We start from the raw sequence: 144,179 nt of genomic DNA, 5'->3' as shown, positions 1-144,179 counted from the left end.
TTGTGATACTTTTTGGAATCTTCATTTTAACAAACACTTATTAAAGTAAGCACAGAAACTGACCTGCTCCTCTGGCAGCCTTTGGCAGGCTCGGGAGCCTCCCAGGACGCTTATAGTAGGACACCTCAGCCGAGTTTTTCACTTCCAAACTGGCCTGCAGCTCAATGAGAGGAAGAGCAGCCAGGATGTGGCTTTTTCTGGCTTTCTCTGGTTCTGTCTCCAGCCGGGTTGGGTTCAGTGCAGAGAAACCAGTGGCTGTCCACCAGGTTCTTCAAAGGAGCCGAAATGCAAAGACTGAGGGGCCTTTCTTTGAGTGCCTGATGTCTAACGTGACGGGTACCCCTGCTGCTGGGAGGAGTATCCCATCTTCTCCAAAACAGCCTCAGTCTGCGCCTCCCGCCAGGCACACAGCCTGTCTGCCTTTGAGGCATGAGCCTCCCACTCAGCCCTCTGCCTCTTCAGGATGCTGGACTCACTGATGAAGCCATGTGGCCTCACCTGTCTCAAGTAACTCTGCAATGAAACATTAAATACCATCAAGCTGCATCTTACTTACACGGTTAACTGTTTACAGCTTTTATAAACCGGAGAGCAATTCACTTCCATTTACTGAAATTATTTACAGTGTAAATTGTTGAAGGAATTTTGAAGTTCTAGCAAGATGAGACTGTTTTTCTAGGACAGCAGTGCTGTTATTATTCTGCCCTATGTGCAGTCATGAAAGAATAATTTCAGATGTCAACGACATGCAGGTCAGAGCAGCATAAGGCTTGGGCAAACTTACATCATCTTCATCATCAGAACTGTGTAGATGCCTGTTGTTCTTCCTGAACTGATAAAACATTTTTGCACCATCCATGTTCCCTTGGCATTGTGAGGTTATAATTGAACAACAACAACTACAGGCAGACTGTTTCAAACACTTTTGATGCATTTATTGAACATCATTGTTATTATTTGAATTTATGTAACTTTTTAAAATCTGTATTCTTCTACATTTAAGTCCTATAAACTTATTGGTCTCTTTTGTAACAGAGACTTTCACTGATAGTAATTCTGTCTGTACAGCTCAAACAGAGCCTTGGTTTGACTTCACATGTTTACATAGGGGAAGTAACAGAGCTCACAACTGAAATTTCTCTTTTGCTTTTTAGATATTCACACTGGATTCAAATCAATAAGGAAAAAAGAAACAAAACACTCCAGGCAAGAAAACAGTAAGCTGTGGGATCAAAATCGGTATGTTTTGATTTCTATTGCTGTTTGTAGGGTTCAACTATTTTAACTGTAAGTAAATCACAGGGTACACTAGGAGGACTATTCCATTGCAAAACCTGTGACGTACCCTCTGTCCACTGCAATAGTATTTTATCCTTGTTTTCATTTTTTATGTAGTTCTTATGATCATATTTATCGTGGTTTCGTTCACTGTATTACTGTTTTTAGTGTCTTAATTGTTAACATTATTATTTGCATTATTACATTCTATGCTGTGCTGTATCTCTCTGTCGTTAATAAGGCCTTATACTGTTCATTGTGTTTTATATGCAGGTCTATTTGCCAAAGTAAAGTACATACACCGCAGTTCAGTGTGAGGAAATTCAAATTACTTAGAGTGAAGTGACAGAAATGGTTCAGAAGGGTGCTCATGTCAGAGTGAAAAGACCTTTACTTAGTGTTAGGATGGTTTTTGACAAATATCAAGACAATTTATAGGGGGGATGTATCCCCACTTGAACCCTCAGTGAATACATTTACAAGCCCACAAAAAAAAAAAAAAAAAAAAAAAGAACAGAACAGTGGGGCTAATCGGGTTAAGGCAGTTTACATGTGGTAGGTCAGAAATCAGACATTTTTTTGACTGTTACAAAAGCGACTGTGATGCTGCAGCCAACATTTTCACACCATTCCGTGTGTTTGTTTGTCAGCAGGATATCTCAGAAAGTTATGAATGGATTCGAACAAAATTTGTGGAAAGGTTAGTCACGGGCCAAGAAAGAGTTGACTTAACGTTTCATGCTGATTGGTCACAAGGAGGCTTGGCGATGGGTGGAGCCGATCACAACAAGGTAAATAACTTCCCAACATATGCATGTTTTCCCAAGTAAGATGGCAAATTTTTGTGGAAAGCATGGGGTAAGAAAGAGCTGATTACTCTGATTGGATGAAATGGGGCGTGACAGTGGGCGTGGCCTATCACAAAAAGGTGTATAACTGCCAGATGGATTGACACAACATGGAAATTTTATGGAAAGCTTGGTCATGAAGCAAGAAAGAGTTGACAATGAGTGGCCAAAAAGGAAGTGTGGTGGTGGGCGTGGCCTATCACAAAAAGGCACATAACTACAGCAATAGAAATAAAAGTACAAAATGTAAGAACTGACAAAGTTTAATTTGGTTAACTATGTGATGTGGAAATGAGATATCTTGAGAACCTCATAGCGTTGGCAGAGGCGTGCACCCTGCTCAGTGCTGTCTTACCAGCTGAGCATTTTTCAGTGACAACGGAGAACAGAAACTTAAGTTTTTATCATTACATATTGCATGGTTATTGCTCATTGTCCAGTAAAGAGGTTATTTGATCTACCCGACTTTGCAAAACGTCTCCATGTCCTCTTTTGCTTGACTACGTAACATTTCAACATACCCTTAGTTTGCAAAAATGTAAAATGCCAACATTTTTTGAGGTGCTTGAGGAAAAAAAAACAAGAGTGAAGTTTCTAATTATTGGTATTGGAGTTCCTGTATTCACAACTGGGTTGCCACAAAGCAGAATGTGATCATCTTGCTTTTCTTGTGTATTTGAGGTCCAAGATACTCTTGAGAGATGTGTACAAGCCTTGGTGGGTACAAAATGTGTTCTGAGTCACTGATGTCCCTCTGAACATTTTTTCATTTCATGTTATATACAACTCAGTCATTGTCCCTCAGTATAAAGAGTGAGCGACAATGTATATGCCATAACATTAGATATAGACAGCTCCCTACTCAAAGAGATGGGGCTCTGGTCTTGTTGGTCGTCATCCTACTGCTCAGGGGTGTTTCAAAGATGCCATCCAAGTGCCCCGACACTCCTACTATAAACTGTCTCTACACAAACTAAAAATCACCAGAATCGTCCTTCATGCATTCATATTAGCAACTCAAATTGCTGGCTGCATATGCATAAGTTGTACTTGAACATTTTATCTCTTTGCTGTATCCTATTACTATTTACTGCTGCAGCAACCGAGATTCCCCATGGGGACCACTGAGTTTTAGCTTATTTTTCTTTTAAAAATAACAATATTTCCCCTCTCCTTTATTTATGCAATAGTTCACACATAAAACAGATAATTCCCACATGGTAGAGCTGTGCCCTGCCAGAGTCACTCAAGCACCTAACTCTCCCAGAGAGCACAAGGGCTCTGAACGCCCACCTTACAGCTACTACACAAGAAGCCCAGGAGCAACAGTAAGAGATGCGTTTCAGGAAGGATGACACCATCATACTTTTTTTTTCCTCTTAGGTTTGTTTGCTGAAGCTGGTGTAATGCCTCTATAGCTGTCGGCATTTGTTGTCAGAGGGAATCATTGTCAATTGAGCTCCTTTAAAGTCAGCTCCAAGACTTTTGCGAAGGCTTGTAACTTTGTTTTGAACGTTGTACACCCACAGCCCTCACAGGGCAGAACAACCCATACTTTAGAATTTCACATTAAAGCTTATCTCTTCAGAAACTGAAAATGCTTCCACGAGTCACCCCATATCCAAATATAATCTTTCCCTCTGTCAATGGCTGATTAAATGGAGGTTTTTTATCATTTGGCAGCAGATACTCCATTCCAAGTGACTAATATGAACCTAAGCCTCACTGAAGTGCTGCTGTAGGCAGTAGCCTTCATGCAGCTTCATTACCTCAGCCAAATGAGTGCACTACAAAAAATGTCGACCTCACTAAATCATTTACTTCCAAAATGCTCTTAACATCTTGGTTAAAATAAGTGGAAAAATTCTGCCATGGGCTTAGATAATACCAATTGTTTAATAATCCACTTTCCGCATTTAATGGATAATTACTTATTTTCGATATGGGCTGTATTTTCCTAATGTCTGCCATCATGATGATTCATTGTGTTCAACATTTCATCACTTACTTCACAGTGGAGCTTTTCATACCACCAGCAGGAGCAATGCTCTCTGATTCAGACTCAAGAGCCAAAGCAGTCGTCTTCTCAGATGAACCAGTTAAAACACATCCTTTCAACACAATAACACTCACCTGCCTGCATCCTTTTTCAGACTGTCCGTTAGCTGAGACATGCATATATTTTGTCATAATCATATAGATGAGATTATTGGCAAGAAGCTGCTCATCTACCCTAATGTTGCATTCATGACATATTGCATGTTCTGTAAATACAAACTGGCAACTGTGAAAACACGATCACATCAACCTCCTAGTGGTAATTACAAGTACGATATGTGGGATCTCTTTTTTTTTTCTGTGATATCTCCCACCTGGCATCGCAAACTGTGGAAGCGTGTCGACACAAGCACTAAACATAGAAGCAAATCCACTCATGTCGACAGTCCAGGGTATTAAAAAATCAAATTTTTGCTTACATCCACATTTTATTAATCACTATTCTTACATCTTACGGCAGTTCATTTATGGCTGATTTTAAATTCACTGGTACAGATAGTTTTAGATGTGGGCGTTGAAAAAAATAAAATGCATTAGGAATGCTCTGACACAAACTGAACATGACAAACACTTTATCATGGTGATGAAGTACTGGTGTGAAGAAAGTTTGAAGTCTGAAAGTTCATTTTCATGTCGTAGTGGAATGAATGGAAACCAGAGGCTGGATAAAAGGTAAAAAAAAAAAAAAAATATTTGGGTTATGAAATATGACTGCCTGCTTTTGGAAAAGATTATCAGTCATGTGACGTATATACATTTTCATATTACATACATTATACTGAGTGTATACATTTTATATTTTATGTTACGCTATTATGATATTATGTAAAATCACTGCTATGGTCCACTGAGGCTCAGTGCTCTATTAAGTGACATGGTAGGATGGATATTTTTTGCAGTGTTGCTGCAGAGAAGATGTCATTTCAATGATGCACTCTACATGGCAGTTATCAGTGGCAAGGGGCTTGCTGGCAGCGCTGCACATCCTCAGCACACAGACTGAGGATGTGAGGATGAAAAGAGGTTTAATATCCATCTATCAAACACATGCTGACTAAACTATTGTCCCTCCTCATGGTGTTTCATTCTTCATATTGTGTTTGCCATTTATCCAGATGGGCAAGGCAGCAGCAGAGACAACATAACATTGTTTTATATTTGCTGATTTGTGGGTCATGTGTTAAGGTCTGCATTGGGCCCGGTCTGGTTTAAGCCCAGTGCCAGTTGGACCGTCCAAATCTTATCCCCACAGCGGACTCAAACCAATCTGCATCCTAGCACCCGGTCAGTAAAGCCATGTTTGTATTTCGGCGTGTGATTTAGGCTGGGGAGCAAACGTCTCCACATTTGTGTAAAGTGCAACTAAACAGGCAGCAGCAGAGAGCAGCGGCACTAAAGGCTTAGAGGAAGGTGGGCTCATGCTGATGGAAAGTGTAACACGCTGCCTGCTTGAGATCACAAGCCAGGTTGTTTTCTAATCATGAGCAAATTTCTTTCCCAACCCCCAATCGTGACCCAGCTCTTAACTCTTACCTTACCACAGGAATTTAGATTACCTAACCTTACCTAAGAGAGTTTCTGGTACCTAATATTTTCTTCTCACTTAAATGAACCCTGTCCTTACCCTAACCCTTGCCCTTAGAGGCCCATACCAGTGATTCTGCATGTTCAGTGCGATATCTGCAGAATGTACAACTTAATGTTTCTTCCGCTTTGCCCAAAGCAGTCGTAGAAGTCCCATATTATTTTTCCTCCTTTTTAATGCAGCCATTGGTTTCCATTCATTCCACTACAATATGAAAATGAACTTTCGGAGACCTCAAACTTTCTTCAGTTCGGTGGTTTATGAATGTTGACGACTCTGTTAGCCACATAAATTATAAGGTGGGTGTTTCAACCAAAAATTCAAATTTGAAAATTGAGGTATTTTGAATATATGTTGTGAAATCTTGAGTACCTCCGCATGATCTGTAAAATGGTTTGTTGTGATGTAAAATGTGCGTTAACTGTAGCAAATGGGCCAAAACATTCAAAATCACTGGTATGGTCCATCAGCCTCCCAAACACTCTCTAACTTTGTCACTGATGTTGTGTTTGATCCCTCTCATATCAGAATGTGCTAAACCAATTTGTAGCCTAACACTGACTGCTAGACAGGGGACACAAGGTAGCTTTTCTGCTCACAACAGCAGCTACTGTATATGGATGAGGGATTAATCATCCTACACGTTCACATCTAACAGGGACATCCAAGGGTTTGTCAACAGATTTAGTCGGGCTGGAAAAAAAAAAAAAAACAATCAGCATTTACACGAAAGGCAAGTGGGCCACTTGATAAAGAGATTTGAGTATTTAATCCCTACTTCACATAAACATATTATGACAGAAGTGGATTAAATTATCTCCCCTGAAATTTGAAATGTATTTGAGGTCCAAGATACTCTTGAGAGATCAACAGCTTGTAATAAAAATGAGTGACTGTAATCCTGTAATAATTTTTTGAAGGACTATTATAGCATTATTATAAGTCCCTAGTCCTATATGAAAAATGCAATAAAACACAACAATGTTACTGTAAACATAAGTCCCACAGATACATTTCAATCCCTAATAAGCATGCAGATATAGAGATTTTTCTTAGGGTTACCATTTTTTACTTCTTTCTGTGTTAGGAGAGGTTGATGGAAATAATTGCAATCCATTCATGTGTGTTCTCTTTCATGTACAAAGTCCATGTGCTTAATTGGCAGGCTCTGCCAATCACCCTTACCACTCTAAAATATCTTTTTTATACGTGCTGGAAAAGGAGGTTACTCTTGAACAATATGATTTTCAGCAGCACAGGAGGAAGCACAATGTGAAAAGGCACATCCCACATTTTCAAGTCAAGGAGGACAAAATGCTCACCTTTCACTTGTTTATTTAGCTCTCATCACGATAAGAAAAGCTTGTGTATTTTGGAGTTTTTATACAGGCTATGCATATATAAAACAATTTGACCTTCACTTTAATATTAAATGTATATCACTTAAGTTAAAACTCATGAAACCTTCAAATACAGCGAAAAAGGGTGATTGAACTGCATTTCTGAATAACAACAGAGGGTAATTTAGGAGCCACAAGAGAAAAACAGTTTATGAAAAAATGAATAGATCTGCTAATTAAATCAGTGGGGCTACTGCTTCTTTTACAGGGGAAACAATTTGCTTGAAGGTATAATTTTTTTTTTTTTTTGAAAAAATCACTCGTGTGCGGCTGACTTATTAAGTTATGTCTGCTTAATTGGCAGGCTCTTATTACTCTTGCACATCCTTCCTTCACACCTCCTCCTTACTGACGCACCTCGCTAAGATGTGTCTGTGTGGAAGATGCGCGCTCCCGACGCGCGCGTCCACTCCCCCGCCTCCTCGCCACAGTAAACGGGTGTCGGTGAGCGTCGGTGCGCTGTGAATGGAAATGAATAGGGACTGTAATATTAGGGAATATAATATTGCAAAATCCGCCTTCTGTCTGTCTTATCCCTGCAACGGACGCCTGGTAAGTTTATGTTTGCAAGATGTGCATTTCTTAATATATAGGCTTACATTTAGCTTCTGTGTGCAGTATATTACATTGCAGTTTCAATTTATGCAGCCGAAATTGGGAACTAGTTTCTGTATGGAGCTATACTTGTGTAATATTTACCCATGTCGGTCCCAGTGAGATTAACATAAATAATATGCAATTGCCCCTCTTCACTGGCTCCTATGACTTGATTGCACTCATGAACATCAACTCTGCATATTAACCAGCAGAGCGTCTATACTTTGCCTCCACCTTAGTATTGAACATATTCTCAAAAATAAATAAATAAATATAAATGACATAAAAAAAGTCAAGGCTGTATGGTGTCGAAGACTTTTATCAATTCCACACTGAAATATCTGCATTTGCCAATTCTTTCTCAGTATCTGTGGGCAGTTGGAGCACCTCATTGTCAGTTTCTTTACCTTTTTACTTAAGATGTCAATCGCATGATGGTCAGGGACCTGCATGTCATTGTGTGCGAAAGCAATATGAAATCATGTACCTGTTGTTGGTGCAGTGAATTGTATTGACTGACCACTGCCTGCATCTTTACACTACCTGGCTCACTAGGAGGGAGTCATGACACACTAATGAATCCCCATGGAGATGCTTTTTGCTCCTCTAGAAGGTTAAAGTAAAAGCAATAGCCAGACATGTGTACTTACTACTGCACATAACTCCCTAGTGTGTTTGTATGTCCACAATTAACTTCAGATTGTGCGCAGACTTTACTGAAACTAGACAACCTGTTCCCCGGGGAGCTGCTGGAATGCGTTTAGGACTGCATGATGTTTTGATGCAATGAAACGTCTCTTTGGCCAGCTTAGTGACTGTGCCATGTGAAGAGAGTGAGGGTGTGTGACAGAGATAATTGGAGGAAGAGAGAGAATTCTGCGTGTGTAAAAGAGCGTGTGCTGCAGCGTTTGTGCAGAATTCATTTAGTGTGCGACAGGGTTGGTGTGATGGAGAGAATCATGGAGGGAATCTCAGCAGGGACAAGTGATTGTGTGTTTTTGCCCATACGGGTCTGAGACAGTGCACGTGCATCTGTATGCATGCATAGGGTGTGCACGTGTGGGTCCATGCATGTCACCACTGCCAGGTCCTTAGAGCTGAAGGATGCTTTACTCCACCATGGTAATTTATGTACACAAGCGCCCACTATTTCAGTTCAGTGGAGGGCAGTACTGAGGACCCACTCATTAAATGAGATGAAATATTGAACAAGGTCTTCACACCGGGGGTCTTTTTGGTCGAGGGGACACATTTTCTTATGGCACTTAATTACAGAGGAAGAGTCATCCAGGAAAGGAAAAAAATAAAAGCCAGTGATGAGTAGCAGAGTCGACCGAAGGACACATTGTGGCTGCTGATGATACGAGGCAGTGGAGCAGCGAGCACTGAGCATAGATTGCGCCCTGTGGAGTGGTTTTTCCAAAGCGCTTTCTCTTACAGAGAGCATGTTTGGATGTAGAAGATGTACCTTTAAGAATACAGGATGTTAGTTAATATATTTTTGTCCTTTATCTCCTACAACAGGGGTTTTCAAATGGTTGCTACCCAGGGATCACCGCCCTGACTAAGAAGCAATTCGGGGTCTGCTAGACAAGGGGTGTAGCCCACTGCAAATTTGAGTTCATCCCTTGGCCAATACCTCCCTTTTACTAATCTTTTACTTTCCACCGAAACCTGCAAAGAAGCTGTTTCATCGGCATAATCAGTCAAGCGTTTTTAGATGGCTATCACCATGACAGTATTTTCAGGTACATGTCTATATGTATGGGCAGCCGGGAACACATAGGACATTCAAGAGGCATTCTAACATTAGAGGCTATCAAAGACCGGGTGGGCGCTATTCGTCATCATCACTCGCCTTGGCAGTTCTAAATTTTCAGTGTATTTGAATTTTGAATTCGAATTAGATTTTTCATAAACAAGAAGTAATAAATGAAAATCTGTTCAAATAAAACAACACAAAACAACTAAAAGCATTAAATTCCATCATAGAGTGCATGGTTAGGGACTCCTTGCAATACCTTCTTCCACCACTAGGTGGCTGTGGATAATTGGTTGAAAATCCCCGAGTTTGAACACATTTCATACTTTCGCTACTGTATGTTTTCACACTCTTGGCTCGGTGTGTTGCTATTTGGCCCACTCTTACAGCGACAGAGTTCAGTTTTGTTTTTTTCCCCCCATAATTTTCAAACTCAAAGTGTTTTAATTAGTGGTTGTGTTATGTTTGCTTTAATAATCGAGTTGTCTTGGGTTTCACTGGCGGTTTGGCTGGTCCTCTTACTATTTGCTGCTACAAGGCCACATTTGTCCTTGGTGATCATTAATTCTTGGAACTAACGACAACAACACAGGTGTTACTAATGACCTTAATTAAGGTTCAGCTCCATTTAAGTGCAGCAGAGCTCTTCCAGTGAGCCAGCCTGCACAGCACAATGACCCTGCTTCTGTCACACCTAAATGGAATGGAACAATAATTGAAGTCATTAGTCATTAGTGTTTACCCTGCTGTTCGTGGCAAAATGGCTGCTGTGAAAAAGGTCTTTAAATGATCCCCGGCTTAAACTTACGGTTGGGTTCCTGTTTTAAAGAGGCATTTTAGGTAAGGAGAAGTGGGAAATTAGGAAACTTCCAAACTTGCATAACTGCCAAGGATCGATCCTTTTGACTCGAATGACTGAAGTGTGGGCTAAGCATGTGCTCGCCGAGTCGCCTTGGCGATTGGCACCGCCTCAACTCGCAGTTTTCTGCAGTCCGTCTCAATCTCAAAGCTCGGAGAAACGAGTTCACATGTTGGCGGTTGCAAATGGCAGTGAGTAAGATCTGCTCAAGCCAATTTGAACTGCAGCACTCAGTAATCAATAGGTACTGCGTGCTGTTTACTGACACCCTGTATGCACGCGATTATCAAGCCGGCCAGCCTGTGATCACGTTACACCCAGAGGTACCACAGGGAAAAGAGAGGCAAAAGATCTAATGTTGTTGAGTGCAGTTTTGTTTGGACAGAGAAGGCGCTGCACACTGCTGTTAAGGAGACAGCATTGTATTTGGCTCTTGGATTTCAATTTCCTTATTTCCTCTGGGTGGAGAAATGTCCATACTCGACACTAGATTTTCATTTTGGGAAAGAGAGAAAATCCAATTATCAGGGATTGGATGCTGTTCTCAGTTGCAGCCCCACTTTGTGACTCAAACTTATTTTTTAACAGAAAAAAAAAACCCAGTGCAGCTTTAAAGTGTAGGGCTATAGGACCTCTGAACTGAATTTGCTACTGGTGTGTTTTTTCTAATTTCCCCTCTGGATTTTTTCTGACATATCATACAAGCAAGGGCCTTGGTCGGAATCTATCTGAATACATCTTACAAAGCCTTTTTCAGTCTACTCAGACACAGCAAAAACAAAAAAAAGAGAGTTTCTTGAGTTTTCCATTGTCTTTTGTCTCTGTTGAAAGTGCCTGCTGTGAAAATGCCTCTCCAGTCACTCGTCAACAATGCCCGCTCCCCCCTTGACAAAAAAAAAAAAAGACCCACAGTCTTCTGGAATCCATGTTTAATTAATTGTCGCCAATCCATGACAGATGAGTATTCAAATGAGGTGTTCTTATGCCAGCATAAGCCGCCAAAAATATGCAAAACGCTAGACGACTCACATTGCTTGCTTTAATGGATCTCTGAAGAAATTGCAGTGGTGTTCAAAGCCAAGCGTTTATACAGCAAGCATGCAGGCTCTGCCATAGGGATTGTCTGGTGGTGTGTGCGTGTCACATACACAACAGCAACAGAGTGGGAGACAGACGGAGGAGGCTCTTACTTGTTTGACGCCAATGGTTCTGTTAGCAGATATTAATTCTAGGGATTGTGGCTGGGAGTTTGTAGAGGTGAACAAATACTTAAGTCTGAAAATCCCTTTGGGGCCTGAGGAAGGCACACGGAGAGTATCAACTAGCCACATCGTGGGATATGGCCTTTCCCCGTAGCCTCATATAGAAAATGGGGAAATGGCTCCCGAGGGAAAAATCATTTTGTCAGGTGGACCCAGAGATTGGCCGACCATGCGCCATCCGCTCTGCCTTAATAACCCTAAAGACACTCTTCAATGTGTGTAATAGGATCTGCAAAATGGGGCTCATCAAAGCTTCAACCATTTTAAGATAATGAGTAACTTGTCAGCTGTGGGAATACATGGATCATCCATTGTGGGTTACTGCTCCTCCGCTTGGTTCTTACAGCAGACCTGATCTGTGTGAACGCTGTGTTTTCATACACTAGTCAAGAGTCATTGCCTTTCAAAGTGGTTTCCAAAGTGGGTGCCGGGGCCCTCAAGGGTTCTTGAGGGTCTTCCCAGGGGGTCATCAGCAAAATGAGGAATAGTTTAATTTCACTTTAATTAAAAATTCTTGCGAAAGGCTTCTAAATGCACCCTTAGGAAACCTGACATCAATCCAGCATCACTAATCCGATGTCTAAATATATTATTCTAATAGTCATAAATATAGGTCATATGGTCATGCTCTCGTACTTTTTTAGTAATTTCTTGCCAATTTCAGCGTCATCTCATGCTCATTTGCTCATCATTTTTCTCAGTGCATGTTTTTGAGGAGGAAATCAAGTGAATTTGCTCAGGATTCAAAGGGTTAATTCGGGTTTTACTCAAAAAGGCTTAATTTGCTAGACATCATTATGACAAAAAAAAAAAAAAAATACATTATGATTGACAATTGATTATTTTACCATTATGTTTTATCTCATCACTTTGAATTTATTTGACAAGTACGAAACTTAGACAATTCCATAATGAACACAAACATTTAATCTGAACCTTCAATCTGTTCATATCCTGAGGGCAGAAATAACTTGATGTGGGGGTCTGGGGCTCAGTGAGACTCAACTCGGGGGGTCCAGAGGATGAGAAAGTTTGAAACCTCCTGCCTTAAACGGACATTTCTTTGTCTCCTCTTTGCAAATAGTAGCCCGACTGCCCAAACAAAGATGAAAGGGTTGATTTTTGCTTGTTTGTGTGACTTTGATCATTTTTTTTAATGTGTAATTCCCTCGCCGCAGACACAAAGCACCTTATCAACAAGCGCTCATTTTCAAAGAGTCAAAGATGAAACCTATTATGTTGGGTTATTGCTCAGCGGGTTGAGGCAGGCCAGTGGCGCACCGTGGCAAGTCCAGCCTTGAACAGTCGCCTTAGTGATTCACTTCAAAAAAGGAGTTCATTGCAATTCTGTCACAAGGCCAACAGGTTTGAATACAAATTGAACACACAGGGGCTTTTCCCCGTGGCCTCCTGCAAGGTGCGGATTGGGAAAGACTTCCCATTACAAGTCTATTAATTCCTGCTTGTATTTCTACTTCTACATGCTGACCCACTCAATTACAGCAGGGGACTGGGAGGCAACGTACTTGTCAATAGTCCTGGCATCTCTTACTGGCCGGGACGATGAATACATTTCAAATACTTCAGTACATGAGCAGTACTTGATCTTATGTTGCAAGTGATCCGTCCAATTTTGATATTTATCAAGAGCGCCTCAAGTGATTCACATGTTTAAGAGCATACTCAGAATTTATTTTTCGCCCAGCACTGGTCCATTACTCATCCCATGAGATTTTTCAATGACCTCTAAGATCTCAATCCTGCCTTTTTGTTGTAGAATCTCTCCCTAGTTTTCAGGCTTTTAATGGTGTGTGTGTGTGTGTGTGGGAGGGTCACAGTTACAGGCAAGATAATGTTTGCATGAGCACTTGTATGTGTGTGTGTGTGTGTGTGTGTTTGTGTATGTATATGAATTGCGGCCCAACAGAGTGAGTTATACTTGCAGAAAACATTGCAGTTTGAAGTGGTTGGAGCATGTATGTTGCAGTGATTGGGGGGGTCCGTTGTCAACGGACACTGGCAAACCGTAAAAGTCGACCCGTCATTAACTGACATCAACATTACGATGGGTTGACTTTTACGTTAATGCCCTAGCGCGTACCACATATCAAGGCTGGTTCCTCACTGCAGTGGCCTGGGTTCCAGTCCGAGTCCAGGCCATTTGCTGCATGTCATCCCCTCTCCCCGCCTTTACTGTCTCTCGCTATTGTCACTAGTAAATAAAGCAGAAATACCAACAAAATAATCCTGAAAGGTGTCACTGTGTAAAATTGCGTTGAAGTGAGGACCCTTTAGATTCAGCTGACAAAAAAAGTGGAATAAGCGCAAAATGTGGCACCTCAAGTACTTAATTTCATTCCTCTCATGTATCCCATATATTTTGGAATGACAATAAATGATCCTGGATCCTTGATCCTTGATCCCTGATCCTTGAATGAGCCTGCGTGGTCCTCATCGTCGGCCTTTTTGGTCAGTTGAGTCTAAGTGGTCCTTAACTCATTCGGTCTTCAATTTTGCATAATGTACCTTTACAGGGACATTTCAGCCATCATGCAAAATATTAGTACCAAGTGCTCACTGTGTGCTGCCTTCAATCCCTGATGAATAAATGTTTAACTCTCAAGCCTGCACGGTAAAACCCTACTGCAAAAAACACTAACTATCTCTTGTCCAGTGGAAATAATAGGGTTCACGCTTTTACAACAGCTAAATGCTATCAAAAGCTCACACTGGTCATGCTGTATAATCAAAGTCTTCCGTATCCAGCCATATGCTAATTACTTCTCAGGCATGTGACATGGCCGTGCATGATGGGATTTACCAGAAGTAGTCTGTCTGCAATATGTGTGTTTAGGCTTCATTTATACAGCATGATGAGTGCAGGCTTTTAAATTGAACTTTTGATAGCGTAGAATGGACCCTCTTTTTGCCACTGGATCCGTGATGGATAGTGTTCTCTGGAAAATAGGTTTACCCTGAAGGCTTGCAAGTTAAAAAGTGCATCTTCAAGGATTCAAGGCAGCACATGATGAGTAGTTAGTACAAATGCCATTCAATTTGTTCACTGGATCTCATCCAAGCATCAAGTAGTTGTAATAGACACTCACCCTTCACTCACCAGGCCCCTGTTTCCCCCTGAGCAGTCAAGTAACATCACTAACATCCTCAGACCTTCGAACTGGCAGGCAGTAATACCAGGATGCAGTGGGGAGGGTGAGGGGGGTTCACGGACTTGGTTCAGAGAAAAATCCTTCTGGCAGCCTCTTCTATCCATTATGTTAGGAAACAAAGCATACGGAATAAAGTTGACGACCTCAGAGCATGCACAAAGCACTTTACTGATTAGCGTCACTTGTGTGATCTGCCAGAAAAATCAGAAAAACAGCTCAGTGAGATGGCCTCTGCTGCATGGGAGGCCTCAGTTAACCACAAAAGTAACTCCGGCAAGAGAAAAGGTCGTAGTGTTCGTATTTTTGTAAAGGACAAATACTACAACCTTGCATCACAGTGAAGCATGCACAGGAATCTGCACAGGAGACACTGAACTTTTAGCGTTAAATGTCAGATCCCACTATTTACCACACAAAATGCACCAGATGAATCTCTTTGTTGCTCCGTCGGCTGATGCCCAAGACGTTGCCAGCTCTGTGTGATATCTCATGCTCTGATATCTGTGCTCTGATATCTCAGGCCGGAGGCGGAGGCATTGGGTGCAACAAAGTTTGTACTGGGTCAGTGGGTGTCAAAGTGGGGTCCTTGAGAAGTTCTCAGGAGGTCCTCAGCAAAATGAGGAATGATTTAATTTCACTATAATTTAAATCACTAGAAACTGTTAGAATGAAGAAAATGTATGATGGACCATTTTAATATTTCCTTCCTACTACCTCTTCTGGTTTAATCTAACCATGATTTGTCAGTGTTCGGATATGACATAATTTAAACCTTTGATACCTGAGCAAATTCACTTAATTTCTTTCAAAAACATGGGGGAAAAAAAATCACTGGGCAATTAGCAAAATTTTAGAAAAACAAAACTGACAATAAACAGAAAATTAGCACAAAAACAAGCACATGCAAAACCAAGACAAACAGGAAAATAGAAAAATAATGACTTATAAGAAAACTACATTAATTATAAAAAATAATTACAAAATTCAGAAGCTTTTCACAATCACAAATATTTAATACTGAACACAAACCAAGATATCTCTTGATATAAGGGTCTCTCACTTGAAATGGGGTTACTGAAAGTCATCTATGTGGTCCAGAACATGAAAGGGGTTTGAAATCCCCGTTACTAGGTGATTTTAATCGCTGGCGTCCTGACCGAGCTGCTCATATCATGTCACCAGTATGTAACACGCCGCAATAGGAACAATGCCTGTTTGAACCCATGCTACGGAAATACTGAGAAGGTCTGCTAACTCAAAGCTCTGCCTGGTCGTGAAAACTCTAACCATAACCTGATTCAGCTCCTGCCTGCACACCAGCCCCCGCTGCACTGGGATTGCTAACACAGCACAGACTGGGATATTTTATACTCTGCTGAGATTTCTACTGAGTGTGTTAGTAATATTGCAGTGTCAGTTTGTAGCTATATTCGTTTTGGTGAGGACACAATAAGCCTCAACAAGACAATGAAATTTACCCAAACAATAGACCTGGGTTCATACCAGAACTAATGAAACTCCTCAATCAAAAAAAGTATCTTTTCAATTTGGGGGGAAAAGCCTAAGCAAAATAAATAAATAAATATTTTTTCCAAAGGGACTGAGGGCCCTATCTTGCGCCAGAGTCCCTAAACCCGTTATTTGAGGATTTAGGGTTGCGCAAGAGGCGTTCCCCCGCAAAAGTTGCTATCTTGCACACCTGCTGTTATTCGTAAAACACTTGCGCTACCCGCTATATTATGCATAGGCATGTTTTGGCCGTTACGCCAGTTAAACCAATCAGTGTGCCAGGTGCCATTGCCTTTAAGGGCAGGCTGCGCTATCCTAAATCCGCAAACCGAAACCCGTGATGGAGAGAGGGAGGTAGATTTTCTCATCAACTGAGGCTAAAGCAAGGTGGCTTTATATATATATATATATATATATATATATACAGTACAGGCCAAAAGTTTGGACACACCTTCTCATTCAATGCGTTTTCTTTATTTTCATGACTATTTACATTGTAGATTCTCACTGAAGGAATCAAAACTATGAATGAACACATGTGGAGTTATGTACTTCACAAAAAAAGGTGAAATAACTGAAAACATGTTTTATATTCTAGTTTCTTCAAAATAGCCACCCTTTGCTCTGATTACTGCTTTGCACACTCTTGGCATTCTCTCCATGAGCTTCAAGAGGTAGTCACCTGAAATGGTTTTCACTTCACAGGTGTGCCTTATCAGGGTTAATTAGTGGAATTTCTTGCTTTATCAATGGGGTTGGGACCATCAGTTGTGTTGTGCAGAAGTCAGGTTACTACACAGCCGACAGCCCTATTGGACAACTGTTAAAATTCATATTATGGCAAGAACCAATCAGCTAACTAAAGAAAAACGAGTGGCCATCATTACTTTAAGAAATGAAGGTCAGTCAGTCCGGAAATGTGTCCCCAAGTGGAGTCGCAAAAACCATCAAGCGCTACAACGAAACTGGCACACATGAGGACCGACCCAGGAAAGGAAGACCAAGAGTCACCTCTGCTTCTGAGGACAAGTTCATCCGAGTCACCAGCCTCAGAAATCACAAGTTAACAGCAGCTCAGATCAGAGACCAGATAAATGCCACACAGAGTTCTAGCAGCAGACCCATCTCTAGAACAACTGTTAAGAGGAGACTGCGCCAATCAGGCCTTCATGGTCAAATAGCTGCTAGGAAACCACTGCTAAGGAGAGGCAACAAGCAGAAGAGATTTGTTTGGGCCAAGAAACACAAGGAATGGACATTAGACCAGTGGAAATCTGTGCTTTGGTCTGATGAGTCCAAATTTGAGATCTTTGGTTCCAACCGCCGTGTCTTTGTGAGACGCAGAAAAGGTGAACGGATGGATTCCACATGCCTGGTTCCCACTGTGAAGCATGGAGGAGGAGGTGTGATGGTGTGGGGGTGTTTTGCTGGTGACACTGTTGGGGATTTATTCAAAATTGAAGGCACACTGAACCAGCATGGCTCCCACAGCATCCTGCAGCGACATGCCATCCCATCCGGTTTGCGTTTAGTTGGACGATCATTTATTTTTCAACAGGACAATGACCCCAAACGCACCTCCAGGCTGTGTAAGGGCTATTTGACCAAGAAGGAGAGTGATGGAGTGCTGCGGCAGATGACCTGGCCTCCACAGTCACCGGACCTGAATCCAATCGAGATGGTTTGGGGTGAGCTGGATCGCAGAGTGAAGGCTGTTGGAAAACCATTTCAGGTGACTGCCTCTTGGAGCTCATGGAGAGAATGCCAAGAGTGTGCAAAGCAGTAATCAGAGCAAAGGGTGGCTATTTTGAAGAAACTAGAATATAAAACATGTTTTCAGTTATTTCACCTTTTTTTGTGAAGTACATAACTCCACATGTGTTCATTCATAGTTCTGATTCCTTCAGTTAGAATCTACAATGTAAATAGTCATGAAAATAAAGAAAACGCATTGAATGAGAAGGTGTGTCCAAACTTTTGGCCTGTACTGTGTATATGTATATATGTATATATATATATATATATATATATATATATATATATATATATATATATATATTCATTCATTCATTCATCTTCTAAACCGCTTATCCTCACTAGGGTCGCGGGGGGGTGCTGGAGCCTATCCCAGCGCACATAGGGCGAAGGCAGTGAAACACCCTGGACAGGTCGCCAGTCCATCACAGTATATATATATATATATATATATATATATACATTTATATATATTATAGGCGAGTTAATTCGGGAGGTGGAGCCACATGTGTCCAAGTGGACGTGTCACAAGGTTGTACTGATTAAGTAAAATCCCCGGGTCACACCACAGACACACAAGAGGCAGAGGTGGAACTATGTGTAAACTAGTTTATTGACAAGGTAGATTGGGCAAATAAAATATTAAAAATAAAAATATAGCACAGCTGCTGGCTTATGATAAAACAATAAAACGTGCTGGCGTAAGTGTCCAAGTTAAAACAGTCTTTCCTCTAAACAGTCTATATGAGTAATATACTCAGTCCATTCCGACGGCGTCCTGGTATCAGTCCGACCGTGTGCGTGGTGAGGCTCCGTCGGGGCGCGCATTGAAGCCGCCTGGGCGCGCTCTTGTAACAGGGAAAGTTGATAGTGGGTGGTCAGGACCACCCGCTATCCGCTTTCCCTAAAGTGTGTGCGCAAGATAGCAATTTTTGGGATAGTGCATAAAACATGCCCACAGACACACCTCCAGGCATAAATAACGGAGTCGGCATAATGTATGGCGGGTAGCGTGGGCACAAGATACCATTTAGGGATAGCGGAAGCTCCTAAATGCGCAATTCATGAGTAGCGGGTAGTGGCAACAGTTAGCGGGTGGCACAAGATAGGGCCCTAAGTGTGTTCCCATTCTTCAAAAAGTTCACATGTATGAGACAAAAAAAAAAAAAAAAAAAAAAAGCAACAATCAAGAACAATTACTTGCACAAGCAGCATGTTTTATTCAAATATTGCTGTGCTAAAGCCTCACATTGTTCCAAAGCTTTCTATTAAACCAGTTATTTGTTAAAAAGAACTTCCATAATATTCTCTTTGTGGCTGTCAATCTGTGGTCCTCCTGGAGATGTAACTAATTGTACTTGATTGCTGCTTGTATAAGAAATGCTTGCTTTTCTGCTCATATTTGCCTGAGGAAGATTTTGTTGATAGAAATGTTGCTCATATGCATGGAAGCTAATAAAACTATTATTTGATGGAAGCTTCATATAGCATGGAAACTTTATACCTCTAAAAGATCTATGTTCCTGATGATCTTGCTTTGACAAATGAAGTGAACAGTTTTTAGTGTAGATGTGACTCTGCTGACTGCTCTGTGCAGCAGGCTGAAGCCAGTCGTAAAGGCCAAAGTGTTCCAGCTAAGGACATCATCATTACCTTGGATTAAGTCAGAAAGCAACACAAATCTAAAAGTCCAGATGGCATTAGCTGTAGCACCCCGCAGACCTGCTCTGACTTTCTTGTCCTACTTGTCCAAAGAATGTTTCAAGGACGCATGAGCCATCCCAGACTTATGGAAACTGTCTCTTATTTTACCTGTGCCAAAAAGCAGAAGACCAAAAGAAATAAATGACCTGCACCCAACTGATTTAACATCTGTCACAATGAAATATTCTGAGAAAACGATTCTGAAACATCTTCTCTCAAAGGTCTCGGCATCCTTATCGATTTGCCTGTAAGCCACAGCTGGGGGATGAGGATGTGCTGGTTGAAAAGACAAATAATGTATTTTACACCTTGAACAGCATTATAATCTTGTTAGGATTGTGTTCATAGATTTTTGCACATTTAACACCATCCAACCACATGCACTGCCAGGCAAGCTGACACACCAGAGTGTAAACTTTAAATTCATTCTGTGGTTAAACACATTCCTCCGTCGTAGTCCACAAATCAGATTTATCACAGCTATGTCCTCCCTAAAGACAATCAATACAGGGATCCCTCCTCTCACCTCTCGCCTCTCTTGTTCACCATGTACATTAATGAATGTGACTCCTCTATCCCCACCCACACATTTATAAGTACGCAGATGACACCACACTGGTAGGGTACCTGAAAATAGGAAATTTTGTCCGCTGTTGCCTGCTCCTCCTTACACACAGAAAATTTAAAGGCACTAACTGGAGCCAAAAATGCTTCTTCAGAGAAATAAGTCTAAAAGGTCTAATAGTCTAAAAGCTTCTTTCTTAAAAAACCTTTAAGAACATGGTTCTCTAAAGAACCATCTCTTTAAATGCTTCCGAGGTGCCTAAAAGAGCCATATAAAACAGTCTTTGAGCAACCAGCAATGGACCACATGAATTCTCCTATTTTTGGGGAAGTTTATTTTGACCTTGATCTTGAGCTTTCTTTACCACAGTTTCTCTGTTTCTGCTCTAATGGAGCTACCACAGATGAAGGGAAGAAGTGTCCGGAAAAAAAAAAAAACATAGTTTGTCTGTGTGTGTGCATGGGGGATGTGTGTGGGTATTGATGTGTTTATGAGACTGAGAAAGAAGAGAGAAATATGGATAGATGGAGATGCACTGTGGCTCTAGCTCCATCTAGTTAGGCTGCATTGTCCTCAAGAAAGGCATCTGTCTTTTGTTTTCGGGCAAAGTGGCAGCACAGACAGTTTCACTGCGACATCGTATATGTGATATGAAAGTCTGCTCCCTGAGCTTTTTGGGCCCAATTTTATTGGCGACTGGATCTATGTGTTGGAAAGGGATGACACTGATATATCTTCACCCCGATGTCAGTGTGAGACAGTGACAGGGAAGCGGCCAAGATATTCATTAGCCTGAGAGCAAACCCTTGGAATGTAGAGGAGGGTCCCAAAGTCTGAGTGCACCACTGAGGAGTGTTTGTCTTCATCATTTATTAATAAAATGTGTTATTGTTGTTGTTTTTTATCTCCATTGACAACTCATGTTCAAGAATAAATAAATTTCAGTCTTTGAGTGTGAAATTTCATGGAAGTATATCTGAATATCGTGTTCACATGATAAAGTTTTCTCAGTGTTGCCTCAGTATATCCATAATTCAAATATTGAAACTAAAACACAGAGTTTAGTGAGGCAGCTCAGGGCACAATTGTTCTCTTGAGTGCCGACAAACCACCAAACTGTACCTCAGTTTAATGCTTTTAAGGCACCAAACATTTTCATCCATAGTAAGTCCAGGCAGCCCTAGGGTCACCATCTGAAGATGTGTTTATCAAGCAAACATCTTATGAGACAGAGAGCTTCTGGGTCTAAGTACAAACCCATCAGAAGACATTCCTACTCTATTTTGCACAGTCAAAAGATGAGGAGCAAAGCCTTAATGGGAGAGTCTAAACGCTCTGTTTATGTGAATACAGCCACGGGCGGTGTAGTTATAGTTTACAGTGCAAGCTCAAGGTGAAGACAAAGTGGTGGTGGAGGGTGCTGGACCAGCTGGAATACATTATTAGGAGGTGTGGTTGGGGCTGGCATCAGTCCTGACCAATCAAATAACCTCTTTTTATGCCCTTTATAAGCAGTGCACTCCCCACTGAGATGTACTGACCTTGAGCTTAGACTAGACCAGTTTCTCAAAGAAACCAAAGTCCGGGAAACACAGTAGGTGCAAAGTGTATGACATTCTAGATACAAACATGAAGCATATGTCCCCCAAAAACTGCAGCTGCATCTAATAAAAAAGTTTCCATTAAGTTATTGGTTGCCTTTTGTTTGTTTCCCTGAAATAATTAAAAAATGCATTGAGCTGGTCATATTTGGCTATGCAGTGAGTATACAATAAGTTCATTAGTCAAATTGTACGGGAGAGGATTAATATTCGAGCAGAACAATAGCAATACACATGCACTGAGGCTGTCCCAACTCTATTTGAGGACCAGTTAAGAGCAAAGAGTGCTGACCTGCATGCTTTTCCCTCCACAGCCACCAGACCGCAACAAAGTCAAATACACTTTCCTGAATTAGCCAAAGTACAAATTCATCAATAACGACCTTTTACTAAAAAATTGATATCACTCAATCATTTTCATCTACCTCTAATGTAATGGATATACTACAGTTTCAGTGCAGAGCTTTAATCTCACATGATCTAAATGCCGTTTCAGAGGATTTCCACCCTGACAGAAATATGGGGACACACTGAAGCCTTGTAACTCTGCGAAAGTGTTTGGCATAAAAACAAACACTGGGCCTCATTTATCAAAGTGGCATGAGATCACATCTGAGCATTAATAACAGCAACAACAACAATACTAATAATAATAGCAATAATAGGTTTTCCTGTTTTTCTATAAACTGTCTAAATGAGGCAGGACACTCATTCACTCCTATTCTAATCTAATGTCTGCCTCAGCAGGTGATTATGTCACTGCTGTTGCTATGTGTGTATGTTTATGTGTGTGTGATGTATAAAATGATGCTATTCATGCATAATTTCTGCCACTATAAAATAAATATAGCACTACTTTAATAGCAGCAATAGGCCACATTAATGTTAGTGGATTGTAGTATTTACAGTATGCTTGGTGCAAAGGTATTCTTTAAATGATGGGGAGAAATCCATATGTAGACAAGAGGATGAATTCTGCTGCTGCTGCAATGTTGTCTTTTACTTTCAAAATATGATGATGTAAATAGTTTATCTAGAGCTTTATTGGTGTATAGCACAATTTCTGACTTGACCATATTTGAATTGACACCTGAAAGAAGTAAGTGGCTGAGCAGGAGAAATCCCCTTTTTGTTTTTGTAAATCCAGATGTAGTTTTATGGTTGAAGGGCGTATATCTCTCATAATTGCATGCATGATTGTGTACAATCGTTCAAAGCTGCATGTTGTTTTTTACAGTTTGATTGTGGATGTCATATGTTTCATATGCGCTCTATTGGCAGAAGGTGTTGATATTGTCTTGCAATAGCCCTACTAACACAACGCTCCATGCAACCTGCTGCTTTATAAGTTGTAAGTGGAGGAGGTCTGATGTGTTTCCTGATGCTCAAATCTACCCTGCTTGCTATGTAACTTTGATAATTAAGGCCCACTGAACACTGGCCTGAAATACTGGCTACCAGCAGCTTTAATCAGTCTTTATTAGCATTCATCTTAAAAGAAAACAACATCAGTTGAACCCTTGACAGCACTTCAAAGCATATAGTAAATAGTTTGCGCTTCTGTGTTGTTGCTTAATGCAGGGCCAAGGTTGCACTCCCTCAGAGGGCTGAGTAATATTGATACCAGGGTTTACTTGCCAAGGCAGGCAAGGCCACCAGGCCACTGCTTTGACAGAGAGGCAGCCTCATTAACTGTGGACCAGCACAGTTGTCAGTGTGCCACCACTTGTAATGCCCAAGTAGTCCATTTCTCCTTCCAGTTTCCATCAGTGTACAGTGCAGATATGGATCATCAATGGAAAATTGTGTATCTCGGCATCCCTAATCAAGGCGTCTGCAGGTTCCACGCAAGAAAACCAAATTTCAAGCTGCACTAGGCAAGAATTTTATGTAAAAATGCACCTTTCTTATCAGCCTAAATCACAAATGTTGCTGCATCACAGAAGAGTGCCTCCTCCCATCAGCTGGGACCTGGGAGAGACGCCCTGTTCAATTCTGTTGTTGATAGTTGACAGTTCTCCACTCACAGGACGCAAAGAATCAAAAACTTAACGTCCCACTGCACTCAAAAATGTGTTTTTAATATGTTTTTAGGTCCTCTAAAATATATGATCTTGGATATACTGACTTGCATCTGTGCAGAGTTTGTCACTAGAGAGGTGCTTTCACAATCCTCTCCTGAAGGTGGAGGTGTGTGTGCACGCCCCTAAAATCTGAGATTCAGGATGCTCAGGACATTTGCTTTGGATTTGCTGTTTCCCCTCACGCTATTAATAACAATGACGATGTTGTAGCAGCCTAATTTATTTTGCTAATATCTTATATGTGTGATGCTTTCATAAACATTGTGATTAAACAAAGCCATTGCATTTTAAGTTTGTTGTAAATTGCCAACCTCTATTGTGAGCCTATTGAATGACTTTGAGTGGCTGATCTGGCGTGTTACAGTCAGCTGCACATGCCTGCTGCTCCCCGCATGCCACACAAGTCTGGATGATGAACAGCGATGGCCCGTAACACCCTGTCACAGACCGTTGTCCATGTGGTATTGTGAAAATCTTGACCAGCCAATGTCTTGCTTAATAAGACGGCATACTATAAGACCACTGTGGGTGAAAAAAAAAAATATGGAGCTGGGGGATGAGGGTTAATATTCCTTAAAAAAAAAGATTTTCGAAATTAAAATTGTAAATTAAAAAAAGAAAAAAAAAAAACTTGGATATTAGAGATTAAAGTGCTAAATTTACAAGAAATAATTCATAAATTTAGGGGAAAAAAAACTAAGAAAACTCTGTGATTAAAGCTGTGAAAAAAAAACTCACAAATTTATGAGAAAAAAAACTTGAAAATTCTGAGATTATAAAGTCAAAAATATATAAGAAAAACCTCAGAAACAAGAAATCCTCATTTTAGCCCAGGATCACAATATTATCCTCAGTGGTCGGACTTTGAAGAACACTGGGCCTGCCAGAGGAAAACAACACACTGACACCAGTTTCAAAGTAGAATTTGTTGTCATCAGCTGCAGGCGTGATGCATGGCGAATGGCAGTGTCTGCAGTGCGTGGCTGATCCAGCCTTGCAACGCGAAGCCATGTGGTATAAGGGCATAAGACAGATAGCTATAAGAAAAAAGTATATTTCCAAGTTACACTAGCACACTGTCGTAGTTTAGCCAGCTCTTGTGGAGTCTCAAAACCATTATTCATCCTCCAAGGAAAGAAGTGAGCTTTATTCATACTTTTCATCTCCACTATTTTTCCTCTCAAAGTGTAAAACTGCATTTACTTCTTGAAAATCAAAGTAAAATATAATTCAGTGACATTTCAAAGCAATTAATCGTGCATTTTGACAGTATACTCTCAGTTTAAATGCACTTAAATTGCACTGTAGTATATCTGTAATAAGTGCATTAAATTTCAGTGGAGTTTTCTTCACCTAAACCATGTGTGATTGGTCCTCATGTGCAGGAAAGTGCACTTTAATTTAGCACGCTGAAAAATTAACATTACACTTCCATGTAGTTCTGCCAAGGGCACTTAATGTCAGTACTTTAATATTATTTTAGTTATTTGTGGAGAAAATATACTTGGCTTGCTCATCATTAGTGGTTATATTCCTGAGCCAAGGTTTATTTCCTCAAGATTTCCTTAGAAAAGATGATTGCAGTCAACAGCGAGGGTTAATTCATAACAAGGAAACCAGCCACGAGTCATTTTGAGAAGTGCACTTTATCTTTGTCCATGACAAAGTGAATTACTGTCACACTTTCATGAAGCACTTTATCCTCATTTTATTAAAGTAGTACATTAAGTGGACTTTATCACCAGTTTATTAGTGCTGAACAGTCAATAGAAGCATGGTCCATGGCATAGGTCTACTTAAAATTCACTTTTTTGTTTGGCTTTTAATGTATTTAAAGTGAATTTTTAGTGGACCTCCTGGGGTGCCTTCACATTAAAAAGAAAATCTAAGTATCATTTCACTTAATGTTGTTCACGCTGTTGGTTTGAACAGGTTGTCAGAAAATTATTTTGATGCGAGCTGGTCTTTCATATTTCCTCGGCTTTCATGTCCGGCACGATTCGATGACAAGAGGAGCTGGAAGTAGAGAGGCTGTGTAAGTGCAGCTGTCAAGGTAAATTGCTGTGGAAAGGATGAGGAGAGTCCCGTTCATTTCACTCTCTGAAAAACTCATCGGGATCCTTTAACGTGATGTCTGAGGCGATAATGTGTTGAGTGATTTAAACTTGATTTGATTTAAATTTTTAGATGCGAAGCACCTCTACAGTATGAACTGTGGGGGAAACTCACCCACTCACTCATTCATAGACACACGATTAGCTGCAGATGTGCTCCATTCTGATGTGCCAGCATGCCACTTTTTATGTCGTGGCGAGGGGGCGGAGCAAGGCATTTAAATGGGGTGGGCGGAGCTATAGTAGCTACTCTCTAGTACAATATGATGGTAGCTGTGACAACAAACACTGAATTAACCATTTTTGACTCTTTATCAAAGCTAAAGGTCAGTGTGTGTTTTTGCCAGCATTGTGATGGTAATCCAGTGACAATGGCTCCATGATTTAGATTGAATATGTGCTGCCGGTTGGCAAAACCAACATGTGCTGGTTTTGCAACACATTCGGTGATTTGAGAAGTGAACTTAATACACCATTTGCAACTAAAACTGCACAGGTTTTCAGTTATCATATATTTATTCCATCAGTTATTTATTTCTTTGCTTATTTCACTGACATTTTAATTGTGAATTAAAATGGCACAGGAAGCTCCACACGAGCTTCGTGCCTCTCAGTTCACGTATACTCACCAGCATCACTAGTCAATATTCCCTGCAAGTGCCCTGACTTGCTTTAATAAACACATTTTATTTTTACTTTCCAGGTTTATTTTATGAAGATTAACAAGAACTTGTTGCTTAATCCTCTTACCAATGTATGTAAATTCACTTGATTTGTTTTGAAAACATGGGAAAAAGGTGAGCAGATCAGCAAGAAACAACAACAAAAGTATCTAGAAGTTAGTAAAGGATGCAAGAAAATTAGCAGAAAATTACCAAATAATTAGTAAAAATAAATAAATAAATAAATAAAATACAAGAAAAGTATTTATAATAATTAGAAATATATGTTTAAAATAAAAGTATAAAAAATACCATGTAAAATGACCACAGGTTCTCCCTAAGAACTAAAATTTAAAAGAAATAAAGTGAAGGTTGTTAAGAGGACAGAATAAAACCTTTGAAAATGAAAGCCTGTCGATAGGCTGTCGTCTTTCAAAGGGTTAAAGGAAGACACAGAAAAAACCTGGGGGCATGGTAATGCAAGGACAGAGTCAGACACAGACACTGGAAGGGATACTGAAACAAAGACAGAAACCCCTCAGGCACAGTGACCCGAGGAAGAAAGGTGAAAGCGTACATCTGTGTGATCCTTTACAGTTTAAGACCACGATCCTTCAGGGTCAGCGTCTTACTGAAAACAAAAATGTCACTTGCTGTGGAGCAGATGAGCAGAGGCTCAGCAGAACACAACACAAAGCAGACTTGATTGAGTCCAGTACTCCCCTTCAGAGAATGCAGCTGATGGCTACAGTGACTGGTGGAGGAAAAAAAAAAAGAAGAATTCACTTTCCTCCCTGTAATTAATGTCATATTGTGCCTTGTGTAAAGAAATGCTGCGTTTCAGGGAACCTGGACAAGAAAAGAGTGGAATGGCCATTTCACTCATTTAATAAACTGTATATACAACCTACAGCAGTGTCAACAGACAGGGCCTCCAAAACACAAAATGCATGTTCCTGATACTCTCAATGAAATCACCGCCTGTCGTGAGGAAGTCTGTTGTGAGTTTTTCCACAGATTAGAGTGGAAGGACAAATGTTAATTTGTGTTTGCTATGTCAATCAAGAGGAGGAAGATGAACAGATAAAGAGACTATGAGCGACAAGGACACCAATAATGGATATTCAGAGCCGTCATTGGCAGTAAATTTAAAATTGCAGTGTCAAAATTTACAGCATTAGGAATGCACAAACCCACCACTGAGTTAATTAATATTATTATAAACTTATATATGCAAAACAACTACAAGAAAATAACCCGTATTTATTTATTTATTTATTTTGATTAAACATAGGTATTGGTGCACCATGTCATCTCCTCTCTGTCTCCTCTGTCTTTCCTGTCTCTCTCTACTGTAACTGTCAAATAAAGCAGAAATGCCAAAAAATATATATATTTAAACATCAGATGAAATGAAAAGAACTGAAACCAAAATTGTATTCCTTTTCTTTTCTCAAGACAAGCAAGTCTGAGTGACTTAGTGTTTTTGTCTTTCTGTAAAACTAAATTAAAGACGATCACAGTGAAATGGGACGGAAAATTGTCACCATATTATTGTAAATGTCGCCCAACCCACTTTGTTCCACTGTCCTTCAGACATTGTCATTTCATAAGGCACAGGGATGCCAGAAAAGGATACAAGAAAATTCAACCCAAGGTTCAGTATAAACACAGCTGTGCTCTAAATTTAGTGGCAGCACATGGATGCTCAGACATCCCATTAGTGGGGAACATGGTGGGCATCAGTGAGAACATAACAAACAAAATGAAGAATCCACACCAACAACTAGAAAAAGCAGGTATTCCTTTAATGTCAGACACTAGATAGATAGAGCTCCAGGGGGCACATGGCCTTTTCAAACCTAATTTTGTAACATTTTGAACATTTTGACCAAAAATCAATGGGTTTGGAACAAAAAAAGATGGTTCTCAGCTGGAAACGAAATATGGTACAACCTGAAGTGGCAACTGTGACGACAACAAGAGTGGGTGTGTACTTTTCAGGGTTTAGTTTCCATTGCACATAGTGTCCCCTCACAGCAAAGATGTGCCGGGCACATGTGGGCATGTTGACTAGTTTTTCCTCCCTTATCGCTTACTGCAAAAAGGACCTAGCAAAAAGTGATGCTGGATGGGGTATAATGAGGGAGTATTATGAACTCTTAAGAGGCATACTGCATCATAGACCAGCAAACAAGCAGAGTGGGGCTGCATCTGCCACAGCAATGCTGGACAGTTACCTAACAACATCTCTGTCACAATGGCTCCACTCAAAACTGGTGCAAATGTGAGCCAGTTTGCTAGTTAGCACCTTGTTTCCAAGAATCCCAAATGGAATTGGTCCTAGAACCAGAGCAATTTTGGTCAAAAAGAGATAACAGTAAGGACCTAGAAAGGCTCACATCTGTCTCAGAGACAACAGCGACAACATCCAACAGTGATAAGTTCCCGTGGCACAGTTTGGAGTCCTTGAAGACTTTTCTTACCTCTGTGATGATTGACAAGGTGCCAGATTATTCACAGGCCCTTAGCAAACATCTCCAGTTAGGGGATGTGGAGGATGTGTAGCTGAGGCTAACTGAGAGGACCTAGATGGATGAGAGATGTTATAGCCACAAAGCACAGGGAAGCACAAATGCTTCCAAGTAAGCTACAGAGTTTGCAATTTCAATAGATGTATTCCCAACCAAGAACAGGGTCTGAGTGAAACAAACATACCATGACACCATACCCTCACAATCTGCAAAGGATCTCAACAGGTCTATGTTATCTTTTTATTGTCCACATCACAAGTACTGGATGCAAGATTTGAAGAGAGAAAACAGTCTGCCATAATAACAGCCTTCTTGGTGTCCAAGTTCCTGGAGAAAAAGCAAGAGAATTAATGCAGTTGCACAAAGATGACCTTCCTGATCCCAACACTGTTGAACAAGAAACAGAGAGATGAAAGCCTAAGTTTCAAACCCAAATATGGAAATGATGCTCTGCCTACAACTGTTCTTCACACTGAGGAGGACTGAGGAGGACTCCAATGACCTACTTTGCATCTTGAAAATACCTCACCTTTTCAGCGGACAATATACCCCTGTGGGAGGTCATTTTTCTGCTTTGCCAAGACTAAAAACATGCTGAGCCAGCATGAAGAGGCAGCATGACAGGCGAACAGGACTTGCCATAATGCAGGTGCATGGAACGTGACGATGGAAACGTTCTCAGGCAGTGGGATGCCTCCGGCAGTGGGATCTGCCGCAGGAGGATTGTGTTGGTGATTGTATTGAAAATGTTACAGGAAAGAAAAAGACTTATGGGCTTAACAAATATGTGTGCATATGCATCTTATTTTATCTTTTCCTTGAGCAATGTTGCCGGTGATTTTTGTACCAAGGTCTGCAATGATCACAGACTCAGCACAGTATGGTATTGCAGCATACAATTTACAATTTGAGTTCTGCGTTAATAAAAAATCCTTTTTTTTTTTTTTTTTTTTTTTTTTTTTTTAAATCAGTTGTATCTGCACATCTATACCCAGTAAGCCAAACTGCATTTATAGTTTAGGATGTGGCTCATAGGCTTGTTGTGATCACTAGAATTGTAAAAGAACACTGTATTTTTGCATAGTTTGGATTGATCACAAATCATGCATATCCACTGTAAAAATGCAGGAGATATACTTTAAATAGCAAAAATGCTAAAAACAAACTAAACTTAGTAAATGAAAACACTAAAAAGGGAAACAAAGCCAATCAGTAAAATGCACAATAACAAAAGCAGACAAGATCAAAATAAAACAGGAAATAACATAGAAATGCATCCCTTAAAAGCATTTTTCCACCTGCAAAGCTCCACCTGTTTAGCACACTGAGTTTTCATTGACCAGTATGCATCACTGCGTCCACAGTGCCCCTCATGGAAATGAGTAACCCTGGGCAGAAGAAGTAATTACTGCCTGCTGCTTTCAGGAACTATGCATGAGGCTTAGTTAAAGGAAATTCATTTGGCTATTGATTTATTTGATTGCATGTCAGTATGGCCTTTAGGGTTTTTTTTTTTTTTTTTTTTTTTTTTAGTGTGTGTGTATGTGCATGTGTGTGCATGTGCATGTGTGAATGACAGGGTGGGAAGCAAGTGAGGTTGGATGAAGCAGATGCTGCATTCAGTGAATACCAACCATCAATAATTCCTAATTGAACTTGTCAGTATTGTAGGCTCTCAAAAACCTACCTCCACCACTGATTTCCTTCAGAGAAGCAACCGTTATGAGAGATGTTGTGATACATAACAAGATGAATCAATCAAATCCTACTTGGCTCTCACATGTACGGATGTGGAGGCTGTGCATGTTGCAACAACACAATAAACACCAAGACATTCAAACATCCACTCTCTGGAAAGACAATCCCTATCCATCAGTAAACTGTATATCCTCTCATGTTATTTACATGCTAATATGCTGCTTGTGAATTGGCACGCTGGTATGTGGGCTACAAAACACATGCTCTAAAGCAGTGGTTCTCAAATGTGGGTCTGTGTGAGAATTTTTTTAAATGTTCATTTTAAAAATGTCAGTCATGCATAATTCCGAAAATAATTATCCTATTCTATATTCAGTTCAATGAAAAATGTAAATGTAAGTTTGATAAGCCACATTTTATGTTCAGTATTCCCTCCGGAAAAAGTGTCAAATGTGTGTGTTTCTGGTTTAAATCTGCTGCCGTGGTGGTCGAGTGAAGACGTTTGTTCATGACGACTCGGAAGCCATCACAAAAATCAAGAAAATGGATTTGTGGTTGAAGCGTATCGCCGGTATCAGGAAGAATATGGTTTAATGGGATTTACCTCAACGAGCTGCAACCCTCCCAGGACATTGTGCTTTTTGTTTGAGGAGACATTAGCCAGCAGTTCCATGAAGCCTGGGCACATTTCAGCACAAAACACTACTGTCATGTTGGTAAGCCATCAGAGTTTTTAAGAGAAAACTTTCTGACTTCACATCATCTCAAGAAATAATGCAAAAAGTCTCCACAACATCAGCCAAAGCACTCGAGGCTTTGCAAGCAGTGTCTTTGCTTGTAGCTAAAGCCAAAAAGCTATTCGCCATAGGTGAGGACCTATTACTTCCACCCCCTGTTGTACTGAAAAGGGCATGTGCAGCGGGAGATTTCCCTTGCTCTCCTCAGGTGGGTGCTCTCCTGTCCAGCAAGGATGTGGAGAGAGCTCCATTGAAGCCAATCATACAGGGACATTTGGCCAACTTGATTGGTGGTTTAAATTCTTACTTCACTAACATGGAGGAGGAATCTGCATGGCTGGTTTGGATGAGAAACCCACTGTCACACAGTTTTGGGTGTGTGTGAAGAAGGAACATCCTGAGCCAGGAAAGGAAGCTTTGGAGCAGCTTGGACAATGTGAATCCAATGTAAGGTCTCCTTTTCTGCAGGGACTCTCACCTCTGGTCAGGGGCTACTTGGCTGAAAAACTATTTCAAATGGGATGCATTATCGAAAAAAGTCTGAGAGCAGTTTGCTCAAGACACCTCCTCAGCTTAAAAATTTGTATCAAAATCAAGAGCCACAGGGTTATTTTCACAATTCTTTTCTGTGAGCCGTGCATCACTTCTTCTGACGTAAACTAACTTCTCTGACAATGCAGTGACATCAGATGAATGTTTACAGCTGTTGCCTTGGCAAGGAGAAGTACTTCGATTTGCCATGAACCAAAGAACCATGCCGGTTCTACCCATTCAGTTTCTATAGTTCGTAAATACATACTGTATATATTTGTGTGTGTGTGTGTGTGTTTTCCTGTGTGTTTCCATATTTTAACTTTTAATTAGTATGGTATAATGTCACAGTCAGCTTAAGCCTAATTTATCCCTGCGTGTGTGCACACTCAGGGCATTATTTTGGGATCAAGCACAGCAACCTTGCACCAGCAGAGTGGTACTGTGATTATGGCAAAGGTGCATAACATGTTAACATCTCAACCTTGAGCCATTGTCTCAATCTGCTCACATTTTGGTCAGCGCTTGCTCTTTGCAGTAGGCTGTGTGTGATGCGGCCCATATGGTGCAGATGCTGCCACTCTGCTCATTTGAATTTTTAAAGCACTTACGCACCCTCCAGTGTGGCTACTTTAATTAAGTTTTGTGCAACTTGCATCAGGCTCTTGCAAACAGGACCACCAACTGCTCGGCTGTGCAGTAAGTCGGTAGGCTGCTCTGCACAGCGCCGAAGTTGGGAGTGTAAATCGGCAGGGTTACAGGAGTACGGACAGAGATTCTGGAGCTGCACCGTCTGCAGCACATCACATGGCTCCGTGACAGATCTTCAGGACTTTGTTCTCTCTCCACTCTACATCAATAAACTCCCTCAGGACCACGTATTGCCACCAGTCCTTATCCTGAATCCAGCCATCCATTCATTATCCATACACACTTTTTCCTAATCAGGTTCAAAGTATTCTTGTACCCCTGGTGTAGTCATGGTGTTAGCAGTAGTTAAACTAATGTGTACTAACGCTGCATCCCAAACTGCATGTAGACTCCATATATGTACCATCGTACATATATGGACATACTTATGTGCGGGATTAAACAGTATGTAGCTTTTTGGACAGAATGACTGCCATCATTTTCCACATCACTGCCTTGAAGTCCCTTGCCGGTTGAAGACGAGTAACCACGGTAACCTGTGCCAACCTCTGCCGCATCTTAACAGACAGCAGCGAAAACGTTGCATACCTCTTGAGTCTTTGGCTTTTGTTCCACTCTGTGGCAGGACTGAGGGACTTTGAAAATGTGAGCCGCAAACTCATTCTGTCTACTTATTTAGACAAAATTTGTTTCGTGGCTCCTGGGCATCTCCGCCAGTTAATCCTTAAGTAAATGAAAAAATGTAAATAACTACTCCAACTGGTGTCAACATTGTTGTGATTTAAGATGTAGCATGTAGTTGATGTAATTTTATGGTTAGTTGCCCTTAATTTGCATAAAACAGCACTGCATTGTGGGATAATTACACCAGCGTAGTGTCTAGTGTTTGCATGCTATAATATTTCAACAGGAATACTGTGCAGTTTTACATACTATTGCATTCATAACAAATCCGTGGGCATGGATTTGTAAACCATGCACACCGATTTCTAAACCGAGAGTGCAGATATGTACACATGGCTCTATTTTTCTCAGTGGACCCCAGGGGGCGCTCTGTACGCTACTATTTACTTAATTTCACCTCTGTTTTTGTATCAGCACGGCATATTCTGGTACAAATAAAAATGGAGGAATTCTTTTAAGTTGTATTTACTGAAGACCAGTGGTGTGAAGCGCTGGGGAGACGCATCATTCTGCGCTGCTGAACAGACTCAGAGGACAGAGATTCAAACCACCTCCCCCTCACAAAGCCTACCAGCAGAGCAGATCAGACCTGCTGAGACAAGAACCGGAGCGCTGCCGCACTAATGATACATAATCAAAACAATAAACCCATTTCCACAGCAAACAAAAGGTATATGAACGAGCATCTCTGTCTCTGATGCAGGCGGTGGCAACACAAGCAGACTGACTGAGAAATATGCTCAGCCCCTGCCACAGGCTCATCCCACTTCAATAAGAAAAGCTTTCAGTTTTCACGTGAACATGTGTTCTTCACATTTGTCGCCATACCATGAAAACCTCCACATCATATAAAACTTGGAAGCAAAAAAAAAAAGAAAAAGAAAAAGAACATTTGTTTAAAGGCCTAGGAAACTGAAGTATGTAATTTCTTTAGTGATGAATTAATTTAACACGTATTTGCATTCACAGTTGGCCCTTGAGGTGTTTGAAGATGAGTCAGACTACAAAATGCACAAAGTCCTGTCAGAGATGGGCTAGTCTTCCTCTGACTAAACATCAAGTTTTTGTTTGGTGGGTTTCTGATGGGGAATGACAGACCTAAGTCTCATTAACAGTTTCCAATAATAACATTTAATTACGTAAACTGACATTCTTCAAACATTAAAGCAATCTGAAGTGACGATAGACCTTTTCCATTTCTGTTTGGATCATCTGACAATTGCCATATGATGAGGAATAATACAAGTTGACAGACGTAAGTGAGACAATGCTGGCTGTAGCTCTGTTACTGTGATCCATACACACCCAAATGTTCAACCAAGCTCAGCTCATCCTGCAGGAAAGTCTAACTGGTTCACCATTCATAAACCTGTCATTGATTCAAACTCAGCAAATCGTCATCTTCTGTCTCAGGCTCCTGAGGTTCAAACATTTAGCCTGTTTAACGTAACAGAGGCAGTGGAGGAACACCTTTGTATCTGCAGGTGTGCTACGGTTGGACCTGACACATTTTTAGCATTATCAAGCGTATATAGCAACAGTTACTATGGGGAAATGTTTACATTTACCTTAAATAAAATGAATATTAATGATTGTAGGTGACACACCCGGCAAGAACAAATCTGCTTAATGTCTCCTAGTAATCAAGCCCTGTTCATTTAAATTATGATTATTGCTTTAAAACCAATGAGGCATCTGAAATAGATTTAAATCAAGCTTCCATTTAAATCTCTCCCTGACATTTAAGAAACATTATTTGTGCTTTGTTTAATATTCTTACATATTGCAGGCTCATTCCCAGTGCATGTGTGTGTGTGTGTGTTTAGGCGTAAGAAAGATGAGCAATGCTGCTTTTGGATGAGATATTAGCCAGCATTATCCCTCTGCAGACATTACTGCTGTTGCTTAAAGAGACCCCCTCCTCATCAGTAAACATCTGCCCTGCTGAAGTGCTCTTGAGCAATCTCATTTCATAGCGTGTAAAATCACTCCCAAAAACTCTCAGGCAACAAAAGTGAACAACATCATAAAAAAACAAAAGTGGTACAGCATCTCATCCGTGGCACTTCATCTTCGGTTGCCATGGAGAACACTGTGGTTCTCATGGCTTCTCCAGTTCACGGAGGTCACCGTGGCTCAGTCTCTTCATCTGACCCTTGAGTTAGATTCGGAAAACAAAAGGAAATGCCACGCACCCTATGTTTTATTCATTTGGGATATTAACACTATAAAAGAATCTTTGCTATTCATCAGTCTAGCCATGTTTGTGTATGACAGCCATTTCAATAGGAGGTATGTTTGTCATTCATCTCTGACAAATTTAGGAGTACCTGACTTCTTTGGCTCCACACGATCAGTCAGACCAGGCAGGACTTAAGGCCAAACTAAATATATTTTTAACCCTGCAAAACTTAGAGGGATTATTCCAGTCTAATTTTGCGGTACTGCCTGTTGACTAGTGTCTGAGTACCTTGCAGGACCTCCAATCTTATTTATATGCATGCTGCATAATTAGATATTTCAACACTTCATTGTTTATTTTAAATAGATCAACATTGCTCGCCCTGCTTTAATTTAAGCACTGTCTCCTCCGGCAGTTCTTCCGCAAATAAAAAATCATTGCTGTGACAATGTGACAATAACGTTTGTTAGGCGTCATAGCAAAGAGGGACTCTTTTGTGGCAGCCACTTTCATTTCAGTCACACTCTAGTACAATAGCATAACAATAAAACAAAACAAAAAAAAATTGACAAATAATCAAAGCAACATGTTTAGTGTGGTGGATTACCTCCATCACCATGGAAGATGCTTTTTTTTTTTTTTTTTTTTTTTCAGACGCAATGGAAATGAATGGCAATGAATGGCAATGAATGGCTTCCACTGTGGGCAAGAAAACAAAGTCTGATGTGTAAAACTGCAAAAGAGAGTATGTCGACAACACTAAGGGTCACTAGTGACCCGTTTGAATTTTTACATAATTAAAAACACTATATAGATATTTTTTATTGCATCAAGACTCCTTGACTTTGTCAGAAACATCAATTTAACCCCCCAAAAAAATTATTAATTTTTTTTTGAATTATAAAATGCTCTGGTTAAAATACTGACCTTACTTGTGTTAGGGTCAGTTTTGACCCGGTTATAATTTAAGACTATAAAACAATAATAAGTGCCAAAACTGAAATCTTATTCACACTGTCAGCCAACAGCCCACAGCCTGGCCCTCCCCCAACCACTTCAGCCTGCCCAGGACAGCTGCAGGAGTGTCAGGCCACCACAGTTTACAGCTGGTGTCAGGTTACACACCAGGCTGTAAGACACTGTAAAAAAGCTCTGGATCACTTATTTGCTGAGAATGAGTCAGAGCACATATCAATACACATGAGCATTCAGCTCAGTTAGTTTTTACAGACACCACCACTGCTTTTTCCTACTGATAAGTAAATAAATAAATAAATACATAAATAAATAAATAAATAAATAATAAATAAATAAATGAATAAATAAATAAATAAATAAATAATTAAATAAATATGCTGGAATGTGATACTTATCTCCAGTCTTCACCCACTCTACTGATCTCCAGTCTTAACCCGCTCTTCACCCAGTCTTCAAGAGGTACAAGTCCCCCCCAATGTTCAGGCACTCCAAAAATGCCCCTCCCACCCCCCACCCCCCCAAAATATTGCAAGAATATATTAGCAATTCAGTCTTCAAGATTTCCAAAATGTCTGCCCCCACCAATACCCAAATGGTGGAGTTTGCAGTGACTTTATCTACATTTAAATCCAACGAGCGTGAGCTCCCCCTGCTGGCAGCCCTGTAAATATATGCAAAATAGATGTTATTATAGTTAATAATATTACAATAATAATAACAAAAATTATGAACATTTTTGAGATGTGTTCTAATACCCCTCAGTAATAGTCAGGTAGCATAACAACCTTTTATTTATCTATATAATTCTCTTGGGAATTTTTTGCAATTTTTTAATATTGAAAGCAAGCGGTATGGTGTCAAAGAAAGGCCCACAAAGGGGCACTAGAAAAATATTAAAACCAATCTTTTCATGGATAAGGAAGCCTAACAAGGTAACCAAGAGATAAGAAACACAATGGATGAAAAATAATTGTTTTTTGTTGGTATTTTATGGCTGATTTAAACCCCGGGTCAAAACTGACCCTAACACCGGGGGTGTTACCATGAAATCAACACAAGAGCAAGGCTAAGCATTATGTAAATGGTAGAAATAACCTAAAGACAAACTGGAATTATACTTAAAGTAAGACTGCATTGTTCATTTTGATTGGAAATAGGCAGAAATTGTTCTGAAATCACAACACACTATTTTTTGCCTTCCAAGGTTGGAGCCATCAATTCAAAAGTGAGGACGACGGAATGTTCCGGAGAACGACGGGTTTGTGTCACTTCTATTGTGTGTGGATATGAACCCTCTGAACCCTCTGAAACGCTTTTGAAAGGTTTTATTTCACCGTCTCAACAAAATACACTTGATTTTTAATATTTTTTGGGGGGATTTTCTTTTTCAATTTTTTGGCAAATGTGTGATAAATATCTTTTAATTTAGTCTGAAATATTCTATACATTTATAATAATTATAAAAACTGTTCTAGTATTTTTTTATCCTGCTTTTTCAGTAATATTTTGCTTTCTCTCTAATTTCTTGCTTAGTTTGGAGTCACTTCTTGCTAATTTGTTTGCCACCTTTCAGCTTTGCCAGCTTTCAAAAAGTGAAATGCTGGTGAACAGCGTCTGAATGCAGCCTGAAAAAAAAATGCATTAGAGATGAGGCGGGGGTTAACTATTTAGTGACTGGACAAACTGTAACAATATGTAGGTGGATTAAAGTGCGGGGGACAGAAAGGACAGGCCCCCCTCCCCCACCCCTGTGTCCACCACTCCCCTGTTGGCATCCGACCAAAAGTACTTTGCTCATGCTGAACATATAACACTTTTTCCATACTTCATCATCATGTTGTTAACGTCAAGCATTTTAAATGATCTAATTTTCTGTTTCTGACCATCAGGTCATATGCCAGGTCCCTTTGATACACTTCAGTGAGATTTTACAGTGTCACAGTGTATTTTGGTGCCTCAGAATGCTCGAGCTTCCCTCTGCCACTTATGAATGACATTTGATTCTATTTCCTGTGGTTCCTGAGATAAAACAAGTTATCATCCATCCATTACTATACACAGTGCCCTTTTAGGCATTTCTTCTCTGGCAATTTCTTCATCGACGTCCACGACAAAAAAAAAAAAAAATTAGCTAGACAGAGAAATAGATCAATAGATGGACAGATAGACAGGCAAATGGATGAGCTGTTCGGGGGAAGGAGAATTGCTGTGTCCTCGTGTTGTGCAACAGTTAGTCATTTATTTTGCATCTTCCCGGCTCTGTCAGCCGCACAATCACCTCCCTCATAACTCTCCTCCCTCGTGGCAACACTTCACAGCAAGATGTCCGTTCTGGCTCAAAGTGTTTGTATTGAAGAGATAGTACTCCTAGTGACAGATGTAGCTTCCCTGTTCCTGTAAGAGGAGAAAGAGAGATTGAATGTCGAAAGGTTGACAGTCTTTTTCACCGACTGTAAGCCTCTGGGAAATGAGAGTGAAGCTTGGGCCTGTGTGTGTGTATGTGTGTGTATGTGCGAGTGCGTGTGTGTGTGTGTGTGTGTGTGCGTGTGTGCCGGCATGTGTGTTTTATATGTGTGCTGGAGTGTGGGTGCTTGTGCTTACGTTTGTCCGCTGTGAGTGAGACACTGGCTTGGATTAGACTCTAATCTCTATATCATTGGCTCCGAGTGTCTAGCAGAATGTTTTCCCAACTGTTTCTGCTTTTGTCAGCTTCCTTGTTATCAGCACAACGCGAATGTGTTGCTCGCAGAATGGAGAAGCATAATCACACAATAGCTGCAGCTCGATATTCTGAGCATGTAATAACCTTGTAACTCCATTTTCTTTTTTTGTGGAACGAATTTTCAGTTCTTTGAGTGCAGGGTAAAGCTAATATTTCGGCTCATGCAACCCATTAAAAAGTTACCGAACAGTTGCTGCATCTGGGAAATCCTGGGTTTAAATTCAGGAATTTTGTCGAAGCTCATCTCATCTTTCCACAAATGCTCAGTAAAGCAGAAATGCAATTAGAACTAGTGTTAAAGGTAATTGGATCATTTTTTAAATACGAGGCTGTCACTCAAGAGAGTGAAACAGTTTGCGTGTTCCCTGAATTCCTGCAAGGACGTTGGGTTTTGTTCTGACTGTAGCACGGTGCAGACTCAGTTCCTCCGCTGTGGCTCACTGGAGCTTATCTGTAGGTAGCCTTGTACAGCCCCGCCTGTGTTTTTGAACATTTCAAGACATTGGCGGAGGCAGGGAATTTCTTTGTTGCACATAATGAAAGGCTGACACACTAAACACACGCTGTCAGAGGCTGCACATGCATGCAAATACACAGACATGCACACACTCATACAAACATGCCTAAACATGTACACATATTCAAGACATTTGTGCACAAACACGTGGCAAAAAAAATTATAATGACACTATTTTCAGATCCATAATAGAGGATACATGAAAGTCGTGGCACAGAGCACAACACAAGAACAGCAGCAATTATCACTTATGCAGCTGCATAAATAAAATAATCATTTTAGCGCAATTATATTTTCTTGCAGTTTTTGCCTTTAATACTGTATTTGGCATGATGCAGAGGAAAGCAAAATTCAGCGTGTTTGATGCAGCACAGCTTTGATGACCAGAGCAGATCTTAGGATGCTGGTTATTGCTTCAGCCTGTAGCAAAGCAATTTTACTGGAATATTCACGGAAACATTTGTGCTTTAAACTTATTTTACAGTCAATGTAGGATAATGGACTTCTCGACAAAGGCACCGCTCAGTTGAAGTGTTTGGCTGCAGCCTCAATTTATGAAGTAATTTTCCCAAACCTACACTGAAAATCAATTTTAAAACAAACACAGGCTGGAACTGCCTCTTTCAACATCCACTGACATCAATGGGTTTGGGACATGCAAGCAGCAGATTGCAGATTAATGTAAATATAATGTAGCTTAAATTCCGTAATGGATCATTTGCATACAAGTTACTCTACTTAAAGCCTCAAATTATCCTTGGGAGGGAAGAAGAGATTGCATTCTACTTTATTCTAAATGAATTGATAGGTTTTTGGAATTGAAAATAAAAACTAATTACTGGTATCACATAACATTTGGCACTCCAGCTCATGGTTTTTACATTTTCTGCAGACTTTTCACTTTTGGCCGATGCTTAACCTAACATTAAAATGTGAACTTCTATTATTGAGGCTCATTAACAATGATATGTTAGGCTTATGAAAAAGCCAGCTGGAAGATTGTAGAGATCAGCGGGGTGGCAGGGCTTCTATGTGATGAGTTTGTTGCATTAGCTGTGGCCATGTGCTATGCCTTGGGTGAATCCAAATGTGATCGTGCAGTTTTTCCCCTTATAAAAGAGAGCACAGATCATGCAAAAATCCCCAGGCATTTATTTGGAAATAATATCATGCAAGGGAAGCCTTCAGGAACAATTTATTTCCCCTAAAGTGATAGTATGGTCAACTGCATTATCTAATTTGTGGATGTAGTTTATGTAGATAGATCCAGACAAAGGATGGTTACACTTTCCAGGATGAAAAAGGCCAAAAAATGAAATGAAATTTGACTTTTGTTGACAAAGCGATCATGAAAAACATGACATATTTGTCAACCAATAAAAAACAAGAAAAATGCCAGATTTAAATGAATGAACAGACAGCTGCAACTGGAATGTATAGCGAAAAAAGTGTGAAATTGTTCAGTAGAATTAGATTAAAACTGTTTTCATCGAACACTGACAGAACATTATTTGTTGTGAATATAAATAAATTTGGAAGTTCTGCTAGAAGATAAAATTAGACCGAGGAAGGTCATGTCTTAGGGTTTAGTCAGTTGACAACTTTTATTTCATTAGCTGCCAGGTGGCCTGAACACCCCAGCCGTCAGTGCAGGCTCAGGCACCACCTGGGAATCGAACGGGCTCAGTGGATTCCTGACACTTTAACAAAGTTCGGCTGCCTCTGCTCCATCACCCCATTAAGTAAAAGAACTTCTTGTGTTTCTATAGCAACTGTTCCCACTCATGTCTTTGGGAATCTGAGCAATGCAGAGAGTGAAGGGGAGCAGCGATGACAGTCATAGTTAAGCGTTCAGATGTGCTGAAAGATTTAATCACACAACGTTAGTAAATTAGGGTTTGCATGATATTGGTTTTTGAAGGACGATACTGATACCAATAAAATGACAAGCATTCAGTGAATAGCCTGTGCAATAACATTCAGACCATGGCTCACTCTCCGCTGGAAGCCAGGATAATCATATTCATAGTTGTATTGATGAACTGATATGCCAGTCTAACCCTATTGATAATAGATTCAGTAGACTCAATATTGGTAATGTGCAATGTTGTGCATAGATTGATCACCTCAAAAGGAGCAAGGCGGACTGAATTGAGACCATAATCCGCAGATCTCAGCTCAGAGAAGCTGCCACACACACACACACACACACACAGCTTTTGAAAGTTATAATTCACAGCATTTGCAGTGATTTCTGCTGCTGTGGATGTGTCCTTGTCCTTGTCTGCGTCTTTGCTTTGTTGCTTTTGATAAAGAAGGCCTCTACTTTGTTTCCCCGCCTCTTCCACCTTCCATCCCTCCTTGCCCTCCCCCCCTCCCCTCTCTCTCTCTTTCAGGTGTTGATGAGTAACAGAGATGATATGATGGCAGAGCTGGCAGATAGTGTACTCTGGTCAGATCAGAGCCGGCTGTCTGCTGCACACTGAACCCGCTGGAGGTGACAGGTCAGACTTTGACAGGTAGGATGGGTTTGCAAGATTTTTTTTTTTACCCCAAATTAAAGTAAACTGTTGTTGTGTAAGCTACTGCTGCAAAATCAGTAAAGACTGTACACCTTGAGACCTTGAACACAGTCTTTTAAGCCCATTGCCGTTAAATCCACATTTTCAATGAAAGTCTCCTTTCATCCCCTTCATTCTGTTTTTATGTATGAAGTGGAGAAAACACCGAGTCATTGGCAATGAATGTTTGAAAAGAGAGGAAGTGGAGGTGGATTTATGCAATTGTTGCAACAAGTGGATTTTCAAGCAGTTCTAATTGTTGACTTTTTCCACCAGTAGTTTAAACTTCATGCTACATTAAGACCATATTAAATGGTGGAAAATACTATTTCTTATACGATAGTCGGTGCAAAATACAGTTCCAAAACAAATACTGATTCTGAGGGATTCAGAACAAAACAAATCCTCCACGGATCATCCTCTTTTAGTAATTAGTGTATCAGTGGATGACAGGAGCAGGGCAGTAAGCATAAAGTTCTCTGGAGAAACAGGATCAGATTAAACCTTTTATGTTAAGGTGCAACATGGAGACATTTTATCACATATTCATTAGAGTCAAGGCAATGGTCCAGGCGAACTACCCTGCTTATCACACAGGTGTGTGACAAAGGAAGGGGCAGGCCTACCAATCAAACAACACATTGGAATTCTCCCTGTAATAGGAGGTTTGCTAGTAGGCTTCCAAGTAAATAGCAGCCATGAATAGCCTATGCAGTCTCCCAATCCCATATATAATTTACCAGTTCATCTTTCATAAATATAAATATAAATTCATGGTTCATAGGAGGATTAATGCAATTCTTGCAACAAGTGGATTTCAAAGAAGATCTTAATGTTGACTTTTCCACCAATAGTTTAACCTTCATCCTAGATTACCAAAGTAAACGGCTGGAAAATATTATTTCTAAAACTATACTAGGTGGAAATTACAGGCACAAAACAAATACTGACTCTAAAGTATTTGCGGAATTCGATGAAAGTTATTTCTGAAAATACAATTTTCTTGAGCTCACCCTGTATTTAATCTGCATCTCCCTCGCTTCTCCTGGCAGGATGGACTTTCCTAACTGCACAGAAGGGGTGTTTGCCACAAGCAGCAGTGATTATGACTCACTGGAAGCTGCTGGACTTCCCACCAGTAAGATCCTGCTTACCTTGACTCTGTCTATAGTGGCTATACTGACCACAGTCATCAACTGCCTGGTGATCACAGCTATCGTTGTTACCCGCAAGCTGCACCACCCGGCCAACTACCTCATCTGCTCACTGGCAGTGACCGACCTGCTGGTGGCTGTGCTGGTCATGCCCTTCAGCATCATCTACATCCAGAAAGAGAGCTGGGACATGGGCCAGGTGGTGTGCACCATCTGGCTTAGCGTGGATATCACCTGTTGCACGTGTTCCATTCTCCATCTTGCTGCAATCGCCATTGACCGCTACAGGGCCATTACCGATGCGGTGGAGTATTCCCGCAAACGCACTGGAGCCAGAGCTGGGGTGATGGTGGCAGTGGTGTGGCTCTTGTCCATCCTTATCTCACTCCCACCTCTGCTGTGGCGGTACCACAGTGAGGATTCAGAGCAGGAAGACCAGTGCATTATCACCCACACTCACTTGGCCTTCACCCTCTACTCCACTCTGGGAGCCTTTTACATCCCCCTGCTGCTCATCCTCATCCTCTACTACAAAATCTATCGGGCTGCCCAGACCCTCTACATGCGCAGGGAGGCCAGTCGGGCCAGTCGCCATTCATGCATGACCAACGGGAGCATGATCCCCTCGACCTATCCAGCGGGGGACGGTGATGTCGATGGAGGACCCCGGAGTCCGGAGCCCCTGAGCCCCCCAGAGAAGTCTGTCTCTGAACCCTCCACTGAGGAACGTGAAAAGGTGCGTGTCCCGGTTAAGACTCTGAAGAGCAAGTCGCGACGACGTGAGTCACACCGTACCGAGTCACGCCGGTGCCAGATGTACCAAGGACCACGGATCTCAGGATCACGGGAGCGCAAGGCAGCGTCCACATTGGGGTTGATACTGGGGGCCTTTGTCATCTGCTGGCTGCCGTTTTTTGTCAAGGAGGTGATCGTCAACACCTGCGGCGCTTGCAGCACTTCAGTGGAGATGGCCGACTTCCTGACGTGGTTGGGCTACCTCAATTCTCTGATCAACCCACTCATCTACACCATCTTTAATGAAGACTTCAAGAAAGCTTTCCAAAGACTGATTAGATGCAGCCATTACCTCTGATGTGCACAATGATCCATGAGCCAATCCACACACCATCTCTCACACACATATATGTCAGAGGGAAGGGATGGACTAACTGGTAGAGGTCAGATGCTATTGACTTAATGCGTCTGAGAGAATAACCTTTTCAAAGAGAATATGATCGACACCCACTCCCAGACACTCCACTAGGCACTTCAGCAGCCCAAATGGCACTGGCTCAGCAATGAGCATTGCAGCAAAGTTCCAGGCTGAAATCCATGCATTTCTATTAATAGAATACCGCAAGATCTCCTTGATGCTACAGTAACTGGTATGTGGTGGGACATGCTGTTTTTTTTTTTTTTTTTTTTTTTAAATGGGCCATCAGTGACCTTTTTTTGGCCAGGGTTCTGGGTATTAGCAATCAGGCCTACTTATAGGTCTTGGAATAGCTGTCCATTATGTCTGTCCAATCCAATAACCTCTCCGATTTCGCCCAAGCTTTTTGGCTGAAATACTGAACATGTGTAAAATACAGCATACCCAGTTGTGACTTTCTGTGGTTGTGTATCTATGGAAAGTGATTTTTCAGATGGACTTCAGAGAGGAGGTAAAGAATATAGTATTTATTCAGTTTTTGTTGATAAATGAAACATTCCAGATACAGTATGTCATACATCCACTGTGTAAATAAATCAATAGATTGTTAAATCTACTGAATAACTATGCCATGGACCTCAAACAATAAGGGCATAATTAATTTTGTAATCCAGTTGTTGGACCATGTTCTTCATAAACTTGACATTTCCAAAGTATTTTGTAACCAAACAGCTAACAATGCCCCCAGTGTGTAGAAATTTCCTGACCTGCAACCAAGTCAACCCATTGCTCATGCATTGTGATACATAACAAGTGGAGCCAATTTAAAAATTGGACCAGCAGTCCTTGAAAGGCTGATTCATGGAGCATGTATTTAACGTTTTGTCAGGACACTGCCAATTCGTTGTTAATAACTTCTTAATACATTCATTCTGTAAAACATGGATGTGCAATTCCTCCGGGTAGCACTTCCAGTGGAGTTTAGAGGGTGGTCAGAGTGAGTGTATAATTTTACATAACAGTTAATGTGCTCCTCAATTATTTCTGGAGGCATTTTACTCTTTTATCTTTTTTTTTCAAGGCCATTACAAGCCTCACCCCCTCCCACCTCAAGCTCGCACCCACACCATAGGCAGCATTAGGTTAATGAATGTGACCACAACCACTGGTGGAGAAATCCTCATTATAGGACTCCCACTCATGCTCTTGGAATAGAACTACTATGTCTTCACTGCCTCCAACGAGGGCACATGATATGTGGACTGAAATAACGTGAGCGGTGTAGCTTGAGGGTGTATGTCAGAAATGCCACATATATTACAAGATGTGTCTTACAGAAATCCTTGACAGCGTTAAATGTGTACTGTCTCTTTTTTCTCTCACTTTCTTTCTTCTCTTTCTCAATAAAAAATAATAAACAGCCACAGATGAAGGATGTTACCAGGCGCTGCCATTACTGTCATCTTTGCGGTGGAATAATAGTGCTCTGTTAAGAGGAGTCCTCCATCTGCCTCGTTTGTGGGTAGTCATACTCTGACTCATTCCTCACCTTTGGCTTAGCTTGTTTGGTATGGTGAAAATATAGGAGCAGATGTGTTGAATTAATAAGCACTGCCCAAGTGAAGAGTTGGAGAGTGAGTAAAATATATCTTTTAAGTGTATGTGGAGAGACTGGTTGCAGGCAACACAGTAAGTGGTAACTCACCCATGATCTTTGTGTATAAATGAATGCCAGTATAATGTCACTGTATCCCCACACTGTATTTCAGTATGCTGACCTTTGAATGTTTAAGACGAATAGTGTGTCATCCGAATTCTGATATGGTGGCGCCCCGTTGTGGCTAAGAAAAAGATTGCAGAGTTTGCACTGGCTGTAATAAGCTGCATCACTCGTCTTCACCAGAAAAACAAAGGGATCGATAAATAAATATTTGAATTGAACTTCATCAATCAAAGAAATCAACTAATAAAATTCTTAATCTACTTGAATGTGTAAGTGTCCCCTCTGTCTTCTGCCGCATGTAAAATGTCTGTACTAAATAAAGAGACAAGCCACAAATCCTGTATTTGCTCACAATTCATTAAAATAGATAACAAAATGTAGAGAGCCATATGCCTTCACACTATTTCTGACAGTAGTCCTTTCCATAGTCATTACATCAACAGCTTGAGCCCCTCAACATCACAGCCAATAGTTAGCAAACAATTACAGCACAAAACTTTCAAAAAATCCAATTGAGAAAGTCCTTCTTTGTCCTCTGTCTTTGTTTTGAACCTATACCTATGAGGCTTCAGTGATTAAAATGACAATTCTCTAAAAGGAAACAAATTTTGCTCTCCAAAAACGTCAATCAATACCAGCGTCTGTTCTGAAAATGAGGCAGGGAGGAATTTCAAATTAGGAGAATGTCAAGTTTAGAGTCACAGTGAAGTGTGCAAATTGCTGAGGCAGTGTTTTCAAGGGTTGGAATGTAAAATATGCTTTGCTGCTCATTTCGGTTAAAAATAACATAAACCATATGCATACAAAATCGTCAGATAGCATGAATCTGACTTCGAAATATTGGAAGTCAACAATGGAGCCATGTTTTAGCCATGCACGGGCGAAGATGAAAAGTCAAAAGATCGGTTTTGTTGAAACATTTTGATTATAACAATAAAAGGTATAATTTTAATGTGTAAAAGGCCACCAAATTTACAAATTTCTTATTTATTGTTCCAGAAATATATACTGCCCTTTGTTCTGCGCTCTGTGATGAACACAATTACGAGAGTAGGAGGCACTTGGATGACTGCTGTTGGAAGAGGACAGACCTCTTTCTAGGAGAGTACCACTGGGTCCCTTGGTCAAATAGCATTTGCTCATAATCGGGATTGTTTATTTTAGCCTTATTCAGAATATGAGCGGTGTTAACCAAACAATGCAAATTCAATCCAAATAGATCACAGAAAAGTATTTTTATTTCTCTTTGTTAATTGAAGGTCCCATTTTTTCCCTTATATGCATAATTGTACTGTTTGCTTGTATTTTAAATCCTATGTAATGATTTTAACAATAAAAAAAATTATCTTTATTTGTTTTTACTTTATTCTGAAAGCCTTTCTCTGTCCCTTCCACACGCGTGTCAGTTTTTGGTCCGTAAGTAATTAATTCGTAATTAATATTTATGAGCAAATGCTGTGATTTGTTACACACAGGCTGACAAAGTTAATGTGGCACGAGGAGGAGGAGGAAAGATCAGGGCTTATGTATTGCATTGTTCTTCCAGCAGTAGAAACTAATTGCCTATGTTACCACATAAAATATTACAGTCTGTCCACAGCACCCATCTGAATGTTGGGTAGTTTCCAGTAGGGTAAAAAGTATGTACTTCTTGTTTAATACCATTACACCTGTCGTTTTGAAGCAAAAAGTTTCACTTTTGTTTTAGTTTTAAGTTCAGACATCAGTGCTCTCTGACAGAACATAATGTAATCTGTTCTGTCTGACTGTTATGTCACTTTCTCACCCACTGTATACGCCAGTCACTCACTAACAACAAATATGTTCACAGATGGGAGTTTTTGAGTCATGCCTCTATCATACCAGGAGAGGAGTATGGAGCCTCAGCAGGATGAAAACCACAAGAAAGAAGCCCATGGAGGAAGACAACATCCATCATCTGACTGTTCTCTTGATGGAAACCAGAGGGAAGCTTAGCTGGCATCTCCGAGACCTGGGAAAAAGCCCCAGAACAGCCAGGGCTACAGAATCATCCTGTCAGCTCCCAGTTTTTCCAATATCTCTCAGGCACGGATTTGATGACTTAGCCATGTGAACTTCAGATGAATCAGTATTCTGGATCACACAAACGTAATATATGGAGCCAGGAGCATCACAGTTACAGCAGGTTTCCTCAGGGGAGAATGAGCAGCCCACACTGTAACGGCTGGTCGATCAGAAGGACAGAGCTGCTTGACTGTGCTGCTGTGCTAGCTATTTTCAGTGTGACTAGCCCTTGATCAATGAACTCTCCAAAAATGTAACATATCTGCACTGAAGGGGCCGTGCATTGTTTGAAAAATACTGCATACATGTAAGTATTACAATGCATGCTGCACATCATAAATTTGCTTCTCGTCACAACTTGTTTATCTTTCAGTTAGAGGGTTTTGAATCCTTGGATCCTTTTCAGGTCAACAACTGCACCTTACTGGATATGTAAACTAGTAGTAGTTTGATGTGACTACATTTATGGGGAATGACAGTCATTTCTCCTCATCCAGAGTGACATGAAGGCAAGAAGACAATCCTGTGGAACTTTATCAACCTTTATCTTGTGGTACAGTCTCAGGTTGTGAACAGCTGCATGGTTTATTGCAGCACACACAGTGCTCACATGTCTCTGGTGAGAAACTGGGTGCCTTTTAGCCCAATGTGAAGGACCTACAGCTTCCAGAGCAATGAGTGCCTATAAAATGTCCCACCTTTGTAAATCAAATAAGGAATCCATACAGGTAGGTGGTATCCTTCTTTCTGTAGAAAACATGCCTGTAATGAATTATCTAGTTGACCACCAACACTAGGACATTTATGGACAGGCATCACCCAGGACAGTTGTGGATCCCCAACAATAGGCCCTTAAAATGAGCCTAGGCCAGTTCTCTCAAGGTGCATTCCGATCGCATCATATGCTCATTCTGTATCACTGTGTGTTCAGGGACAGGCCACAGTAAGACTTTCAAAGATTTCAAAGAAGAACTCATTTTTGCCCCATTGACCGGCGGGGCCTAAGGATGGCCATGTCCATTCATTCATCTGTCCATTCAGTTTAACTCAAAAGCAACATATCTCAACATCTATTGAGCACATTACTGTGAAATTTGGAAAGCACATTCATGCTCCTCAGAGGATGAACCCTATCAGTTTGGTGACCTCTTGACCTTTCCCTCTAACAACACCCTCACACATAATTTTGGCTTGTGCACAATATCTCAGTGGGTGGACTGCCATGAAATTAGATGAGCGCATTTATGCTTCTCTAGCACTGCCCCTACACCAAAATCTCCAATTTCATACGTCACAATCATTAGGCAGATTGCCATGGGATTAACAGGTAATGATCCCCGTTAATTTTGGTGACTTCACACCATTTCCTGTAGTGCCACTTGCAGGTCAAAATGTCAAATTTCCTATCTCAGAATCTACTGATTGGATTGTCATGAAATTTGATGAGCACATTCTTGAAATTGAGAGGATGACTCCTCTCAGTTTCAGTGATCTAATTACCTTACCTGTCACTCTCAGTCCAAAATGTCAAATTTGCACATAAGATATCATTAAATGTAATCAGTGGATTGCTATGATATTTGATTACTGGATTCATATTCTGACAAACTGGAAAACGTGTTTACCTTAAAATCGTATCATAAACCTTGGCAGACTCATGCAAAACCACTCTTAGATTCAGCATAAAAACAGCTCTTACCAGAGTACTGTCTTGACGTTTACATTTAGGTCATCTCTAAGAGCTGCAGACAAACTAAATCAGTCACATATTTTTTTTTTTTTTTTTTACCAAAATATATCATGGAGGGTGGTAGAGAGCTATGTAAACAAATCAAAATGTCATTATTTTACTGCAATTTTATATATTATATTAATTTTATATATGATATCCACATATGAACAGTGCTCAAGTGAATAATTTTATATTATATATGACTGGACACTTTACTCTCTGTACATGTATATTGCCTTATATATACATTCTAATGTGAATTTGATGCACATTTTACACTTCTACGTCTTCCTATTCTCATATTAAACTCATTTGTTAAATATTGCACATATATTGACATTTTATAGCTGAGTTTTCCCTAGTGGAAAAAAAAAAGTCACACACAAACTTGAGTTTTGTTCCAGCCAGTGTATAAATCTGGGTTGTGAACTCGTTCTGGCACTCCTATTTTTCCTAATCACAATCAGAGATAGCAGCAATGTAGCTCCTTGTTGCAACACAGATTGTGCCCTGTGTACTAAATGGATTTTGATTCTTACGGATTATAAGATTTCTTGACTAGCCATTGTTGTCTGGCACCATGCAAGAAAGCAGGCAAGCTCAAAATGACCAAAATAAGCAAGGTTGTCGCTGGAGACAAACAGTTGCAGGGTGGGGAGGAGGCTCTTCAATACACTTTTAACAACTAAAGAAATCCCAGCTCCCTGAGCCCTGCAGGAGCACAAACAGGTAATCACGAAAATGCATGACACGGGGAATGTGTTTCAAACAAAATTGCTTCTGTGCAAGCCAAATACACAGGCTTTGCTCACTGTCAGACTTTTTGCAGATCTCATCATCATCTTTACTTTCCTGAGAGATGAGAAAATAGTCAGGGAACACACTGAATGCAGACTTCATCAAGACATTTGCTCACCCAGAAAATCAGTTTTTTTTTTTTTTTTTTTTTTTTTTTACATATTCATTTGTAGTTGATTTACAGAGAATGCCTGAATCCTTGCAGTGTTTCAGTGCATCATTTCAGTGATTGGATCAGGTGAACTGGCTGATTTTATTGCAGATACAGTGCTAGGATGAGTGTATCTGAGGATTTCCATGATGAAAATCAATAAGTCATTCCACAGGTGTCAACTTCCAAAGGTGTCTCTTCACTGAAATAGAGGTGACAGCTCAAGGATTCTTGAATTCAGCATCAAAGAATGTGCCAGGTGTCCAGTGGAAACAAACAGGTCAGTGCAGTTATCAAAGTGTCCTATTCAACCCTATGGAACCTTTTTTTAAAAACCTTTACTTAATCCAAGTAAATTGCGCACCCTGCTTCACATGTGTACAGGTATACTTGGATTACAGCTATTCATATTGCGAGCAGCCCTATACAACCACAGCCCTATAATGCTGGTCACACACTGAGCAACTCCACAGGCGTTAGTGCCTTGCTCAAGGGCACCTCAACGATATTTGCTGAGATATTGGAGACAGTTATCAATCTGCTTTTTCCAACAGGTCTTTCCCATCTGGTAAAAATTTAAACTTGCAACCTTCCTGCTTCTCTAATATCTTGGCTGTTGCTGCCTCCAGAATGTTGGAAAACACAGTCAAGAAAATAGTAGGAAAAAATCCCTTTGGTTTAAATCAATGAAATGGCTAGAAAAACAAACAAAAAAAACTTTAAAGTTAAACGCACCTGAAATTCATCATGTTTCTCGACTTCATTTCATTCAGTCTGTACAGCATTTGTGTCAAATCGCGTGGTTTTCGTACATAGGCTATATAGGACATTTAAAATTATATCATTACTGTAGTTGCTTTTGTTTTGGCTTGTTGGCTTGATTATACGTTTACAAGCATGCTGTGGGTTGCCAGGTTGTAGCCGCTTGCTTGCGTCGAACGGAGGGATATTACCTTTCAAACCTGGCAACATGGACTATGCGCTGGATACAGAAACCAGTATGGCGGACAGCGAAAGTGATTTGGAAACAGACAGGCTTGAATTAGCTCTGGACACTTTGTTAAGTAGGCACTGCAGCTTGGAGTCCTCGCTGAGAAGCAAAGAGTACTGCTCTGAGTTTTGTAAGGTATGGTGACGGAAAATGTCGTTGGCTAATCTCTCATGACCATGCTGAGTCTGCCTGCTCACTGCTAACGTTGTTAGCTTAGCTAGCTAGCCACCAAACTAGCGATATGTAGCTAGACAGCTGCATAGTTAAAGCTGTTAGCATAATCACCCCTCCAACAAAACCACAGCGATAAAGTCTAACTAAATCAAACGTATATTATCTGGACACCTAGCTAGGTATTGCGACTTTGCAGTTCTGTTTTTGGGAGCTTTCAGTTTGCTATTGGCTGTTAACGTTACTTGGGCTAATAGGTAGCCAAATGAAGTCAAGTGTCGGCTATTCAAGTATAGGCGAGCTGGTTCTGATGTCTTAAATTTGCTTGCTGTTTTCAGACTTTTTTTTTCCAACGCAGGGAAAACTGCATAAGCTTTCGTGTACCCATAAATGAGCTAACTAGCATATTAGCCCCTTTGCGTGCTGTGGTCTCTTGAATTTAGGCAACGTTACGTCACGTCGCTGCAAACCTGTCAGTGTAATGTTTCCTTGCAAACTGGCAAGCGTGCTCACCTTAAAACAGAAACATAAACCTCGGCTGACTCATGAGGAACCGCTCTTACGTTCGGCATATGTGCAATATACTAAACAGCTCTTACCGGAGTAATGCCTCACCTTTTATATTTAGGTCATGTCTTAAAGCTGCGATCTTTTTTTTTTTTTTTTTTTTTTTTTTTTTTTTTAAATAAAATATATCGTGGAGGGCGGTAGAGAGCTATGTAAACAAACTGAGAACGTCATTATTTTATTGCAATAAAGAGCTAACTTACTTGGTAGAATTTACTAACATACTAGGCCGAATTTACCAGTGCCTAATATGCCTTTTAAACAACCATATTCTGGCATCTCTTGACCATAGGCAATGCGGTTTAAAAAGCTTCTTAAAATTCACTGCCGTAACAAGGTTAGAGATATACTTGCAGAATGTCTTGATGAATTGCTTAATTACCCAGCCTTCTCTCAGTAAAGGAATATGCATTGTAAAACACTTAAACATTGCTAAACCCAGTTCTTGATGATGCACTTTGCTTTTCTGCATCCATTTTGTTGTTCAGTCGTATATTTTTCTCATTTGTTTGGATAAGTGGCTAAACATAGATGTTGCAACATCATGCCAAGTTTCCTCCTGCTCGGCTATTGTTCTTTGCACCTGCACATAAAACCCACAGCTGAAAGGCTCAGCTACATTAAGTCACATTGGATGCTGGTGGAAGTCATTTTTCACAAAAACTGAAGTACAAATGGACAAGGCAGCTTGAGGGAAAGTGGGTGCAACACATGATGCAGTACCTGCAGGGAAGCATTGAAAATCATAGGATGGTGATACATTACGGTGTAGGAGTGTCATATAATGTTTTGAAGACATTTGAAAATATCCATCGTTTAGCTTACTTACTAATTTCTGCTGTCATCAATGGATTAGGGGTCACTGTTCTCCCACCTCTGCTTTATCTGTCATTATGGATGTATGTTTAACTCTGTTGTGTTTCCCTGTGTTCTCCCTGCACAGTTGGTTGAGGAGCACACCGGGCAATGGCAGGTTCCTCTCCCCCAGCTGAAGGTGCTGCGGACAGCCCTCTGCAGTTTCACCAAAGCCACTGCTGCCTTCCCTGATGACTGCCAGCACATCCGCTATGCCCTCAGCAGCCTGGCCTTGTAAGCAGTTTGTTAAATGGAAACCAAATTGTTTTTTGATGAAGTAATCATTCTTGTAATCATTCTTATTCTTACCTGTAACTATACTGCATACTGCTATCAAATCAAAAGCATTCGCTGGAAGCCTGTATATAAACTATAAGCCATCGAACGGCAGCCAATGTTGATGCCACTGGTAACATAATTGTATACATGTATAGCATGATTGGCCGCTGCAAGAGACTCATTTCTGGAATTGTTAGTGCCATGCTCTACCCACTGAGCTATAGGGCCATAAACCAGATTGGGTTTGTTCTCACCTGCTATTAACATCCATCCTGAGAAATCTGAAAACAAGCTGACACCTCTAAGTACAGGTGTGAACAACAGCAGTGTGTCCTCAGTGTGTCCTGAGTGATTGGATCTCAGGATGCATTTGGAAGTGGCTTGGGATGCTTGTGTCCACATTGCATTAGAGGTGCAAACAGACATGTGTCCCAGGATGCACAGTAGGACCGCCTACTAACCTGACGTCCTCTGTCTTGTCCACCCTAACACCCCTGACACTGGCCAGACCATCACTTTTCCAACTGAGAAAATATCTTACCTGACTCTGCTCAGCACAGCTGCACTGTCAGATTGGTTGGTTAAATGTAAACTGAAATGCAGGTTAGCTATAAAGCAACTGGTTAATTAATAAAAACTGCTTTTAATAAGACATGAGCTTCCCTGGAAACATGATGCAAGAAATTTTGGGGGTCTCTAAAATATGTAGTGACAATATGCAGGGTTTTTTGTTATATATAAAATTAGAAAACACCAGCCTTTCTTAAATTTTGTGCCAGGACACAATTAAACACACTGATCACAAGTGGGTAGGCGCCACGCATTTGGAGACACATGTTAATGCCAGGTGTGCACAGACAGACTGGCAGCTGTCCACTTGTGTCTGGAGCACCAATAAATGCATTTTAATACTAGTTGGGAACAGAGCCATTGTGACTGCGTTCTTGTTGACATGGAGGAGTTTGTTTTTGCCCATCAGCAATCAGCTACATACCTAATGTTTCATATTCTGCATATTGGTCCTTAAATATGTAGATTTTTCTCAACTCAGCCCCTGGACTGTCGCATAACAGGACTACTGGTCTTGGAGCAGATGGGGTTTACATTGAAAAGACCCTGGTAGTGAAAAGCAAAATCATTACTTAAGCAATCCAGTACAAGATTGGCACAATAGCGGTGCTTATTGGCTGCGAGTGGCCATTTCTTATAAGTCAGCTTTCAATACATTTTCACTGCACCTCCTTTGTCTGGTGCGTTGGTGATATAAGCTGGCCACCTGGAGCGAGAGAAGCCAAAATCAGCACAAGTTTGTATCATAGACTGAAGGACACAGTATTACTTACTCTGAGAACCCAATTTAACATGTGGGCAAGGAGTGTCGAGAGACTGATGTTCTCCAAGCTGCCAGCTGCAAAAAGTAACACAACCACCGGGATAACAATTTATTAACTATGAGGCTATAGTGTATATTCACGTTACTAATTGGGAAAAGGCCAACATGCACCTTATTGTACATGCTCAGCAAAAAATGAGCAATCTCCCAGTTGGTTGAAATTTTGCTGCTGCTCATTATTTGCCTCCACAAAGTCAGTGCAGTCCCAGTTACAATTCTTCTTTTTCTGTTATGTTTATTGTTTCCTTTTTTGCATTCAGCCACCCTGCAAAGTGAATGGTTATTGTGAACAGAACCATAACTCATGTCAACGTATTTAGTCTTATGATACATGTCTGACTGGCAACAAGACTGTGAGAAGATTGGTCACACCAGAAAAACTGAGCCTCTAGCAACAAATCTACTTGGGGTATTGAATTGCTAGTGGGTGCAGTTTGTTCTGTACAAGCTCTGCAACTTAATGACAATGTATTATTTTGGTTTAATTGATCAAATTCATAAATTCTGCTGCTATCAAGTTGTGATAATACTGTTTTCAGCTGTTTTGACAGCTTTTACAACAGCTGACAGACTAGTGTGTTTCCTCTTGTCCTGTAGGAGCTTCTTTGAACTGATGCTCTTCTTCAGCAAAGAGGAGTTTTGGGAGGATCCTTTGAAAGACATCCTTGATTCCTTTCAGGTGAGAAAAAATGGACCTTCTGTATTAGTGCCCAGTTTTGTCGCTGACAAGATTAGGAGAAAAGAAAATATGGATTCAGTCACACTTTTCTGCTTTTTGACCAATATCTGTGCTGCTAAAAATTTTTTAATTGTACTTTGCCTCTGTCAGAACTAGCTGCAGTAGTTGTCACTATGAGTAGCCTCAGTGTTAGGGTTGGTTCATGCCTTGTGTTTGGCTAGGCACTGGAAACCACATGGGTACCAGCCACGGTATGCTGGTGTCTGCCTCTCATTACAACTGCAAAGCTCGTTGTCTGTTAGTTCCGGGTCCTTTTTAAACCAATCCTGTATTGTTTCAAATTTCAGATGGGGCGCTACTCAACATGACAGTGCACCTAGTCGTTTTGGCTGCAGTTGTGTGATTTTTACCTCATACATTCTGTCCTGTACAATTCTGCAGAAAGCACAGACCAGCCTTGAGATACAACATACACACACCTGGCAGAAACCCCCATAACACAGTCTGTATCTTCCCATTGTGACACTTTGTGATCAATGAACAACTGCTGCCAACTTTTCTAACACTACTTTCTCTATTATATGTCCAGCTGCTCTTTTTGTGTTGGACTGTCAGCTGCCTACATACTGTGAAATTCTTGGTATGATTGGTTGCTTCACAGAAAAGTGGTGCATTCCCCTGAGAAATTGAACCTTTCTCAATTTGGGAAAGTGTTATGCTCTGACTGTAAATGGCTCAGTGTTATTTGTATCTTTTCTGAAACATTCACTTTCCATCAGCCATGTAGCTGACCTATTGACTTGGCTGTAAAAGAGGTAGCGGCATTTTGGGGGAAAAAAAAGCAGAATAGTGTGCATACTGGTTCACTTGTCAGGTTTCTTAATTGACGAGAATGAGTAGAGAGGATTAGAATGGATAAATCTCTTACCACCCTCTGTAGGAGTGCCACTCTCGGCTGCTGAGGCACAAAAACGTCTACCTTCAGCAGGTGAAGCATGTCATTAAAGCAGGAGGCCCGTGGGAGAATCCAGTGCTGCAGGGCATCTTAAGAGAGGCAGCCCTGCCACCAGTAGAGGGTAGGCTCTTGAACTGAACAGCAGATGTACACACAGCCAAGTACCAACAAATAAAAACAAATCACACAATTATGTTTCAATTATTTTGTCATTTCTACAACTGCACTGTCAAAATACTGTAAGTTTGATATTAACATGTCAATCGTGATAGTGCTTGGTGAGACCTCTGCAGTATTAACAAAAGCCTGTGACTAAAACATTAAAGCAATTTTGAACTTTGGTAAAGTGTTGGGTTGTATTGTTACCTTGGTGTGATATGAGTCAACATTGTGGTGAAATTCTCCTTAGTTGCTCTGTGCTCCTCTGGGTAGCTAGTCCACAATACTGGATTTCTATCTCTCCATTCGCTTCCATAGTGCAGCAAAACAACAGCCAAAATAACCCTTTTAGAGCATAAACAAATGCAAACAAGGGGGATTATGCCAAAAACAACATGTTTCAGGAGGAAATTAAATGTATCTTTGCTTGTTATTTTATTGTTTGAACTGGAAAGTAGAGCCGGCAGGTAGCATCTGGAAGTACCTTCTGTACAGTAAATCTACAAATAGCCTAAGAAATGTTCTTATAGTACTTTGACAAATAACTGTACACAAATTAAAATGGGTACTGGGACTTGGTTTTTTATGTTTGCATAATCTAAATCATTCACATTGCTTTATGAGCAGTGTGTTATTTTGTGTTAAGTGTTATTTTGGGAGTTGTTTTGCCACTCTATGGAAGTGAATAGAGAGATAGAAATATAGTATTGTGCATTAGCAGCCCATGGGAACACAGAGACGAACTAATGAGGAGATGTCACCACCATGTGGACTCATAACACCCAGGGAACTATAAAATCCAACACTCTACCAAAGTTCAATTTTGCTTTAAAGACTATTTCTAATGTCACAGTAAACATACTGCATCTATTACACTACAAATGCCAAGTCTGTTCTAACATGAAGATGCTTTGCCATCCTCTAGTATGTTTTCTTTTCAGATGCTACATGCTTGTACAGCACATTGATCATTTTACAGCTATGGATGTTAATACATTATGGTGCTGTCAGTTTAAATTAAAAAGGAAGAATTTTCCAATATCCTGTATTCAGCATAAGGTCATTATCAATCTAACTCTAACTAGTTCACAGTGTTGATAATGTTGAATAATCTTTTCAGCCCTAGTATGCACTTCACAAATTTACTCTCCTTTGTCAATCACCTTTTCGTACTCGCCACCCTCCCTGCAGTTGAGGAGTACTTGAGCACAGAGGCGCCGGAGTTCTTGGAGTTGCGGGTTCGCTATCTGCAGGCCTGTGAACGTGTCCCAGAAGCCATGGCCCTGGCTAAAAGCTGCCTTGAAAACCGTGAGGCTGGAAAACATCTTTACTTCCATCAGGCCTACCTCACCTGCCTCTACAAAGCCTCGCTACATGAGCACCTGCACAAGGAGGTAGGGGAGAATAAAGTGAACAGCATAGAGAAAAGCAGGGGAGTGAGAAATTGATGTGGCTGTGTACATGAATGTGTTTCTTCCCTCAAATGACAGAGAGTGATTAAAAGCACGATGTGGGCAGCTAGTATTTGCTAAACTAAGTGTCAGAAAAGCAGTGTGTTTTATCCCTAATTAATAGTTGCAGTTGACAGATGACATACTGTTCCAAATGTTGTTTACAAGTCTCCCAAAGGTTGAACTACAGCTGCTTCATCATCCACTTTCAGCTAGAGATTCCCTTCCAACTGAAAAATGTGCATTTACTCTCTTTACTAATCTTCTCTACATTTTTCCCATGGATAAGAATGGCGGAGAGGAAATGTTGGTTGTCAAATTGTATACACTTTTAGAAGGATAGTGTAATTTGCCTCCGTCAATATTTTGGTTTCCTTTGTCTTATGAAACAGCCAACTGAATAGAAACTTAAGTTACACAGCACCCCCTTTTTTCATTGTAATGCAATGCGATTTATTTTCTGTAAGCTGTGTGTGCTTGTTTGTATCTCCTTCCTCAGATGGCAGAGATAGATGGCCGTGATGCAGTGGAAATCATCTGCAACACAGAGAGTGTTGAGAAAGATGAGCTCCTCCTGTCGCTGTGTAAAGCCTTTCTCACCCAGCAGCTGCACAATGGAGACATGTACTACATCTGGTTAGTATGTACTGCACCTTCAGACATGTACATCGTTGTAATACTGCCTAACTAATCTCCTGGATTTGATGATACTTGAGGATACAGACATTCACTCGCACTTTTCATTTACATCTGAATCATCACAGTTGTACTCTGATTAATATGCAACAGAAATAAGTGTCCCTAATTTATTACCCCCTTCTCTCCTTTAGGGACCTAGTGTTTATCTGGAGCAGGCTGCACCTTAGGGCCCACCCCTCCAAACAAGCCTTCCTGGCTGAATGCCGTCAGTTGGCTTCCTCTGCCACCAACGTCAGAGCCATCTTCCCCTTCATCAAAGTGATCACTGCAGAGGTTTGTCCGATGTGACATGGGTTTTTGTTGTTTTCACTTGTAGGACTCACTTCTGTTGATATTATATGCAATATATTTGACTGAAATTTGCAGTGACTTCATACAAGTTAGACAGTGTATTATTTTAGTAGTAATGACTTGTGATTTGAATGGATAAAGGGATGAATTTGAAAAACAAAAACGATTTCAGCATTTCCATTTAATTCCTCCTACCAAGTAAATACAACAAGTGTAGATGTCTGTGGGCTTTGGTGTCCTGAAATAACTCGCCATAAAGTTACTGGTGCCAGTCACGTAAATGTAAATTTGTTGAATTACCACAGTTACTTTTATTGACTTACTTTTTTGACTTGATGTTTCTTAATCAGAAATCCATCCAAACAGCTGCTTTGAGATTTAGTGTTGCTGGCTTCACAGGGCCAGAAATTATTATTGACTGAGACTCTGTACTAGGTCTGCCACAAATTTTTTTTTTTTTTAATTGATTAATGTAACAATTTTTAGTAGTGAGTAGTCAACTAATTTAATGACTAATATTTCGAATCTATAGATTTTTCATTTGATTAATAAAACTATTAATTTACCCAAATTAAATGATCAAAAATGTTCTCATTATTATTTCAGTATTTTATTCAGTCATCTTTTCTTAAAAAGCAAACAAATGTATTATAGTAATAATGATAATAAGAAACCCTTTTTGTCAGATGCCTGATCAGAAAAAGGATTGCTGTAACACAGAGATTAATTTAATCACTGTGTGTCAAAGCAACCCTTTACCTAAACAGGAGAATCAATGGTTTTAATTGACTTAAAAATTAAAATGGTTATGACATGGATTTATTTAATCACTGGAGTAATGTGCAGTTAAGATAATCACAGGCAAATGTATTTTTGCATCAGTATGGGGCAAAAGAGATAGTTGAAAAAATTTACTATAACTATAACAACTGGCACAGACTGTAACAACAGTCAACAACAGTTTAGCTATTTTCTCAGTCATACTTGGCCATTAATAGTAAACAGAAACATTTCATTACCATAACAGCAGCAGTACAGAAACTACTTTTAACATGGGGACGATGAAGAAACATTTAAAAAAATAAATTTTAGTGAACAGAAACATGTCCTGCTTGTTGATAATCCTTATTTATCATCCTTGAGTGGTGAGAAAAAATGAACAGGACACTGTTATCTTGCTGCCGTCTTGACAAAGCGCTCTTGGATGCTTTAGCTTCAAGTGTTTGTGCATAGCAGTTGTACTGCTGTGGTAAGCCAATTTACAGAGCTTACAGACCACCATACTGTTGGGTCACTGTCTCCCACACTTAATATGATTGTGGGCAAGGTGTTTTACCTGCAGTTTGTTGTCCAGGGAATACATGCTTTGATTGGATGCAGCCATCATTATGATGCATTTGCACACATCAGTAATCAATGATGATCACGTCTGTTAGTTTACAACAGCGCTATTCTGCCCTTCTCAGAGAAACTCACAAATGGTTGCTTCAGTGGTACCTGCAGCATTGGAGTCTTATAAAAATGAATATGGAAACCTTTGCTTCTCCAGGTCAGCATTTTACCATATTTTAATCACTGATATGTAATGTATGTGTTGTTTGTGCAGCTGGGTGGTGAAGGGGTCCAGTTCTGTGTGGAGCTTTGTGCCAGGGCTTTGCAGCTGTGTGACCTGCAGGCTGATCCTGTTGCACGCTCCTTGGTGTGTAAGACCATCGCCTTCCTGTTGCCACACGACCTGGAGATTTGTCGTGCTTGTGCCCTGTTGGTCTTCTGCCAGGAACGCAGCCTAGAGGCCTACCGAACTGTCTGCCTGCTTTACATGCATCCCGACCAGGAGCCACATCCCCACAACAACCCTGTCCGAACCAACGTCCGCTTCCAGATTCTACAGGTTGGAGAGGAATGAACATCATAGGATACTTTGCTTGCAGCATTTCTATAATGGGGCATGTGGGTTTGAAGTCAGGAATGACCCCAAACAAAGTCTAGTTTACTTTTCTAAATGAAGAGCACTGCTCCACTTTTCTTTACACTTCTCTTCTTAATTTGATATTCACTGATCCCTGCATGGTGGTTGTTTTTTCACTTGATTCCCTCCAATAGAACAACACCCCTGGAGCTAATAGGGATTAAGTGTTTTTCTCAAGGACACCCCAGCAGGAAGGATTCCTATTAATATGGAGATGATTTGTGCTTGAAATTTAGTTTTAGTATTGATGTGATTTCCGCCTGACATATTGTTTTTCCTCACTGTTTGCAGGTATTGAAGGAGCGCCTGTGTTTTGACCCTGAGTTTTGGAACCTCCTGACTCTAAGGACCCGCTGTTTGGAATTGATCAGTGACAAGGCCATGAAGGCTGCTGTGCTTAGTGAGATGAAAGAGGAAGAGGAGAAAGAATACTCTGAAGAGCTGATACCAAATAATTACACAAATGACCTATGCACTCAAAGCTTAAACTCATGGCATTGCACTGAGCCTGCATCTGAGGTCCAGAGGCATCCTGAAAAGCAGGCTGCAGAGGGTGAGTCAGCAAAGGGGGCTGCTCCATCAAGTGATATCCCACTGAAGAGGAGGAAATGGAGAAAGAGGCGACGAAGGAGAGAGCAACCTTTGTCTGATGATGAGGCAGACTTTGGTGATGATCCAGAGATAAAATACAACCTCAAATCTGCTCGTGCAAATAGCAAAACGATCTACTCCTTAAGACAAACCCGTTCTGATCCAGAAAATTCTGCTCCAGTCAAGCTCCCTCCAAACCGTCAGAGGGAATACTTGTCTAGATGTGTGAAGAACCAAATTTTGAAGAGGAAGGGTCGGAAGAAAAGATGGTTGCAAGGTCTTCCTAGGCTGGAGCAGGTACAGGCAGTTAAAGAGGCAAAGATTAAAGTTAAGGGGAAGAAACGTGGACGGAAGCCCTTACCAAAACTGGAGCTGTCTTACCCTGACAATGAAGTGTCTTTCAATGAGGAGGAATGGTGTCTTGAGGAGAAAATAGACAAAGAAAAGAAAGAACAGAATGAGCTTAACAAGGAAAATGAAGATGAACCGTGTGGACTGGAAGAGATTCACTTTGAGCAGAGGAATAAACTTGAGAGGGACAATGGACTAAAGGGCCGTGCTCACATGGTCCATAATAGCAGTCTCGGCGAACATACCCAAGACGAGCCTCTAACAGAATTAGGTTCTGAGCGAGTTTCTGAGCTTTGTGAAGATCTTCCAAGCGAACCTCAGCCTGTTGTCCCTGCTGCTGAAGCTGATCCACAGTTTGATGGTCCTGCCTTGGAGTTAGTAGACTGTCCAACAGAACTGTTTCACAGCTACTCTCTTAAATCTAAAGAGCTTGTTTCTGAGAAGCCACAGTCCCCAGAATGCTCAGCACCGGATAAACTGAATGGTGACACAGAGCAGGAGCTCAAACCATTACTGGAAACATCAGAGGAGTCAAATCCTTTGGTTAGTTGTTTGTTTGTCTATAATTACAGTCGCCAAAATTTTAAAAAATATTGGGCAATGTTACCTGTCATTGCAAATTCAGAAGAATTACTTTAACTTGAACATACTCAAGTGTTTTTTGTCATACATGAATAAAAAATTACTTGCTGAAAATCTATCGCACGCTATAGCAGAATTCTATGCACATAAATCTTGTCACAACTGGAAAGCAGATAGAAATAACCTGTACATTCATTCATATGCAGCGCTTTGCAGAGTTTGATATACCTTTATGTAGTTGATGTGGCATCTTATGTTTGTGTTTAGACACATTCTTGTCAGTAAAAGTCAAGAACAATATACAATAGAAAATTAATTTACCCTACATTCTCTTTATAAATCAGATGATCAAATGTGGTTCTTGCTACAATGAACTTGCATATTAATGAGGAAAAAGGAAAAGCCTTTTGGCAGCTCAAGCATCTCTTCTTTGGCATTGTATATTTTGATGCCATTTTCTTTTTACCACCCTCAGTAATCACTGATGTTTCCTTTTTACCTAGGTAAAAGGCAAGGCAACATGGAGGGAACGAATGCTCCGTACTCAGCGATATGCCCACCTGATGTACCACTGCAACCTCTGCTGCAAGGACTTTAAAGGCTTGAATGTTATGAGGCATGCTCTTGCCCATCTAAAGTCGAAGAGACTAAGATGCATACTTTGTGGAAAACGGTTCAAACAGCTTCCTTTTGCCAAAAAACATGTTCTGGAGCATATTGATGAAATGTGCAAGAATAATCCCAGCAGTAAAGAGCCATGCACTGAGGAGACTCAAACAGTTAATGGATTGGAGAAGGTTGTTGAAAATGAGAACCAGGGTCAGGATGAAAATCAGCCATCCACCCTGAGCTGTCAAGTTTCTGTTAAGGAAATGCCTGAACAGAAACCTGAAGCCAAAAATAAGTCGTCCACACTTGATAGGGAAGGCAGAATCATCAGAAACCTTCGCATCCTGATCAAAAAGACCTCCGTCCTTCACAAAAAATACAAGAACGCTGATTCTGATATACCCAAGCAGATGGACTTCAAGGATGAACAGGTAGTCATCAAGGATGACGTGGTGATCATCAAAGATCGATCTGTGTTGGAAGAGGAGGGAGGAGACGAGGGGAAGGAGAAACCAGCGGGAGAAAATGGATATGGTGTAGACATCACGTACCAACTGTGCCCCTCAGAGTCCTGCGATAGAGTATTCTTGAAAATCAGCTCCACACTGACAAAACATGCTATCAGATGTCACAGTGGTGAGGAGAAAGTTCTGGAGAAAACATTTGTTTGGAGCAAACACAAGTGCATCTTCTGCTTCAGGTGAGATACATAATAGAAGCACTGAATTAGTTTGTTTTATCGTCTTCACAAAAATGTTTGTCAACCTGCTCTATCGTGTAGGAGGCAATGATAGGAATACCCCAACCCAAAATGCAATTTTATCTGTGATCTAGTTTGTCATCGTAGGCAGGGCTGCACGATTATGACAGAAATTCAGTTTTTAAGTAATTAACAGTGGGCGTCCTTAAACTGTAAATTTAATGGAATTGAAAAATAAATAAAGTGTAACTTCATTGCCTGGTCATATACCACTTTATAGTGGCCTTTTAAGAGGCTTGGCCTAAATTAATTAGTTGTGTTTTCTGGGGTGCAGATACAACCATACAATACATTTTGCATGGTGAGCTTTTTTACTCCATATCAGATTATTTGAAAACGAAGTGGTTCCCAACCACTGAAGTAGTTCCCTTTTAATGGAATACACATTTTCTTTCAGCCATGCTTCAGCTTTCACAGAATATACAAAAGCAAATGCAGTAAAGTTACAGTACATTTGACTAACCTGGTGTGCTGTAAAGTTTTTCTCCTGCTGAAATGAAACAGCCAGATTGTGTCGGGGAAAGGGTGCACGGCACTCTACTGCCAGGGAGGTAAATAAGGAGCGCTTGATTTGAGATAATACAGCAGTGAAAGCGAAAGCTACATCGCCAAATGGAATGCAGCACAAAAACAGTTTTGTGTTGATTTTCCTTCATGATCATGGGAAGCCAAAATTATATTTGAAAATAAAATTTGGTTCATCGTGCAGACCTAGTTGTTGGTGGCAAGTCTGAGAGTCCTGGGTTACATATCATTACTGTAAACATGGTGATTTACCTATGTACAGCCTTTTTTCTCCAGCTGTCGCATGTCCCACTCCCACATGAATGTTTGCTGTTGCATTTTGGCCCAACATCCTTTCAAACAGTCAAAAAAAGCTCAAACTTCAGGCTTCAAGATTACATTGTGTATGAAGTAAAACCAGACACTAACTTTAAATAAGAATTATTAGTTTTGACACTTGACTGCATGGTTTTAGGACATAAAAATAACATAATTAACTTACCAAATAAATCGAATTCCCCAATAATGTTTTGTAATCCTAGTTTATACAATTCCATGCAAGCCAAGTTTATGAAGAGTCATCTTCTGCGCTGACTGTACTTTCCCTTAACAGGCAGTTACAGTTCATCCAGCACTACAAGGACCACATGAAGCTCCATGACTCCCCTCTCCGCTACTTCTGCTACCACATGCAGTGTAATCAGCGCTTCTTGAACCACCAGGAACTGAAGGACCATGTCAAGACCCACCAGCCCCTCAGACCCCAGTGCCCCTACACAGACTGTGAGCAGCTATTCCCAGGCCTCCAGGCTCTCTATGACCACGAATGGCGACACTATATCCCAGCACCACAGAGAGAGGAGCTGGAGTTGGTAGCTAGCAGACAGAAGCAGCAGAATGCTGAGGCTCCCTGGAAGCAGAGAGTAAAGATCGAGGAGACTTGGCTGCAGAGTAAAAAGGGGCAAAAGGAGAGTCCTAAAGCCTATCATCAGGAGCCTTCTAATCTTGAGGATCTCAGGGAGATGGACAAAAGTGAAAATCAGGCTCAGGTAGCAGTTGTCCTAGACAGCAGTCAGAATCTGGACAAATCACATACTTCTCCAGAGCAGACAGATAGTTATCAGCCTGTAGACACCAACCAAACCCTCATCAATGGATATGAGGATGGGAAGAGAGACCTATCAGAAGGAGAGGCCTACACCTCCCATACTGTTGCTGCTGTCCCATCTCCCAACAAGAGGCCTAAAAAGAAACTGATCCCTTCTGACCCCTTGAACGTTAAAGACCTCGAGGATGTGTCCACTTTGGCTGAGGGTGTCCAGCAGAAACTAGATGAGCCGCACATCACAGAGCACAAGACTTTCAAACCGGAAGACCCCTCCTATGCGACTTTTGTCAAAGCCCCTTTCATCCGGCCACCACCCTCCACATACCTAGATGAATCGCTTCTCTCCATGCGCAAGAGGAGGGCTATTGAAGAGGCTCCTCCAAAGAAATCGTTTGTCTGGAACAGTAAGAAGAAGAAGGAGCCTGATCCTGTAAAGGAGCAGCTGGTCGAGGCTGAGGCTGCTCAGGTGAAGACCAGGCATCGGTGCAACAAATGTCTTTCCTCCTTCAGCAGCTTACAGGAGCTACAGAAGCATGAAGCCCTAAATACCTGCTCCACACTCTTTGGCTTTGATTCAGATGATGAAAGTGAGTATACCGGATTTACACTGTGATTCATTGACTCAAGTGTACCAAGCCAGTCATTGTCTAACCGTTTTCATGGTGCTGTTGACCCACTGTCTAAACATCTGTGTCTTTTCCATTTCTAGGTTAGTGGTGAGTGAAGAGGAGTTTGAACTTGAGTGGCCATAGTGGTCTGCTGGCGTGGCTTAGGGGAAGAAGATTTGTGATCGTAGTGAAGATGGAAACATTTCTCCGGTAGAACACTGAAACTCTGTCTTAGCACTTGTCTAATAATTAGATACCAATTTGCAAACATAAGCTAAGGGAAAACTGCCTGGAATTGGCACAGCATTGATTTGGAGAACTTTTTTTCTCTCAAATTAGATGAAAGCGTTTTTTTTCTTTTTTTCAAGCAATAACAATACAACAACTAAAAATTTTAAATTCATTTTGGAGCTGTTAAATGTAACCAGTGTGCAGTTCATGGTCGGAACATATTTGGACTTCAAAGGTGTAATTACACAGCACACTTAGGGCTGAACGATGAATTGGATTTGCGATAATTATCGCGATATGATAAAATGCGATTTCCTAACCACAACTACGCGATTATAAGTTGGTCACGAGACGCGAGCTACAGCGAGTGAAGCTCTCAGCCGCACCAACTTTTCATCCTGCCCAGCTGTTGCGCAACGGCCTCTGGCTCAACAGAGCAGTCAGAAACTGACACAAGTGAGACTTAAGTCTCGAAGAGGAACAGCACGTCGGTGGTGAGGGATTATTTTGGCTTCAAAAAAGATGTTGCGCAGTGGCAGGTGTTGTGCAGAACATGCCGTGCTACCGTTGCACAGCATAGCTGCCAACACTCCCGTTTTTCCCAGGTTTCTCCCGTATTTTAGACTCATCTTCTGCCGCCCTCCCGTTTTGTCTTTTCTCCCGAGAATCTCCCGTAATTTACAAGCCCCAATTTTGTTGGTTAATAATAATGAGAAACGCACAATAACAAAGGTTTTATTTTGAAAGCTGAGACCGGAAATCGCATATTAAATCTCAATGGCAATATTGGGGGAAAAAAATCGCAATTAGATTATTTTCCCAAATCGTTCAGCCCTAAGTACACTAGGGGGTAGGGTACTAGATTAAATTAATTGAAGAGCCCTGCTGTATATTAATCAGCCATTTTCAGATAATTAATTATCAAAATTGTATCAATTACATTTTTTTTTTTAATTACCTGCCTAAAAGCAGCACAAACAATGGCCCTGGGCACTTGGAGTTTAGTGAAACTAACTGACCCTCAATAACCTCATAAAATAAAAAAACATTAACTTCATGCTTAAGTTACAGCCCCTCCTGCAGAGTCCACTTCTCAGTTAAAATTCCTTCCTTAATTGTGTGCTTCTCTTGATTTGCAACTCTTCCTTCAATTAGTGTAAATTCAATAAGGGAAATCAATGAAGGATAATAACTTTTGCTAGGGGTGTAATAAATTTGTCCCGAAACCGTAAATTCACATTTCTGCAGTCCTTGTTTCGGTGAATTGTACATTCATAATGAACTGTGTTTAATTCCTCAATATGTGGTCTTGCCAAATTACTGTGAGCACACCTGTGTTGTAGAACATTCAACACTGATTATGATCAATACTATCACCAGGCCTAATACCCAAGTTTTAACCTGTGCTGGACAGCCTTGACGAAACGCTGGCACTCAATTAATTAAATTCTCAGATGTAAGTTTGACCAACGAGCTGTTCCTGCTGGTTTGCTCTGGTTTCATTCTCTTAAATTCTGTATGTTGTTCGATTGGTTCTCATGTTTGAATTTCCATTCCACCTGCTGCACCCTCAGCTATGATTGTTTTTCGTTTTGTTTTTTTTTATTAGTGATATTCAACCAGTGCCCCCTCATCTGAGGTTGACAAGATCAAAAGAGCCTTTCCAGACTCTAGAGCTAGTCTCTAGAGTGTTTTTTGCCAGCCTGTGTTTAAATTAAAATGAAATTCTGAGTCTGTTTTGTTTTTACAAGCCAAACCTCGGTGCAAACTGAATTGGGTTTTTAAAGCCATCACACCCCTAGCTTTAGCTGGATTTACATCATCAGTGTTCTTAATGAAAAGAGTGTTCCTAATAAGTTATATTATAGGTGTGTGATAATTGCACACTCAATTGCTTGTACTCAGCCACAAAATAACTTAAAATCATAGCATTCACACTACATCACATAATAAGAGACAGTATTTTCTTGAGTAGCATCAGTATAGACCCATGCTGTACACAGATCCAAGTTACTGTTACAGTTACTGACATGTTTTAAGACAAATGAACATGGGTCTGCTAGGGAAAGGAAATTTCAAAGTTATGGACAGGATTAGACTCATCCATATATTCCAGTTCCAAAACAAATCATCTTGGCAGCTACTCTTCAGTAGGAAAAAAAAAAAAAAAAAAAAAGGTAGACTAGACTAGGTAAATATTTCACACACTCTCTCCATGGCAAATCAGAAGCCTGGAAAACACATTAATTCATTTTCTTTACCCACTATTCAGGGTCACTGTGGACTGGAGCCTATCCCAGCATGCATTGGCCTGAAGGTAGGGAGACATCCTAGACAGGTTGCCAGTCAGTTTCCTAAACAGTATATTGCTACTGGAAATTTGGACTTCCCAAATTGCAGGTGTTGTGCTGCTTCATCGGTCAGTATCTTGCCAGCGAGCTAACTTAACACACCCACTACAGTCACTGTTGAGATTTGCTACATTACACTTATTTTGACATATTTTCTATTATACACTATCAGACCAACAAAATCATCCAGACCTACTTGATGCACTATGAAAAAATGAAATACTCTAAAAAGGGAGCTAAAGCATTTTAGTGATCACTGACAAGGACACAAAAAGCAGACAAATCCTCATATAGCCTGGTTATTACGACTTTGGGTTAGTTGGGGTGGAGAGGGATTTCATACACAGAGTATCTCCTTCACAAATCTGTTAAATCCCTCTACCCTAATGGCTTCTTCAGATCTCCTCAACAGGTTTGTCAGAATAAGTCCTGATTTTACTGGTTGCTAGTTTTGGTCCCTTGGTGCATGTCAGTCACTATGTTTTATAGTTCTCGTTCAGTTTGACCAGCTGACAACTCCTGTGGGCCACTCTGTCATGGGTCGCATGCTGAAGCTAAAACAGAAAGTTCTGTGTTGGGCCACGTTGATTAGATTGGAGATGCGGTCATGATTTTCAGGCACTGCTGTGTCCACAGTAGTGCTATGTATTATTTGGCCCTTTTTTTCTCCAAAAACTTGTAATCAGGACTAAAATATTAGTTTTGTAATCCCTTTTTTGCAATCCAGAATTAGGTCCAGACCCAGATACCACAAAAAAAGTAAGATAACAGCATCCAGACTTGCAGTCTTTAAGTAAACCTCGTTCTTCCCATCTGTTAGGCAAATGTTATGTTGTAAAGCCAAAAAACATGGGAGAAGAAGCTGAAAAAGTGTTAGTTTGAGACACATGCGGCTGAAATCATGAAACATTCTTAAGAAAACATGTCTTCTTAAATCCTGTATTTTCTCTTAACTTTAAACTTAGGAACAATCTTAAGAATAGGAAAAAAACTAATCTCAATAATTTACATCACTTTTATTTAAATATAAATTTGAGAAGACATCCAGTGCTAGAAACAGAATATAAATTTCATCCTAAAAAATCTTACAACCAGACGTCTTAAACACTGACGATAATCTTCGCTTTTGAGAATATATTCTAGACAAAACATTGTAGCCTGACGTACTTCTGTTGGCTTCTCTGTACGTCACATGTGGCAGCGCCTGTGCTGACTGCTCTCTGGTGGATCTTTTTGTTAGCGCTCTGTGACCCTTTCTTTTCCCACATCCTGGCTAAATGGGCGAGGGCTTAGAAACTTGTAATTGTCATTTACTGACTTACTGACCTTTCCTGAACTAACCAACTGGAGTCTCCTCGTGGTGACAATGCCTTTGGCCACTGTTTCTTTACACAGGCTTTGCACCGTTTGTAAAACCATCATAGTGCCTTAACAAAAACAATGTTGCAGAAGTACCTATTAACTACACTGGCAAAAATGTGAACTTTCTACTTTCCACTGTTTTTAATATTTAATAAAAGCGTCTTCTAAGAAAGAGTAGATGGTTGCTGCATGCTGTAATGCTGTATTGCATTTCAAGAACACATCAGCAAATCAGATTCCAGTGTTCGATTTCAGATCAGATGGATATTATAAGTGTAATGTCCCGTTTTGACCAGCACACGTATCAGAGTTACAGTTAAGGAAGTTACCTTTGATGTGTCATCGCAAACAAGACTTGTACTGACCTCGCCTTCATCCAGCAAAAGACACTTTCCCAGATTATGTCTTCTGTTGTGTCTGAGTTTAACAGGCCTTTCCAGGCCCCTATCCAATCGCTGAGATTGGACGGGACCTGGGAAGGCCTGTCGTTTCAAACCAAACATGAAGCGTTGTGGACTCGCACAAATACAATCGTGAATCTTTCACTCAAGTTGAAAATTTTCAACTGACGCAAACATGCCAGTGACACGAATTGACAGAAATTTGTGTCATTTGTCACCCGCTGCAAGTTTACATCTATTTGCGTATGTGCATTGACTTTGTATGTAATTGCGCCTCGATTAAAAACTCGCTTTGTGTTTACTGTGAACACACCTTATGAAGTCTGGCCTTCTCTAGCTGATTAGGGACTTTCTCCTTCATTCTGAAGATGTTGGCTTAAAAAAAGACATAAAACTTCTAAAACTAACTAGTTAAAACTTGCTTCATAGAACTTGAGTAGTTTGACCTTTCAACCATTATGTAAATCTTAACCTGTTTCATGTGTCAGTGCAAGCCAGTAAAAGTGTTTTTTTTTTCTCGCTCTTTAAAATGTAATTGTTTATAAAAGTGTCACTAGCGTTCTACCACTAGGGAGCACCATAAGTACTGATAAAGACGAAATGCACCAAAAAATTATATTAAAAAAAAGATTTATTTCTGGATTGCAAATAAAAACACCTTAAACAGGTTCTTAAAGTAGTTCTTAATTTTTTTCTTAAGAAAATTTTGGTGAATCCAGCCCTAGGTGCTAACAGCGCAGCACAACCCATATGCTGACCCCTTAACAGGCCAACAGAGCATCACTGGAAAAGGCTTCAGTGTGGGACCTGTAAGACAGCGTGCCTGACATGTCTCCTGCAGAGTGGCCGGTACAGACAGTATTACACATCACAAGCTGTGTTCTCTTCCCATGGTGAAATATTGTCAGGCAGCACATGCAATGCAAACCATATCATGTATGAGTAGCAATGGTGAGGCCAGTGTTTATTTTTACTGTACAAGTGGCAGAGGATGTGAAAGCCTATAGAATTTAAATGAGTTCAGGTTGCCTAGCAACAAAATGGTGTGGTTTGTGATGGCCAACTCATGTTTCCCAAAACAACAAAACAAGAGGGGAAAAAAAACAAAAACAGTGTGGACTTGTGTTACAGAAAGCATGGGTCTAAATAATTTGTAATATTTACCCAGGAATGAAAAGTCACGCTTTTAGAGCGTTAAATGATGCAAACACCAGCACAGTGTGTGTACTATCAGCTGGATGTGCTTAATGTGTTAACTGTAGTCTTCCAAATGCGTCATGCCCAACACTGACAGACAGATTTTACAAATGGTTGAGTGGACGTGTAAAACCAGTACTGGATATGTGATGACTGTCCTCTTTTACATTTCTCTGCTTTCTGTCAGAAATCATTGAACACGTTGCATTCATCCACCAAAGCCTCGGTGCTGGGGGGAGGCATGTGTCGCATTATTTCTGTGGGATGGTTTTAAAGGTAGGCAATATGAGATTGCTGCCCAGTGTTGTGGAGCCTAGATGCTCAGTTAATCAGATTGTCATCGTGTTTTAATCATGGTATAGCCACCTGAATCAATTACTCATAAAAGCTATGACCAAAATGTCTGCACCCATCTAACTCTCCATCTCCACCCTCTGGCAATACTCTGCTGTACAGTTGATGGACTATTCAGATACTTCAATTATGCCAAGACTCAGTCACAAAGTGTTCGACTATTTCTCTGAAATGTAAATGAAGAAAAACACTGTAACTGATAATAAAATATTTCAAATGTACTCCTATGATTTACTTCTGTTGCATTGATTTTCAAAGGTCTTTCAATTTTGCTCAATTTGTAATAGGAACAGGTCTTTCCCTTCTTGGAATATTTGACATTAGTCATGTATGCATTTATGTTATGTATATACATTTGAGATGATTAATCTGTTTAAAACAAACTCTTTTTGATGTAATGTTTTTATGGAACTGTGCACTTAAACACATGATTATTTATATGTATAAATGTTAATAGACTGGATTTGTAATTATATGATCCTACTATTTTTCTTAAAGAAAAAGTCATTAATTTTGTTTCAATAAACAATCTAAGTCAAGCCACGTGTGCTGTCCTGTGTAGTAGTCATGTACTTGCACTGTTCCTTGATGAGTCACATGCAGGGAAACAATACGTCAGGTGCTCAACAGACAGATCACAATATATACTTTATTTTAGTTAGTCATTGCATATTTTTCATTCACAAAAGTATTGCTGCATTATCAGATCCAGGAATTAGGCAAATATATAAGTCAGAAGTGATCATCTTAAATTCTGCACCACACATTTTCCTGACACACAAAGAGATGAGGTAATTTTGTGGAAGTACCGGGATTGTTGTAAGAAGTGAAACCTTTTTATTGTTGACGTACTGGGCTACAGGATCTCATCTGGACAAAACCATGGGAATGTCAGTGTTGGGCTGAAAGCTTGAAAAAGGAAATGGATTCTCTTGAGTATCGCAGGGCATGATGGTAACTTCAGAGCATGTTGTTAAATTTACTGGTTGATCAATTCCAATCTATCTCTAGCTTTCTTGGAAAACTGGAGCTGAACTGACCGCTTCTTAATGCTCGCCTTGTACAAAACCCTACAAGGATGTAAACACTCACGTTCTTACAGCATACACCTGTACTGATACAGTTAGGTCCATGAGTATTTGGACAGTGACACAACATTTATAATTTAGTCCTTGTACACCAGCACAGTGGATTTGAAAATGGAGTGACAATGTGTAAAACTGGCTCTAATTCCTAAACGTTTAATGCCACATTTTTGTTCATCCCCTTAAATTAAAGCTGAAAGTCTGCACTTCAATACCATCTTGATTACTCCATTTGAAATCCACTGTGGTGGTGAACAAGGGGAAAATTATGAATATTGTGTTACTGTCCAAATACTTATGGACCTAACTGTAAAACAACTTGAGTAAAAAGTGAGATGATCTTTGCAATTTGCCAAGGTAGATTTGACAACTGAGGGGAATCTAACTGGGTCAGATTTATCAATCCATTGCTCTGGTAATTGGGAAAACACCTTGTTCATTATCCAGCTATGGCTAAACCAGTCAAGATTAATCAACTATGTGTAGAGTGTTTCTTTCAGGATCTATGGGAGTGTTGCAGTGTCTTTAAATGTCCTGTACTCTTTGGTGACACAATATGGCTGGCTTTACGAAAAGCATGCCTGCACTGTTTTATTTCATGTTTACAGGGATAGTTTGCCCATTTTATATTAAACGTGTGATGTTATTTCACTCCCCACCTAGCTGTTATGTAGGACAGTAGTGGTGCAGCAGGCTAACAGTTAGCATGTGGAGCATCCAGCCAGTATCCAGCACTCAGTAACAATGAGAGGAAGATAGCACCACTACTGTCCTACAGAACAGCTAAGAGGGGGAGGAGTGGAGTCCTTTTAGGTCTGGGGCACAGAAACTGTTGGTCTTTTGGCCGTGCTGGGGGTGAGGACAAAAGAGTCCAACTTGTTGTCATGGCTGGGGTGGAGGTGAGGGTGGGCCGTGTGCTAAACTAGTTCATGCAGGGTCAGAACAAGGCACTGGGACGAGGACACAAAGGCAGTCCTGCTACAGGCCGGCTTTCAGGATCAGAGGGTAGTCCACTTCTCACATGCAGCAAATGCATTCCAGTCATGCTTTACTGTGATGCTCTGGTGCTCAACCTTGTGGCACGACATGATATATTTACCAAAGAACATGGATGGTACATGATGAACTGAATCTGTCAGGACTACGGCACAGACAATAAAACCTAAATGCAGTATATAGTGCAGACTGCAGGAAAGGACTTATTTTCAAGAGTAGGGTTTACACACACATTTCCCTTGCACCTGAGATAAGAAAATAATTGCATTGCGTGCAGAGACAGTCCCCTTTCTTCAGTATGCAGCCTGCGGATTTGTCTAAAACACACCACACTACGCTCCCATAACCTCGTAAACAAATGAAATCAGTGAGAATAACAATGAAGGGAAATATGCTGAATGCAAACCGTTTGCAAGTTTCATCGAGTGAAAAATAAGACTCTTAACATCTGTTAAAATGAAATACAGTGCCAATTTTGCAGTTTGAAAAAAACTGAAAATGATTAACCACAGACTCAAAAGAATATAGGTCTGCATATGAGATGATTATCATTTTAAATACAATGCTCCAGCAACCCGCAACCACACAAACTGCTATATGTAGCCGTATTCAGGACCTTGAGTTTGCGTAATATTCTCAGGACCTGCAAACACCCTTGAATAAATAACTCTGGATAAGTACAGCATATTATCCAAGATGATTCTTATATAGACAAATAGTCACCTCTTTTGTAGTTCCTTAGTTGAAAAAGTACAAATGTGTCTCAACAGCATTCAAAGTTGATAAACATGCAAAGAAATGTCTCAGTGCATCCCAACTGGATACAGTATCAAGAAATATTAGAATAACCCAGTACAGTACTGTTTCTGATAATAAATATCTGTGCTCAAAACACAGCAGTAGCACACTGCCACCTTAAAATGGAAGACCCAAGTCAAAAAGTGGGGTAAACAGCAACGTGGTTCTCATGAATTCAGGGAGGGGGGTGGGGTACAGTGACCACTGAGAGCTGGGAAGCCGACTGAATGATTTTTCCTCGACTTAAAAAATCTGGAGCGCTGCATTAGTCCGCGTTTGCTAAAAAATACAGGCTTTTATATGGCTTTTCAAGGCAGAAAAATCAGTGTTTGAATCTGCTACATCTACTCCATCTGCAGGGACCAAAAGCTGCCTTCAAGTGCCGTCGGAAATATCGCCGGCGCACATGAACCACCCAGCGAGGAAGTGTTAGTCTGGACTGTGAAAGTCTGGATTTCCACTGATTCCAGAGTCGCTGCAATGCCACATTTAGGAAGTGGAGAGCATGGAAGCTGTGTTGATAGCAAAAGCAGTGTATTTGTAATGCCATAGCTGTATTATTATTTAGCTTTGTGTAAATAATTGTTATTTTCAGTCTCTGCTTAACTTTTAGTTGCATATATAACAATATTTGGCTAATATATTAATGAAAAGAGCAAACAACATGCCTAATGTGTGTTTTATATTCTTCCTCCTATCACTGGAACACAAAGTAGTTCTGTCCTGCTTGATTTCTAAAATAAAATATATTGTTACCACTTCATCAAAAGCCCTTGAATGCGCTACAGCTGTATTTTCTTCCGAAATGAAAGGCTGGAGCTTACAAGCAGTCCTTTTAAGTAGCATAAGCCCATGAGAGATGTTAGATTTGATAGCACAATGCTCTCCCCTCTCACCACTGATAAGCAAAACAGTGCGCTTGATTTGCATAAAAGCCTTTGCCCGGTTGAAGGCCGGTGCGCTGTATTCAGGAAGCCCTGTCATCAAGCCTCCGGTTTTAAACTGCAGGAGATGCAGCCTGATAAACATGTGAGGAAAGCTGTGGAAAGAGGCTGCGTGCAAGTGGGCTTGTGTGTGCGCATGTGCACACGTGCATGCGTCGTGTCTCAGTGGGTGCTGTTGGTGCTCCAGTCGTAAGGGAGGTAGCTGACTTTGGTCTTCCCAGCTGAGAGGACACTCTGCAGGCTGGTCTTCTTAGGCGAGTCGCCCATGTGCTCCAGCACCCAGTTCAACAGCTGGGAGAGAGAGAGGGTGAGGAACATACTGAGACACTGTGTGTGTGTGTGTGTGTGTGTGTCATGTTGACAGAAAACTGCATTTAGGCTTCACTCATGTCAGCATCTCACACTGTGAATTAGGGCAAATTATTAAAGGGACAATTCACCCTTTTATAATTATAAAGGGTAATCCCCCAGCAGTGATGCTATCTTCCTCTCATTGTTACTGAGTGCTGGATACTGACTGGATGCTCCACATGCTAACTGTTAGCCTCCTGCCACTGATTTGTACTTCCCCCCAGCTAACATTCTCTCTTTGAGTGGATTTGAGTTAATCCACTCAAAAAGAGTTTAACATCCCTTTACATGTATCGCTTGCCAAAGCTAAAATGCACACATGACTACTGAGTACATACAGATGATAGTTTTACATCACTTCGGCCTGTAAAAATTCTGCTACACATCATCGCCCTCAAACTTTGTTTATTTAATAATTTAAGTGGATTAAGGCGGCTATTGTTCAGAATGTTAGTCCACCTCAATGTCAGGAGGCTAACAGCCAGTATCCAGCACTCAGTAACAATGAGAGGAAGATAGCACCACTACTGTCCTACAGAACCGCTGGAGGGGGAAGATGCGTGAACTATCCCTTTAAAGGTACCAAATGTGGTTTTCTGAACACTAGTGGTGCTACAAGTGCACCAGGTCCCTGCAGTGGTTACAGAACATGTTCATTCAGCACTCATAACCATGGGAGCGACAGACAGTATTGCACATACTGATGTAAACAATTGAACTGTAAAAATATTCTGAAATAAGGGTTTGAAAATGTCTTTTGAGGTAGACACAATTTCATCTGTAAAAAAATCTATTATGTTCACAAGAAAACTATTTGGTGTACCTGTACGTGTAAAATCATTTGTATACATTATGTAAGAGGTTAAACATATGAGATAATTTTGCAATTGCACTGAGAATTAATGACTATATATATATATATATAGTGTGTGGAGATAGGGCATTGTCAAATGTTGATTAACAGCTTGGGGAAGATGTACTGTAGCAGGAGATGTACCTTTTCGTCGGTGCCGCCAAAGTCAGCCTTGTACCACTTGAATATCTGGCTGAGTCGCACTTCTCTTTTCCCGGAATCCACCATGCAGCCGTCGTCGTTCTCCAGGAAGGCCTCAGCTGCCGTGCGGAGCTGGCTGTCGATGTCCTGGTAGGGTGGAGAACGGACAACACCTCACTATTATTACACAGATTGTATAATTAAAATAGAATTAATCAAGAGCATTTCAAATTCATCTTCAGAATTCACTGATTTTTTTTTTTTTTAACCCCAAAAATCAATATATAACTAAAGATATTTCCAGTCCAGAGTAAGGCTTGCAGATAATAATAATTAAAAAAATGGAACATTTACTCTGGTAAATCTGGCAACAGCAGTCTGATTTGCAAGCTGATAAATGCCGGAGTCAAAATCTCACATTTCAAGGTCAAAGCTTAAGTGCCTGACTGTGATAAATGGCTATCTGTGAACACTGCCTCTGCGAGATAATGAAGCTTTTACCAAACCAATAATTGAGTACCCTGACCCAGCCCAGCCTCATGCACTGTACAGGCATGCATAAAGCTTTGCAGGGCCATAGGCTCTATTGAGATCTTCTGGGCTTTGGATTTTTGGAAAAAGCACTGTAAGCATTTGGGATACTGTATGTAACAAATATAGATCATAAAAATATAAATAGAGTTCGCTAGTATTAAAATAAAATACTATACAGGCAATTAGCAAGTTCATTTTCAAAGTTTATTCACTGTTTATGTGCTGTCTTCAGACAAAAGAGCTGGTTGATATGGTGCACAACAGTTTTGTGGCTTTACTCTGGCTAGCTATACAACAGGAAAACAGCGCTTATTAAAAAAACAAAACATTTTGTTTTGCAGTTAGGAAATGCTATATAATCTATTTGAAAATGTAATGGGAAACATGAATGTGAATATGAGGAGGAAAAAACTGAACCAAGCCACTCTGTAAGTCAATTACCTGTGGAGTGTAGGTTTTGATTGGCGGGCAGCCCTTTGCACCACAGTTCAGAGCAAAATGAATGAGGGGCTCCGCATCTGGGAGAGCCACCTAGTGGATAACACGAGAATCGACTTTCAGCATCGAACAGCATCAGGGGTACAAAATGCAACGTCAGCGAATGAGCGAAATGTTCAGCTGCCATTAAGTGGACGTCCTGAGGGGGGAATACCTGTAACCGCGGGTCTGTCTTGGAGAAGGGCTTCAGAAGCTGTGCGACGCCTTTTCTGTTCCCTCTCAGAACACCGTTCTCAATGTCCTGCAGTGTGAACACCTCTCCTCCGATCAGGTAGCTCACATAGTTGAAGAACTACAAAGTGGGATACACAAGACAGAAAAAAAAATATTTAGTGTTATCCATTCTTCCTCAAGCACATCAAAATGAGTGAAGTGTCTTTTTAAGTGTGGGGCACAGAAACTTTGGTTGGTATTTGGGTCGTGATCGAGGTTCGGACGTGAAATAATATCACATCTTTCAAAATGGGTGAGCTGTCCATTCTTGTCCCTTTATGATTACTATCGTCACTATACTTTAAGGACACTGGAAACTGCTGTAAAGACTTTGGAAACTCTGGGAACCACTGTAAGGACCTACCCGGTATCTCTGCCACATGTTGGTGGGGGCCCCCAGGCGGAGGTAGCCATGGATGACCAAGGCATTGTAGATGTTGATGAAGAAGGCCAGCTTCTCCTCCCGGCTCAGCGTCAGCAGCTCCACCCGCTGCAGCTGAATGGCCAGCTCACAGTAGCGCTCAAACACCGGGCTCACTGACATGCTCTTGTAGTCCACACACTGTGGAAGCGACGAGGAGCACACACACACATGCTCATTTTGTCCCAAGACACAGGAAAAGAAAAAGCTGACTCTGGCATCCACAATATCACCTCTGCACTGAAATCATAAGATCACGTCTTGACATCTAAGGTCTTCAGAAAAGTGTCATGAGTGCAACACATCTGTAAAGACATGTTCAGGCATTTACCTTTTCTATGGAACTGAAACTTCTAGCAAATCAGTTCCACAAAGTAGAATACAGTATCAATACAAGTGTCATTTGAAAGCCTGGATCCACCACCAAGAACTGTTTGTTTTCATTATTTATCAAAGTTAACCAGTTTTGTTTGCTTAATTGATACTTATTTAAGAATACATGCATTATTTAGACCTGAAAAACCTTGACACTGTCGCACAATATTTGATTTTAAACGTTCCTAATATACACAGTGCTTTGTTTTGATCTTTTTGTTTTTAACAATTAATAGCAGAGAAAGGCATTTTTTTTATTTTTTTTTACAGCAGTCCTTTTAATATGAAATAGCAGGTGAAGACAAGTGATATTAAGGATATTAATTAAGGCTCGGTTCCATTTAAGTGTAGCAGAGCCTTTCCAGTGAACCATCATGCACAACAGCCTGGCTCTGTTTAACCTAAATGTAACAGAACTTTAATTAATGTCAGCAGCATCACCTGTGTTTACCCGCTATTTCATGTGAAAAGGGTCTGAGCAAATTAAAATGGTCCTCTATACGTGACCATCCCATCTGCAGACCAGTATATTATGAGACAGAACAGCATACATAACCTTGCAGCTATGCACATCAACACACACTCAAACACACTCCGCGGGTCAGAAGCCAGGAGTCAGTGAGTACATTACCTTGCCATCAGCAGAGAGATGCTCAGAGAACAATTTCAGAATCATCTCCCTCAAAAGAGCAGACAGCTCAGCAGCTGGCAGAGAGAGGGAGAGACAGAGATGTGACATGCCTTAGGTGTGCAAGAAAAAAATCTATCAGAATGGTAAAAAGCGCTGTTAGAAAGGCTCTGTGATCTTGATTGTGTGGCAGATTGTCTTATGGCTCACAGGGGTCAGCAGTAAGTAATCACGGAAAAGCAAACAGACATGAAAAAGGCAGAGAAATCAACAGTATGCACAGGAAATAGGCTGATCTAAAAGATCATTGCACAGAAATAAACAGCGTCTGTCTGTAGTTCAGCAGGTATTTGCTAGTCAGCCTCCAGAGGAATAAGACATTCACTAAGACAAAGAATACAACACAAAACTAGGCAATATCTCTCACCACCACATAACAACTATTAGCAGTAATCTACCAGAGAGCCATACCAAGTCAACAGCAAAGAAGGAGTGGTACATTTGAAAAAGGGTTTGACTGATTTTTTTTTTCTGTATGCAAAACGTAACAATATATTTGAATTAAAGCTTTTAATAGCAATGTAATTCTTTAAATATGAGCATTTTCTGCATGAGAAACAAAATCCCACAACATATTAACTGTTAATCTTAGCAGGTTGGAACAGGAATATGTGTTTTCTCCTCCAGGGGGCGATGTAGAGCCCTAAAACTTTTTACAGTGCATTGGTACAAATGAGCAGATGCTGGTTATGAGGATCCACATTTCTTTGAGGTTAGATGAATGAAATCTGGAACAATTTAGGGAAAAGTTTTTTTTTGTTTTTTTTCCCTCTGGTTATGCAACCAGTCAATCGCACATAGCCTCAATGCTAGTGGAAATCCTCTGAAATTGCTATAATTTTACAACCATGGATTTCATGTCAGTTTGTAATTATGTCTTCATTATAAATTCTGGGACATGTAACAATGAAAGTAATAGTCAGAAAAAATTGAATCAAAAGTGGTCATTTTATAGCTTATCCCCACTGACTTCCATATATTCTGCTCTGTTTATCAAGTGCTCAGCACTGCCCCCAATGGCCAAAAGACTATACTACACTCTTTTTTTCTGTGTCTCACAGAGGCAATGGCTGTGATTTGGTTTTCTCACTCTACAAGCTTTGATTTTGACCACAGAATACTAATATTCTCCCTTCTAGATAGCGATAATAACATGTATTCATGCATGCCTTTGTGGAATCTGATCAAAATATCAGATCAAAATATTATTCTTACTGTGAATCAGATTTGTTCTAATCAACCCGAGTTGTAATTACACAACCTGCATCATATCAGAGGTTGAAGACACCACCTGAACAATTTTTAATGAAAGGCCTGATGTATCAGTCTAACCCTCATTCTCACCACCACAAACAAAACCATTTGATGTAACACAGGAGCCCCAGCAAGGCTTCATCTCCCAAAACACCGGACCAAGCCAGCCACAAAGACACGACAGGGGTTAGAAAACTTTGCGAGACACCAGACAAGGAGAATGTGGAAGGCGGTGGAGGGGGTTGGAGGTCCGCCTCCTATGTCAGCCTGGCCGGGCCCCGACCTACCCTTGAGGGGGGTGCAGGCTGCCGTCTGTCCTGCGTTGAGGGCTGAGTGGGGGTCATGCTCCAGCAGCCTGTACAGTGTGTCACCAGTGTCTTTCCCCTCTCCAAAATGTCCGTCCTGCTGCCCAGAGCCACTCACACTGACCATGTACTTCTTCTGCAACAACGCCCGGCCAGTCTCACAGGCCTGAGCCCTGGCTGGCACACAGAGCCACAGTCAAGGAATGGCAGATTGGTCTCTCTAGTTCGCTCTAGATTTCTCTCTGCCTTGTAGGAACAGATATCTGTCCCCTAAAATGCTGTATAGAGTGTATAAAATCAAACTACCACAACACAGGAAGCACGTATTGATATGGTGAAAGAGCCTAGGCAACAATATCTAGTCGCCAACAACACTGCAAAGCCTAAGTGATACATTTTGAATTTTCGGCTCTGGATCCAGTTTTCGATTCTAGGCTATTTTCCTGCGGATTCTACAGCCTTACTTACCCATGCCCTTCTCTTTCTGCAACCAGCCAACCAGCTGAGTGCCTGAGAAGCTCTGTTTGTATGTACTCAGCCCCCTCCTATTGCAGCCAATCACACTGGCCCGTTTGAGGTCATCTACCACGTCTGCCAACTCGTCCCTCTCACATTCAAACTCTGCAAGGGTGGGAATATGCCGAGACACACTCACAAACACAGAAACACACACGTGCACACTCACATGTAAACAAGAATACACGCCTGGATGTGGGTCTAGTAGATTTAATTCGTTTGGTTTAGAGGTGATTTTACCTTTTTTCAAACATTTTACTTAACATTTTGAAGTGCGTGAGATATGCTATTTGATTTTTGACCCATTTTGTTTTGTCATTTTCAACATGTCAAACAAGCTTAATAATGATGTTATGGTTCACAAAGACACCCTCAATAAAAAATGAGAGGAATGTGATATTATAGTCTGAAATGATCAGTCAAAAAAAAAAAAAAAAAAAAAAAAAATCAATTAACTGAGCAACAGAAAAATGATGATGATTTTGATAATCTGCAGGTCAGATTCTGTAAGCAGTTTAATTACAATACTGCTAATATGTGATGGCCATTTATCATTATTTTGAACATTTTCTAGACAAAATGATTGGTTGGTTAATCGAAAAATGATCAATAGATTATTTGACAATAAAAAAAAGATCATAAGTTGCAGCCCTTTTAAATGAATACAAGTGTACACATAGGTGGTACCCTGTAAATCTCTATGGACCTGTATTTGAGACTCAGATCCTTGTTTCAAAGGCCTGGCAGGTGGACTGGCTAGATTTTTGTCTACTACTACATCAAGTGCAGCACTGAAACAGAGTAATTCTCCACAAACAGCTGTGCAAATTCCCCTTTTGACAGGTTTGTTTACACAGTAGGGTGCTGAATACCATGCAAACATATTGAGGTAGAGTAAGGAGACCTGGCTGGTGCTGCTGGGCTCATCCAGAGTATCAGGTGTCCTGGATCAACTATCTGCCCTGGCACTGGTAACAAGACTCACACACACACACACACACACCTGCTGGCAGCCAAACAAAACCAAGTCTGTGAGACGGAGCTTTCCCAACATGCCAGCACTCTTTCATAACCCCTGGTTGTTCTTGGCTCTGTGCAGAAACCTTACAAACAGCTGGTCACTAATATTTAGAGGTGAATGGAAAGAAAATCTAGGCTCAAAAAACTGTCAGGTCAGCATTACATGCCAAAAAAAAAAGCATTCATAACTTGCATGAGACCACTGCAATGCCGAATTGGCTCAGAGAAGTTATTTCAAAGCCTGAAGCAGTTGCTCCTTGGCTCAGTTATAAGGCAACAGAGGAAGCCCAACCAATCAGATACAGGCTTTGTTGAAAAGGGGATTTCCTGGTATGCCTCCAAAATGTACTTTGACTTTCCTTTGGAGCGATCCATCTAAACTACAGGAAGCACTGTGTATAATGGGTTAAACACAGCATGAACTGCAGAATAAGATGAGTTTTCCCCTTGACAAATTCCTTTTCTGCACCAAATTTTTGATCAGTGATTAAATCTGAATGGTTGACAATTTTCAGTTCAAAATGGAAAATCAACAGCAAAATCTCACTGTCTGGCTTCAACCACAGTGACTGGACCTAAGCTTTTTAAAAGCCCCAAAATCTCTCACCTCCATCAGCATCCCCAGCTGCATCCTCTGCCTGGTTCTCCTCGGGCAGCGGCGGAGCGTCTGCTGGAAGAGGCTGTTCCTTCACCAGACTCACCAACCTCTGAAGCTCCTCAGGAGCCTGAGGAGGTGAAACACACACACACACACGGCCAGTAAGTGATACAACTCACACCAATTCTCTTAAACCCCACACAGACTGGAATCCATCCATCCTTTGTCATGCCAACATACTTTGCAACTGGTTAAAAGACAACGTGGAATCATGTATCCCAGACATCCAGTTTGGTAATGGCTACAAACTACACAAATATGCTCTGCTTTACATCAAAGCAATGGCTGGGAGTGTCTTAAAATTGAAAAAAAAACAAAAAACAAAAACTGTGTTTATTTGGTTCAGGTTTGGTGGTCTGGTTTGGTTAATCTGGCACAGATTATCACAGAGAGAGAGAACTGCCATATTCAAAGCCAAATGTGTATACAAAGAAAAAATTGTGTACAGACTTTAAGACTATATGCAGCTAAAAGAGGATGCATGCCATGTTGTAACATGTTTTGTAAATATGAATGTGTTGTAAAACAACTTCTTACCTATAAGTAAACCTACTTATTGTTAAGTAGGTTTACCTGCTGTCTCTACTTATTTACAAATGTAAATTGAACATGCTGCATCCATATAAGCTACAACCATATCTAAGCCCTCTATTCATAGTGTGATGAATAACTGGACAGAATAACTAAGGAACAATAATAATAATTTTGAAAGTGTTTGTGTATGCACACTCGTCTGAATGTCACAACTGAAGTTCTGTTGTATACGTTGTGTGATCCTTATTAGCTGTCTCTTTAGTCACAATTTTCCTGCACAAATGCACTTACACAGTGAAACGTTTTAGTTCATCTGACGGCAAACCAAACACTGCAAATGTTAACCAAAAACAAAGCAATCAAAGTGGATGTGTCCTGTCCATTCTAATAACTGTGATCTCAAATTAGCTAGTGTGATGAAAATCGTTCATTTTGTGTTTCATTTAAAATGAACATATTATTCCCTATAGTGACAAAAGGTAGTTCCTGAGATCTATGTGAACAGCAATCTTGAGTGGATTTTAAAACTTGAAAGCTGACATGAACTTTAAGTTCTGGTTGGAAGCTTTTATCTCCAGTTTTTCCCCATGTGACATGAATGCACCGGTAGCTGGGCATGGGTCAGCGGGGCCCTCGTGTCGCCTCCTCACCAGCTTTTGCAGGTCATCATTGCCCCCAACGTGAATGTTGTTGAAGAAGATCTGAGGAACTGTGCTGCGTCCTGTCAGCTCCTTCACCCTGGCCCTCAGCTCCGGGTGCCTGCCCACGTCCACGTCGCATACCGGCACACCCAGACGCCCCAGGGTGGCCTTGGCCTGGATGCAGTGGGGGCAACCCTGGATTGAGTAGACTGTGACCCGGCCCAGGGGACTGCTCTCAAACTCCCCCATCTAGAGGACAGATTATAACATACATTTTTCCAGGGAAAGTTGACTGAATGTTTTTTTTCTATCATCCACACTGGTTTATTCCATTCAATTCATACACTCTCAGAAAATACAGCATACAATTGCACCTTGAGGGGTACAATGGCTTGTCACTGGGGCAGTACCCTCTAAGGTTCAGCTTTTGTACCCTTGATATAGGGTACTTATTTGTTCTTGTGTGATTTGTACCTTATAGAGACCAGTCTTGTTAAATATTATAAATACAATATTAACTGGAGAATTGTATGACCTATTTTTCATTTCCACAAATCTACAAAACCTATTTCATTTTGGACAGTGTACAGTTCCAGGCCGTTCCGTGCCTTCCTCAAATACATCTCAAGAGCAGCTGATTTGACGTCCCCGCCTGCATCCTTCAAGCCGGTGTGTGGATTTGAACCAGCAACCTTACAGTCCCAAGCTTACTTCTTTAGCTTCTAGATTGCCTCAGTCTCATAAACAGCACGGTTGAGAAACTGTTGGTCGGCTTGAGAAATGTTATTTACCAAGACTTCCTTCTTCCTCAGTGCTGTAAATTCTCTTGTATTCCTTTATCTGAAAGATTGGTGCATGCTTGCCTAGTTCCTCATTCATCATGACACAGCTTTCCTCTGATCGTCAGTGTTACATGGACTCATGAGAGCATGGATGATTCAGGTTTCTGACTGTTTACACTGGATTCAAACCACACCCCCCATGTTGAGATCACTCAGCATGGGGGGTGTGCAAACTTTGGTCACGCTCCATAGTTTTGTCCTGACCTTTACTACTTGACCTACTCTGTTATCTAATGTTACCAGTGAACCTTTGCATATCTACACACAGGGCATTGTCTGATGCTATTAGTCACTGGGATTGCCCTTGAACAGGATTACTGTACATGTAGAGACTGCACCTGTCGTTCAAGCAGCATTCAAATCAATGAAACTTCACGTCATAACACCGATTTTCAATGTTCACTAAAACCTCAAATGTTGCATGTTAAGCTTATTATTTTGGTGGGAGAGGATTGTGGGAATAACAAGCCAGCCAGTTATAGAAGTTGAGATTTCACTGAAATTAAGTGCTGCTTGGTGGGTTGTATGTATGCCGAATTAAACAATGGAGACTGGTAATTAACAAAAAGCCACAAGTCTCATTTTATGGATTATGTATCGTTGCCAATAATCAAGCGAACATGAAATTGCCAGATTTTTTTAGTGAAGTCTGGGGCCATCCGTCGGAGCGGTTCGTCGGGCGGCGGAGGTTATTGTTTTCATGAACTGTAACAGTAATATAGGATACAAATCAACAGTAGTCCCGAATAATTACATTATGATAGTATCACAGCATAAGAGCCGCATTGTTTTGCTAAGGTTTGGTGTTTCGCTGCTAACTGGGAATAAGCTAATGTAAAATGTAACTTACTGCGGATCCTTGAACGTTACCTTTTATTCAGGTTCTCTTACTGGACGCGGGCACACCGTTTCAAATCCCAAAGGCTTTTCTCTTAATCCCATTAATTAAAATATATCTGTGAATTAATATGTGGAATATTACGTGTAAGGCTATCTGAGGACTCGTCCATCCTGCAGAGACTGTAGCGTCTCTGCACTGCACATCACTGGTGGCTGGGCTGCTAGCTAGCTATCTTGTCTCTAGATGCCTTCAGTGCTCCTCGTAAATTCCAAATTCACAAAACTGGAAATACGACTCGCCGCAGCCGCGTTCAAGTGTTTGGTCGAAAACAGTAATAACAGGCCCAAAGTTGCTGCTGCTACTACTAGTGGTAGTCATACTACTAGTAGTATGACTACCACTGTTCTGATGTCCTCTGACAAATGTATTATGATGATGGTGATGATGATGATGATGATGACGATGATTATAATTACTTATATGCTTTACTCTCTTACATATACTAAATTTCTAATTTCTGTATTGCTGTAATATTTTGTAGGATTAATGCACTTATTTACATTTTTTTTTTTCTAAGGCACGTATTTTTATATTTCTAATTTCTTTTTCTATGTCGTATAATTTAATCCTTGTGTTAAGAATCCGAGCAACTGAAACTGACCCAATTTTACCCTCGGAGATCAATAAAGTATTTCTAATTCTGATCATCATTATTATTAATTGTAGAAGAAGAAGTAGTATCTTTTTTCTTTTAACCTTTTAACCTTTTGTAAAGCTCTTTTTAAGGTTTGTGAAATGGGGTATATAAAGATCATTACTTACTACTACTACTACTGATAATATTCTTTATATTAACTAGGCCAATAGAAAAGTTTTCCAAGTGTTTCAGTCAAAGGATTGGAAACAGAATGGTAAAACTTCTATGGGTAAATATACATGAGGAGGAAATAATAAAAAAAAAAAAAAAAAAAAAAAGGAAACACATTCAAAAGAAGATGGGTCAAATGAAAAAAAAAGATCTATAAAATAAAATGTAATAATAATAATAATAAAAAAAAAACAGTAATCAACTGAACATGACAGAGTCCTACCATCTTTTTTAAGGCTCAACCCAGATTCTTTCCCCTATTTTTTTTTTTCTTTTCCTTTTTTTTAATAGGGAAATTTAGGTCATTGGATGTGAGTGGGAAACTTCTGTATGCCTTTTATTAAGGCATTTTGGCAAGTGTCCTCTTTTATGCTGTGCTTTGCTGGAGGGGGGGCGCATCACAGCTGATGACAGAAATAGGATCAACAAGGCGGTTAAAGAGGCAGGCTTCATAATTGGCTTGATCCAGACCAGTTAGAAGCCAATCTAAAAATGAAACCCCAGAATACAATAAGTTGTTTCTTTCACCCTTGAAAAGTCATTAAAAATGTGTTTTTTTCCCCTGAATACATATGGCAAACCAGGTTAGTGATTATGGCAGGTTAAGGCTAAGCTCTCCTAATACCTGCTCCTGATTCAAATTCAAGAATGCAGAAGTGTGGAAGTGTGTGTCTAATCCAGGAGGGGCTCTAGCCAGAGTACAACAGCCTACAGCCAGGACGCTGGCTGTTCCTCGGTAAAAGAGCCAAAATCAAATCAAATCAAAGACAAGGGCTCACAGTAAAGTGCAGAGACCAAAAACACTGGTCATGCCAAAATATAGTGACGTGGCTTAAAGATGAAGACAGCTCAAATTATCCATCCATTCATCCATCTATCATCATCCTGCCTGTCCACATGAGGGTCAGGGCAGTGGGACAAGCAAACTCCCTGCAGCTTCCCTCAGGTCGACCCAGGCATGCTGGAAGATAAATTTTAGGGTTTTTTGTTTTTCATTCTTTTCTTTCTTTTTTTTTTAGCTGTTCACAGTCTCCCATCACCCACTGCCTTCAGTTACTATGGAAACAAGGAAATAATCCCTGATAATTAAAACAGTATATGTTAAGTTGTGTAAACTGTGCCAATCTCCTTCATAAAGCTGCCACATGTGGTTAGGGTTAGTGTATACTTGTCAGTTTTGGGAAGTTTGGAGTTGGGAGTTTTTGGAAGTGTATTCTCAGTTTTCTAAGTGTATTCTCATAAGGCTGGCTTGTTATCTGGCTAAAACTCTGTTAGTAACATAAAGTTGATATTTGTGGCTAGTTAAAATGTTAAATGGTGGTAAAATATAAGAACCCATGGCAAGGTGGAGGAAAGTGATATAAGGGGAGTGGGCTGTCATATGATGACAGAAAGGCTCATTTAAAGGATGATCAGAGATAAAAAGCTATTATAGCGTCAAAATGTATTTATTGCAGATGAGAGATTCCTTTCCTGTCCAATTTCTGATGGATTAATGTGGCTGTCCCTAATCTTTTTCGATCAAAACTGTATAAGACGGAGAATGAAGTAAATAGGGTTGTTCTTAAGCATCTAAAGTTCTAATATTGATATTTCCTGTAGCGTTTGAACGCAACATGTGTGGAGCGTCTGCTTGCAAGCTCCTCGGAACGCTTCACGGCGGACCCTTGTTCCTGTACGGACGGCTCTCCGTGCAGGACACCAGTGGAGGTAACGGCGGTTATGTGTTGACATCTGTGTTTTGGTGGCGTTGAAGATGCCGGGGCTGTCGGAGAGAGAGCGCGGTGAATGTAAGAAGATGCTGAGCGTCATGTCTAAAGGCGACTTACTTTCACTCAGCGATACGGTCACGAACAAGATGATAGCAGTGGAGAATATCACAGGTAAGATCACCAGCTAGCATAACAGCGGCTAACTGTTAGCATAGCTCCTAGTAACTGGTTCTCAGAGGAATGAGGCCAAAATCAAAACAAGCCAGGCTGGTGGTTTTGTTCATGTGGCACATCTTATGTCCTTTCCTAACCACTTTTCCTTGATCTTGATGGAAAACGTTACGAGGCCAAGGAAAGATGTGAAGGAGAATTCATAAGGACTTCATGCAGTGCTAAGAGAATCTGACTGTACTTACACATGACTTCGCAATTACGCTATGGTGTATGTTGCTGACATGAAAAATGCACTACAAAAACGCATCATATACTTGGCCCCATGCGTTCTTACGATGTTGATTCATGCAGGTGATACAAACATGGACAATATGTGGAAAAATACTACTTCATTACCAAGTTTGGAACTGAAATTAAAAAAAAGGAATATAAGCTACCTGTCACAAACGTGAAAGCAAATAGTTGTCACATCAAGAATGGTTATGGTAGCTATTACGGTATCATAATGACTCTCTAGATTCTGTATCAAACCTCCAACACCGAGGTACCTACCGCTGCTAAGTCTGATAGAGTTAAAGTTAGAAAAGGCACAGCAACCAAACAGTATATCATTCCAGTCATGAAGGCTGTAATTGTTTTTGGGAATCAGTAACAGTTCAGTTTAGAAATAATGAAACATAGTCTCGAGCTGCCACTGGTTAATCTGCCTTTGCTTATGGCATGTCCAGTCCTCAAAGTGAAGGGGCATTTAAGACCAGGGAGAAAGTCTTGGCTAGTGGAAAGAGAAAAGAGAAGAAATATCATGTGGTAATTGTCTGCAGGCTGTTCACAAAATGTTCCAACTCTGAGGCAGTAACACAAAACTTTTTCTCAGACACGGTGCAGTGTTTCTACCTGGCAGTCAACACCTGGGCTGCCCTTGTTTCTGTGCAGATACTGTATGTGCCAGCTGTGGCTGAGTTTGTTTACCGTCCAGGTGCAGGTCCCTCTTTGATTTGTCCTGCAAGGTTTCCTCTTCTTTTTTTTTCTACATAAGAAGTTTTTCTTTCTGTGTTTTTTGCATGCACTGAGGGTCTCAGGCTGTGTAATCAAGGCCACTGGCTCTCAAACCAGTTTTTGTTCCAGCTCCACATTTCTACTCTTGCACCCCTGATCGATGCAGGGGCCACACACTTTCATGCACGCCCTTTTCAGGTTGATCTGTTTCAGCCAATCAGCATTAAGCCCTTAATTGGATCAGGTGTGCAAGAGTAGAGCTGGAACAAACCCTGCGTTCCAAATCGCATAACTCTAATTTTTACTTTTAGTATGTACTGCAGCTGCCCTTACAAAGTATGTAGTGTAGTATGCAGTATGCAGTATAGATAGATAGATGGATAGATAGATATACTTTATTGATCCCAACCAGGGAAATTTTGGTGTTCCAGCAGCAACAGTAGAAACATACAATAAAGTTAACTAAAAAAAAAGAATAAAGGCTAAAAATATACAATAGAGACTATAAAGACTAAAGACTCAAAAAATACAGTAAGGGCTAACCTAAGGAAAGGAGATACGAGATGTGAAAATATACATATGGAATGAGCATGACAATATACAGATGGCGCTGAAGTATATGCATGATTGTATGCATATATATGATTGTAAGTATGCATGCGTATGCATACTATTGTCGTCTGTCATATTTCTTATCTTCTGTCTTCCTGTCTCTTCTGCTGTCACTGAGTGAGGTGAGTGCGATATGTGTAGCGTGTTGTCTTCTGCATGTGGGTGTGGCTTGTACACGTGGCTCGAACATCCTGGTACTCTTGGCATACTGCATCTGACATACTATGTATTGGGACATACTAATTCTTTTTTTTTTTGCCTATTAAATAGTATGGTAGTATGGGTATTGGAACGCAGGGCACGACTTAGAGGACGGGGGGCCTTGAACCACTGGTCAGGCCTATGTCTGACGGTGGCTGTGTTTTGCTGGACCATGCTCTTGCGTGCTTTTCTTTACTTCCTTATTTATTGAGTTTTATCATTCTATTCAGGGATTGGCTGTTGATTAGGCTAGTTAGAGCTAGGTTGGCTGCTCGTGACAAAAGGATATGAAATTAGCCTGATTGACTTTGAGCTTGAATATCAGTTTCAACCTGCAAAACATGGTGTTATTTGGAAACATACCCTAAAATCTGCTTCTGAAAATATGAGCTGAGATATTGGCCTTGGTGTTGCTTCATCTTGATTCATTTTAGATGCACAACGGCTGGTTTAAAGGTTTGTTGAGAAGTTGGAGTTTTTTTTTTTTTTTTTTTTTTTTTTATAGAGGCAGCAAGTCATGTTGGAAAGTCCTGAAATGTGGAGCCAACATGATGTGCCACCTCTGGAAACTAGCATAGAAAATGAAAAGTAAGCATGAAAACAACGCCAGAACCAGTCAACATGTACCATCATGACACCATTACAGCATTAGAAGGCACTAAGGCACTGATTTTTCATCTTCTTTTACTACAATTCAGTACTATTTAACACACTTTCTTGCTACTGTCGCTTTTAGTCCTGATTTTAGCGCTGACATTGATATTTATTTTTTTAAAGAGCCAAAGGGTAAGAGTCAGTGCTGTATGGATGCATTTTATCCCCCTCTACTCCTAGCTAAACATAGACATATCACATTTGCAGATGATTCGGGGGTGGGGGGGTGGGATTGGCATAGCATTGACTTACAGTGGATACATTCGTGAGCTGGTGCAGTCATCACTATCTGACGTTGAATGTCACAAAAACTTTGGTCACTGAGTTCAGAACAACACCACATACACTCACAGAAACTGTGATTGGTGAACTCAAAACTTTGTGGAATATGTGGAGTTATAAATACCTTTGAGATTGTCAGTAATCCCTCTTGCACATTCTGCGATGAATTGGAGCTATTCCCATCAGGAACGTCAGGGCTCCCCAGGGCCACATGCAGTCGATTTAAACAGTCATTCCTAACATGTGCACGAAAATCACTTAATTAACGCACATAATATCTTAATTTTCCGCACTTTATTCCAATATTGTAACTTGAACGGTTAAATGAGCAGTTTAACCCAATCTCTGTTGATTTTATGCTCACTGTTTTTACTGTTTCATCTTTGTCTCATTGGAGCCATGCAAGCCAGATTTCCTATGTGGGACAATGACAATGTGACACTGAATCAAGTGCAGTAGTTAAAGCTATGTTTAGCAATATTATTTGCAGTAAAATGATCCCTTGCAGTGTGAGAGTCATCACTTTGGGTCTTCTTTCCTCCATACAATTTCCAGCCAGCCTGTTGTTATTACCTGGTTTGAGCTCTCTAACTTTATGTAGTGGCCCAACAATCAGTCCCCCTTCTGCCCTCCACTTCACCTCCTCCCCGCTTCAGCTTCACTCAAAGCATCTTTGAAACTGCACATTCTGCAGATAAACATATCCAAATTCCAGATGAGTCGCACAAGTGCCTCGTACGTCAGCAATACAGTGACAGAAAAACCTCATATAAGTCTTACCTCATAGCTGAGAGTCTGCAGTTTAGTCTGCAGTTTTGAAGCTCAGTGAAAAAAGTAATTTTCTTTTGGTTTCTACAAGCGACAGGGGCTAGAAAAAAATAGTTTTAACACAGTGACATTATATTCAAATAGTGAACTAATCAGATTGTCTCACACTCAAACATCTCATTCAAAATGAACTTTTCTCCTCAGTGTCCAATAACGTTCCCAAATTCTGCTATCAGCTGCCCTAGACTGAACAACCACTGTCCCAAATTGAAGTTCTTTTTTCATTCTACATAGTACATATAGTTTAATAACTTTATTTCAGTAACATGCATCACTTCATCCACTCTGGTCTCCCATGGAAGTTCTGCAAGTTGTTCCCTGTACTTACATATTAATAAAAAATGAAATCACCCCTGGTGTTTGGTCACAGTCAGTTTTCATTATTCCTTTAGTCATTGGTTTAGTTACTGCGTCCTGTTTATTTCTTACCGTTTGATCAATAAATGCATCATTACAACCTGCAGTGCAATTGCAAACATTTTTCTGATCAGTTATATGCCGACTTTTATTGTTTGGGCTGTCACTGTGAGAGCTTTCTCGCTTTGGTGTGGGTGTTGTTCAGCCATCTCAGCATTTCAATGACAGCAAGTTTTTCGCGCATTCATGTGGGTGTCTCTTGATTTTGTGTGTGTGAGCACACACTCACATTTTCTGAATTTGAACACCTAACAGTTAAAATGATACATATTTAATGATGTATGAACATAATTTCACTTGAAATGATATGTTTCTCTGCTGTCCCAGAGTTGTTACAGACACAATATCTTTGTGTCCCAGGTGCTGTTCTTATTGTCCCCAGGACAATAGGAATAATAAAATCGAGCGTTGCTCACACTCAGTATTTCTTTATTCCTACAGAAGCTATGGAGGCAATTCTCGCCTACACCAAAGATGCTGAAGAGCTCCTGAAAAGGAAGAAGGTGCACCGTGACATCATATTCAAGTACCTGGCCAAAGAGGGAGTGGTGGTGCCCCCCAACACTGAGAAACACCAGCTGGTGAAAAAGACACTGCAGTTTTGGTCATTTGGAAAGGTAGGGGCTGCCAGTCAGGTCACCTAGCCCTGGACACTTTGATGTATTCTTTTTTATAATAAAATGTCACATATCTTGTTTTACATCGCTCTAATGGATGCAAAGTGTGGTCCATGTAAACTTGTGATATTAAGGCCAGTAAGACAAAGGAAGTTACTGGTAACAGTATGGAATGGCTGTGAGCATAGTTCTTTTTTTGCTCATTAGGTGGGCTTTAGAGAAAACCATGAGGGAACAACAAGCCTAACCAATACCAAAATTGAGACTCAGTGAAAATACAATCTGCTTGGTGGATCATTTGTATGTGGACTTTACCAGTAGATCCTTGATTTGCAGAGAGGAATTTAGTGTGGTGTCCTTGATGTCATGGATCCTGGCATCAAGAGCCAGCCAAATGATTTCTCCTTCCTTTCAGGTCTTGGCTGATGAGAGCAATGAAAACAGACTACAGCTCACAGAGACAGCGTCCGAGTCCACAGAGAGGAAGGTCGAGCCGGGCTTTGACCCGCTGGCCCTCGGTCAGCAGTTCTGTCAGTGGTTCTTCAAGCTTCTCAACAGCCAGAACCCGTCGCTGGGCCAGCAGCCGCAGGAGTGGGGACCACAGCACTTTTTTCCAGATGCAAAGCTACGCCTCCTGTCTTGGTAAAACTGTCATTATCATTTGGAAGGAGATAGAGTTATGTTTTCGTACCATTTTGGTTGTTTGTTCTCAAAAAGTTATGAACGGATTTGCATGAAACATTGTGGAAAGGTTAGTCATGGAGAAAGAGCTGATTAACGCCTATAGGCCAACGAGTAATTTTTGGTGAATATCCAGCATGTGGAATTGGCATATAATGACGATTGCACAATTTCGTTCTGTTCATCTGGCTGTCCTTCATACTCAGTAGCACAGACACTGCTGATAAGTAGGGCTACAACTACTGTTTCCATTGTAATTTGATCTATTGATCATGTTTTCAATGAATCATTTCATCTATGCAATGCCAACGTCAAAATAGTGTTTCTCCACAATTGTGCCAGTTGGTCTTGGAGCCGGTGCATCGGGTGAAAACCACAAAGGTGATGAAGGGAAATCAACCACAATGGCTCAACTTACGACTAGAATATTATTACAAGAAACAACATTTCAATCTGAGGTTTAAATGTTGTCTCCTGCAATGAAGGTTTAGTTGCAAGTTGAGCCAGTGTGTGGGATTTCTCTTCATTATCTATAAAATGACCAAAATAATGACAAATGTTCATCAGATTACCAGCTGAGCCCAACTGAGGTCTTAAAATTGCTTACACAATCTGACCAGCAGCCACAATAGCTCTAAAGTCACAGAGAAAAACAAGCAAATGTTAGTATTTGTGAGGGTTGAAACTTCCTTTAATAACTGACTAAAATGATTAGGTAAGATTTCCAAAAAACATATGATGTTCTTCACCATTGCAATTTGTCCAAGTGGAGGTGCCAAAATTGCAGCTCAAAAAATAAGCCCTAAGAGTCAATATATTACACATCAAAGTGGAAAGACGTGATATTACATATATCCAGTTATCTTTGATTTACAATTTTAACTCCAGGATGATCGGCTGGTGTTTCGCCATTACAGTTTCTTAAAAAAAAAAAAAAAGTTGAGACAGCATAGTAGGGAACAATATGTTTACTGTTGCTTTGTTGGAAAGTGCATGGGAGCTTCATCCTTTACAATGAAATGCTTGTATCCCTGTTGAGTAATGCAAATGAATGGCAATGCAAGCAGCCAAGACTTCCTCCCACTGTAAAGCACTTTCAAGTTGGAGGATTTCTTTACAGAAATGAAAAGACAACGCTATCTCAACAGGTGGCAGAGGAGAGGAAAATGCACAAATGAAAGTCAAAGACTGAAGAGGAGCAAAACCAATATGGCACACTTGATTCTGCTTTTCAACGCTCACTCGAACAGATGGTTGACAAGCTGTGGGCCAATAGGCAACAACATGTATGAGTACAGCGAGGCTCATGTGCTCACTATCACAGATACCTGGCTGTCAGAGGAGACAAAGTTTCCTTGCTTGCGCTCACTGCCTTTGACACAGACAGGTCCATTTGAGCTTGAAAGAAAACCTCGGTCCGTGCTTTCTTCAAGGGCTTTTTCTTCCTGCTCTGAGGAGGAGGCTGGCTGCACCAATATCCCTGTTTATCAGGAGCCAGGCTATAAATCAAAGTAGCGGATACTGGTCAGAGAGGTTGTGGTGTAGCGAGTGTTCAGCAGCAATGAACAAGATAACCGTAGCAAGTGAACATGATGTAGCCTACAGCCTGGAGCTGAATCACTGCTCTTGTTAAACAAGACCAGGCAAGCTCTGTTTAGCCAGACCGGCACTGCGGCGTGAATCACTGAAACCAAACAGTTTCTGCTCTGCCATATCACATTCCTAACATGCTTGTTTACATGCAGCAGCACGAAATTCCACAAGCGCAAGCGTGAGGCCACATCGCCCACCGTCTGTCAGCGTGATCACTTTAGCCACCAGACAGCCTCTCTGCACTCTGGTCATCTCATTTAGGGACATTCAGTGTTCTTGGCCGGCCCCATCCGGCAAAAACACGTCTACAGATTTTCAGTGAACAAGAAGAATTATTTTGCCATCGACACACTTGCTGTGTCTGTGAAATACAGCAAAGATTCAGCAGTGGCATTACCCTCCACTGCTGCATCTATTAATGAGCTTTTGTCCAGTGATTCTTTTTTTTTTATATGTAGCTCTTTGATTTTATCTCATATTATTACTACTTTATGCCTTTTATGTCAGTTTACTTTTTAATTTTTTAGCTTTTTTTCAATTAGTTATTATATGATCAGTATAATTGGCTCAGAGGTTGTTGTGTTTCATTATATTCTCTTTAATGTTCTTTCCTGTTTAAATGTAAGGCATTCAGGCGTGGGAACCGTCTCAAATTAGCTTGCTTGCAGGAGGATCTGACAGGTGGTGAAGTTGATTAAGTAATCAGCGTGCTATTAAATTTACCACAATTTAATACCTTAGTAAAACGATGAATACTTTAAAAAGCACCAGTGCCAAAGAAAATATTACGCCACTATGCCCCTACATGTTATGAAGGGTGTTAAACCTTCTTTGAGTGAATTAAGGCAGTTGATTTCAAAAATGTTAGCTGGGAGGGAGTCCACCTCAATAGCAGGAGGCTAACAGTTAGCATTTGGAGCATCCAGCCAGTATCCAGCACTCAGTAACAATGAGAGGAAGATAGCACCACTACTGTCCTACAGAACAGCTAGAGAGAGAGGGAAATAATATCACATTTTTCAAAATGGGTGAACTATCCCTTTAAATGACACTGTCAGAACATCTTTTAATAACACCAAAACCAGCTCTATTTCTGTTGAAACTGGAAAAGCCAACTGTGTGTTGTTCTCTCTCAGTGCTGAGGGCCAGCGGACAGAGGAGTTTGAGGGTGCGGAGCTGGTCAGCCTGCGCCTCCTGGCTCTGGCAAGGGACGAGCGGCTCCTCCTCAACCCCAACCTGCAGCCTCACGGCCTCAGGGCCCTGGTGTCCCCGCACGGCCTGGTGCTGGTGGCCGTGGCCGGGACCATCCACAGAGACTCGGCCTGTTTGGGGGTCTACGAGCAAATATTCGGCCTCATCCGCTCCCCGCTGGACGACAACAGCTGGAAGATCAAGTTTGTCAATTTGAAGATCAGAGGGCGGGACGCTGTGGGTGGGGCTGAGATGGCAGCGCCCGCCCTGACATGTGACTCTAAGGAACTCCAGCTTCTCTGCAGATGATGATGATAATGTTGGTGGTTGTGATAGCATTGGTATGTTTTTTTAAACCATTATTTATACAGGGGGATTCTCCAGTTGTGCCCTTAATTCAGATGTCACCAGTTTAGCCCAGTGCCCAGTGTCAGAGGTAACTGGTGACTTTTCTGTGTTAAGCACACTGTCAAGCACATTGTTTTTGTTTTTTTTTAGCCAAGATCCAGCCTCACATCAGGATGGACACTTATGGGCCTGAATGTACTTGCTACATTATTAATATAATGTAAAAAGAAACAAAGACGCGGGATGGTTTGTTTTTGCCAAGCCAAAATAATGTTTTATTTTATACTGCATTCCAGAACAGCAAAACAAATAGTTTTTGCATGTTAGTTTGCCTTGATGCGGTTTCATGGCCTGTGCCTTATGTAAGATATTAGGTGGATGATGGTTTTGAATGTGGTTTCTGTCACTGTTCAGCGCAAATATGGACAAGCTCTTGTAAATTTGTAATCTACTAAATACAAAGATTTATGCTGACACTTGAGTGCACTTTCATGATATATAAAACCGCTGCTTGCCAAGGAGTTACTGTGTGTCTTGATTACATGCCAGGTCAATTAAAATTGATTTGGAGCATAATCCAAGATTGCTGCCTTGGCACTGAGAGCACAGGCGCCGGGCTGCGGTATATTTATAATAAGTGTCTGTTTTAAATGATTAGTGTCACAATAGTCAAACATGCAACAACAATCATCTACATACTGCAGTTTGCAGCAGAGCTTGGAGAGAACTTTGATGGGTATGTAGAGCTCCAAAAGTCTCTTTAAGGAGACGCCTTTTTAATGCTCACATAACCTTGGATATCAAATGGCGTCCTACTTCACCATTTAGTTTCTTCACTCCACTGACTTTAATAGGACAGTTTGTGGGGAGAAACTGTTCATGTCAGAGCTCTGTAACAGGAGGATGGAGATTCCACGCTTATACAGATGAGTGTGAGAATTTTGCACGTCCAAACTCTTGTCAAGCTAAAGTGAGTGAAACTACAGAAAACATTTGTTTTGCAGTTCCAGCAGAGGGCAACTGTAGACTGAGAGAAACTAGCTTCACCAGCCAGTGAACCAACACTGCCTTGGGCTTGTCGACCTAGCCTTAGCTCAGCATCTCTCCCACATACGCCTTTTTGACAGCCAATAATATTCTTGGGTTTTTGAAGCCTTTGGTAGCTGATATTTTGTGCTGATATTGTGTCAGTATCATTGGAAAATGATACTTGTAAACTTGTTAAACTTGTTAAACTTCAGAATGTTAGCTGGGGGGGAAGTCCACCTCTGTGGCAGGAGGCTAACAGTTAGCATTTGGAGCATCCAGCCAGTATCCAGCACTCAGTAACAATGAGAGGAAGATAGCACCACCACTACGTACCAGCACTACTGTGTCCTGTAACAGCTGGCAGCTGGAGTGAAATAATGTAATTTTTTTTTTTTAAATGGGTGAACTATCCCTTTTAAATTTGACCATTTTCATGTCCGAAATTACAAGAACTCTGTTTCCCAAAAGAACATTACTAGCGTCCTGGTGGAACGGCATTTAAACCATCACAAGGCACTAAAACTCTCCACTGAAAGCCCAACTAATGGAATTCATTTTTTGCCGGGTTGTCAGCTGCTAAAGGCAGAGTGAGGAAGGTTTCACTGCAGATTTTACACACTGGAGTAAAATCCTCCCACACCACACTGGATGAAATCAGCTCCAACATCTGATAAATATAATAAGGTATAGCTGCCGTCAGGGAGGAACCTCTATCATATCAGGGGTGGATGACACTGACTGGCTGAGATATGATTTATGAAGGCCAATATGATATATTGACAAATTGATATATTGGGCTAACCCTATTTTTAACAGCTAGAGTCCTGCCATTTGGCTGCGGGGAATGGGAAGCACAGCGCTTCTCCGGTCCAAATGTCCGACAGCATCTCCTCCTCCTCCGTGCCGGGAGCAGTTCACAGAGGATTGGCCTCGTCTGGTATGGAAGATGGATGACCTGGAGGATTAGGATGATGAGGAGAATCCAGCATCCCCAGCCTTCACGTGGGACCGCTCCTCACTCGACGACAGGCCTCAACAGACACCGGGAACCATCCAACTTCACCTTTCTGTGTCGTGATTTTTCTCCCTTTCAGCTACTTTTTCAGCGATCTATGTATTGCATGCCCTTATATCGCTCGTGTTCTGTAATTGGACAAAAGTAGTTTAAGGTTTCCCCAACAATCTAAATTTTGCAAACTCAAACTCACTGCCTATTAATGTTATGGGTCTGTTTTTCCATTGATTCCTCTCTGTCATCCTGTGTTAGGGCATGAGCTGGTGGGGCACAGAATATGCTAGAATGACTGTGTGGCTTTGGTGGGAAATGCTACATGTGGGAAATTATTCTTGGCAGCCCTTTCAAAGGCCCCTGGAATAGTTAATATCTCTGACTGTATGGGTCGGAGCCGCTGGGCCCTTTGTGCTTTACTGGGCCATAGTTGTGGTAAGGAGAAACCACTGCAGCCATTGATCTCAGCCTGTTCACCTCTCAGAAAGAATAATAACAAGCTGCTCGCCTTATGTCTTTATGGCACTTGGCTTCTCTGCATTTTAATAAGCGGTTTGGCCACGGGTGCAGCTGTGACGCATGGGTTCAGAAATACCGCTGCAGTGGCGTCTGGTGATGGTTTTGATTCCGGGGAGTTTTTTTTTTCTTTCTCCCCACTCCTCTAATAGGGAAGTGTGTTTCTCATAAAGGAACATGCTAAACCATGGATCCACGGTCTTTGAAATAGCTTATGGGTGGTGAACTGTGGAAACTGCTGCTTTAATTGTTGGACCAATTTTTTTCTCCCCATCTTTCTGCTCAAATGTGGCAGAGATGGGATGGAGATGTCGTCAGTTGTGCTTTGCTCGGAGGAACGTCCTCATTAGTTGTCAAAGATTATACTTCGTCAAACGCCTCGTGATAGAGCCATTTTACACTCGCTGACAATCTGATGGCTTTACAGATCCATTAATGCCAAAGTGTATGTTTCAAATGGTGTCTGGAAGTGGCTCTCAAAGTGGGGCCCGGGGACACCCAAGACTCCTTGAAGGGGTTCTAGTGGCTTCTCAGCGAAGTGAGGTATAGTTTAATTTCACTATTATTTAATTCAATAGTAAATATATGAAATAGATAATGTATGACTTTAATAATACGTTTCATTCTCAGCACTATTAAAACCCAACTTATGGTGTAGATGGTTTCGTAACTCAATACTAAATCAGCAATAAAAAAATCTTTCCATGTGGGTATTTGGGATTAAATCATATAAACCTAATATGTGTCTATTTCCAGGTCTATGACATGAAAACACTGAAAACAGAACCACTGATCTATATTATTCATTTTAATTTGAACTAGGCCACAGCTTTATATACTTTTTTCATACACCATGGTATGAAATTATGTGTATTAACACAAAATAAAATACTATTATCATGTGAAGAAAGTTCTCTTCTTCTTTGCTTTTTTGCCAGTCATAAATCAGCATGACTTTGTCAGTGATCATAACACAAAGAGACCAGAAGAGGGCAGACAAGTTACACTAGTGGAGAAAAACACTTTGATCCCCAGCCAAAAAAAAAAAAAAAGGAAAGAAAAGAAAAAAGAAAAACCTTTTAACACTATTACATGAGGAAACACATCAATTTCTAAGTACAACCTGAGTGAGTTGATGTTACCAGGCAGTATCTTGCAGACGATGGCCATGAACAAAACAGTAAATTTCAGAGTTTGGATCGTCCCCCATTAAAGTAATGGGGTTCTAAAAGAGAGACACGTTAAACTATTGCCTCTCACAGGCGCAAAAGCACGTATTTCAAAAGTTATTGAAGTGTCAGTGATTTACTGATGCCTGTGAAGGTGTCGGAGACAGCTTTAAGGCAATCCTCTCTGCAGTCAGACAATGGAAAAAAGACAGGATTTATGAATGGGGGGAGAATCAGTCAATAGGCAATGATATTTCTCCTGGTGACAAAATACATTAGAGGACAGTTCCGTCAAAGTTTGACTGAGTTGTTTTGTCATTTTGTTGGATTTGCCCTCCAACCCAGCAGTGTTTCATATACGAGTCCCACTAAAATCAACACTTTAAACTCTACACAGAAACAACCTCATAACTACAGGAGGAGAGAATGAGGTCAGCAGCATTTTGGCATTCATAGACAGATGTTTGATGTTAAAAGCATGATCCATAAGAAAATAACAAGGTGCCCCCTCCCTCCATAACCAGAGGGAGGGGGCACCTTGTTATTCTCTGTTTGGATCATGAGGGGTGGAACCAAACATGCAAATCTTGATACAATAAAGAAAACCACAACGCTGCTCATTATCTTTTGTGTGATTTCAACATATACTTTCTGTATTAGGCCACTGCCAAACTGGCGCCACATGCAGGTATGCATCATCTGACATGATCAAGTTTGACTTCGACAATAAAAGTTCTGCATGCCTTTTTTTTTTTTCAAACGTTAGCTGTCTGTGCTGTATATTCCTAAGGAGGATGCCTTTGTATCATTTTGGGTCAACATCAGAAGACACAGGTAAATGCAAATCCATGACAGCGACATCTTGAGGACATTACGGGCTAAAGCTGCAGAAGAGGGAATGAGGTCAACAACATTTTGGCACCCACGGAATGATGCGTCACATTAAAGTCACAATCCACAGTTCTCCAACTTTATGCTTTAGCTCTCAGTGGGAAGAGACTACCCCTTCTATTTTTCTGTCTGGATCATGGATTACCCCCATAACATCTTCCTGCCTTATATTACCCGATGTCTGAGCTGACATCATTGTTCCGTTTCAACATAAATTGGTTTGGACCGACGAGGCATCCGTCACAGTTCCCGTCAGACCTCTCTGGGCCTGGCGGTGTATCCTTACGCACGCATCATTATCTCACGTAAACAGTGGAAATGCGAGACCGCTGGGGGAACAGATGCCATCCGAGCCAAGTGAACCAGGGCTGAGTGAAAAGATCCTGGGCGGTGACACTCTCGCTTAACGTCAATTAAAGAAAACAACAAGCAGAGGAGCTGGTGAGGGTGGTGGGGTTCAGTGTGTTTACTTACAAGCAGAAAAAATAAATGTGCCAAATGGAACCAAGCATGGTTCCTCAGAGTGATACCAGAGGAGTGACATTTTTCTGGTTCCACAAAGAACCACTCAGACCACAGTTCTTTAAAGAGGGATTTCTTAAAGCGGTTCAAAGGTGCCTCAAAGGACCCTAAAAAACTGTTCTGGGAGGAAGCAGAAGCTGGTTCCTCAAAGAAGGGAGAAGAGAATAGATACACAGAAACAACAATAAACTCTCATTTCTTCAAGGAAAAATAAAGGTGTCACCTGGAACCGAAAATAGTTCATATAGTGATTCCATACCATTTCTGATACCACGGAGAACCTTGGAGATCACATTTCTTTAAGTGGTTCCTCGAGGATCTCCACAGATGTTTCAACAACTTGTCGAAAAAACAGAAATGGTTCTTCCAAAAATTTGAAATGAACCAGGAATCCTTTTGAAAATAGTTTTTAGTGGCACCAATCGGTTCAATGAAGAACAGTTTTCTTTTTTTCTTTTTTTGAATGAAGAACCACCCGCTAAATTAAGTGGCTCTTTAGTAGTTGATTGTTCCTCATTGAACCGTTACTGAAACACTGTTTTTGAAGGAAATGTGTACTTGAGGAGACATGCTAGCCAAGGATGGTACAATCAGGAAAACAAAGGAGGGAAGGCCATTGTAGAGCGTCCGTTACACTGAGATGCACTTGAGTTGAGGCTGGTACACACTACAACCCTCTCTCTCTCTCTCTCTCTCTCTCTCTCTCTCTCTCACTTTCTCTCGATCACTCCCTAGCTTTCTATGTCCCTGTGTGTCTTTCTTACACACAGTGCAGCTCTGCAGCGACTCCCTTTCGAATGCAATGCAGGGCCCCTGGTGAGGGCCTTCCCTCTGCCGCCGTACTAAATAGAGATGATGGGGTTATCGGAATGCTTCCAGTAGGTTGTCAGCTCGTATTGGGCCCGGGCTGACCGAGCGGCCGGTAGGCGGATGTGCGCCGGTGCCAGGCTCCCAGCGTTTTGCCTCCGCGGACATCTGCTGCACATGGAGAGAAGCTGCAGAGCTGGTCTGTTGCTGCATCTTAATCCTCCATCTCCCTCTCTTCAGCTCCAGCCATGCCTGGCCCAGCGAACCCAGGAGCGCTGCTCGCCTTGCTTGTATTAATTGCCCTTGCCTGGCTTGCTGTTTGCTTCTGATTACACTCATTAATTTCAATTCCCCGGGAAGCAACCAGCACCACCACCACCACTGTAGCTGCCTTTAGACAAGCGCACACACATGGAGATATCTACTCACATTCACATGTGCAAGGACAGGTGCTCAAAAACTATTTTTCTGTCACTCCTTTATCTCAGTTATGTCTCACATTTTTTATGTTGGGGAGTGTGTCATAGGGTGTTATGGTAATTTGAATAATATAAATTATATGTAAATTACAAGTAAAATAGCTACACTTTTCCTGTCTTTTTGTGCTAAGGTTCTGTATTGTTTTTGCTGATTTTCTGGTAATTTTCTGGTAATTTTTTAAAACTAATTTCTTGGCAATCTTCCAGTCATTCCTTGTTAATTTGTTTATCACCTCTTCTCTAATGTTTTGGAAAGACATGAAGTGAATTTGGTCAGATTTCAAAGGGTTGATTAGGATGATTTTTGCTGTTATATATATATATTCTTTGTTTCTTCACTATGTCCTATCCTACTATTTGCTGCTGCAACAAACCCATTTCCTGTTGTGCATTATCAGTTTCATCTAAATTTTTTACTTTATGATCATCCACACAGATGCACACACACACACACACACACACACACACACTGACCATTTGTATGTCATTAGCAGCTGTTACCAGCAGCGCCTGTGTCTGCTGACTGCCGCTGCTGGCCTCTCTCTGCCATGCTGTGGAGGATGGAAGAAAAGCTACTCTGACCTGCTGGTCATAAGTCAATGTCCTCATCCCAGCAGGTGGAGCACATCTGGTACAATCCAAACATCTGGGCTGGCAGGGTGGCCATGCAATCAGAGTAGCACGACAGACTTTGCTCAAAATTGTAAGGGAAAAAAAAAAAAAAATCAATGTCAAACCATGACATGACATTTTAGTCAATTAATTTTCAAGCTGACAAACAAACACTTCAGTCGATGTAATTGAGGCAAAGTGCAGCAGCTCAGTGAGGCCGCTGCCACTGATGAAAGAGTCAGAGATTTCCAGCACAGCATTGTAATGAATAAATGAGGCCACCGGTGTGTTATATGTGTGTGTGTGGATGGAGAAAATCAGTTTAGAAAATGAAAGTACACATGACAATTAAAGAAAATACACAAGAGCACATGCAGTTTAACCCTTTGAATCCCAGGTTTTAGGTTTAATTTAACCCTCCGAACAAAATCCACTTCCTTTAATTTATTCATCTATTTATTTATTTATTTATTTATTGGTAATTTTCTTGTAGTTTTTACATTTTGGGGGTAATTCTGTGGTAGTTAGTTATTTTAACACATTGCAGGGGTTTGCTAATTTTCTGTTTCGTTTTGAAGAAATCAAGTGAATTTGCTCAGGTTTCAAAGGGTTAACATGATCCAGGCTAACATGTTACTATTACAGACATGTTTCATAATGCATGGCTGCTTGCAGATGTATGTGTGTGTATGTGTGTGTGTGCGTGCCTATGTGTTCTTGTGCTATATAACATCCACAGGACTATCACCGGGTTTAGGTTGTTCTGCAGCTGCAGTGCAAACAAAACTTTCGGGTGTTTTTCAGCGCTTTGAAATGAGACAAAGTGACACACCACATTAGGGGCTACTTCTCTTTCTCGCCGTCAGCCACTTACCCTCACTGTCTGAGCACACCTGAGGGGCAGTAAAACCCTCCCCTCGTACCCAGCTGTGTGGCCTATTGCCTCCTCTCACTCTGTCACCTCACAACCTGGGGTTTTCTGGGAAAACGAGGCTTCTGGCCTGATTCATCGGGCAGCTGTACCTTAAAGGGCCTCTCGGGGGCGCCACCCCAGAGGTCACTACCCTGGACTGTGAGCTGACAGCCAGGCACAAATAAAAACCCCTGAAGCCTGACAGCTTCCTTGCCGAGCCCACATAACCCAATTAGTGAACAAGTCCTGAGACAGAGAAAATGAAAACGTTCCGGACTCGATTTCCCTGGAGGACCGTTTTCGTTTATTAAATCCATTTCTTGTTTCCCCCTCCTTCCTGAGATTTTAGAGGACTGACTTTAATGCTTCACCAAGGAGTGACTCAACAGCCCCAAATCATGCCATTGGGTTTCAGATGGACTGCTGGCTGCATGAAGTCTTCAGACGAGCCAGAATAGCAGACATCATTATATTCACTCAAACTCGTCACTATCTCTTTAAGGGACGTCCAGATAATGAGCTCAGATTGCCTCCGCTCCGTGGGTGCTAAAAGCCTACGTTACCCAGCGGGCCGTGTGGGCTGGAGGGCTGGAGGATGCTGGAGGATGAAGACAGAAGGTCATTGATTGATAAAGCACCCTATGGATCGGGCAGTGGATTGCTGCCTGTTTTTGGATGCCAGACTGTTGCCTAAAGGCCCTCAGCAGCTCCGACAAGAGCAGAGAGACAGTCAAATTGATGGCTGACTCACAGAGGGCCCCTAGCAGGTTCATCTCAATCGTCTGAAGCAGCTCCCTTGGCGACTCCGCTTCCACCTACCTCCACCGATGTGAAAAAAAAAACCAAAACAGGATTTGCTAAAACAAACTTGGGTCGGCCGCTCTAGAACAGCGACGAAAGAAAGATTTCACTCCTCTTGAAAACAAAGGCTGACAGTTCTTTGTCAGAGGAAGCGGCCCAGACGTCACAACATAAAAATCTCACAAATTCCGCGGCGTGAAAGATGAGGAGGAGGGCTACGTTTTGCCGACTGAGGATCCGTCCCTGGTGTCTTCTCCTTCCCCTGTGGCCCTCTGACGGAGCCAGATAGGCCCCCTCAATGCTGACAGCCAAAATATCCTCATCCATCCTCATCCGGGAGGCCCGTGGGCGTCAGCCGTCCCTCTGTAGATTTCCCCAAATGAAACCCCACAGCAAAAATCTCTTGCCTCAGGCCTAACAAAGCGATAGCGCTGGGAGTGTCCCCATGGAGCCTCTGTCAATATGTCATCATGGTCATATCTGCCAGTTGGCCGCTTGGTAACCCGCTGCAGATGCGTCAGCAAAATGATTTTTTTTTTTTTATTATGATGTTTTTTTTTCCTCCACTGAAAACCACTGCGGTACACAAAGCTCTTCCCTGTCCTCATGGAAAAGGTCAGCTCCAGCAGCCCATGATGTGACTCCCATGATGGGACTCCCATTCCTGTGACGGAGGGCGATTTTGCGATGACAAACAGACGTGTGGAGGCGCATTTGTTTTGGACTCTCTAGCCGGATGCGGAGCTACGGCAGAGGCAAGCACTTCTGGTCCGACCTGCCTGTGCTGACAGCACAATTTTAGCCAGCTTGGAGAGCAAACTGGCCGATTCATTGGATGATACACCTTCAATACAAATGTAGTGTATGAATTATTTAGCTTGGTCTTTGTGTGTGGAGCTACAAGGGGAAATGCGGGGCTTTGGCTCTGTGTTGCCTTTCAAAAGGGGATACTTTATAAGTCTCCTCTTTGCTACAGATAAGACAGTATGCATTTAAAAAAGAAAAAAAAAAAAAAGCATAAAAGAAAGCCTGTATAAAAGCATTCAGCGCCAGCCCGAAAGCTTCCAAACGCAGACAAATGTGCCTTTGAACTATGCTCTGAATGTGCTTGCGATAGCTGTTTTTTAAATCTGGCCAGCCATCCCAGCACAGCAAGCTGCGGGGATGTGCAATAATTGTCCACAACAGTCATGTCAGGCTCTTGACAATTTAACAGCATTCACTCATTGAGACCAGATAGTGCATTGTACGAACAGAGTGCTTGACTGAAAGCCAGGGACACACAGCAAGATCACAGCCATGTGGGAAACAGAGCCGTACTGCACGTTCCTGGCCTAATGGAGCTTTCCATCGAACTCAGATCTAGGATAAGTCTGACTTCCTAGATGGAAAAGCCTGAAGGAACGCCAGTTAAATTGGTACTCCAAGTTGAAACACCCACCTCATAACATTCTGCTTCTGCATCTAACAAAGACATCGCCTTTCAGGAACCACAGAACTGATAATTGGCTGTGGAAAGCAAGCGTTTTCTGATGGAGGGACCGTATCACTATCACAAATTTCAGTGTTGGAGTTAGGGTTAGTAGTTCTGCTGCTTTTAGGAAAACTAACATGGATGACTTTATTATGGTGATTTTCATATCATAGTGGAATGAATGGACACCAAGAGCTGGATAAAAGGGAGGAAAATGCTAAAGAAGTCCTAAAATATGACAGCTTGCTTTGGGAAAAAAATTAGCAGAAACATGACGTTTATATATTTGGTAGATATTAAACTAAACATGCAAAACCACTGGTATGACCCTGTAAATATGGTCCTTTAAATTTCATCAGGCAATTTCTCTCTCCTGCATTCAGCGGGGGTCACACAGTGAAAGAGAGAGATAGAGGGAGAGAGAGAGAGAGAGAGAGAGGGGAGAGAAAATTAAGAAAAAAAGGAAGAGGAGAGGCATACAGAGAGGAAGTGAAGGCTGCTTTCTCCCCTGCAGAGAGTCCCCAGCAGCAAGTCCCTTCCTACCAAATTACAGGAAATTGCAACTTTGCAGCTATTGCCATGAATTAATTCTGTGTGTCGAGGAGGAGAGCAGAACAAGCCAACACATGTTGCTTTGACCTTCCCTAGACTGTAAGATAATGCACAGCTAATAGGGAGCAAAATGACTCGGAGATTTCATTTCGGGAACAACAGCGGTAATGGCACAGATGATGATCATGATTGCATTACAGACAATTGGATTTAAAGCATTTGCAATATTTTGTGTACTAACCCCCCCGAGATGGCAATGGATAAAGCTCCCCTTTTTTGTTTTGGTGCAAACGGGAAGCTACAACTGCACATTTTATATGAGTGGACATGTTTGACGTGGTGTTAATTGTGTTGACAAAAACTGTGACTAAAAGTATTTGGGAGTGACACAAGTATGAAAACAAGACAAAAACTAAAAAAAAAAAAACGAAACAAAAAAAAATCTTTGTTGAGAAAAGCTATGACAAAAGCATTTTCATCAACAAATAAAAATGATGTGAGAAGGACAGAAACAACCTCAGTTTGTAATAAAACATACTTTTGATATTAAGTACAGTATAAAAATAAAAGCTAGATACAAACTACAAGAAGCTATAACAAGGAATGTAGATCAATATATGTATTAAGTGCACATAAAAATTATTTAATGAGAAATATACAAAAAATGAAATTAGAAAATTACATATTAATGTTTTTAAAATCAACTTAATGTTTTTATCAACTAAAACCGCTGTCAACAAAAACTAGACTGAAACTAAGAAAATTCAAATGACAAAAATTCAAATGCATTCTAGTCAAAACCCTAAGATTGAGACGAAATCAAATTTGGCTGTCAGAATTAACACTGGTTTAATAAGAATAAAAAATAAGAAGAATAAGAATAATAACATTATTTTGCACCTTTCAAATAGTGCTTTACAGTGAAGAGAGTAAATAAACAAGAGAATAAATAAAAACAGATGAATTAAATCAAGTACAAAAACTGTGTTATTAAACCAAAAGAATAAGCAATAAAAAGAGGTCGCAAATAGCAATATCAACTATGCCTAACAACAATCAAATTTATAAAAGATAGGAATAAAACAAAGGAAAAATAACAGTTAAAGGCAAAGCTGAAAAAATAGGTTTTCAACTGAGGTTTTAAAAATGTTCACAGTCCTGGCTGGGGAATTCCATAATTTTGGTGCAGATTGACTTGCAGTGATGAAAACTGGTGTTCAGCAGTCCTGTATGGGCGAGTTAATCCACCTCTTGGCACTTTCCTCTCTCCGCTGTAAGGGATTGTGCTTGCACCGACTCCAGCATGTGGCTTGTCTGACTCAGTAGCTGTGAGAGGTGATGTGAGGCCTCTGACCGGGGAATGTTTTCCATAGCCAGGGTCATCCATCTTCATTTTCCGCAGACTGGTTACTGTGCCGTACGGCGGTAACTCAAACAGCTCGAGGTGTTTGGATAGCTCGCTCCGTCGGCCTAAACACGCCCGAGCTGTCCGAAATGACGTCCATCCGTCAAACGTTGTTTCAATAAGGGATCGGGTAACTGAACGCTATCACATAATGGAACCTGCGGGGATCACATTCTTGGGCCACTTCAAATTTGTAGACAGGCTTTTAAGAAATGACACTTTACAGGTTTCAAATGAATCCCGGGATCACAGGGAATGGCAGCACTCCAAAAAAGCTGACTCAAAAATAAGGCTTTGTCCTCAGTTCTGGGTTATGGCATATTTTTCTTAATAATGACCACATCAGGCTAATACATTTGGACATAAGCCTTGGTCAGATTACCAAGCACAAATTTTTGGAAGGTTTGTGAAAACTGATAATTTGGCTACATGTGTGCCGATTGCACCTGTGTGTATGAGTAGACTGCACTTGTGTAAATGTGCTAATTGCACATGAGTATATTCTGTCCACTTTATCAGCTCCACCTGTACAGTCTAATGCAGTTCAATGCAACAACAGCTCTGCCATAAATTCTACCTTTTAACAAAGTTTATAATGTTCAGTTTGTGCTGACATTGTGGAGAATGTGTCAATTTAATTAATTGTTATTATCGAGGTTGTAGTTTGCAGAGGTCTTGTACTGGACTACATTATATTGAGGGGTGTTTCTATTTTTTTGTCCTCTCTATTTTCTATACAATGAGGGGGACAAAAAATTGGAAACAGCTGTCAGTAAAACACATACCAGTCCCAACACCATGAACAAATCTATTACTGTGACAAAAAGAAAACCTGAGCATTATAGGCAGCAGAAAAGGAAACTTTATGGCAGATCATTTGGATTGTAATTGTATTAGATTGTGCAAGTGGACCTGATAAAGTGGCCACTGGGTGTATATTGCATTTGTGCATGTTGCACATGTGCAATATACTATATTATTTCTATATTCACTGAGGCATGCAGGTCCATTTGAGCATCCATTTTAGGAGTCTGACTTTGCCAAATAACAGAAGCATCACGGTGGCTTTGCCGGCAGTGATTGAGTGACCTGCACTGGATGTTCTGAGAAAACCCATCCTTATAAACACATCCTGTGCTGGCCAAGCAGAGGAGCCATTATTTGTAGTGTCTTTAAATCCTTTGTCTGGTATAAAGTCAACCGTCCTCCCAGCGTCCATAAATCGGGAGACATTAAGAAAGTGAGGAGGCAATCAAAACATCAGCTAGTCCCAGCAGCAGTCAATGGCCAGCCTCTCAAGGGCATTGATTGACATTTTATACAGCACTTGCAATTTAGTGGTAATCGATGGCATTCAATTTAAACAGTATATTCTTTTAATAAGGGTGCTGCCAGGTGCCTGATGCTCCGAAAGTGCTGTTAAAAAGACTGAGACACAAGAGATGGAGAGAAAGAGATGTGATGTACTTTCTTTAGAGCAATTCATCTAAGAGGGTAGCTTTTTCACAGTGCTGGGAAAGAAGACAGCGCCTAATGTGGAAGATGGTAATAGTAGAAATAATAATAATAACAGTAATAATAACTGTAACACTTTACAATAAGAGTACAACAATTAACGTTAGTTAACGTTAGTCAATGCCGTAATGGTTAATTAACTGTTAGTTAATGATTATTATGGCATTTGCTAATGTTAATAATATCTACAATAACCCTTAAATAACATAGAAATTAATACCTTAGCATGAACAGCATTAGTACATGATTCTTAGACACATTAGTTAACGGTTAGTTAACTGTTACTTAATGTTTATTACCTGTTACTTAATGTTTATTACGGCATTGACTAACGTTAATTATTGTACTGTTATTGTTAAGTGTTACCATAATAATAATAGTAGAGCTCTAGTTTTAAAAATACTTTTGAAAGTATTTTAACAATCAAATGAAAGCACAAATACCCGTTAAATAAAGTACAGGAAGTAAAAAGAAGACGGCATCATAAGATAAAAGGGGGTAAAAACAATTTAATAGTAAAAACTGATATGATTAAAGACACCACACAAAAGTAAATATGTAAGAATACATTTTAAGAAGTGAGTTACAGGACGATCGTGACTGCTTGGCCAGGTCGTCGTAGAAAAGCTTCTGACGGTTTGCAGGTCTGTGGTAGCCGTTCCCCTCCAACTTGAACATTATAGCGTAGTCATGGAGATGAGACTGGTGTCTAAAGGCGACTTTGTCCTCCTCCGGCTCTCCAATCAGGTCTGGGGAGCCACATCCATTCCCAGCCATGTTTTATTAATCCATTCGCTTCCCCCAAAACTAGGCCAGTCACACACACACAGCCCAGGCTCTCCACTTGTCCTTTGCCTCCTGATTGTATTTTTTTGTGCTCAGGACAAAGGCAGAGGATTGTTTTTGAACTGAGTAACTGTGACGTGGAACAATGCCACTTTCCCTTCCTTTTGGGTTGTGCATCATGGGCACAAAACCAGTAATGAAATTTGGGGAATATGCCCCTCTGCTGTCTGTGTACACGAGGGAAAAAAACTCCATAAATATATATGCACTTGCATGTTCATACACAGTAATGAGCGAGTGAATCTGCCGGGAGGTTGGCGGGCTTTTGTGGCCAGAAAACAGTGAAAGGCTGCTTTAATTCGTGTGATCTCTCCCTCGCCCTCTCCCCAGCCATCCCTTTTGTAAATGCCACCATCGGGCCGCACTTAGTCTAGACACTCGACCACACAAGGCGACACTGGTTGCCTCCAGTCGTAGAGCGTGCCATCTGTGTGTTTGTGTGTGTGTATGTGTGCTGCCGGGTGTGTGTGGATCCCCAGCTACTCTACACGAAAGGAAAAACAGACTCATGTGGCACACACATGAACCACGTGGCCATGACGGAAAGAGTGAAAGAAGACCCCCCCCCTTATGGGTATAAGGAATCCAAACTGGCAGGCAGTGTCACCCACCCTGGCTACTGCTTTAATTAAAGCCCTAATGATAGGCTTTCAACTGAGAAGCAACTTATCATCACACATAATCACTCTGCGCTAGTTAGCGCTGGCAGAATTGCAACCATCTGCTCTGCTAAAAACACATTCTGATCATTCCTCATGTTGTGCTAGGAGTTCACGTGGAGTATTTGTATTAGGAGACCCCCATTATGTGAAAGCCTCTGGTTACATGCTGTACATCAATGGGCTGCATCTGTGGTGGGCCGGTAGTGCAGATGAAAAGCACAAAAATCCATTTGCTTATGTTATTATTCTAATAATTGAGTGGTGTGATGGCTGATTAGCTGATCGTGATCACTGATTAATCTTTTTTTTTTTTTTCATATAATTTTCTTTTTTGATTGACCATACTCACCGGGTCATCCCAGTAATTTTGCATGTTTAGCGTAATATCTACAACATGTGCGCACTTCAGGTTTCTGCTAATCTTTTCCAAAAGCAAGCAGTCATATTTTATGGTACTGACATCATTTTTTCCTCCCTTTTATCCAGCCATTGGTTTCCATTCATTCCACTACCATATGAAATAAACTTTCAGAGACTTCAAACTTTCTTCACACCAGTATTTCATCACAGTAATAAAGTCGTCCACATTAGTTTTCCTAAAAGCAGCAGCACTGTTGGGTTTTGATGACTTGAGATTGGACAGAGTGACATGGTCTCTCCACCAGAAAATAGTCCCTGGGGAAACATTTGCCTTAAACAGTCAATTATCAGTTCTGTGGATTATGAATGATTAGCCACAGAAGCAGAACATTATATTTTTTCAATCAAAAATTCAAATTTGACAGTTGAAGGATTGTGATTACATGTGCTTAAATCTTTAGTACCCCTGCATGATTTGCAAAATGGTTTGTTGCAATGTAAGATATAGGTAAATTGTAGTAAATGGGCCAAATGTTCAAAATCACTGCTGTGGTCCTTTAAAAGCCCTGAAAAGCCCTTCATATTACGAGAATCACTATCCATAGTATAGTTTTGGTTCATATAATGTATAATACAGATATTAACAAATATTCCATTCTATCCATTCTAACACAAACTATAGTTTTTGCACTGTAGGCATTTATTCAAATGTAACTTCCCCTGGAACTCACTGGCAGTTATAAAAGTTGCAGAGTAAAAGCAAAACTTTTTTTTTTCTTCTCCCAAAGACAGACTACGGCTTTGGCTTGAAAGGCGCGTCTGTATAAGACAGATATTTGATGAGTTTTCAAAGTAAGTGAGATCCTATGGCAAGAACGTAAAAGAGACTTTCAATTACGACCTTATATCATGCTGCATGAGCACAACAACAGCCCGGGTTGTTGTGGAGGATGAGAGAACAGCTAGTGCCATGTGAAAGCCTCAGTGACACAGGCGGATCCCATTAACTTCTGTTTACCCCGAACCAAACGAGCATTTTCTCATTTAGTGCTTTTTTATTTCTGCGTGTTTGCTTTGTTTACGCGAGTTAAATGACTCAACTCCGGCTGCGGCCCACTCTGTTCACACTTCATAAGGGCTCAACTTCACTTTCGCGCGCACTGCAGTGAAGTTTACTTCCAATGAATCAATCTGGGGTCGAGCAAGGTGCAGTTAAGGATTATGTGGCTAGCTCTGAGACTCAGTCATAGTCTCGCTGACAGAAAAGCTGTACCAAAAAAAGAGCTGATGTAATTCTCCTGAATGTTGGGTGTCTAGAAAGCTGTGCTGATAGGAAGAGCTTTGGCAGAGCACAGTGATGAGAGCAGCTTGCCGCTACTGATGTAAATCCTGCCTCTGTTTAGGTTCCTGATCAAAGGAGGGAGGATAGAGGGAGAGACGAGGGCGGGGGGTGGTGGGGGGGTAAAAAAAGAAGGGTGGAAATTACAGAGTTTGAAAGCTGAGTCACTGTCGATTGTTTCGCCTGGGTGTGCTGCGGTGTTTTGTATGTGTGTGTGTGTGTGTGTTTGGCTTGACCATTAGATGTTCCTCATCACCATACAGCCTGCACGGTGCCATCACATCAACAGTAACGCAGGCAGCTGAGGCCTGGCAGCTCTCCCTGACTGGTTAATTGAGGTGATAGGTGCTTTTGACATCAATCTAAGCCGAGAAGATTATCAGGTTGCTTTCTCGTGTCCTCCTGCATCCGCCACATAACAGGAGATCACTTGCCTGGATCTTTTTAATATGCCTGTGCAATTAAAAAGGTCTTAATTCTGCCTCATGTCTGCGACTTGTTTAAAGTCCTTTCATGGTGAGATAAAGCACTTGCTCTCTCTTGCTGTGCTCTTCCTTTCCCCCCCTGTAAATTAGTCTAGCCTCCTTCAAGTTCACCCTCTGGCACAACACTTTCCCTCCCTTCCCTTTTTCTCTTTCTGTGTCTCCTGCCCCCAGCTGAAAATGAACAGAGGATGACACAAATAAAAAGGTTACTGTCTCCCAATGTTTGACAACCTCTCCCTGCGGGGCTCTTTAATCATTCATGCTACATTTACCGGCTATCTGTTATCATTTTTCTGCACCACTCTTTTGGTGGGGACAAGCGGTGGTGGAGGGCTATGTGGCAATAATCAATTTGCCCGTCTTGTTTTTATGTTTTATCAAGCTGAGCAAAAGAAGATTCAATCAAGCCAGCTTTTGGACCGCAAAGCAGGCCAACATGTTCCAACACTTTCAATGGATGCCTATCAGGCACAGGTACACACTCTGGTTCTTTAGGTTTGTAGAAATATTTTATTTAGAAAGGTTCTCTAGAGCACCAGAAGCAAATGTTTAACCTTTGCGGTGTTGCAAAGAGCCATTTAAAGCAAAATTTAACAGGGTTGTATAGTTACACGAGTGTTATATGAGTCCATATGGTGGTGGACTCATAACATGATATAATATCCTCATTAGCTGCTCTGTGCTCCCCTGGGCTGCTAATCCACAACACTGTATTTCTGTCACTCCATTCACTTCCACAGTGCGGCAAACCAGCTCCCAAAATAACACTTTTAGTGCATAAATGACCACAATCAAAGCGGGTTATGCCAATATAGAAAACAAAAAATCCCGGTACCCATTTTTTTATGTGTGTGTGTGTGTGTAAGCATATTCATTTTTGAAAGCAATATCAGTTTGTTTCTTCCTGCTGCACAACAACTACGTGTAAATTTCCTGCAAACAGTACCTGCAGGAACTATTTTCCAGTTCCAATAGCAAAATAACAAGAAAAGAGAGTAGAAAAATGGGTACCGGGACTTGTTATTATTTATATTAGCATAATCTGTTTTGCGTTCTTTTATGAGCTAAAGGTTTTATTTTGGGATTTTTGCCATGGAAGTGAACGGAGAGATAGAAATACAGTATTGTGGATTATCAGCCCAGGGGAGCACAGAGCAGCTAATGAGGAGATTTCACCACCATGTGAACCCTTACAACACTCAGGCAACTACACGACTCAAAACTCTAGCAAAGTTCAAATTTGCTTTAAGAATGCACGGAATGCTCAAAACCCGCAGACGTGAAAGAGTCTTTTAAGAACCGCACTGTGTTCTTTATTTTGATTTCCTTTTTTTTTTTTTTTTGTTTTGTTTTTCAACAAAGCACAGGGTTCTGTGAGTCATCTTGGCTCTGTAAAGAACCACTACCCTGACCAAGGAACCTTTGAAGAGCTCTTGGCAAATACGGTTGCAGTGGGTAAAGTACTAGTTAAGAACGTTATGATGATAATAACTATCATAACTCCAAAAAACATTACTAATCTTGGACCAGTTTGGATTTGTGTTGTGTCTGTCCTCGTCATGCAAACAAAACAGAGGTGAAATTACTCAGGATGTTTATTCCTTTGTTGCTCCGCACTTAGATCCCATCTGACCCCGTGTTGTTGTTGTGCTCTGATTCAGATGTTTACTACTTATGATGCATAGCATGCCTTACAATCATCACTCTTCACGGCTGCCTCTTAGCCAATGTCTCGTGACAGGCAATTGACTCAGCGTGATCTCTTCTTTTTTCCTGTTGAACTGTTAGAGATATGATCAGAACAGGACGGAGGGGTCTGGATGCAAAGCTGGGAAATGGTGGCAGTTCATTGGAGTTAAATTGTGCCCCGGAGAGAGGGAAGTGTAGTTTTTCTATCAGACGGGAAGATCAGAGGAGACGCATAATTCAGTTATCACATCTGCAGTGATTAGCGGAGCAGGACGTGGTTTGCTGATAGGGATCTGAGGCCTTCTGGGCGACGCAGTTCTCTCCGTGTTATTAGAGGCTACTGAAGGGGCTGCATCTCACCAGACTAGAGTGTCCTCCTTTTGCTCCTCAATCTTTCCCCGTATCATCTCATCTTGTTCCATCTTGTCTCATTTTGTCTTGTCTTGTTTCATCTCTTCTTGTCTATTTTGTCTTGTCTTGACTCATCTCAGCTTGTGTTTGTTTTCTGAGGGATGAGAGGGCTTCACGGAGACTTGGACCAGAGCTGCATCTCACTAAGCTACATGTCTTCCTTTTTTCTTTTTCACCTTGTTTCATGTCGTGTCGTGTCGTGTCGTGTCGTGTCGTGTCATGTCATGTCATGTGGTGTCATATCATGTGGTGTCATGTCATGTCGTGTCGTGTCATGTCATGTCATATCATGTCGTGTCATGTCATGTCATGTGTCATATCATGTCATGTCGTGTCATGTCATATCATGTCGTGTCATGTCATGACATGTCGTGTCATGTCGTGTCATGTCATATCATGTCCTGTCATGTCATGTCATGTCCTGTCATGTCATGTCATGTCGTGTCATGTCATGTCATGTCATGTCCTGTCATGTCATATCATGTCCTGTCATGTCATGTCATGTCGTGTCATGTCATGTCATGTCATGTCCTGTCATGTCATGTCATATCATGTCCTGTCATGTCATGTCGTGTCATGTCGTGTCATGTCGTGTCATGTCATGTCGTGTCATGTCATGTCGTGTCATGTCATGTCATGTCGTGTCATGTCATATCATGTCATGTCATGTCATATCATGTCATGTTGTGTCATGTCATATCATGTCATGTCATGTCATGTCATGTCATGTTGTGTCATGTCATATCATGTCCTCTCATATGACATGTCATGTCATGTCGTGTCATGTCATGTCATCTCGTGTCATGTCCTGTCATGCCGTGTCATGTCATGTCATACCATGCCATGTCATGTTATGTCACACCATATCATGTCATCTCATTTAATCTCATTTCATGTCATTTCATCTTGTCTCATTTTATTAGTTATTTTAGTTTTATTAGTCATATTATTAGTTATTTGAGTTCAGTCGCATCATGTCTGATGTCACCTTGTTTCATTTTATTTCATTTTGTGTCACCTTGTCATACTACATCTCATTTCATCTCATTATGTATTTCTCTGTTGGCTTATTTTGTCTTTTTTGTCCTGTATAATTTCTTGAGGTAGTGTTACCTCCTCATTTAGAAATCCTGTGTCATTTTCTCACCTCATTTCCTCTCAGTCCATCTATTCTTGCATCATTTCATCATATCATCTCCTCTCTATTCTTCATCACTGGTAGCAGTTACAGAGTCAAGGAATGAGTCTTCTTTTGGTATTGAGATGAACACAAGGAAATGTAAACAACATCTTAAAGCCATACAGGGACTGCTTTGGATTTTCTTATACAAACCCATCATTTATTCAGTGTTTATTTACAGAGACTTTGAATTAGACGTTTAAACGTTCCAGCCAAACAACTTTTGAAACAGTCATCTCATTAAAATTTTCCACAGAGAACTCAGACAAACTCTCTCTTCATTTCATTTCTTCTTGTTATTTTTTACTTTATGATGTTTCAAAATACCAACATTTTGAGTGCATGTTTTTCTTAATTAAGGGTAATTATAAACTGTGACATTCAGACAGGTTGACATTGCAGCTAGTGAGGGATAATAATAGCAGAAAGACACATGAACACCCTGACGCCTGAATGCACAGGCACACATATGCAGACACAAGCGCACTCTGTCCACTTTCACAGGTATAATAATCTCTTTCTACCTGATGAGCCCCTTGTCCAATCTCCTTTTCCCTCTCCTCCTTCCTCCACAACTCCTCCATCATGTCCTTCATGTAAATCATCTTCTATTGTCAGCACCACCTGGGGGGGGCGACGTGACGAGCCCTCTCACGCTCTCCGTGACAATAATTAACAGCGTCCCCTGTCCGTCTGTGTGTGTGCCCATGTGCACACTCACACACACGTACACACAGACAAACAGCCCCTGGAGAGAGCCCAATTCCTTTGTTTTTTTTTTTTTTTTACCCGTTTCTGTTTCTTCTGCTGCTCATACTTGTCAGCCTAGTCATTATCCTGTCATGTTAGCCCTGCCAGATCTCATCACAGGCTGTTAAATTACTGCTGAGAGCAGATGAGACAATGTGTGTTTGTGTGTGTGTGTGTGTGTGTGCGCGCGTGCGTATGTGTTTTGCATAATGTTAGTGTACAGATCTGTCTGCTGCCATGTCAACTGGGGATTCATAGCTGAGTTTGAATTTGAAACTATTTGTTTGAATGCCTGTTGAATAGCAGCCGGAATATGTTAATATTGTCAAATGTAATTGCATGAATATTGATTAGGAATGAGTTTTCCCATGTGCATCCTCACAATATATAATCCTTTTTTTTTCAATTTGCAACTAATTGGGTAAAATGGATCACAATACAAGATGCTTAAGGGAAATCCAGTGTTGCAATTTGCCCATACATCAACATCAAGAGTCGTTTCTCTCACTCGCTCTCTCTCTCTCTCTCCCTCTCTCTCAGTGTGTGTGTGTGTGTGTGTGTGTGTGTGTGTGTGCACATGAATAAAAACACTGCAAGTGTCTTCTTGTTTCAGATGCTGTGAAAAAACCTCTTAGAAAACTATATGCTGCATCCATGTGTTTTTGTCATACTATTTAGTGATTTTGATCTCGTGTACTCTACTATAGACAGGTCACTGGTGGTAACTGGACCAGGTGCTTGTCAACACATAAGCTCTTGCCAGTTAAGGGCTTTCCAATACCCAAAGGGTATGCAGAGCCTCCAACCTGGGCCTGAGTTTGCACAGACTATATTTGGAGGCAGTAGTTATAGTGCCTGTCTTTCAACTAGAGGAACTGGGTCCAAGCCAATGTTTGTTTGCAAGCATTTGCCCTGCTCATGTGTCCTTGAATGGGACATGAGTCCCTCCAAGTTCCAGAGGTGCTGCTCTGTAACTGACCCTGACCTACGATCTCCCTGGAAAGACACAAGACACAACAAAATTTCCATTCCATTTTTTCACCAGAACTCTCACCACACATCAGCTTGAGGTAGAGATGGAGGGAATCATTGAGCCAATTACACTGGGGATGATTAGGTGGCCAGATGGAGACAGCCGGGTTGGGAATTTAGCCAGGACACTGGGGAACCCCCTACACTTTGCGATAAGTGCCATGGGATCTTTAATGACCGCAGTGAGTCATGACCTCGGTTTAACATCTCATCTCAAAGGTGGCATCTCCTACAGCACAGTGTAGCCATCACTGCACTGGGGCACTGGGATTTATTAGGACCAGAGGGAAAACTGCCCCCTACTGGTGAATCAACACCACTTCCAGCAGCATCTTGAGTTTCCCCAAAATGTCTCCTATCCACGTACCAGTCAAGTACTTAGATGGGAGACATCCAATCGCAACCCTCATCCCTTTATCCTACCTACATATAACTTCCCAAAACACACCCTCAAGCCTCCTTTATCTTGTATAACTTGAAAAGAGCAAAGTGTTCAAGGCATATCCACTGAAACCTGGGCTTGAGCATGAGCTAATCACTATAACTTACATTTAAGTGCCTTGACTTTCACTATGAAACACAAAACTGCTAATATGTCCTTAGTTTTCCCTTACATTTCCCCGAACATGCACCACATTCCTTAATAAGATCTTCATTTCCAGGCTGGACCTCTTAATTCCACTTAAAATTGAATCGAAGTACGTCAGCGTTTCTTAATCCATTCACAAATCCATATCAAAACTCAAATTAAGGTGTGTTTTCAATGTCAAATAACGGCCTTTTGATAATTAAGCAGAAATATCAACATTTTCTTAAGCCATACACAGACGTCCTTAATGTTTTTCCAGGATCCAGTTAAATTAGCGGATCCCGTTTCCAAGTGTTTAATGTGATCACTTACTAAAGTCTGTTAAGTCATTAATTAAACTTTGCGGTGTTGAGACGGCGAGGGAGGCGGATGGCCAGCTTAGCTTGAGCAAAGAGAGGATGTAGTGGGCTTTAAACTTGAAGAAAAGTAATAGTACTGATAATTTATTTCCAAAGTATGATTATTTTAGGTATTTTAGGTAATCCTTTACTGTTATAGAGCAGTAATGGATTGCACTACATCTTATTATTGTTGTTTTGCTGTTTGAGAAAAAAAACTATGAGCTGCTTCTGTGTGAATTATCAGTAAAACCAATTAAAGTTGTGCAATGATCATTCTATGACTAAATAAAGTTCAACTTGGTGAGCACTTTGGAGAAATAGGATTTGAAACTAATTATTTGTACAGTATGACTGCATTTTGACTTGGTTTTAAAGTTACTAAGCTTTCTAAATTTATACAAACATTTTTTTTTAAACCAAAAAACACTCTAACTGTTTTTTTTTTTTTTTTTAAGTAAAGGTTAGAAAGGTTTAGGTGGGCCTATTGTCAGATATGGGTTTGACACACTGACTGAAATGTAATTCAATTCAAATTCAGGTTAAATCAGCTGTTTGGATAAATTAAGCTGACACATAAAACTGAGTATTAGACTAACATGATCAATGATGTCAGATCCAAAATGATTTTCCAGTGGAGCAAAATAGTCAAGTGATGTATTAAGACCTGTAATCAACAGGTGGAGCTGCTAGGAATTTGTGTATGTGTTTGCCCAGCCTGCATTGCTGTTGCAGTAACATATTCTTAAAAGAAAAAAAAAAAAAAAAAAAAAATCAAAGACAATTCAGTGGGTATTGAAACACATATCACATATTTTCAGCATGCACTGAAGAATCTATATTTTCTACAACATTATTATTATATGATAGCTTGATAAACTGAGTTCATCCACCAAGTTGGGTAGTAATTTCATGTTACCTGTTGCAGTTCATTTTTAGCTGCATTCACAGTTGGCATTTGTAATTTCTGGCCCTGCAGAGAAAGTAAATGTTTTTTGTTCTTTCTCATCTAAAATACAGTGTGAGAGGATTGGAGCTAATTTTGGGGGAAACGATGGGTTTGGGGTTTGGGTAAATAAATTTCAGTCTTCAGAGGTGTTGATATCAAAAGTAACAATATACTTTGATTTACAGCTGTGAGATTACATTGCTACTGACTATCTGGAAAACTCATAATGCTTCTCTAATCCACGAGTCAGTGATGTGTAACCTGGTGGGCAGGGGATAGAAAGAGAATGGGAGCGGTGGAGAGGGTGAAGAAAACCAGCGGATTGTTTCTCAGGCCGTTTTCTGAGATTTTTTTTACTCCTTCACACTGGGAGGTTTCACTTGACTGGACTACACTGAAAGTAGGGACACCTTGTCATGGTTGACGGCACCGGCCACCAAACACACAACGGCTGACGAGAGGGTGGATGGGGCAGGGAGTGCAGGTTAACAGAGCAGTCAGTGGACACAGATTAGGATGGAAACACAGGGCAGGGATCAGACATATGGTTTGAGGCTGAGTAAGCACTACAGATGGAGACAGTGGGCGCAGATGGCGCACCTACTGCCAGGTTGGCACAGGTTGGCAGTCAAATACAGGGTGTCCCAAAAGCCTGGAATCAAAAGGAAATCACCCACTTCTTCAAAGGATGTGCATAGAGCAAAACTGAACTTTGGTAGAGAGCTGGGTTGTATAGTTCCCTGGGTGTGATATGAGTCCACATGGTGGTGAAATCCTCAGTAGTTGCTCTGTGTGCCACTGGTCTAACAATCCACAATACTGCATTTCTATCTCTCTATTTGCCTCCATAGTGCAGCTAAACAGCTCCCAAAATAACATTTTTAGCAAATTAACCAGGGCCAACAAAGTGAATTATGCCAACATAAAAAACAGCAAGTCCTGGTACCCATTTTTTGAGGAAATTAAACAGCTCTTTTCTTGTTATTTTCCTATTGGAATTGGAGGGTATATCTGGCAGGTAGTATTGGCAGGAATCTTCCAAGTAGTAGTAAAACAGTTCTTTCACAAATAATTTTAATTACATGAACAAAATGGGTACTGAGACTTGTTTTTTTTTTTTTTTTTTTTTTTTTTTTTGTTTTTGGCATAATGCGTTTTGTTTGTGTGAAGTGAATGGAGAGATAGTGATTTGAATTAACAGCCCAGGAGAGCACAGAGCAACTAATGAGGATATTTCACCACCAAGTGGACTCAAAATAACAACCAGGGAACTATACAACCCCACATTTTGCTTTAACATGGCCAGTGTCAAATAACAGAGAGAGCACTATGTTTCTTTCTAGCCAGTATCACATACACATGCATGACGACTGGCAACTTCCAGACACATTCATAAATGGACAACTGTGTTCTTCTCGTATCTGACACAGCATATCCGGATTGACAACTGCAAGCAGAGTAGTCGACTCAAACCCTCACCACTTCCCTCATCACCACAGCACTGCTGCTACCGAATAAAACATAACACTATGTATCTTTCCGTCAGATAAAGCATATGTGGAGCGGGCAGGTGTCAGTGGTGCCTGCTGCAGATGTTGGTGGTTGTGGAGTTTCACAGAACTTTTTCCCGCAGGGTGCCTCAGAAAGCAAAATCAAGCTTGTCAACAACTAAAATCTGTATGGAGACCAGGAACAGCCAATAAGAGATGAGTGCAAGAGAAAGAAAAGAAGAAGAAGAAAAGGGAAACAGAGAGTTGCTCCACCTTCACTGTAGTTTGTGGTGTCACAAGATCTGAGGGTTGCATGGTGTGGGAACTTTGGTTGTGTGTGTTCTTCAGATGCAACTGGTCATTAAGAGTGTATCCCCAAAAGCCATCTGACTATAATGTGTGTGTTCACTAAATCCAACAAGCTGTCAAGTGTGTGTGTGTTCCCAAAATACAACCGGTGATCAAGTGTGTGTTCAACAAATGCAACTAGTTATCAAATGTGTCTGTTCCCTGAAACCAATGGATCAATGTGTGTGTGTTCCCAAAATCCCACAAGTTCTATGATGTGTGTGTGCCCCGAATCCAACTGGCTATTAAATACGTGATTTCCAGCTCCAGCTGTTTATCAAGTGAGACTTTCCCAAGTCCAACAGGTTGTCAAGTGGACATGCTCCCCAAATCCAATTGGTCATTAAGTGTGTGTTCCCTAAATTCAAGTGTGTATTCCCCAAATGCAAATGGTTGTCAAGTGTGTGTGTGTGTGTGTGTGTGTGTGTGTGTGTGTGTTCCAAATCCAATTGGCTATTAGTGTGTGTTACCCAAAACCAGCTGGTAATGAAATATGAATCCCAAATCCCACTCACTAATGGATGTGTGTTCCCCAAATTCCCACAGCCTGTGAAGTGTGTGTGTACCCCAAATCCAACAAAATGTCAAATGTGTGTGTTCCCCAAATCTTCCAAGTTGTCAAGTGTGTGTTCCGCAAATCCAACAAGACCTAAAATGTGTGTTTCCAAATCCAACAAGATGGCAAATGTGTGCATTCCCGAAGTCCAACAAGATGATCCAACTGATTATCATGTGTGCTCAAGTTCTCAGATGTGTGTGTGTATGTGTGTGTGTGTGTGTGTGTTTCCCAAATACAACCAGCTATTAAATGTGCAATCTCCAAATCCAGCTGTTTATTAAGTGTGTCTATTCCAGATCTAACAGGTTGGGTCATCAAGTGTGTTCCCAAATGCAACTTGTCGTTGAGTGTGTGTGTGTGTGTGTGTGTGTGTGTGTGTGTGTGCCTTTAAGACACAAGACAATTGAACAAAAAAAAAAAAAATCAGTGAATACCAGTTGTTAGGTACCCAGTACCCAGTCTTTTCCCAGTCTGTTCAGTTGTGTTATGTATCCCAGTCTGACTTATCTGTGTTTCCAGACTTTTCAAACACCTTACAGGTGGACGGAGTGGAAGGGGCTTTGAAGTCCATGAAGCAGAAAGGACAGCGGTTTTCATTCTTCTGTTTTCCCTGCCAGCCCAGCCTGCCGGCCTCTCTGCCTGTGCTGAGCTCTGAGCTGCCAGCCTCCCTGCAGATCTCTCTCTCTCTCTCTCTCTCTCTCTCTCCCTCTCTGTGCTCTCTCCTCAGCCTCTCCCTCCTGTATGTTTGGGTGTTTTGGTGTTTCCGTGATCACTACCCGCTCCCAGCAGCCAAAACATGAATTTGTCATTGCGCTCACCGCCCCCATGAAAACTAATGGAAAGAAATGAGCCGTGCCCACTTAAAGGGGGGAGACTATGACAGTTGGCAAACTGGAGGACGGGGGGATGGAGGAGGGAGTTCTGTAGTATAATTAGCTGGAGTTGCATTGCTGCTCACCTGCGCGTCGGCTGCCTCAATTCAGGCCCTGCTGGCTTGCTAAGTAAGTATTTGCACGCAAACTGGTGTTATTTGATCCACCTCAGTGTCAAGTGCTTCCATAACTTTAAAAATTGAAGACGAGGAGGCTCTCTCGTGGCTCTCAGCTGGCAGTTTGATTCAGATTTTATTATCCGTGCTTGGTTCTATAATAAGCAGGAACTGTCCTGTCCGATTAGGCACGCTCGGCGGCGCCCTCCGTCTCCCCCGACTCGCTCCGCACCCCCGCCCGACTCCTTACTTTAGCCAGAGGAGAGGAAATGGAGGCTCCCATCACCCGCTAGCCTCTCTCTCCCTCTCTCTCTCTCTGTCTGCTGAAGGAGGGAAAAGGAGGGGAGTTGCCCGACAGACTTAACTCGTTAACAGCCATCCACATTCCCTCTGTCTCTCTTTCTGTTTCACTCCCTCCCTCTTTCACAGTTTCTCTAATTCTCTCTGGTCTCAGCATGGGCCCAGCCAGTGTTTCCGGAACCATCGCAAGTTACTAGCGGGGTGAGACAGATCGGCTTGCCGATATTGGCCTCATTTTTTTTTTTTTTAATTAAATATCAGTCAATCAGTGTGTGGTCCATCTCCGATATAACTGAAGTTCCCCTCATAGCACAGCTACTAAATTTGTTGTTCAGTGTATTATTTTAATGTCAGATGTATGACCAGAGTGAAGTGTCCCATAATTCTGGGTGAAACATGAATTCTTGTCATCCGGTGAAATTTTTGTCACTCATAAAAATGGTCAAAAAGAGACAAAATACCAGCTATCAGCATGTTCAGTCCAAAATATCAGCTTTGATATGCTCCTATCGGTCAAACCCTGGTTACTAGCCTTCCTCAGCCAGCCAAGTCATGTGATTGGCCCCGTGGTTCCGTCTGTCACTGGACGTCATGTTGACGTGCTGTGTCATCCCATCGCCGGTGGGTGAGCAGAGAGCTGGGGACAGACCAGCAACACTGGGGCTGACAGACGGGGAACAACTCTGTCAGGATGATAATATGATAATAATAGTGATAATAACATAATAATATATAAATATAATTTTTAAATATAAAACACAATTTTTTATTTTTATTTTTTTTTTTTAGAAAGGATACACATTTGTTTTGATGACAATATGTTTTTATTAAAGGCAGACTACAAACTTCAGAAACCCTCCATCATAAGCAAAATGTGCCATTAAAACATTTGATTCAAGACGGGCTTTTAAAAATGTTACATGAATTGTTTTGGTTGAATCTGAGGGTTTAACCCTTCTTCAGATAATTACTAAACTAAGTTTACAAACTGCATACCTAATAATATTTTGCATACCAGATTTTTTTTTTTTTTTAAAGGACTAAATAATTTGTTAGAGGTAACATGTATGTTTTCCCAGAATCAACTCACAGGTATAGTATATTACAGGAAAAGAATTAACATATAAACAAAAAATGAAAAACATATTCACCAAACAGAAAAACAATAAGATAATAAGAAATAATCGTACAAATGGCTTTTGTCATAGGAAAACTTTGCAATCACAATATTGGTGATTTTCATGTTCAACTACAATTACACACTTCAGTATGGGTTGAGAAAATGATTCCTTCATTTTGGATCACTTTGAATAAAGTCATACATATATTCAAGTTCAAATTAAGGCTGCTTAAAGTGGAGGATGGTCACAGAGGATTGTCGCCATTGCAGAGACCTGTGGCCGTGTTACTGGGCTAACTTCTATGTTCCAGTTGGTGGTAAAATTCAGCATTTATTTAGCAAGCAGCCACAGCACAGCATGACGTTTCAGTTATCAAAGGGGCGTGACACACTTTACTGCCCTACACATACATTGTCTCTGTAGAAATGAACCACTTGGACCATTTTACTCTGAACTAGCCAGATGACAGGTTCTGTGGCTGTCTCTCTTAGCTCCTGACATTGAGGAAATACAAGAGTATCACCCAGCAGTGACAGAAAACTGCTACACACTTTAATGCCAGCGCAGATGTTTTTACAGATTGACGCCAGTGCTGTAAGGCCACAGGAAACCACACGTTTGTGTCGCTCTCAAATGATTTTCAGTTAAATTCATAACGCCTGTGAATGGAGCTAACGACCAGACAGCGACAGAGTCCTGAGAATACCACTCCAGCGTGTTTGTTGTGCTAGTTTCCCAGTGCAGCTGGATAGCTGATGTGTTTCCACTGTTGACACTCCAGTCCAGTCAGCAGCAGAGCTATTGGCTGCCAGGCTATGATCAAACCCCTGGGGAGAGGCCGGCTCCAAACCGGCACGATGTGTGTAGAAGAGTGTGTGTGTGTGCCAGGCTAGAAGAATGCTATATTTACAGCGGGTCGCCCGGCAAAAGAACATCCTCTCCTACAGTAAGTGAACTGAGAGAAGCATCATTATAACGCTACAGCCAGAGGAAATGCATCCATTAAAATACAATGACAAGACAAGCTCATGCATACAGCTCCTCTGCATGGCGAGCTTCATGGCAGGCATGACAGTGCTATGTTGCAAAACAAGGCTGCTCACCAGGGATTGTTAACATGGCCAGACGGGGGATTTGATCTAATTTTAAACTGTTTCATTCTGCTGAAAAGACAGCAGCAGTTGTATTTTCTCCTCTCCAAAATATATTCATCCTTTTATACTGAGCAATACGTCTTAATGTGCCATGTTTTCGATGCATGGCTTGGCTTTTTTTTCCCCCCCTCCCGAAACTGTTCACGATGCATTTTCAGCTCTTTTCGTATTTATTGATTCACAAATCCCTTGTTCTATTTTTGTTTCGCCAGAACACCGGGCATGTGTCAAGAGTTGCATGTGTCCACGATTGGCACTCGGAGGCTTTAGTAACAGTGCTATATATATAAAGAGGCCTGATGAAACTAAGATTCTCCTCTCTGCAGTGTGTGTGAGGTATGGTAGCCTGAGGCAGGCAGGCACTGCTGCTGCTGATGTGGTGGTGGTGGGGGGGTGTAGACAGGGATGCATATCTGTAGGCAAAACAGCAACCCCTGGATGATTTCTCAAAATGTAACAAAAGACAAAAATCTGTTGTACAAAAAGAGGCAACAAGAAAGTTACCTTTTTGCACAAACTCTGTTTACGTAATTTTTTTTCCCCCCTCACAGCACCAGAAAATTGACCCGCGACTCGTTTTCCAGTAAATAGGACAAGCGTTGCATATGCTGTCTGCACATTCTGTCTTGTTTTTTTTTTTTTTTTTTTCTTTTTCTTTTTCTGGGAGGGTGGGTTATGCAAGCCCCCTTTCACCGCTAATTCCATCAAAGCTTTGGGAGCAATTCTAATTGGGCGTCTCTATTTTTGGTTGTCTTCCAGCCCTGTTTTGCTGCCTTTGAGAAAAGGCAGCGCAGCGAATGTAAAGCTGTGTGATAACAGGGCCATTCGCCACAGTACTGCGTTTGACCCTGCAACCAGCCTCCATGACGGATGTGAGATGATTCTTAGCCCTCCAGCTCAGCACGACACACTCAGCACAACCCAAATATACTCTCTCAATCTCTCTCTCATTTTCCAGCTTTCCCTGTCTTACTCTTCATCTCTCTCTCTCTCTCCCTCTCTCTCTCTCAGTGTCTCTAACTCTGGAGATTGCCGGTGTGCTGTATGCTGTCTATTTAAAGTGGGTACCATAGCCACCCACTGCTGCTTTAAGAAGTGGTGACTCACCTAAACAGATCAGCCCAGCAGACTGTGTGAGAGTGTGAGTGTGTGTGTGTGTGTGTGTGTGTGTGTGTGTGAGTGTGTGTGTGTGTGTGTGCGGATGTTATATCACACTCTCAGCTTTAGTTCTGCTTTTCTAGGGCCTTCTCTGTTCGGGTGACAAGCGCAGCTGTTTTCTGACGATAGGGCTGTCTGTGCGTCAAACTGGTATCAGCAGGATCCCCAGATTAATGCAAACACACACATGCACCCACACATGCACACACACACACACACACACACACACACAAACTTTATGCACTTACTGTGTCGCGCGCTATTCTGGGTGCATCCAGGGGACATGCAGCTTATGGGAAAAGCAAATGAGCGCATTTGCATTTTCTCTGCATTTCTTGCTCTGTAATGATAAGAGTCCAATATGCAGCAGTATGGAAGGGGCTCTACAGCGCAGAGTGGAAAATGAAGTGCAGGATGAAGGGTGTGTGTCTGGGAAGACTGGGTACATCTGCCAATTAGAAACGAGCAGGGCAATACATATGGCTTGTTCTATATCTGTGGCAAGAGCTTCCAGGCAGGCAGAGCAGAGCAGTTTCCACCACCATGCTTTTGAGTCCAAACCCCCCCCCACACCACACACACATACACATACACACACACACACTCGTCTCTGCATTATTAAATAATCCCTGAATAATTCAACGCCTTTCGTATCAAACAAATATTTTTGCAACTTGCACCTACAAATAGGCGAGAGAAGTGCGCGCCGTGCCGTATTTGGTCAAACCGAAGATGGAAGAGGTGTCGATGCTTGTCTGGAATCTGAATGCTGTCTTTGAGGCGGTGTGCGGCTGACCCTGTGGGTGAACTGCTCTCTCTGCTGCTACATATGAACAAATCGCCACCTTTTAATGTGACCAAAAAAAAAAAAAAAAAAAAAAAAATTTAAATCCCCAAAATTGAGCACTGCATTGCTGAACCGTACCCATATCGAGACGGTCTCTCCTCTTCTCTGTAATATATAATATATGACAATATAATGAGTATGCTTCAGCTAGAGGAGTGGTATATTTCTCTAACTCTGGAGAACTCCTTGAAGTTACAGCTCAAATGTGTACATCAAGTACACAGAATTATCCAATTGTGTGTTTTCTTCTAGATATATAATATGTCTCTTTTCTCTGTGTGCAACCTTGACTCTATTTAAGTGTCACTCATAATATATGTATATTTTTTCATAGAGAAAATGTATTTTATTCTATGTATATTTTCTATATACATAAAATAGAATGGAAAATGGAGTATATGTATATTTCCTCACAGAGAAAATATACATATACACAGAACTGTCATTATGTGGATTTTCTTTTCTATGTGATATGTAGATATGCATGTTCTATATATATTTTCTCTGTGTGGAACCTTTTTTGATGTATTTTTGCGGTGGATCAAAATATTCTTGCATGCTGTTTGCCTTTTGTGTTTTTATGCAAAGCACACTGAACTGTGCCATAAAACTAAAGTTTGACTTGACCTGACAATGCGAGGCTGTGCGCTGCAGAACACCCCTGCACCTCCTGCTGTGACGCAGCATTTCATCAATAATGACACGCATCATCCCTCCAATATGGCTTCCATGTGCAGCCCTACACGCCTGCATGTTGCCATGCAGAGGCTGTGTGCTGGCTCCCAGATGCCGTCTGAGTGACGATAGGCGGCGTCTAAATCCCAGCGATGACGCCGGTGTCATGGCGGGCCCCGGACTCGCGTGCTGGACTTGTTAGTCATGCTTTGGTGCACAGTTTAAAGAGGACTCCAGGAAGCACCGCTGAATGCGCCTGCGCACTCTCATACAGACACACGCGGACACACACACACAAATGCATACACATAATACACACTCGCTTTTTTTTTTTTTTTTTTTTTTTGCACAACTGAACACACAGGCTCTGAGTGCTTAAAAGGAAAGCAGCTGCATTTGGTAGTCTGACATGCAACCCTTGGTCATGTGTTTCTATGAGGTGACTTCAGAACAGTGTATAGTTACAAAATTCATAAACACCAAATAGCCGTCCCGTTACAGTATAGACAAGCCCCTGTGGCCCGCAGACGTATTGATACCCTTCACACGAGTGAGAGATTGCAGGCTGTAAAATAAAGACGTGTGATGCTCTGTCAGACTACTGTTTTATTCAAAAGTGTGCTTTTAAAACGTGTGTCCCACTGTAAAGCTGTGCCCTTGAACAGCTTATTTAAATCCTTTTGCTTAAATCCCAGTTTAGTGAAACCTCCATAAAGTCACTGTAACTGAACCCCCAGTGTAAATGATGCTATAAGAGACCCGCATTCTCTTTACCGTTTCATTCAAGCCTTTACTATCATCATGCATCTAATGCGTATGCAAATTGTATTTAATAGCATCCACAGAATTGAACATGGGATTGAAATAACTTTGCAATTCTTTTGAGGGACTTTTTGCGGTGCATGCAGAGGGGAAAAAACAGGAAAACCTGATCAAATGATCAATCAACTTTGTTAATAAATCCACCATTAATTTCTCGATTTATTTCTCTTGAAATGCCACTCCTGACATAATTAAATACACAGGAGAACTGTCTTCTATCCGAAATATAATTCAGAGTTCAGTTTAGGCTTAGGTAAACCAATTTGAACCTCTTCAGGATATTGTTTTTTTTCCTATTTTCCTATTTTAATTGTTGGACTTATGTTTAAATATAACTGATATTCATTTATAATGTTACATTATATTAGCAAACTAAAATAATTTAAAAAATTAACTTAAAATATGAGTCAATGGGAAATTGAAAAAAGCTAACCAGGGATACTAATAATACAGGCTGTAACACTTCATTTAAACTTTAAGGATACTGGCACATATTTTGATATGAGTAAGATATAAGTGAAAGAAATAAAATTAAATAAAATTAAATAAAATGAAAATAAATAATAAATAATAAAACACATGTTTGTTGAGATAGTTTGTTTAAATCAAGTGAAAAATATGTGCATGGATATCATCTCTATGTGACATAGGTATGTTTATTTTTTTCTATGTGATACAGTATATTTTCTCAATGTGAAATCTACATTTATGTTTTTCCTCTCTGTCACATGCATTTTTACGGTGGATTTGTGCCACTTTTATCTAGGTTTTGCTTTTATGTTTTTGAATGAAGTGACTTTGTATGTCTGTGTAATTATAAAGTGTGATTCTGCTATTTCCTGCTTAAAACAATGCATAAACGATAGCGAGGCAGTATCTCGGAAGCTCTGAGATGCTCGATACATCTGTAAATATGCAAAGTGAGTTACCATTTGATCATTATTACCTTTTTCTTTCAGGGTTCATTTTGGCTCTTGATGCCAAATGTTTGGCAGCCGAGCCGTGCAGTAAAGCTTTTATTAGGAATGTGCCGGCTCATTATTTAGCGAGTCAGAATGAAGGCGACAGGGCAGCTTAGCAGCTGCAGCCACTCTCTCCTCACATGCAGTAAAGTTTGCTGCCTCATGTGGGGGATCTCTCCTTCCTTTTGAAGCAGACTTTTTTTTGGTCCATAATTTATACATTTACCTTACTTGCTTCTGCGTGCGTTGGCCTCCTGCATTTTTTAAAGGCCGGGCATTGAGGGATTTTCTGTCATGCTCTCTTGCTTTGTTCTGATCACGCAAGCCGCTGCCATCCCACATACGGGAACGCTGGCAAACACTAACTCATGCCACCCTAGTCAAACAGACAGATACACACTTTTCACACACAAATGCATGCAGCCACAGTGGCCGTGCCATGGCAACAAACAGCACACGTGCACATACACACACTGCAGGAAGGCCCGAGCTCTTCAGCTGAAACTCTGCTAAAACTCGAGCTGTCTCGTGCCCTCGCTTGAGCGTTCCTGACACACACTTGCACGCGCACACACACACACACACACACCCAGCTGAGCAGTCCCTGTGTGTCTCAGTGAGCGAAGGAGTGTTCAATCTACCTCTCGCCGCCATGCATGGGGAAGTAGTCTACCTCCTGTGCTCCCCGCGGTGTATTCAGGACACATGGCAGACTAAAATAGAGAGAGAGACAAACAGATTAAGGAAACAGAGAGATTTAGGACTAGATAAAGCTACTGAATAATTCTCTCAGCAGGCCAATGAAGACAACGCCGAATAAAGTTCAGCCTCAACAGAAACCGGCAGCGGAGAAAACACCAAATGAACTCGGTCTCTGCATCATGATATCAGTGCCTTTTGAACAGAAGCAAATAAACCGATTGTTGAAGTTTAAATGTACATTTTAAAGTTTGGAATTTCAAGTTATAAAATGTAACTGCAAATTATAAATATTCAGAAATTGTTTCATGTGTTCTTGTACAGTTTGGGAGGTTTATGCTGTTGTTTTCTCCAACTTTCCGCCATCCGCTGATTATTCGATCATGCCATATGCAGGCTGTAAGGAAATTTGAAATATTTATTTCCTCACTGGTAAAATAAATGTTACAGTGTGAATCGTGACCCGTTTATATTTGACAGCTGGAGGTAATTCAGTTCTGGGGTGTGGGCCAAACTATGTGAAATTGATTTTTTTGTTCTTTTACCGTACAGATAGAAGGTGAAAACATAAGTGTCCCACTGTAACAAGTCCAGCACAATTATATAAGCTATTCTATTATATGATCCAACATGTATTTATTTATTTACATATTAGAATTGTTTTTGCTTCCTGTGGTTCATTTTTGAATAACACTAGAGAAAACTTTTTTTTTTTTTTTTTAAATAAATAAATCCTATTATTTAACATTTAAGTGCCTTGCAAACTTATAGATTTAACAAAGTAAAAACATAAAAGTGGTGCAAGATTACCAACACATATTACATATACATATTAGTCAAATTCTGCACCCTACAACATGTATTAAAAATTATATAAAATTATATTGAATTTGATTTCCAGTTGCAGTATTTTAGAATATTTTTTGAATCTCTTGAATAAACAATATGACAATAATTTGCAGCTCTATTTAAAAATAATCCTGCTTTTGAACAGCCAGTGGCAGTGTCATTAATGAAAAGGTTAAACACACTGGTGTGAGAAGAAGTTTTGTCCGTTCATTTCTGTTAAGTATTTCCATAAAACTTTACAGGCATCCAGGCATGGATGTTGTTAAATTGTTTTTTACTGTGAAGTGCAACAACGCCATGCCGCTGCAACTCACTGGCAGGAAATAAACCTACAACTATAAATGTCCTGCCTCCGAGTTTGCAAACATTTATTTTAATAGAGTCTGAGTTAACTTTCCCTCTGAGGTCCAATCATTTACAATGCATCTGATCACCATGTACACGTCACTGCACAAAATGTAACATAATATTTGAAATTAAAAATATAAATAAAAATCCGTCAAAACTCAAAGATTCATTAGAATGCAAGAATCAAATTATTTCAAAGGAACTCACACTTTTTTTTTGCAGGTAATTACCAAAACTATCATTTTGAGAATAAAGCATTGCACATATTAAAATCCATTTTTAAAACCTAGCCTTTGATTTAATCCAATTTCAACAATTTAGGACGGCACAATGTATTAAATAGTGGCAATTAATTCATCAAATGTCATGATTACTTTTTAAAACTTCCTTTTTCTAAAATTCATTTTTGTTTGTTTTTCCATTTAGTTATATTCTTCAATTATTTTATTTATCTACATACTAACACATTTACTCAGATGCCAACCAGATGAACGTATCACTCATACTTTTAAGGATCCAAGTGCAAATAACAAAATTACAAGTATTTTTTCCCCCCAAATCAAAAATGTAATTATTTATGTCTTTATTTATTTATTTTTAAACATTTTTTTATACCACCAAATACCTTCAAACGCATTATCACACTTATCACACAGTGACACTGTGTTTTGATCTCAAAATTAAAAAAAAAAAAAAAAAAAAAAAAAATCAATTAGATGAATAACTGGGGATGATTTTTTTTTTAGTTTATGAACAGAGGCATAGTTCAATTTTCCTTTGCTGTCAAGTCCCTGATGGGTTTAGAGGCTCCCTCCTCCTCCTCCATCGCTTTCTCTCTCTCTGTCTGTCTGTCTCTCTCTTTGTCTATCTTCCTCTCTCTCTCTCTCTCTCTCTCTCTCGCTCTCTCTCTTTCCTTCATGTGCTGTCATCCAGATTCCCTCCCTAACATGTAAATTTAGGTCAGGCCACAGTCTCCTCTCCAGGCTTCCCAGGAAAATGTGGAAGTGGAGCGTTTCGCACCAGTTAATCTTATTGGGGAAGGAGAGGGAGGGAAAAGTGGCGAGGAAAAAACAACAGGGACTAATAGGCTGTGGTGGAGGAGAGGAGAGGAGAGAGGGAAAGAAGCGAGAGGAGAAGGAGAGAAGAGAGGAAAGGAGAGGAGAGGAGAAGGAAAGAGGACAGAGAAGAGGAAAAAGATGGGAAAAGGGATGAGACGAGTGGAGGGAAAGGGAAGGGAGAGGAAGAGAAGAAAGGATAGAAGAGGAGAAGAGAGGAGAGGAGAGGAGGAGAGGAGAGAAGACGAGAGTATGCCACTCACGTCTCAGCTCAGCTCCACTCGCCAGCATCACAGCTCCCAGTGCTGGCACCTCGCATACTAACAGACAGGCCATATGGCTTCATTATGAGACACACACACACACACACACACACTCACACACACTCACACACCACGCATGCAAGCCTAGACAAACCCATAATCACACACACTCGCACACACAAACACATAAAATGCATGCACACACACAGGTGCAAACACATGCAGGGAGAAGAGGAGGTGTGTGACGGATTGAATGAAGGGAGCGTGGAGGAGGATGTAATGGCACGTTGAGTTTTTCTACCTCCGGGGCCTCCGAGGGAGAGCAGAGCTGGCCCAATTACTGAGGCTTACATGAAAACACACACTCTCACACACACAAACACACACACACACACACAAATGTTACCCATTCTCAGCCACGTATTCTCTACAATCTGGTAAAACTGAGACAGCGTAATGATCATTATCAGGTACAGGGTGAGCAAATATTTCTGAGGCTTACATGGACATACACAACCACACACACACACACACAGATGTGGATATATATCCTCAGGCACACACATATTCTCAAGAATCTGGTAAAAGTGAGGCTGTAAAGCATAATGATCCCCATCAGATACAAGGCGAGAAAATATTTGGGCTACATGAGTGCAAGTCCTCATCTCTTATATATGCAGATATAACTCCCTTCTGCACACACACACACACACACACACATTGGTGTCATGTGGCCGCCAGTGGGGAGGATCAGTCTTATTTACAGCCATGGAGGTATCAGGGCAGCAGGGAACGGCAGGCTGGTTTGCAGTCGTCGCTGTGTAAACCACTTGACACACATTACAGTCATTAATGTCACGGTCCTGGGATGGATGATCCCGGTCACGAGCCCCTGCGGGCCGGGGCCTGGAGCTGGGACGGGCCCCGCCCCAGGTATCCCAGGAGGGCCGCCGGAGGTGCCCTGGAAGTGCTGTCTGCGGTGTTGTTAACAATCCCTCTCCGGAGCAGGGAAATGAGTGCATTTCATGGTAAGGAGCTATTCTCACGACTTGCTACCGTGCAGCACAGCAGAGTCTCACTGACGCTGACATGCGTTTTTTTTTTTTTTTTTTTATACTTGACTTACAGTAAAACTACTTAATGGGCCGCAGCCTGAGCAAATTCACTCAATTTCTCTCAAAAACAGTAGATATTATATATTAAATGACAAGAAAATGAACATAAAACTAACTTAAAATGACATCTGAAAAAGATGAGAAAATGAAGAAACTAATTAACTAGCTAGCTAAATATATTAATTACAAAAAATACCACAACATTTGAAAAATACTGAAAAAGCTATATGCCTAACCATTACAAGTAAATATTTAAAATTAAATTACAGGGAAATTACCACCAATTTACCACAAAATTGCCAAAGAAACTGCAAGAAAAAAAAGAAAAGAATTTTGTTCAGAGGGTGAAATAAAACCCTTCAAAGATAAAAGCCCACTCACTTGGACTGCCGGTTTTCAAAGAATTAAATAAAAGCAAGAAGTATCCTCTCCTATTTATTCTGTCACATATTATCCCAAAACCATGGAAATGTTACTACCACCAAAATGTAAATGTCACAAAAACCTAAAGCACCATGCAGGCCGACATTACATTTCAATTTATGGAAAGAAGTTTGCAAGAGTTTGATTAAACCCTGTTAGAGTAGGCTATTATAAAAATACATGAATGTCACCAAAACTCTGTGGTTTCACATGACAGCAGCAATTTAACCTTTCCCTCGAGTGTTTTTCTAAAATAAAATGTCAAATTCATGCTGTTATGTGATAAATTCATGCATTTAAAAACCAAAATGAACACTGCCGACCCTCATTTATTCATCAAAATTAAGCTACGACAGGCAGGGCTACACCGGGCGCAAGCTAGCAAACTAGCAAACTAGCACAGCTAACGAGCTAACGAAACAATAGGATAATGGCTAACAGCTTGCCGTTGCAGTATTTAACATTACGTTTAGTTACATGAAACTTCACTAGCATGTAGCAAAACACAGAAAATATAATGAAATCACTGGTGAAAAAAACAAATAGAGAAAGCTACCTATTTACAGTGACCGGTGGGTGGATGACATTTGAAGAAGGCCTTTTCTGAGTGCCTTTTCTATGTCCTCCCTTCATGTTGCGTCGACAACGGAGTCCATTAGCTCTCATTATCCTCATTAGTCATTTCTTACAAACAATAACGCCCTGCATTACAGGAGCCAGTCACTTCTTTGATAAGTCACCTTGAGTATTTTTCCAGGCAAAGCTTGATAAATTGATTTAATTCATTATGCCGTGTCAAAAGCCAGATTCGACTGAATAAATCTTCATTAGAAAAAAAAAAAAATTGCAGTATTTAAAAGAAAATATCAAGTGCTAAATGAACTGCAGTGATTGCGTGACGTATGTATTCGGTGCGGTTTGCGTGTGTAATTTGCGTGCGTCTGTCTTGTGCGCATGAGGTAGCATCGGGTGTCCTTGATGGAGCAAATGGCGAGCCCGGCATACTGGAGAATTTGGTTTCTCCTCCTGCGGCGACTCCGGTGCTCTGTAGCGTTAAAGCGGGAGAGGAAAACATCTGCTGTCTACGGGACGGTGCCGGTCGCACATGTGCCGCCAATGTGGCCCGGTCCAGTGCTGCTGCAAAATGACCGGCGCCGGGACGGGCCAGAGAGCAAGTTACGACTGCGAAAGGAAATACTTTGCTTGTGTCGATGTCGGATGATGTTGTTTTTTATGTCGCACACTACCACACAGACACAATATTGACTCCCGTTTGATCACTTAGTCCCGCAGGAGCGTGTGTGTGAGCTGCTGGTTTACTGCTGCAACTGTGTATCTGCTGTAGCTGTGCATGAGGACGTAATCACGCTGAATGAAACCTATGATTAGTACGGACATTCAAACAGATCATTCGTAGCGAGTGAAATTATAGGGAGATTAAGCTCCTCATTTCTCGGTCGCCCTGTCCAGGACCCCTGGGTGCCCCTGGGCTGCACTTTGAGAAACGGCGATGGTTTGCGGAGAAGTTGGCCTTTGGGCTCTTTTGTTTCCCCCCAAACTTTCAATGAATTGCCGCTTATCTAATGGCTGTGGGCCGGTCCATGAAAGGGCAGGGGAGACACTGGGACAAGGCTCTTCATTACTGACACAAAAGGCTGTGATTTGCAGTGCACGACTGGGGCAGGGACACGTGAGCTCGGGTTAGCCCAAAATATCAAAATAATCACTTCGGAATATCATGGACTTTAACCTCTTCAGCTCCATTGCTCCCACCGGTGGGTTTGTCACTGCTGCGTGGCCGAGCTTTGTTCAAACCCACTGAACTTTATTTTAGATTCTAACGGACACCCCTGTGTTTCCATAGATACCAAGTATGTCCTGCTGGATTCCAGGGAAATGTGTGTAAAATGATGCACAAGACATGTAGATATTTTCTATTGGATGTAACACTGCAGCCATAAAACAATGGCACCTTGGCCTTGAATATATCACTCTGTGTAAGGGTGGTGTAGCTTCGATGAAGCTGCACCCAGCAGATACACAACATGTCAGTGACACTGTCAAACAATATGGAGAAAAAAAAAATGCTTTTCCAACTTAGAAGCTACTTTAGGGGACAATTAAGAGGAAATCAGAGTTTTATGGGTTCATTAAAAAACAAATATTGGCCAATCAGTGTTGCCACCTCTAGTATGAGTGTTCCATGAGCACAACGTTTCCATACATATATATTTTTTTAAACTATTACTATTTTTATCTCAAATGTTTGACCAGAGAAATTATTCCAGGATTTTACTCAATAGTCTGTAAATCCCACAATTAATTTGTCTCACTTTTAATCGTTCAATAATGGTCTTTGCAAATTATTCTCTTTGCTTTTCATTTCTGTGCTGGGTGGAGCTGGGTGGACCCCACCAAAATACATTTCATTATTTGGGTGTTAGTGGAGAACTGATGATCTAAATACTGGTTCAGAGTCTCACTGGCCCTGACGCAGATACAATTCCTGCAGAAACCCTGAATCGCTGGATTATCTGGATGATAATGGTTAATAAATTGAACATCAGCTGGAAATAACACCTAATGGCTGCTGCAGTGTAGAAATAACATTGGCTGAACCTCAAAGTTTAGGCCTTCTGTCCTGCTGCCTTTGCCTTTAAAATGATTCGGCATGGAAATATCACTGAAACAAATAGATTCGCTCCTCTATCTCTTTCTCATATTTTCCCCGCAGACGCTGCGTGCCGATGATTTGCAGGGCACGGCATTTTTAATACTCAGCTGGCATTGGTTGATTTGCCATCATTGTCTGTTATTGCTCCCTTGTAATCACTGCATTATTTTAGAATTAGGAGAACAAAGTGTTTTTAATAGATTTAACAGAGTCCTGTGGAAGCGCAAGCAGACATTTTTATCGGATGATGTGGCGGGTATGGATTTTTCTCTGGTTTCCTCTTACGGTACACACAGGCTTATTGAACTCAACTAAGCATGTAATCCTGGAATGGCTGACTCCTCTTTATTTCAAATCACTTTGTAGTTCACTTGACATTATAAGATACCCGGTCATATGTTATTCTAATATAATGACTTATTTGAATGGCTTGAAAACACATCAGTCAGACATTCTGATGGCGCTGCGCTTAATTTATGTAGCGCTCTGTCTTTGTATTGGAGGGTATTGGCCTATGATTCAACGAGGTCATATTAAGTTCAGTTACACTGAAGTCATAAACTACTGAGCAGACACACACGCACACAAAGCTGATCTATTTAGGTTAGGTTTCATATTATTCTTATGCAAATTTGTTTAAAAGCACTATAATTGCTGTGCATTATGCCGTAATTTGTCCCCTATATGCACAATACTGTGTACAGTGCAATATTTTTTAATACATAAACTGCTCTCTATACTGTATGCTGGCTCTGTGATATACACACAGTGAGCGAGCATTTATCTTGATCTTTTCATTGTGTTGTCGTGAGAATATAAATTCTGTTTAATGAACCGGGAAGAAATGGGAAGAGCCGTAATTTATTGCAAGAGGGGCCAAATGATTCACATAAAAAAAGATGTAACTAAATTATTTGATTTCCTTCCTTGAGCTGTGCAGCGCGGCTACAAATGATCTGACATTAAAACTGTTTGCGCCTAGAAATTGCGCAAATTGAACCTTCCGTTTAATTACTTTTCATGTTGACAATGGGCGATGCTTTATTGACCCCCTGTTCCTATTGTTCAGGTTAATTCATCTGGGCCGAGTTATAGGAGCAGATGAATAGAAGCTGATGGAAAGAGAATGGAGCCCAGCGGTCTCTAATCACCGCCGGATTGGTGCTCTCATGGTTCGGGGCGGGGGGCGGTGCCTGTTGCCAGGATACCGGCCGGATCCAGTCTGGGGGTCCCGCTGCTTTATTGGACAACACGCTTGACCCCTCGGTGACCCCAAATTGGCCCCTGACCTGGGCAGTCAGACCTAATCAATCCAGCCATGCACACGCTGACTCAGGGATAGGTTGGCGCTGCCTACCTGCTGATAGAGCCATGGTGCACCAACAGCACCCGCGGATCAATATCATACAATGTGACATCTGCAAGCATTTAAGATCACATTGAGCTGAATTGCTCTCTGATATGTTGTCGTCAATATGACACGTGGCATCTGAAGAATGCCCGTTTTGTGGTTCCCCCGCTCTGTTAAGCATTTTTCAACCCAACAAAGCAGACGAGGGGAGATGTAACATTTTGCCACAAAAATCTGTTCAGTCACGTCCTGCTTTAACGTGGACATTTTGGCATTTTGAGACTGAACAGTAGCTTCGTTTATGTCTCAAAAATACAAGCAGCCAGGGCTGAGCTTGAGCAAAGGTCTGGGCCGTAGCGCCTTTGCAGTGTTGCCGTGGCCACCGAGTGACCATGCACGAGCAAAAGTGCGAGGAAAAGAAATCGAGTACGAGCCCACGGCAGAGATCGAAGGGATGCTTTAGCGAGCAAGTGAGGTGAGCGCGGGGCGACGCGGGGTATTTCGAGACGAGATGAGTTTTCAGTCTGCGATGGAAAATAGGCTGTTCGTGACCGCGCCAGTTCAACCTCCAAGTCATGCGACGCTGTCAGAGCTCTCCTCACGTATTGGTCGAGGAGAACTAGCTGAGGACGGCGGGGGTTCCGATCTCCTCTGGAAAGGAAAACTGTTAAGTTCTAAAGTGTACTGCCAAGGGCGCACGGTTGTTAGCGCTTTGAAAAACCAAATATAGTGCCTATGTCATTTCATCCTGCGTCTGCTGGGCGTGGTACGCTGAATATGAAACCCTGTCTCTCTATCTGGCCTGTCACCAGTCTGTCAGCAAATACAAACCACGCTCTAATCCTATGGATTTCTTCATTCTGCGGCCTGACATGAAGAGAAATAGGACGACACGCCCAGTGATCTCTCAGATTGCTTTAGACTGGCCAGCTGTCTCAGGCAGTTCAGACTGGTGAGACAGACGGGCTAGGTTCTGCACCCACACACACACACACACACACACACACACACAGAGAGAGAGACAAACACACCTACCCACAGTCATTTAGAGAGAAATGAAAAGGTAGGTAAACTGTGACCTCCACCTAAAATTAATTGCACTTTCAGGAAAGCGCTCACTTATGCTTTTTGTAACAGGCACTGTTTCAGTGTCATTTGCATCATGATGTGTAATATGAATTCATCTCAAAGATCGGTGGATATATTCTATCTCAGCCCTCCACCAGCACATCCCTGATTGGTTAAAATGGTTTCATTATATATCATATTTTAGATTGCAAACATGACTTATAATGACTTGATCCCCACCTTTTCAGCAATGTCGCATCATGAAAGATACATATTCACACAAAGCAAGGCAAAAAAAAAAAAAAATCATCTTTTTCCGCCGGCCATGTCAATCCATGTGAGCCCCTAATATGAATGACTTCTCTTTACTCACGGCTAAGGCCAGATCAGGGCTTCATAAATGAACACAGATTTCTTTTTTAATTTGTTTGTTTCTTTTTTGCCTTCAGCCTAAAAGTACCACAAAATGCTTCTGCAGGCTGGTAACATGGCCTTTTTGGTGCTATATACAGTCCTATTAGCAAGATTTCTCAAGCTATTCTTTTGCACACTGCTAAAATAATTTGGAATAAGATCTCTACGTTTAACATCTCAGTGCAGCAAAAACAACATCAATTAATTTGTGAAATGCTCCGAAGTATCAGAAGTATTTTATATGAACCAAATGTTTTTTTTTTCTCTCATATTCTTTATTTTATTTGGAATATTTGTGGTGGCATTTGTTTTAACAATTTATATGGTTCCCTGTGCCACCATAATTTGATATACAAAGTTTTTCTATCTTACAAATGGACCATTTCTGTGTGCACAAAAATAAAAATACAAAACAGCTCAGCATCATTCATAGCGTTATTTTATTTCTGCGGGTTTAGGATCTTTTCACGTGTTCTGGGTTGGTTCTTTTCAGCTTCGTGACATTTCTGTGTAGAGTCATGGAGGTAATGGATACAGAGCACAACTTTACAGCACCGTAACATATACCATGATGCTACAAGCCTAAAGAACCATTTCTGGTACTACGCAGAGCCCTTTTTATTCAGAGTGTGGCCTAATTATGGGAGCTTTCCTGAG

At 41.0% G+C, this 144,179-nt stretch overlaps 4 protein-coding genes across 9 annotated transcripts; 3 read left to right on the top strand and 1 right to left on the bottom strand.

Moving 5' to 3' along the window:
• The first annotated feature begins 43,661 nt into the window (after window positions 1-43,661).
• htr1fa (5-hydroxytryptamine (serotonin) receptor 1Fa) lies at window positions 43,662-44,855 on the top strand. The gene has a single exon (XM_030080935.1). The coding sequence runs from the start codon at window positions 43,662-43,664 to the stop codon at window positions 44,853-44,855; it is 1,194 nt and encodes a 397-aa protein (XP_029936795.1).
• A 7,500-nt stretch (window positions 44,856-52,355) lies between these two features.
• LOC115380297 (uncharacterized) lies at window positions 52,356-73,054 on the top strand. 4 transcript variants are annotated; one of them, XR_003930312.1, is made up of 14 exons: window positions 52,356-52,491; window positions 54,038-54,183; window positions 56,219-56,300; window positions 57,241-57,376; window positions 58,606-58,808; window positions 59,365-59,501; window positions 59,696-59,837; window positions 61,462-61,746; window positions 62,116-63,309; window positions 63,852-64,657; window positions 65,835-66,916; window positions 67,039-67,147; window positions 69,441-69,485; window positions 72,667-73,054. XR_003930312.1 is itself a non-coding variant. In XM_030081402.1 (12 exons), the coding sequence occupies exons 1-12, from the start codon at window positions 52,366-52,368 to the stop codon at window positions 67,041-67,043; spliced, it is 4,344 nt and encodes a 1,447-aa protein (XP_029937262.1). In that variant the 5' UTR covers window positions 52,356-52,365; the 3' UTR covers window positions 67,044-73,054. The 4 variants fall into 4 exon arrangements, 1 of the variants encoding a protein (XP_029937262.1); XR_003930310.1 differs by having other exon boundaries at window positions 69,441-73,054; XR_003930311.1 differs by having other exon boundaries at window positions 67,039-69,485.
• A 408-nt stretch (window positions 73,055-73,462) lies between these two features.
• Window positions 73,463-87,565, bottom strand: LOC115380298 (uncharacterized). 3 transcript variants are annotated; one of them, XM_030081404.1, is made up of 11 exons: window positions 87,351-87,565; window positions 85,668-85,907; window positions 84,433-84,550; window positions 82,758-82,910; window positions 82,272-82,466; window positions 80,674-80,747; window positions 79,611-79,808; window positions 79,188-79,325; window positions 78,977-79,066; window positions 78,005-78,148; window positions 73,463-76,947 (listed from the first exon to the last, which is right to left on the bottom strand). In XM_030081404.1, the coding sequence occupies exons 2-11, from the start codon at window positions 85,905-85,907 to the stop codon at window positions 76,819-76,821; spliced, it is 1,479 nt and encodes a 492-aa protein (XP_029937264.1). In that variant the 5' UTR covers window positions 87,351-87,565; the 3' UTR covers window positions 73,463-76,818. The 3 variants fall into 3 exon arrangements, with proteins under 3 accessions (XP_029937264.1, XP_029937263.1, XP_029937265.1); XM_030081403.1 differs by having other exon boundaries at window positions 87,371-87,565; XM_030081405.1 differs by lacking the exon at window positions 82,272-82,466 and having other exon boundaries at window positions 87,371-87,565.
• Window positions 87,566-89,881: 2,316 nt separating this feature from the next.
• c21h3orf38 (chromosome 21 C3orf38 homolog) lies at window positions 89,882-99,423 on the top strand. The gene is made up of 4 exons (XM_030081406.1): window positions 89,882-90,092; window positions 94,527-94,702; window positions 95,118-95,344; window positions 98,113-99,423. The coding sequence occupies exons 1-4, from the start codon at window positions 89,966-89,968 to the stop codon at window positions 98,474-98,476; spliced, it is 894 nt and encodes a 297-aa protein (XP_029937266.1). The 5' UTR covers window positions 89,882-89,965; the 3' UTR covers window positions 98,477-99,423.
• Window positions 99,424-144,179: the final 44,756 nt, after the last annotated feature.

The sequence above is a fragment of the Myripristis murdjan genome, chromosome 21, assembly GCF_902150065.1.
Source record: "Myripristis murdjan chromosome 21, fMyrMur1.1, whole genome shotgun sequence".
NCBI classification, from domain to species: domain Eukaryota; kingdom Metazoa; phylum Chordata; class Actinopteri; order Holocentriformes; family Holocentridae; genus Myripristis; species Myripristis murdjan.
Note: the sequence above shows the minus strand (reverse complement) of the source record. Positions and strands in the feature narration are given on the sequence as shown.

What these genes read in the sequence shown, in the direction of transcription:
- LOC115380297 (XM_030081402.1), top strand. Translation starts at nt 52,366, where the DNA reads ATGGCGGACAGCGAAAGTGATTTGGAAACAGACAGGCTTGAATTAGCT. An exon ending in ATGAGCACCTGCACAAGGAG is followed by an intron (nt 58,809 to 59,364) that starts GTAGGGGAGAAT and finishes CTCCTTCCTCAG; the next exon opens with ATGGCAGAGATAGATGGCCG. An exon ending in TCAAAGTGATCACTGCAGAG is followed by an intron (nt 59,838 to 61,461) that starts GTTTGTCCGATG and finishes TTGTTTGTGCAG; the next exon opens with CTGGGTGGTGAAGGGGTCCA.
- htr1fa (XM_030080935.1), top strand. Translation starts at nt 43,662, where the DNA reads ATGGACTTTCCTAACTGCACAGAAGGGGTGTTTGCCACAAGCAGCAGT.
- c21h3orf38 (XM_030081406.1), top strand. Translation starts at nt 89,966, where the DNA reads ATGCCGGGGCTGTCGGAGAGAGAGCGCGGTGAATGTAAGAAGATGCTG. An exon ending in AGCAGTGGAGAATATCACAG is followed by an intron (nt 90,093 to 94,526) that starts GTAAGATCACCA and finishes TTATTCCTACAG; the next exon opens with AAGCTATGGAGGCAATTCTC. An exon ending in AGTTTTGGTCATTTGGAAAG is followed by an intron (nt 94,703 to 95,117) that starts GTAGGGGCTGCC and finishes CCTTCCTTTCAG; the next exon opens with GTCTTGGCTGATGAGAGCAA.
- LOC115380298 (XM_030081404.1), bottom strand. Translation starts at nt 85,907, where the DNA reads ATGGGGGAGTTTGAGAGCAGTCCCCTGGGCCGGGTCACAGTCTACTCA. An exon ending in GCAGAAAGAGAAGGGCATGG is followed by an intron (nt 82,467 to 82,757) that starts GTAAGTAAGGCT and finishes TCTGTGTGCCAG; the next exon opens with CCAGGGCTCAGGCCTGTGAG. An exon ending in AGCCTGCACCCCCCTCAAGG is followed by an intron (nt 80,748 to 82,271) that starts GTAGGTCGGGGC and finishes TCTCTCTGCCAG; the next exon opens with CTGCTGAGCTGTCTGCTCTT.